This window comes from Procambarus clarkii, chromosome 56 (assembly GCF_040958095.1).
Source record: "Procambarus clarkii isolate CNS0578487 chromosome 56, FALCON_Pclarkii_2.0, whole genome shotgun sequence".
NCBI classification, from domain to species: Eukaryota; Metazoa; Arthropoda; class Malacostraca; order Decapoda; family Cambaridae; genus Procambarus; species Procambarus clarkii.
In genome coordinates, this window is record NC_091205.1 from 25,452,911 (window position 1) to 25,597,089 (window position 144,179).

The window sequence follows — 144,179 nt, forward strand, 5'->3', positions numbered from 1 at the left end:
ACTTCATTGTTGTTTAATTTAATGAAAGCATATTTTTAGCTTTTTAATAACTGGTATTATTAGTGGTGAAGAGGATGCCGAAGTCACAGATTTAGCAGATTATTGGACAGAAGAAACACTCAGGAGACAGAGTGCAACACCATACCTGTATGAGTGTAGCTACAGGTATGGTGTTGTACTCAGTCTCCTGAGTGTTTCTTCTTCCCTAATCAACGTGTAATTCATCCGACAAATCCTCAAGCAGCCCACTTTAAGGCTGTGCTTGTCTAAGCAGCGGCTGACCCTGAAGGCACAGTCGTTAATCTGTTCCTAAACTGTGATCCAAAATTCTGCATCTTCTTATATTTAAATTTAAACCACATGGACTGGACGCTAGAGCGACGGTCTCGCTTCATGCAGGTTGGCGTTCAATCCGTCGACCGTCCAAGTGGTTAGGCATCATTCCTTTCCCCCGGACTGCTCCTGGTTATCCGTTAAACATGGGGAAAAAAATAGAAGGTCCAAGGCGCTCGGAACTTGTGGTCACCTTCGTAATACCTAGACGTCACGTAACATGCGCACATCATCACATTATTGTTGTATTAGCGCGCAGGTTATATACGGCACTCGTCCTCATCTAAGTCCGGGTTGAGTTGGAGCCGGTGTAGTCAAGGGAGAGTGGGCACTCAGAACAAGAACATAGTTTTGGGTGGAGGTGGAGGTTGTGGTGGTGTTGGTTCAGGTTGTGGTTGTTGTGGTGTTGGTTCAGGTTGTGGTGGTGTTGGTTCAGGTTCTGGTTGTGGTTCAGGCTCTGGTTGTGGTTGTGGTTGTGGTTCAGGTTAAGGTCTAGGTTTAACTGGCCTAGAGTAGTTCATCTCTATAATCCAGCTGTCCAGCTCCTTCGCATCCACTTCAGTAATCTGTAGTCCATAAAATTTCACGATGGCCGTCAACGGCAAGATGGCGGCTAAGGAAGCATTAATTTTAATATATTGTTTCCTATTGGTTTATTTTAAATATTATTATATTAAGAACATAAATTATTGATTAAGTTATGTTAGTTTAGGTTAGGTTAAGATAGGTTAGGTTAGATTAGGTAGGTTAGGTTAAGATAGGTTAGGTTAAATTAAGATAGGTTAGGTTAAATTAAGATAGGTTAGGTAGGGTTGGTTAGGTTCGGTTAGTTTTAACTCAAATTTAAAAAAAATTAGCTCATCCATAATGAAATGAATAGTTTTATCATTTCATAAGAAAAAAAAATTGAAAAATATTAAAATTCTGGAAAACTTGGCTTATTAGGCAAATCGGGCCTTGCATAGTAGGCCGAGAAGTGCATTCTGGTTACGACATTATATATATATATATATATATATATATATATATATATATATATATATAAAGGCAGTAACTGTCTCTACGCCAGACCTTGAAGCTTGAGACTCGACCATCACACTTTCCTGGGCGTCAGTTTACAGACGCGCATCAACTGTTTCTCTGGATTTTGGCCCTCTTCCCTGAGAAAGAGTTTATACTTGCGTTCGCAACTTATCTCATCCCAGTGCGGGTTGGGTTGGATCGGATACCCAAGTGATTCTGGGCAGTAGCGTATAGGTTGAACTGTGCGTTCGTTGGTCTATTTGTTGGTGATTACTGGTTCATCGACTTAGCAAACGGAGACATTTGGTGGGGGTGTTTTAGATGGGAGTGGGGGTGGATGCGTTGATTCTGATGTAGGTTCCGGTTCCAGTTCAGGCTCCAGTTCAGGCTCCAGTTCCGGTCCAGGTAGTGGTATAGGTTCAGGTGGTATCTCTGACGGTTGTTTAGGGGCCGGTTTTGGTCGTGATCTATTTGTACGTGCCAATGAAGATTGTGACTGAGCGAGAGCTTTACGTCTTGCCAATCGTCTGGTGTTTTTGGCCTCTTCAACCCAACTTTCTAAGTCTTTCTAGTCGACTGTAGGAGCCTCTACTCCATAATAATTTAAGATGACCTTGTACGACTCCATGTGGGCTAAGCTAGCATTAATTTCTTCATCGATGGAATACTCGATCGCAAGTTTGTTGATCTAATCGTAACGAGCCTACCACTTCGTCAAGTTCTCCAAGTGATCCTTGACCTCTTGAAGATGAGACTTCACTTCTAAATTCTTCGGACGAACCTGTTTGTTTTCGCCTGCGTAGTTTTTCCCTGTGAAATCCCAACTGCCCTCTTCACAAGTCGCCACCCGGAACATGCTGAACTAACTGAAGATGACCTCTTGACGTTCTCGCTTCTCTTCTACGGAACTTTGATTCTGATTGAACTCAAGCGTCTGAGTATTGTAACCGGCCCTGAATAGGAAGATAGCGCTGCCTGTCCTTATGATTGAAAACCACTGAAATTATAATTTTCGTTTAACACGGCAGAAACAACTTCGAGGACCGAGTTGAATGTCGAAGGAGGACGATGCTTCTTGCGGCCCACCTACCCCCGTGGCGTTCATAAAGCTCTTGTGCTTATTCAGCGTACTGTCCATGGAGATTATAATGTTCTGCCCTGTGCTGGGGTCCATGAGCATCAGGTCTGCGCTGCTGAATGCCTTAACCGCGAACACGACTATTTTAGGACTCGCCTGTGGGTAGATAGTACCACGGAGAGTAACTGAAACATGGCCCCTTGGTTTCGATGAGGCTATGCACTTCCTGCGCCGTAGCAGAATACAGGTCGTCCTCCAGCGGAAAGCTACTCCCGGGATCCCCAGATCCCTGGAACTGGGGACTTGTGACACCCTCCTGCAGGAGCCGGTATGGAAGACCTTCCTCCTGCTGGAGTTGGTCTGGAAGACAGTCTTCCAGGAGTTGGCCGGGATGTCCCTACTCCTGCAGGAGATGGCCTGGAAGATCCTTCTGCAGGAACAAGTTGGCTCCTGACCCCTCAGCTCCCTGGCTGCTGTACACACCATATTGTCCGAAGATTAAAATATATATATTGTACATTTTTGTTTTGTTTAATAGATTTTAGTTTCAAAATTTTGTTTCCTATTGGTGAAGCCGATGCTACAGAAACCGTTTATGGAGATTATAAGACTAGGGAGAAACTCCAGAGGTGTCTGTGTGTAACACCAGAGGTGTCTGGTAGCCCCGCAGGGGCCTGTGTATTCACCTAGTTGTGCTTGCGGGGGTTGAGCTCTGCTCTTTCGGCCCGCCTCTCAACTGTCAATCAATCAACTGTTACTAACTACTAACTAATTTTTTTTCTCACACTCACACACACACACACACACACACAAGGATCCAAGAGTCAATGCTCGATCCTGCAGACACAACTAGGTGAGTACACACACACACACATACACACACACACACATACACACACACACACATACACACACACAGGAAGCAGCCCGTAGCAGCTGTCTAACTCCCAGGTACCTGTTTACTGCTAGGTAACAAGCGCATCAGGGTGAAGGAAACTCTGTCCATTTGTTTTCTGCCGGCGCCGAGGATCGAACCCCGGTCCCTAGGTCGACGAGTCTAGAGCGCTGTACAGGTGTACAGACACTACAGGTGTCTAGTAACACCGCAGGTGTGTGACAGCACATGTTCTCTGTAATATCATCCCCTAAAACGTTTTTATATTTATAAAAGACTTGTTGCATTCTTGTACAACCACGAACACACGTAGCGTTTCAGGCAAGTCCTTAATCTTATGTCCGCCGGAATACGACCCGCCAAATCGTTTAACAACCAGGAACGCCATTTTACTGTTGTGGTAAACAGAGGCTACAGGTAAGGATTGACGCCCAGTAAATCTTTACCCCCGGCCAGGATACGAACCCAGGACAAAGTGCTCGCGAAACACCAGGTGAGAGTCTAAACCACTACACCACGGGGACTGCAAACTGTTTACAGTACAGTACATACAGTACAGTCCCGGTGGACTCTACTGTAAGATCATAATAATAATCAGTGAACAATAAATATTGTAAAACAAAATGTTTCTAATAGATGCTTATTTAATTCCGGTATGGTGAATTTAGATTACTTAGCGAGTTACAGCACTCCTGCCTTTTAACCATGATTGAAAAACCAAATATTTCGGCTTACTTTTTATTTAAAATGCTTGGAGTACCTGCAGTTCTCTCTTACAACACGACAGGTATAAAAGAAAACGCTCACATAGCTAACAGAAACTAAGCTATTTAGTCTTACCCATCAAACGTGTCGCAGAAGTGTTGTTCTCTCTCGTTCGCTCATTGAGTCTGTACATATGTGTAATGGTAGACATCCTACAGTTGCGCTCGGAGTTGTCGAATTATGCATTTTAGTTATAATATACATATTATAACTAATGACAACCCTTGTCTGGAGGTTGTGGGAGACACTAAAGTGTTATACCAAAAGTGGATTCCACACCAGTTTTTCCACAGAATAGCATTTGCACTCATCTTCCAACAACCCTCCCGGCTGACCCTGAGACATGGTTTGTGCATAAGAAGCCTTATTTGACGCCTATATGGTAGCCAGCGACGATGAACCACACACCTTGGCGGCATTGTCACCAGCCTGTCTTCAGGACGTTCGGATCGTGACACCGCCAACCACAGAGAGATTCATCGAACTGTATACTGTTTGGCAGTCGACGTATATTATATATATATATATATATATATATATATATATATATATATATATATATATATATATATATATATATATATATATATATATATATATATATATATACGTCGACTACCCTGTTGTCTTCAGCCAAGGTATGTCGAAGTGGTCAATGTGACGCTCCTCATTTACAGCAACCACTGTTGGTTCCATCGTCAAGCGATCCTTGCTATGCGTGTCCTAACTGCTGTCATTCTCAACCACTCACCTATCTTAATCTATCTGCTTACACTATAATACTAGCTTGGGTACCCGGAATTCTAGGTGAGAAGTGGAGTCCACATCTACAGAACACACGACGTTCATCACTGTAACTATCTTCATTACACTGCACATGCAGACGAGGAGTCACAATAACGTGGCTGAATTATGTTGACCAAACCACACTAGAAAATGAAGGGACGACGACGTTTCGGTCCGTCCTGGACCTTTTCTCAAGTCGATTGTGATCGACTTGAGATCGACTTGATGGGGTGGTTCACCACCACCCCTTGATGGGGTCGTTCTTCTCGACCTCGCCCTGCCCTGACCATTGCCTTTGCCTTTCCATTGGAGACTTTCGGCGCCGTGGAGAAGGCGGACCTGCTGCATGAGTAACAGCTTCTCCTCCGTATCAACCTACCCTGGCTTTGCGCCCTGGAGAGGCCACTCCAGACCAACAACCAGAGAGCAACTCCATAGTCTCCTGAGACTAATGGATACCTACTACTACTATTTGCAAGAAAAAAGAAATACTTTATATATGGACATGCCAAAAAAATAAGTAAAAATAGTAGTTACACTTGGCAATCACTCATTTGGCACAAACTCCGGTGGGATGCTCTCCAGTGGGATGGGAGTCATCTCACACACACGCATCATCTCCTTCTTCTGGGTACCGCCTGGAGTCCTTAAGTTGCTCGCTTCTTTCATTTCACACTTTACCTCATCCCAGTTTGGGTTGGGCTCGAGCGGGAAGTTAAGGGAGAGTGGGCAGTAGCGTATAGGTTGAATTAAGTGTTTATTTTTCTCATAGTCGTTCGTTATTACCTCTTCGATTGCACATACAGATTCACTTGGCGGTTCTGTGTCATTTGCGGTTGGAGGCGTAGTTGTTTTCCCGCGACGTGGCGGGGATTTACGAGTCGCCATTCCAGAACGGGTATTGTTGATCTTGGCAATCCATTTGTCTACCTCTTTCTCGCCCGCTTCAGGAATTTCAACTCCATAAAATTTTAAGATGGTCATGTACGGCTCGATGGTGGCTATGCTAGCATTAAGTTGGTCATCGATGGGATAATCAATCGTAGAATTAATGAGCTTTTTGTAACGAGCCGCCCATATGACCTTCGGTTCAAGGCTCTTCTTTAACTCCTCCAATCCAGGTTCCAAACAACAATCATTCGGCTTACGACCATTGTTTTCGTTCTGGTAGTTCGTACCCAAGAAATCCCAGCTGGCATTTTTGCAAGATGCTACCTGGAACATGGTAAAAGTACTGTAGTTCCCCGATGTATTTTGTGAAGCGTCCTCGTACTTGAGCGCAGGAACTTTTATAATTGGCCTGGTATAGGGCGATCACGGTCTCGTTCCTAACTATTGAAAACCACTTGTAGCGATTACCTCGTAATTTTTGGCAGACCCGAGGAATGAGTTTAATACTTTGTTGGCTTTCTATAAACTTCCGCCATCCGGTAGCCAAGACCGACAAGCTGGACTTCCCATCATCGTCCAAAGAGAACAGAAGGGAATCCTGTGCGACGGGGCTCAAGAGCGTGAGCTCGGCTCTGCTGTCCGTCTTGACCCCAAACACGACCATGGAGGAATTACCTGTGGGCAGATGGTACCAGGGCGAGAACGTGGAACAGGGGCCCTCGGTCTCGATAATTCCGCTCACCTGTAGTGCCCGAGGCGGCTGACCCCTGTTCCCTACCGGTCCACGCTTCTCGGAAGTAGGATCCTCCTGTTGTTGAATTACTCCCTGATCGCCTGGAACATCTTCACTGTGCAGGAAGTGGGCTGGAACACCTTCATCCTCCAGGAGTTGGGCTGGAACACCTTCATCCTCCAGAGGTTGGGCTGGAACACCTTCTTCCTCCAGAGGTTGGGCTGGAAAAGCCTCGTCCTCCAGGAGTTGGGCTGGAACACCCTCATCCTCCAGGAGTTGAGCTGGAAAAGCCTCGTCCTCCAGGGGTTGGGCTGGAAGAACCTTCTCCTGTAGGAACCGGCCTGACAGACCCTCATCCTGCAGGAGGTGGCCTGGAAGGCCCTCCTGTTGGAGCAGGTTTCCTCCTCGCTTCTCATCCCCCTGGCTGCTGCATACACCGTATAGCCCGAAGATAATAAATATATTGTACATTTACGTTGAAATAACCTTTTTCATTTTTTTAAATACGTTCTTGTTGGCAGTGAAGACATTCTCATAATCGAAGGTAAAGGAGATATTAGATGAGGGAGATGGAAGTACGTGTCTGTGTGTGTAACACCACAGGTTCAGTGAAGATTCAGAGGTATGCAAGCAGACTAGTTCCATAACCAAGAGGTATGAGCTACGAGGAAAAGCTACGGGAGGTAAACCTCACGCCCCCTGGAGGACAGAAGAGTAAAGGGGAAACATGATAACCCCCTCGTGGTTATCTTCATGTCAAAGCGGTCAGTGTGACGCCACTCATTTATAGCAACTACTGTAGGTTCCACCGTCAAGCGACCCTTCCTAACGCAAACGCTTGTCCTAACTGCGGTCATTCTCAACCACTCACCTATCCTATTCTGACTATTTACAATGCTTGAAAATATGATACTGTAACTATCAGTTACAGTATCTGATACTGTAACTGATAGATTACAGTATCTGATACTGTAACTGATAGGGGGAGAAGCGTCGTCCACATGTACACTACACACGGCCTTCGCCACTGTAACCATCTTCACTACACAAGACCATCATCACTGTAACTATCTTCACTACACACGGCCTTCGCCACTGTAACCATCTTCACTACACAAGACCATCATCACTGTAACTATCTTCACTACACATTGCCATCACCACTGTAACCATCTTCACTACACATGACACTGTCTTCATCACTTTAACTACACAGACTCAACATCACTGCAGCCCACTATAATCTGCCCTGCCATTCCTCAACATTTCATAAATTAATTTTGATTCGCTAATTTAGTTTTGTAATTCAGTTTTTAATTACTCAGAACGAACAAATTAACGAAATCGTTATTAAGGTTGGACCGTTGCTGGCGAAGCATAGCCTGAGGATAGGTTACTTAACGATGGGGTTACTTAACGAAGGGATTACGATAATGACTTAACTACGAAGAAAGGCTACGGGAGCTAAACCTCACGTCCCTAGAAGACAGAAGAGTAAGGGGGAGACATGATAACCACCTACAAAATTCCTGAGTGGCGTCTGTGAATGCCACCTCCGGTGACATCCACAATCGCTTGAAAACAAAAAGTATCACTTGGCTACGCCACGGGCCTATCGTTAGTAAACTCAACAATCAGTATACTGTACTGAGAGTATAGAGAGTATACGGGAGACATCTCCCGTCACGCAGGGTGCAGTCGCACCTCCACAGATCTCCAGTATCAGCTCTTGATACTGGTAATGGCTCAAAAGGGCCACCACTTACGGGCTTTTCATGCCAGTGCCACCTTTTGGGTGGCTTAATCTTCATCAATCAATCAGAGAGTATAGAATACTGTATATATATCGTTCTGCTTATCGTAGTCTCTCTATCTATCTCCACTCTACCTAGGCAAGAGTGGGGAAGGCCCTATGCGGCCCTCTTGTCACGCTATTTACCCAAATATATACCCAAATATTGTCTTGATGGTACGGAGACAAAACCTTATTATTTTTCCGAACCCTCAGCAAAGTTAATGGTTCAAACGAGAACTTTGTGGGTTGCAACAGTTTATTTTTGTTCGTTCGACCAAATAGTTGCTATAAATACCATCACGTGTGTGTGTGGAGGCTGGGCGGAATTATACACAGTGCCCTGGGAACACATACGGGCTCCACTCGACATAATAAGTGAAATATATGATTAGATAGTGTTAAAAATGTCATATTCCGCGGGAGAGGCAAGTCTTATCAGTTTAGCTCTTGGGAACGTGTGTCTGGCTCTCAAGCACACTACTCTACCGTCTCCTGTCCTGCTTTCCATCCTCTACTTATCCCTCCCCACTACAATCTCCTATCCTTTTCAGCCATCTCTATCAAACCCTTCCCTTCCTTCTCTACTCTCTCTCTCTCTCTCTCTCTCTCTCTCTCTCTCTCTCTCTCTCTCTCTCTCTCTCTCTCCTACTTTTTCCTACCCACCAGCCCAACCACTTGGACTGGACGGTAGAACGACGGTCTCGCTTCATGCAAGGTCAGCGTTCAATCCCCGACCGTCCAAGTGGTTGGGCACCATTCCTTCCCCCCGTCCCATCCCAAATCCTTATCCTGACCCCTTCCCAGTGCTATATAGTCGTAATGACTTGGCGCTTTCCCCTGATAGTTCCCTTCCCTTCTCTTCCTACCCACCATTCCACTTCTTCCCTTCCGTTCCATCCCCACCCCTCTACCACACAAGCAAAAGCTAAGTGCCTAGCCACACAAAGTGACTGAAGTGCTTTCATGTTGAGATTTAGGCCTTTGGTCAGGTAATGAAACTGGACAGAGCTTTTCAGCACCGTGTTTAACCTACAAAATGATCCGCTACTTTAGCTTAGCACCCAAGTTCCCAGTTAATTACTGTTGGGTTCCTGGGAGGTTAGGGAGTAGCTGTGAGCCGTGTCCTAGAATAACCATGCTGCTTTTATTCTCGTGCCTTGAAAACATGCAGCATATGTTTGTTCCATACTGTACTATGCTGCAAGTCTTATTCACTTCGCAAGCGACATGAGATGGCTTGAGACCATACAAAATAAAGCCAAGACATTCCTTATCAGAGTCCCCAAAACTGCTAAAACATCGAATGTATGACAAGCGTGTTAAAAAAAACAGGATTAAGAAACTGAAAGCTAAGCTTGAAATTAAGCTTGCCAGAGACTCTCGATTGATTGATTGATGAAGATTAAGCCACCCAAAAGGTGGCACTGGCATGAATAGCCTGTAAGTGGTGGCCCTTTTGAGCTATTACCAGTATCAAGAGCTGATACTGGAGATCTGTGGAGGCGCGACTGCACCCTGCGTGAGGGGAGATGTCTCCCGGACCAAATGGTGACCAAATGGAGAGACTCTCGCTATCATGACATTCCCAAGAAAAACTTGGCTTCTGTTTACAAGAGGAAAACAAGACTAGCTCAAAGTGGCCTTACTTATCAGTTTGTAACCTTGAGGAGCTCCACCTGCTTGAACAAGCTCTTCAGCTCAGGGATGTAGTGGTGGCACATTCCTGGAAGGATGAACCATGTAGTAATATATTAAACGAAGTGACACGAAGTGTAAACTATGTGGTGTGTTAAGATCTCACACCCTTACCCATTATGTTCTTGATTGCCTGTTGATTAATGTATATGAACACTGAGATAAGGACTGTTCCTGAACATATAGCCTGGATGTGTCACAACGGAAAGGTTAATGATATTCTGGAGAGATATAATAAGAATTTTGCACCAAGATTGTGACCTCTTGTTGAGTTGTCTGCATGTCTATTGCAAATTGTCTATATACTTAGTCATAAAAGTATTTGTGTGTGCGTCTGGTAATATACAACATGTGTAATGGAAGAAATGTATGTGTTTATCTTTCAGAATGTTTGGTAATATTTTATTGTTTGTGATGTGTGTCTATATATGTATGAACACGATGTACTGATCGGGGTGAGAATAGCTTGAGCTGCCTCATCCCTTTGTCTGTATTTTACCTCAATAAACTTATTTCAATTTAAATTTCAATCGCTGAAATCAAGAGAGCTGTAAAAAAGGCTAACTAATAAGGGAAGACTTATCAGTAGGATTAGCAGATTCATCAGTGTAGACTTGATCTAATTCGCTTCCTACCTATTCATTTATTTTCATGAGATACTTATGTATCATTTCTTGAGTTAAAATATAGATTTTATTTTCGTTGTGTCCTTGATCACTGTAATTTTACGTGATTTATCCTGCCAGCGAGGAGATATCTCGTTTATTATATCAATGTTGAAATAGGAGGGCGCTTAGGTTATATTTTGTCTATCATTTGCAGCAACACTCCACCTCTCTCTCTCTCGTCCTTATCATTAATAACAGATGTTAGTATTTCTGAAACTTTATCTCGCCGAAGATATTTATAATACTTTCATAGTTGTACTAAGATAGGTATTTTGTTTCTATAGCTTCCCTTGGCCACAGATCTGTGTACTGATCTCTGCATGTTCCTCTGCGTGTCTTAACATCTCTGTGGTTCAGTCATCTCGGGGTCGTAAGTCTCCACACATTCGGACAATGAAGGTAATGTTTATAATCTTAGCAGCTCCTTGCTTCGTCTTCAGGGCCCTTGTTAGTGTCTCTCCTGGCATCGCTACTCAGGAACCCCACTGACCACCACGTAGTAAGCTCCCACTGCACCCCCTTAGGGTACGGGGGTGCAGTGGGAGCTTAGAACTGCACCCCCTCAATTCTACCCTCTCACCCCCTACATCCTACATTGGCCCCCCTTCTCCCTTCCCTATCTCCCTCCTCCCATAGATAGAGTTATCTATTGAATCGGGCGTGAGAATCCTCTTGTCCGCATATGTGTATATATAGAGAGACGTGGGAGAGTGCCAGTGAGTGCCAGGCTGAGTGACAGACAGGCAGGATGGTGCTCTACTCCAGCTTCCTCCTCGCTATCGTCTACTGCACTCTGGCCAAGAGTGCCAGAGGTATAATATATATTAACTCTGTTGGTTCATTCCCGGGAAAGCTCTATATCTGCCTCTTGCGATGTCTCAGGATGCAATGGCGCCCGCCCACGGCTACAAGCGCCTCTCAGATGCTGCCATAACGTCACGTGACCTCAGGTCACTTTCTCATTGGTCACTCCTGCCAACGCGTGACCAATCGCCTAACTTCCATCCGGGAATTTCGGTGTCGCTGCCTCTCTGATTCTCAGCGGGAAAGCTCTCTACTCGGTGTTGGTGGCGATCCGCCATCTTTGTCAAAAGGCTAAGCTTTGCCTCCTTCCCCACCGAAACTTAAAACATAAATAATTCTGAAATTAGGTTTCATGACTCCCAAAGTGTAGTAAAATAAGTCTTGGATACTTGTATCAATATACAGAGGCAGTATAACTCCTGACAAACGGAAGAGACGTGTCAGGCGACGGTAACCGTAGCAATACCTAGTTCCCAACACCCATTTTCACGACTGTTCACAGGCCAGGACTGCGTCTGGGACAGAGATGAGGACTTCCCCGTCAATCCTCCCATCCTCTTTGACGAGGCCTTCGAAATAGTCCGGCCAGTCCTAGAGGGCAGCTACAGGATGGTTAGGTGAGTCCCTGGAGAACATGTGCGTAAATATATGACTATACAGTAAGCGTAAGCGTATGTAAGGTCACACACAGCACCTCTCCTGTGCCAGGTAAGTCCACTACGGACTCACCATAGCCCGTGCTACTTCCCCCGCTCCTGTACCAGGTAAGCTACAGGCTCACCATAGCCCGTGCTACTTGGAACTTGTTCCGAGTAGCTGAATCTATAACAACAACAACGTATGTTCAGTGTGTGTATGCTTAGAGTGTGTGTACAATGAGTGTGTGAACGCTCACAATGTGCACGTAATGTGCATAATACGCTCACAGTGTGTGGTCGCGCGCACACAAACACACAACATTATAGCTTCAAGGTCGACCTTACACACACAAAGTCGACCTTGACTGAATCCAAGACAAATTTACTGACACCAGTCTGATGACCCCATGTCAATAGCTAATGACCTTGAACTTTGACCTCACTGGCGGTAACCCCTGATTAATCTTGACCTAAGACGATAGGCTTTTTTGATCTAGCCTTCCGTAGACGAGGCTAAATCTTAGAGACAGGTTAGGTTAGGTTATAGTGGGGTTAGGTTAGGAGTGATACGTTTTTAATACAACAATATACTTTTGTGAGCCGCGTTACGGTGAAAATGACCTGTGTCTTGTCCAGGGTGTCGGCGGGCAGCCGGGTGACGGTGGCGTGCCCCGAGACACTGGTCACCAACCTCGGGGTGTCGTCTGTGACGGCCGCTTGTGCTGGCGGGGTGCTCCTCGCTGTAGACGAGACGGTAAGTAGTACACTCTTGCCTTCCGTGAGCTCTCTCTTCCCGTAAGCCGCGCCTTCCGTGAGCTCTCTCTTCCCGTAAGCCGCGCCTTCCGTGAGCTCTATTCTCCCTTGGCCCTACCTTACCGTGAGCTCTATTCTCCCTTGGCCCTACCTTACCGTGAGCTCTGGCCTCCCTGCATCACGTAATGGGCTCCGTGCTTCATGTAACGGGCTCCGTACATCACGTAATGGGCTCCGTGCGTCATGTAACGGGCTCCGTACATCACGTAATGGGCTCCATGCTTTATGTAACGGGCTCCGTACATCACGTAATGGGCTCCATGCTTCATGTAACGGGCTCCGTACATCACGTAATGGGCTCCATGCTTCATGTAACGGGCTCCGTACATCACGTAATGGGCTCTGTGCTTCATGTAACGGGCTCCGTACATCACGTAATGGGCTCCGTGCTTCATGTAACGGGCTCCGTACATCACGTAACGGGCTCCATGCATCACGTAACGGATCTCGTACAAATTGCTAGAATTTTGATCGTTCTTCATTTTTTTTTTGTACCCTTGTAGCAAAAAATCATCGACACTACACCGTTCGCAGTAACTTTTAAGGCAAGAAGCAAACAATGTGTTATCGAGTAATCAAGTGAAGCATTCATGTTATGAACGATAATCATTAAATACTGTACATACCTCATTCCTCCGCGCTATGTGTCGAACATGAAGAACCGTATCTGACGTTTCGTACCCATTCGCTATCGGCACCACATAGGACGCCAGTTCTCCTCCTCTTCCTTACGTCTGGAGTATATATCCTGCAGGAGTGGGAGTTGGCGGAGTTGGGCTGCACGGACAAGGTGTCCGAGTCCATCCAGCGAGACCTGGGCAGCTGTGGCTCCGGAAACGTCGGAGTCGTCCACGCCATCGGCTTCGAGGTCGACGCAGCGGCGAGTTTCTACGAGCTGGTATGTAAACATTACCTTAGGCGGCAACACGAAACCTTTTCGAAGCTCCGAATCTTAGCATTATTTGTACATCAAATTTAAGATAAATTCACTTTTATTTCACTTGAAACAAACAAACATTCAGTATGCACATGAGTAGGATTATTATATGTTTGTAGGTGAAATATTTATTATATTATATTTAATTTCGTGCTTAAATAATGCTAGGGATTTGAAGGTTCGTGTTTCATTTAGTGTCTCGTTTAAAGCCTATCAACCACGGGAGGGTTATTAAGACCACCATAATTGCTAACTGACAAACTACCATAGTTCAGAATAAAAGTAAACTCTTAGTGTATATACACCGAAAAATAGAAACACCTATATCCTTCAAGTAAATGTTTCAATAGTCCAGCATATGCTACATAATAGTTATCAGTGTTTGCTGTGGAGACAAGTATTCAAATAGTTTGCAAGTTGGTTCCGCATATTCTGCAACAGCGGGAAAACTTACAATTAAATTCAGATTCTGATGAATGTTGTAACGAAAAAAAAAAAAATATACCTACTAATTAAGAGCCATCCATTCTCCTGCACAACAGATTCGCGTGTGCTTCGAACCCCAGTCCGAGACGACGCTGTACTCGCAAAACGTGATTCATGGCGCCAACATCGCCGCCAAGGACGTCGAAGCCAGCCGGCCCTCCTTCAAGTCTTCCTCTGGGTTCTTCAGCGTATCCATGAGTTCTGTCTACGCCCAGAGCACACAGCTGGACCTCATGACGAACCTTCTTGGAGACGCTGTAAGTGGCGCTGTAGACTCGGTCGGTCTCGAACGGTTGTGGGAAGTGTGACCGAGGTGATCCAGTGTCCCGTTGCTTCATGCCACACTTCCCTGTCCGGTCCCGCTTGTCTTCCTCAGACTTCCTCCTGTTGTAGGTCACACAGACGGGGACCTGAGTATCCCGCCAAACACACAGCGAAACTACGACGTTGCTACAACGTTCGAACAAGATTTAACACCACCTAACAAGTTATAAGAACCAATATAACAAGTTGTAACAACGTTCTAATACGTCATAAACACGTTAAGCCAAGATGTAACAACTTTATTACAAGTTGTAACAAGCGGAAAATAGGATCAGTTACGGTTTGTGTTTCCAGGGTATAGCCACTAGAGGAACTTTCATCGTGCAGTGCGAGTGCAAGTAATCACCTAGATGTGCTCTCTTTGATGTACTCTCTTAGATGTACTCTCTTGGATGTACTCACCTAGATTTGCTCTCCTACGTGTAGCCTAATGCAATTAATACATTCTTGTGTTCGTCTTACCACATTTGCGTTTAGAATTGCGTATTGAGTGGCTCACGCAAACATATTGTGTATGAAGAAGTGGCTCAAGCTAACGCAAATTGGCCGCTTTTACAGTGAAGAAATTCTTGCATCTCTATGACTTATCTGTTCCTCGCTCTGAGCCTTGCTTCTTTGTCTACTCTGTTAATTCCCCTGACGTGCGTGCGTGCGCGTGTATGTGTGTGTGTGTGTGTGTACTCACCTAGTTGTGCTTGCGCAGGTTGAGCTCTGGCTCTTTGGTCGAAGAGCGTGTGCGTGTGTGTGTGTGTGTGAGATTTGAGTTATCCTTGCAGGGAAGAGCTGTCGAGCAGGAGAACTTGATCCAGTACCGCCAAGACTTGCCATTTCCGGTGTGTTGCCTTGGCGGTTCCTCGTGCAACAATAAGATCGGTGTTAATTGAAGGTGAGGGAAGCTCGCTCAGGTGTGACCAGAGGCAGGGAACGCTTTGAGCGTCTTTGTGATCAGACTGTGAGAACAGAAAGCCTATAATCACACTGACCTTAAGAGCGTGTCGTTGGATTAATGAAGAGAGAGAGAGAGAGAGTGAGAGAGAGAGAGAGAGAGAGAGAGAGAGAGAAGGGAGATATAAATAGTATGTGAGAAAGATAAATACCAAGAGATCTATTAGTCCACTACTAATTCCCCTGATAGGAATTGAAGGGTAGGGCTACCTGCTCTGCAGCTACAATAAGTTCTAAGTGGATAGAACCGAACAGGATGGCCAAGTATAAATCTGACTCCCCATTTTCCACTCCCTCCGGCTTAGAATGTAGACTGTAAACCATAAAATTGACGTAGCATCATACTAGTTGACATTAGGTTTGGACATTTGTTAGGGTGCATTCCAGCCGGGATCTTGCCAATTATCTAATCATATTATGTAGTCAGCTTCATCTGTGGCGTTTCATAATGACAATTTCTGGATATGAAATTCCACATTCAGTTGATCTTGTTGGTCGTATCAAGGATGTTGATTCTTATATCCAATCTTTTGCTTTTGTTGGTCGCGTCAAGACACTGATTCGCACATTAATTCTATTGGTTTTGTCGCTCATATCAAGACATTGATTCGTACATTGAAGGTCGTCACTGATGACTTCTTCAATATGCTTCTCTGTTCTTGTCTTGTTAAGTGTTTTTCTCAACGTTTTGAATATTCACATTTAGCATAACAGTAGCCAGAGTACAGTACCTTTTGTGGGTCTATAAAAACCTCATCTTCTTCCACTTCTTTGACCACTTTTATAATCTGATTAACCCAGCTTTTTATCCAAAGTTTGTGTCATTTTAGGACTTTTTAACATTTTGTTTAGGTTAATCCTGTTTCAAGTGTTTTAACCTTTGCATCACAAATCCCTGAGACACACTCGTGCGTTGCGTTCTTGTAATCAAACAATTTAGCACCAATTTTGTGTTTTCAGTGTGTTATTTAAAAGAATATATAAGATGCGGTATCATTGATCTCTTTCATACGGCACATTAAGCATGTATCCTCTCGCTCCTGTCCTCAGGATTTGGCCAACGAAGTCATTGATGTCAGCAAGCAGTTCTACTTTGCCAAGGGCCACATGGCACCCGACGCTGACTTCGTGACCGTGGCAGAGCAGGATGCCACTTACTACTTTATCAATGCTCTCCCTCAGTGGCAGGCCTTCAACAATGGCAACTGGAAGGTGGGTCAGTATTAGATGGAATGGCAGCTGGATGGTAGATGGTGTGGCAGCTGAATGGTAGATGGCGTGGCATTTAGGTGAGTGGATGGATCCCTTCATGGCCTGTTCCACATTGCAGTACCTGGAGTACGCGACCCGTGACCTGGCCACGAAACACAACAGTGATTTAACTATCTACAGCGGAGGATGGGGAGTCCTGGAGCTAGACGATATCAACAACAACCCCGTTGAGATCTATCTGGGTCTCTCTGAGGATAAGAAGGTCGTCCCCGCTCCAGCTATCACCTGGAAGGTCAGCTTCTAGTACCATAATATTCGTATAATCTATCGATACCTATGAAAGAGGATGTTTCCTTGCTAGTCCAAGTACGGAGGCAATGTATGTATCTATGCCACAGGTGGTGCACGACGAAGGGAGGCAAAGAGCAGCTGCTGTGGTAGGAGTTAATAATCCCCACCTGACCAGGGCCCCGGCGAAGATCTGCAGCGACCTCTGCGACAGCCTCGGCTGGATAGACTTCGACGTCAACGACTTGGTGTCCGGCTTCACCTACTGCTGCTCCGTCGACGATCTGCGTCAGGCTGTACCCCACGTCCCGGACCTTGGCCCCGTCGCTCTCCTCACTGACTAACTGTCTTGCTAACTTAGTAGGCATCCATCAGTCTCAGGAGACTATGAAGTTGCGCTCTGGTTGTCGGTCTGGAGTGGCGTCTCAGTCAGTCTGTCAGTGCTAACTTATTATATAATTATTGTAGAGTTATTATATATATATATAACTATATAATAATTATATAATATGCAGGTAAATCACTTTAACGTGATGTATCTAAGAACAAATCTACTGAAGCCCTGATGAGAGTTCGTAGTACAGTGGTCTAGAGAGCGTTTGGGAACACTCAACACATAGGTTCGAACCCTCATTAAGGCTCCTGTGGATTTGTTCAAATATATTAATGATAATGAAGCCCCGATTACTCAGAGCGTTTCGAAGTCAAATATTTGTTATAATTAAGCCTTATAGTTGAATTTCAAACTTATTTCTTACTGTCAGATGAAAAGACCTTTGTGTGGTTTATTTTAAATGTAATAGTTACCTTAGATCACGAATAATTTGTATTGTATCTGAGAATTATACATAATTGCATTTTAATTACAAAAGCAACAGGTCATTAGACCCAAACTAGGCAGTTTGTGTTGTCATAGGCTTTTCATAAACAATAAATGACGTAGATTTGAAGATTAGTACTTGTGAATTCTATTGTTAAATGGAATTACTCGGAGTAATATAATTTGCTAAGTTGTCCACTTGTTTACTCTTGGAATAATTGAAAACGTTTCTCGCTTCGTTTCTGTTAAAACATTTTTGTCTCGAACTTTATAGCCATTGTTCCATGGAACGCAAGACAATGTCGAATTAAATTATTTTTCTTGGACATGATTGTCATGGCATTCATGATCTTAAATACTTGTATAAAATAGCTTCTGATTCCTCTCAAAATAGACAAAATGTTAGTCCTTTTTAGACGGACTTCGGGTGATATATATATATATATATATATATATATATATATATATATATATATATATATATATATATATATATATATATATAATATATATATATATATATATATATATATATATATATATATATATATAATAGTCTGTTCATCCGATAGCTGGTAAATACTATAAATGTGATAACATGAACTCTGTGTGGAGGATAAAAAACTACACACCTGGATACACCTCAATTGTTCAGCTGTGTGTGCTGGATATCTTGCATATCTCTATCTTTTTAACTTAAAAGAATTCGATCATAATCTTCGTGTAACTATTTTTGTGCGTGTGACATTGGTTTTGATCGAGTTGCTCAAGGACGTGGTAGACATAGTGGAGGGAGGGAGAGAGAGAGAGAGAGAGAGGTGGTGGGGGAGAGGGTGGAGGTAGGTACTCAGCACATACAGAGGGAAGAACATTTAGGTGGGCACATATATGATAAACAAATTTGTTCTTGTACGCGATTTTGAAATAATATATGACTTCAAAATCAGAATATTTGCCGGCGCCAGCATAGTTAAGAACCGCCAACGAAAACCATTGATTTTAAATAAGTGTCAAACAACATAAGCAAACTAGACCTATTTCAACAAAATGCATCTGATACATTCTCAAGTCACAATCGACTTGAGAATGGTCCAGGACGGACCGAAACGTCGTCGTCCCTTCACCTTCTAGTGTGTGGTCTGGTCAACATACTTCAGCCACGTTATTGTGACTCATCGCCTACACACGCATCTGATACCACTCGCTACCAGCTAACGATTACCACTACTGTTGCTATAATCTTTGTTCGCGCTATTTGTAAACGTTCTCTGGCATTTTGCAAAACTTATCACAAATCCGGGTAACTCAACCGACCAACTGATCATACGACCCCCGATAATCCGGACACTCGTTAATCCGGACAAGACTCGCCGAACGAACTAACAAACATCTCCAAAGAGCAAAATAGGTAAGATTTATATATATATGTAAGTGAAGGCGTGGCCGCCATGGTAGTGTCACGTCCACACGGTAACTGTCACCTGGGAATTACTCTACTGTCGTACAAAGACGCGATGAAGGCCATGGGGAAGGAGAACGAGAGGGAGAGTGGGAGGAGAACGAGAGGGAGAGTGGGAGGAGAACGGAGAGGAGTAGAAGAGAATAGAGAAGGGGAACAGGTTGAGGAAAGAGAAAGAGAGAAGACAATGGATGGAGAAAACAAAGGAAATCAAGAATGCAAACTTCAGATATTCCTCTTTCATATTGTGTGTGTGTGTGTGTGTGTGTGTGTGTGTGTGTGTGTGTGTGTGTGTGTGTGTGTGTGTATTTACCATTTGTATTCACTATTTGTACCTGCAGAATCGAGCTATTAGTTCTAGTCCTCCCCCCCCCTAGGGTCTAATTACAGACCCTTCCCCATGATGCAACCCCCACAATAAACTGACTAACTCCTGGGTACCTGTTTACTGCTGGGTGGACAGAGCATTAGGCGATAGGAAACACGCCCAATCACTTCTGTTCTCTCTGTCCCTTTCTTTGATAAAGGTTACCCAATTGGAAGTCGGAATTTCATTAATGAGAATGATACTTTACGCGTGTTAGTGTCTTTGCAAGAATGCATCACTTAATCACCAAAACATATGTAATTTCACACAACAAAGTACCTTCGTGTATAAATAAATAAATAAATAAATAATTAAATAAATAAATCAACTTTCCAGCTGTTCAGAGGAGACATTACCATCAGGGTCAAACAAAGCAATTAGCTAAAATACAAAATGAAATGTGTAAAGAACTTAACATGTCACAATTAAATTTGAAAGAAATTTTTCAATCAAATTGAAAAGAAAACTTAACAAGTCACAATTAAAAATATATCAAAACTAACATAAAACAAAATACAAAAATGAATAAACTACGTAAATGTGAAAAAAACAGCTGAGAAACTTAACAGGTGTTAACTTAACACCTGTTAAATTAACATTTGTGTCGCCGAAATTTTGGTATTCAAGTGAGGCTTCATTTCCTACCGAGTCATGTCTCTGAGATGGTAAGGTCGTGCCCATTGCGGGTGGTAGTTAATATACTCATAACGTTGTCAGTGGTCGGGTGGTCCGGTGTTTAAGACTGATCTCAGGGTGCGAGAAACATTAGTTTCCTTAACGGTAACTCGGTGTCGTAAGACCCAAACCCAAATGTTCGTAGTTGTGGTGTTGAAAATCGACTCATCCTCCGGTTATGTTCGTCCAAGCTGCGGTCGCCTCCAACGACACATTCGCAATGGTCCAGGACGGACCGAAACGTCGTCGTCCCTTCACTTTGTAGTGTGTGGTCTGGTCAACACACATTCGCAAATGTTAAGGTACTGTGTAACCAAAAGCGTCATTTTCTCAAATATATATTAATAATAATGTATATTATAATTTTGAGTGTAGTTAGGCCTTGAAAAGTATCACTTAACCACATGGTTAAAGGGGTTCTGTTGACAGGTGGTTACATTAGTAATACGTGTGTGAAGGTACGCAAACAGATGCGATTCGAACACAGAAAGATCAGAAAACACTGTTTAAAGAAAAGACAAAAATACGATCGTAATCAGTTGTGAATCGTGTATAAAGTGATTAAATACAGATAGAAGGGGTCTTGCTCCGGATCAAGGAGCATTTAGCGCTGTTTATAAGGACGGGCAGGTAGCGTGTCGTGCCGTAGCGAGTCGTGCCGTTCTTTCCACGTACCGTACGTTACAGCTCTCAACATCTGACCCCGTACACGACACCAGAGCCAGGAGTCGTCAGGCATTTACTTGCGACACCTGTACATCTTTTCCTCGATCCGTGGGGGCTTAGTCTGCGTATATTTCACAGTTTACCAGCCGGGAAACTTGGCTATTCGCGGTTATTCCCGTGTTGGACAACCTCGGTGGGTTGCGGAGCTTGTAAGCTATTTAATATAGGGAAACTAAGCCTCCATGATTTGGGAAATGATGAACAGGTTGACCCCATTTTCCGCAGACCCAGCCTGACCTTCCCCACCTTCCTCCCCCCCCCCTCTTTCAGGTCCAGCCTGACCTCCCTCCCCCCCTCTTTCAGGTCCAGCCTGACCTCCCTCCCCCCCCTCTTTCAGGTCCAGCCTGACCTCCCTCCCCCCCTCTTTCAGGTCCAGCCTGACCTCCCTCCCCCCCCCTCTTTCAGGTCCAGCCTGACCTCCCTCCCCCCCTCTTTCAGGTCCAGCCTGACCTCCCTCCCCCCCTCTTTCAGGTCCAGCCTGACCTCCCTCCCCCCCTCTTTCAGGTCCAGCCTGACCTCCCTCCCCCCCCCCCCCCCTCTTTCAGGTCCAGCCTGACCTCCCTCCCCCCCCTCTTTCAGGTCCAGCCTGACCTCCCTCCCCCCCTCTTTCAGGTCCAGCCTGACCTCCCTCCCCCCTCTCTTCTACCTCCAGCCTGACCTCCCTCCCCCCCTCTTTCAGGTCCAGCCTGACCTCCCTCCCCCCCCCTCTTTCAGGTCCAGCCTGACCTCCCTCCCCCCCTCTTTCAGGTCCAGCCTGACCTCCCTCCCTCCTCTTTCAGGTCCAGCCTGACCTTCCTCCCCCCCTCTTTCAGGTCCAGCCTGACCTCCCTCCCCCCCTCTTTCAGGTCCAGCCTGACCTCCCTCCCCCCCCTCTTTCAGGTCCAGCCTGACCTCCCTCCCCCCGTCTTTCAGGTCCAGCCTGACCTCCCTCCCCCCCTTTTCTACCTCCAGCCGACCTACCCCCTCCCCCTACCCCCCCCCCCCCACTCCCAGCCCAACTGCAGTACCACGGTCAAACAATTATCGTGGGCTTCAAGGCCCAATTCTTCACAGGTATTTCCTTGTAATGTTGGATTTAAAAATTATCTTTCGTGGGAACAATGACTTTATTTTTTTTCCATCGAGTGCACTTGAGAATTATCGCTTTTGAGAACATGGGTCTTGATGTTACATATGTTCTTGTTCTTATTTGTGATCCATTGTTCTTAATATTGTGTTTTGATTATTGATTTTGATATGATTAATTTAATGTATTTTCCACCATACCCTCCAGCCACCATAATCCCTCCCATTTTCCATTCCCTTCGCTTTCCTTTCCGGAAGCTAAACAAAGGGGGAAAAGTGACCACAATTCGTGTGTGTTCATTTGATCACTTACTTTCAACCCTTGAACACTTGGATATGAACAGTTTCCGTTTTCAGATTGGTGGGAAAATAGTTCGGTTTTGGCGTTTTGTTGATGGACAGTCACGTTAAGAATTGTTGTTACATATTGCATTATTCGTGCAAGACTTTTAGTTGTAAGGAGCAAATTATGCATTTTGGCAGTTTATACACAAGTTTGCTCTCGTGGTACTGTTTAATGACCGAGCCTGACCCCGGCCTAATGACCGAGCCTGACCCCGGCCTAATGACCGAGCCTGACCCCAGCCTAATGACCGAGCCTGACCCCGGCCTAATGACCGAGCCTGACCCCGGCCTAATGACCGAGCCTGACCCCGGCCTAATGACCGAGCCTGACCCCGGCCTAATGACCGAGCCTGACTCCGGCCTAATGACCCAACCTGACCGCACACTTGTGTAATGTTATAATTCTGACACCCAAAATAATACTGTACTAGCTAAGTACTATTTAAGAAACTTGTAATTAAAAGTCGTGTAAGTCTATGACCAGGTTACCACCGATCAATATTAACACGAGCGTCGGAAATGCTGCGAGCATGCATGCCACGCCCCGCGAGTGCATTCACGCACGCACTCACTCACTCTTCCGGAGGGAGAGTGTCTCGCCCGGTTGCTTGCAGTTCAACTCCAAGGTCAACCATCGTCGTTAACGACCCTTCACCTCATCTTATTGTTCTCCTTCATCGTGTGTTATAACGCTGTTCGCCGGACCAATATTTTAAAAAGTGCAGACCATGAACTGTGGATTAACGTGATGCCACATTTCGGGGCCACCGCTTGCTTCGAGTTTAGATGAATTGGAAAAATTCCTTTTGGGGAGAATGAAGCAACATCAAGCAGATGATATGAGTCGTAGTACCCGTGAAGGCTGCGAGCTGAGTATATATTGCGAGGCAGGATCCCACCCACCACAGTCTTCTGGATCTCCCCCCACACACACACACTAGTCATGAGGGTTTTGGTAACTATACCACTTCTATACTTTAATACAACGTTGAAGTTAATCATTAACAATAAAGCCTTACGGAAGATAGAACATAATCTGTCTGGACTTATGTTGCATGGTCAATGTTTTGGAATCTTTACAGCATCATGGTTAGGCTCTACTTACTGTTACAGGTTGTTTTGGCAGTGATAGGCGTGTGTTCGGCCGGTTATCAGGCCTACAACCCCGGCTATCAGGCCTACAACCCTGGCTTCGGCTATGGCGTCCAGCCCAAGTATGTCGGCCCCGTGGCTGCCACCATCCCCGCCGGCATCGGCGGCAAGGTCATCCCCGTCTCAGACACCTACGAAGTCGCTGCTGCTAAAGATGACTTCTACAAGGCCTACGACAAGCAGTTGAATACTCTGGATATTATCCGCTCCAGTCGTTATGGCACCCCTGGCTACGCCCCTGCTCTCCCTGTCCACAAGGCCCCTGTGGCTCCCATCTTCGCCTCCACCGGCTCCTACGGTGCCCCGGCTGTCGCCTATGGTGCCCCAGCTGTCTCCTACGGTGCCCCAGCTGTCTCTTACGGTGCCCCGGCTGTCTCCTACGGTGCCCCGGCTGTCGCCTACGGTGCCCCCATCGGCTCCTACGGCTACCACGGTCCCCCCACCCAGGTCCACGACACTCCCGAGGTGGTCGCCGCCAAGGCTGAGTTCTTCAAGCTCTACAACAAGCAGGCAGCAGCGGCAGCCGCGGCACCGGACCTCTACACCTACCACTAAGCTGCTACTACACATTCAACCCAGCCACACCGTTACTTCTCGGCTCGAGAGTCGACAAACCAACTTGATAATCGCAACGAATCGCCTATATCTTCAAGTCTTAGTTGCAAAAGTGTAATTTTCAAAACAGACTTACGCCATGAAATTAAGGCAGTACAATTCAGACGAAGTTACCTCTTGGTGCGTCTTGTACGTTAACATAGCGAGATAATTCTTCGTATCATAACGCTGTTTCTATTTCATAATAAACATTGAGATTTATGCGGTTGATCTTGACAATCTGATCGTATCGTACGAGGAAGACGCTGCTCTAAGTCGGGCTAATCTGCCTTACATCCAGATTGCTATATAAATCACGAGCCGCGTGACAGAGTCGTGGAACAAATATTTTATCAAGGTGTAAATAAGCTTTCACTGATTACCATCATTTGGGAATTAATGTTTTTGTCGTTCTCGCACTGAAGCACGAACGTATTTTGCGGATTGTTGTTGTTTTTGTAAAGGATGGATTGTCGGTGTACGTGAATATTAAAAGGCATTACAAACAAATGGTATTTTTAGTCTGGCGAAACACGTGTTACTGATGGTTAGGCATTGTTCTTTATTTTAGTACTGCAAACAAATAAATTGTGAACACATTTCAAAGTATAACGTAAAGTTACTGCCAGTATCTGTAAGACATACACATTTATGCAATTAATATTTTGTTATTATAAATTACGCATGTGAATTGATTCCACAAAAACGTTTCAATATAAATAGATATAAAAGAACCTTTTCATGCATTACTTAAATCATCAATTTCAATGAAAACATTTTCATCATAAGTGTTGTTGACAAGGATCTGCCTTACTCTGAGTCTGACCTTATTAATCTGGAACAGTTTTGTATTCAACATAATTCTCAAATAAATAATAGAAATTCTATTTTAGTTAAAGACGACAGGAAATGGGTTAAGAATGTTACTTGTAATAATGATTAGATATTAGTGATAAATATCACCCAAAACTAAGTGTTACTTTTGCCACCCAATCGAAATTAGCCAAAGTACAATGGAAATTTTTATGTATTCACAAGAATTAAATCTTCCTAAGAAGCTTTAACTGATTATTTATTCAGAGAGATGATGATGGAGAAATCAGATAATGGACAAAGTGGAAGATAGAATCATCTTCCATTTCCATCTGCTTTCCCGCTCCCCCCTCCCTCTCTCTCTCCCTCTCTCCTACAGTATCACTACTTTCTAACGCTAAAAGAACCCTTCACAAATAGTTGGTTCAATACACAACCCATGAAGCCTAAGGGGAAACCCCCATCATTACAGCTTTGGGGATTTAAAGGTTAATTGTTATAACCAGATTATTTATATTTTAGGATGATTGATGCATTTAGTTTCTGGCCAAAAAGCATAATAATAATAATACTAAGATTCAAATCATATAACATTGTGAGATTTTTATAAGAATGAAGGCCCGATGTCATTTGGCACACTTTTTTTTTTTTTTACTCTAATCTCATCCCGACCATGTTGGGCACGTCCCCAACTGGAATTACTGGGAAAATTGGGCGAAGTTAGCTTCAAGCTTCCATCTTCGAATAAACAGATATTTCCATTTATAGATATAGATAACATAATATTGAAAATTTGGTACCCATAGTGGTTCCTAGGGGAACCCTGTCTGTCTCTCAGTGAGCGCCTGGGCACGTTCAGGGCTCTTAGAAGAGAGAGAGAGAGAGAGAGAGAGAGAGAGAGAGAGAGAGAGAGAGAGAGAGAGAGAGGTAGAGAGAGGTGTGTATGGAGGTCGAGGCATCGTTCCTGTGCGAGCAAGGGATGTCACCAAAATCGATGACTTCAAAATTTTTTCACTCTGTTCAGAGCAAATCTGAGTGGATATTTTAAAATTTAATTGCATAGTGTTTTACGATACTAGATAAAGAGATAAATTGTATTGGAGTTTTTGTTGAAAAAGCGTCGAACTAATAGTTAAAGGGTTTACTATGAAATTGTGCCACGTTGTATTCTGAGCAATTTTGTCGACCCCCATTTCCCGTCTATGTTGGGCACCAACACCAGTCACTGTGCAAAATTGGGTGTGAGGTAGATATAAGCGTTTGGTTTCCATTATATATATATATATATATATATATATATATATATATATATATATATATATATATATATATATATATATATATATATATAATAATAATAATAATTGATTAAATTCTCTTCCCGTATCTCTAAAAATGTTCCTTACTGGAGCAAAACTCACGTCTCTAAGAAGTGATTTCAATTTCAATTGTATCCATTGTAAGTGAAAAATTCCATAACGACACAAGAGATGCTCAGTTATATAATGATCATCCCTCCCCCCCCTGCCTCCTCTCCCAGCTGATTTATCATCACATGACTTTTAAAGAATACAAAACGAATACAAGTAAATTAAGTAATTTAGAACCTAGGCGACTCAGAAATTAATCAAACAGTAGATGGAGCCAGAGAATGGCAGGGAAATAACAAGGCAGTCGGTCCCTCATGGCCGTTGTTGTTTATGTCTGACCGACACCCAGAGCGCAACTCCATAGTCTCCTCCCGCCAAACACACACCGAAACTACGACGTTGGTACAACGTTCGAACAAGTTTTAACACCACCTAACCAGTTGTAACAACCAATATAGCAAGTTGTAACAACGTTCTAATACGTCATAAAAACGTTAAGCCAAGATGTAACAACTTTATTACAAGTTGTAACAAGCGGAAAATAGAGACAGTTTCGGTTTGTGTTTCCAGGGCTGAGACTGATGGATGCCTACTATCTACTATCTACTGGGCTATTACCAAGGAAGCATATGTTTGGTGTAAGATTAGAACAATCATCAGAATCGACAACAGGTAATATAAACACAAGGAATTTTACGTACGTGAATAGCAACAGTAATAAAAAATTTGCTAATTTGTGTCTCAGATCGTGAAAATAATATAGAAAACGGAATTGTTTATGCTTTATTATTCAGATATTTTTTCCAAGTCCTTGATGCCTTAAGTAGATCATTCGGGATCAGTGGCAAGTGTTAGTGGGGCTTAGTGGTAGGTGTAGAGGTCCGGTGCCGCGGCTGCCGCTGCTGCCTGCTTGTTGTAGAGCTTGAAGAACTCAGCCTTGGCGGCGACCACCTCGGGAGTGTCGTGGACCTGGGTGGGGGGACCGTGGTAGCCGTAGGAGCCGATGGGGGCACCGTAAGCGACAGCCGGGGCACCGTAGGAGACAGCCGGGGCACCGTAGGAGACAGCCGGGGCACCGTAGGAGCCGGTGGAGGCGAAGATGGGAGCCACAGGGGCCTTGTGGACAGGGAGAGCGGGGGCGTAGCCAGGGGTGCCATAACGACTGGAGCGGATAATATCCAGAGTATTCAGCTGCTTGTTGTAGGCCTTGTAGAAGTCATCTTTAGCAGCAGCGACTTCGTAGGTGTCTGAGACGGGGATGACCTTGCCGCCGATGCCGGCGGGGATGGTGGCAGCCACGGGGCCGACATACTTGGGCTGGACACCGTAGCCGAAGCCGGGGTTGTAGGCCTGATAGCCGGGGTTGTAGGCCTGATAGCCGGCCGAACACACGCCTATCACTGCCAAAACAACCTACAATAGGAAGAAGGAATTTAAGGTTGTCAGATCGGGATAACTGTAGAAATATGGAGTGATATCAAGTTACCCTCCAACATTTAAATTGCTCTCATAACTAAACTCGATTGATAAAAGGAGTGATTAATTCAGGTCAGTAACTTTAACATGCTTGATCTACCTGCATATTATTAAAGTGAAACCCATATGAAAATATTATTTATTATATAAATATATTTAATTTATAAAGTACGTCCAAATATGATTGATAATTTATCAAACATAATAGGAAGTATTTTTCGAAGCTCAAATTTCACGTAGGTTTGGTGTTGGGTTTCAGGCCTATGAATCACTGAAGGATTGTTAAGGCAGCCATATTACCTTCCTGATCAACCAGCAAGTTTAATTTAGTCCTGAATATACTCCAGAACTAAATTAAACTATGTCTATAAACAGAAATGCTGGGGGCATACCTCTTGGGATATATATTTGTTCATAATTATAATTTCACATTTCCAACTCATTAACAATAAGAGGTATAGTTACCAGAGCCCTCATGATGTGTGGGTATGTGAGGTGGGAGCCAGACTGTGTTGGGTGTGGCTCCAGACTCGCTATATATACTCCTCTCTCTCTCTCCCTCACTACACCCATGGCTCTGACCTTGTCATGGGCTCCGGGAGGTGAAATAACATAAAGTGATGTTCTAAAGTTGTAATATCCGTTTGTGTGTGTGCGTGTGTCACGCTCTGCAGTCACGAGGCATGTTACAACGATCGCTAAATTAAGTCAACCTTGATGGCTAGTACAGTGCTTAGGATATGTGATGATGATGATATATGATGATTCTCAAGACAATCGACTTGAGAATGGTCCAGGACGGACCCAAACGTCGTCGTCCCTTCACCTTCTAGTGTGTCGTCTGGTCAACATATATGATGATCTCTAGTACAGTGTTTAGGATATATGATGATCTCTAGTATAGTGTTCAGGATATATGATGATCTCTAGTATAGTGTTCAGGATATATGATGATCTCTAGTATAGTGTTCAGGATATATGATGATCTCTAGTATAGTGTTCAGGATATATGATGATCTCTAGTTCAGTGTTAAGGATATATAATGATCGCTAGTTCAGTGTTCAGGATATATAATGATCGCTAGTTCAGTGTTCAGGATATATAATGATCGCTAGTACAGTGTTTAAGATATATAATGATCTCTAGTACAGTTTTTAGGATATAATGATCTCTAGTATAGTGTTTAGCGTACGAAATGTCTTTTACACAATTACGTACACGTGAATGAAAACTTTGAATCCATGTAGCGTTAAGGATTAAATCCGTTAGAGAGTATATGTGGGAAAGTTGCTTGGGTATCCGTGAGTCCACGAACAAGGAGATAGTTAAGATACTCGTGTACTAGTTTACATCACCACTCATGAACATTCTCCAACATTAGTAGATATATGGCTGGTATGTTGTGTATTTTCTACCAAAGTCCACGAAACAGAAGACACATTGGCCTTTACGGAGCAGCATTTCATTATATGCACGCAAGCACATTCATTTAGATGTCCAAACTTGGCTTGAAAAAATCATTGTTAAGCGGTTATTTGGCCGATAAAACGACAACCCTGTTTTCTAACCAGCAATAATTACAAGGTTTCCGTAGCTCGTATCATCCCAGATAAAATAATGGAACTCGTTTTGTCAAGAGGCTGAAGCCCCACACCATACGGTTACTTCTATGGTCCAAATATTTTGTTAATAAATGGCAAATGCAACATAGAGGTATTCATTTAAAGTATTATTTATGTATTAATTTTGTATTTATATACAACAAGGTACATTGGGTCGCGACAGTACGTAACATTTGTGTTCTTTCAGTCTTGCAAAGCCGGGCTCCTGTACATGTATTACAGCTCTGTCTTGCAACACCCACAAAATAGGTAGCATTAATTATGCGTAAAATAATAATAATAATTATTATTATTATGTTACAAAATATTTGTCCTCGAGGAGTGTTATTTTCTGATTGCTTACGCCTCCAAAGTATATAAAGTGTTATTGCTCCTCAGACTTTACTTTGGCCTGTGTTTCAGTTCAACGTGTCCTCCAACAAACAACGTCGCTTTTTGCTCATATGTGTTACATAGGACCAAAAATTGTCGCACTAGAAAATGGAAGCGGCTCGCGAAAGTGACGTACTGTCCCGTTTTCTGTTGTGGGGCCTCTGGTTTAGTCTGTTAGGTTAGGAGAGGACATTTTAAAATGAACCGTTTTCTTGACGTTTTGGTTACGGGCTCACCATAGCCCGTGCTACATGGACACTTCGTTTTGAGTAGCTAATTCTAAGACAACAACAACATGACGTTTTGAAACCTGAGGAGGACAGGCTGTTCAGCTAGCTTAGGGAGCGCTATTCGTTACTTAACACTGACACAGTAGACAAGGGTGAGTAGCACCATTGACTAGAGAAAATGTTGAAATATAGTGTCAAGTAGAGACTCAAATTAGAGACACTTGAAAAAAACAGCTGATATAAAAATAAAATTAATAATTCCCTGATAATAGTAGTTATTTAACGCAACATAGAATGAAAGAGGCGCCATATCTGGGTAAAAATATCTATAGCATAAAGATGTTCTATGTATTTATTGTAGGTGACATTAATTTTAGTAAAATAGACTGGACAGAAAGAGCACTGGAAAAAATTAGTTTTTTTTTTCGGAGGATGTAACTGAATATTGCTACATCAAATCGTTTTTATGACAGAGCCCACAGAGAAAATAATATATGACAGTGCAATCAAACACACTAATTACATCATTATTATGAGTAATATTCCCATGGCACAGTAGTAACACATTCGCCCCACACTTCGCGAGCGATTTGGCCAAGCTTCGTATCCTGGCCGGGGAGAATTGACTAGACGCCAATCCTTAACCATACGCCTCTGTTCACCCAGCAGTAAATGAGTGACCGGTTGCTAGACGATTTGGCGGGTCGTATTCCAGGGAAAACTAGGATTAAAGACCCGCCCGAAACGCTCCGCGTGCTAGTGGCTTTACAAGAATGTAAGAACGCCTGTATATATGTAAATACAAAATAAAATGAGTAAGTAGTTTTTAATAAGTAGTAAAAGTAATTTTCTAGTAAGTAGTAAAAGTTTTCGTGCAGAAATTCGCAACAGTGTCTCGTGCAACAGTAAACTGACCTTCACACTGAGCTGTGAGTTTTAATGTTCATGAACAAAGCTTTGCACTGCCCAGATGAACACAACTTGACCAAATTGTCCAGTCGACTGTTGTATATCGTGGTGCTGGAGCCCCTCGTCTAGTTTCAACATGCATTCACAAATGCTCTTTCATTCTTCCTGTGTTCTCTCGCGTGGGATGTTAAACCAAAGAACGACACCACATGTCTTGATATTCAGCATTCATCTTAATCAATTCGTGGAAAAGAATATCGTACATATAGGCCATCTCTGTTTCAAAGCTTTGCTCAATATAAGATGACCCACCGGAAGTTTTAAGTATCCAACGCCTCAATTACTTCCTTCAAGTGGACGCAAGTTGTCGGTGATCATGATAGTATAACACTTGATTTTAGACAATTTATGTTCTTTGATGACATAAGGATAATGATTATATTTGATATGGATGCCAATTTATTATATATTCGTTGTAAAGTTAGTAGTAAACCCTAACAGTTGACTCAGTGGTGAAAAATATGAGGTCAGTGGTAGGTGTAGAGGTCAGGTGCCGCGGCTGCCGCTGCTGCCTGCTTGTTGTAGAGCTTGAAGAACTCAGCCTTGGCGGCGACCACCTCAGGAGTGTCGTGGACCTGGGTGGGGGGACCGTGGTAGCCGTAGGAGCCGATGGGGGCACCGTAGGCGACAGCCGGGGCACCGTAGGCGACAGCTGGGGCACCGTAGGAAACAGATGGAGCACCGTAGGAGACAGCCGGGGCACCGTAGGAGCCGGTGGAGGCGAAGATGGGAGCCACAGGGGCCTTGTGGACAGGGAGAGCGGGGGCGTAGCCAGGGGTGCCATAACGACTGGAGCGGATAATATCCAGAGTATTCAGCTGCTTGTTGTAGGCCTTGTAGAAGTCATCTTTAGCGGCAGCGACTTCGTAGGTGTCTGAGACGGGGATGACCTTGCCGCCGATGCCGGCGGGGATGGTGGCAGCCACGGGGCCGACATACTTGGGCTGGACACCATAGCCGAAGCCGGGGTTGTAGGCCTGATAGCCGGGGTTGTAGGCCTGATAACCGGCCGAACACACGCCTATCACTGCCAAAACAACCTGTAACAGGAAAAATTAACTGGTATATGTATGAACCAAACTTGTTGTACATTTTTATAAGCGTTTTCAGTACTATAATTATACTTTATAAACAACATTGCATATCAGCCCAATAATAATAAAAAATAAGTAAAGTAAAACATGACATAATGAAAACATTAAAATTGTTTTGGAATCTTTTAAAAACTAGCCCATAAATTCTGAGATTCATGTTAGAAAGAATAATTTTGCAAGCACTAAGAGGCCAATTTTTCCACACACATTAGCCATAAAATCCTAGATAGATTCTTACCAGATTCCTCATGATGTGAGCGTGTGTGAGGTGGGAGCCAGACTGCGTTGGGTGAGGCTCCAGACCCGCTATATATACACACTCCTCTCTCCCTTTAACTCCTCCTCCCTCTCCTCTGACCTCGTAATGATCTCTGTAAGCATTAATTTGTTTTCTTTTTTTAATTGCGAAATAGCATTACATGAAGCGTTACATGAAGCTCACATTATCTTTTTTTTTCGTATCACGTTTCGTAGGCAGAAGTGATGTTTATCTCCCAAAGTGATCATTGACGTCCTGGACCTTGCACGCACGGCCACTGTTTGCTACATGGCTTGTTTACCACCACCACCATTAATAAATAGAAAACAATGTCAACAAGTTAAAAATTATAATAATAATACTAGTGACTTTGTCGACAAAAGTTGAGTGGATCTTGTTGAAACATCCTACACAGATCCCCGCTGAGAGAGAGAGGTACTCAATGATGTCTTAAGTCGGTCTTAAGATTAAGATAATATTAAGATCCCCAAAGCACGTTGTCCGGTTGAGCCAACTGGTTGACGGTCTGGTCGACTAGACTGTTGTGCGCAGTTACACGCAACAATCCGACTTAATCAATCAATGATCAATCCGACTTAAGTACCACACACTCAAGCGGTGACAAAATACGTCAGGTGAGGTTTAAATATAGATGGTAGCACTTCAGTGTCAATATTTCACTGCCATCGTTATCAGCTATATATCGCCGAGACCTCGTTATCAGCTCTATATCGCCAAGACCTCGTTATCAGCTCTATATAGCCAAGACCTCGTTATCAGCTCTATATCGCCAAGACCTCGTTATCAGTTCTATATCGCCGGCACCTCGTTATCAGCTCTTTACTACCAACACTAGAAATATATATTAACAAACACCTAAAACCAGGCTATCAGAGTCCTTGTGAACTTGCGCAATATTGTCATCAGAGTCCTTGTGAACTTGCGCAATATTGTCATCAGAGTCCTTGTGAACTTGCGCAATATTGTCATCAGAGTCCTTGTGAACTTGCGCAATATTGTCATCAGAGTCCTTGTGAACTTGCGCAATATTGTCATCAGAGTCCTTGTGAACTTGCGCAATATTGTCATCAGAGTCCTTGTGAACTTGCGCAATATTGTCATCAGAGTCCTTGTGAACTTGCGCAATATTGTCATCAGAGTCCTTGTGAACTTGCGCAATATTGTCATCAGAGTCCTTGTGAACTTGCGCAATATTGTCATCAGAGTCCTTGTGAACTTGCGCAATATTGTCATCAGAGTCCTTGTGAACTTGCGCAATATTGTCATCAGAGTTCTTGATTTTGTCTTAAAATTCTGTAATAGATATGCCAATAGTCTCCTAAACCCTCAGCTTGACTTCTACAAGGCCTACAACAAGCAGCTGAATACTCTGGATATTATCCGCTCCAGTCGTTATGGCACCCCTGGCTACGCCCCCGCTCTCCCTGTCCACAAGGCCCTTGTGGCTCCCATCTTCGCCTCCACCGGCTAGTGTCTCGCTTGTAATGTGGAGAGCAAGTTTAGTCTCCTTTCGGCTGAATGGATCAACCGTAAAACATGCTGAATAGGTCCGGAATCATTTCTGGAGCCCAGGCATGACGCCTGACAGCTGGGTGGACAGCGCTTCGGATTCGTAGTCCTGAGGTTCCGGGTTCGATTCCCGGTGGAGGCGGAGACAACTGGGCAAAATGTTTTCGGACCTTTTCAGCATGTTTCCGGACCTGGGAGTTATACAGCTGCTACGGGCTGCTTCCCTGGGGATGTGTAACAAAAAGGAGGCCTGGTCGAGGACCGGGCCGCAGGGACGCTAAGCCCCGAAATCATCTCAAGATAACCTCAAGATAAGATGACCCGACCCCCGGAACGCGGAGGCTACCCAGGGCTTCCATACAGAGATGGATGTAAAGACCAGCATCAGGAGCCTTCCGTGCGAGGAGACTATGAGAGACGTGGTTACTCTCTTACGAGATGCTGATCAAGGGATATGCAGACAGCAAGACACAATAACGTGGCTGAAAGTTGGATACTCAGCCAACACGTCTCAAAATGTATAAGTGACAGCGTTTCGGTTCATCCTGGGCACTACTTGATAATGGTCCGGGGAAGGACCGAAACGTTGTCACTCTCTTTATTTTCAGATTGATGGGTTGTATCTAGTAATATAACCGAAGCCCATAAACGTGTGAGAGGCATTGAGGAAGGGAATATCAATGGAATAATAAAGGTAGAACTATCAAATGTTTATTAAAGCTGACAGGTTTAGATTTACAAAGCATATAGGCACGAACTGGCTTGGCAAAAAACTTATGGATAGTTCGAACAATCTACATAATTGCTTTAGAGAAGAAAATAACTGGCAGTGATTTTTTAATAGGCCATCACGTATGGTATAGCATGCCTGCTGCAGTGTTTGTCTTGCAGGGCCCAGTAGGCCTGCTGCTGTGTTCCAGCCTTGCATGGTCCAGTAGGCCTGCTGCTGTGTTCCAGCCTTGCATGGTCCAGTAGGCCTGCTGCTGTGTTCCAGCCTTGCATGGTCCAGTAGGCCTGCTGCTGTGTTCCAGCCTTGCAGGGCCCAGTAGGCCTGCTGCTGTGTTCCTGCCTTGCATGGTCCAGTAGGCCTGCTGCTGTGTTCCAGCCTTGCATGGTCCAGTAGGCCTGCTGCTGTGTTCCAGCCTTGCATGGTCCAGTAGGCCTACCACAGTGTTCCCGCCTTGCATGGTCCATTAAGCCTACCACAGTGTTCCCGCCTTGCATGGTCCATTAAGCCTACCACAGTGTTCCCGCCTTGCATGGTCCATTAAGCCTACCACAGTGTTCCTGCCTTGCATGGTCCAGTAGGACTACCACAGTGTTCCTGCCTTGCATGGTCCAGTAGGACTACCACAGTGTTCCCGCCTTGCATGGTCCATTAAGCCTACCACAGTGTTCCTGCCTTGCATGGTCCATTAAGCCTACTGTACTGCTCTGAATGATCAAGTAGACATACTCGCATGATCTAAAATTGCATGTAGTTGACCATGCAACACACCAGGAGAACAAACACGGGGGCGAGGCACTGCGAGGTCCGACAATGGCAGCTCACCTGGTTCTTGAAGAAGACGAACATCGAAGTGCACCACGCAGTGCCTCAAGAGCGTCAGTCCCGCTTGGTTGTTGTTTAATGTTCAGCTACTTGGAACGAAAGTCCCAAGCAGCACGAGCTATGGACCCCCGCTTGGTAAAGCCGAGCGATTATAGTTGAGTTACGATAGTGGAATTTCTCCTGTTCTGCGTGCGAGGAGAGAGTCAAGTCTGATGACTCTAAACCACGTTAAATTTCGTCGTCGCCCTTGTATCAACTTGCAACAACAACGAACCCGTTCAAATCTTGCCATATTATAAACATTGACTCGTTACTAGCGCGTCCCCCCCAACATTACCCCTCATATGCAGTCATCTGGAGGAGAAAACCAGCATGTAAACTGTACCTGTCATTGAGAAGCTGTTTACCAAGCTCAAGCTAGTAAGTGTTTGCTCGACAAAGGAAGTTAATTGTGCGATCATGACAATATCTTGATACAGGGAGTGTATTTCAGGCCTTAAGGGTAGTGAGAGTGTCTTTTAGAGATGCAACTTTATTATAGTACTGTCAGGGGTGGAGGTGTACAATACATTCGGAGACAGAAATAATATATATATAATATAATATATAAAACTTATATCGAGGTCTTCCCCACCAAGATCAAACTACTGACCCTCTCCAGGATGCAACTCCATTACAGTTGGCTAACTCCCTGGAATACCTGTTTATTATTAAATGACCCTTATATTATGATGGTTGGCTTAATGGTAGGTGTAGAGGTCAGGTGCCGCGGCTGCCGCTGCTGCCTGCTTGTTGTAGAGCTTGAAGAACTCAGCCTTGGCGGCGACCTACCTCGGGAGTGTCGTGGACCTGGGTGGGGGGACCGTGGTAGCCGTAGGAGCCGATGGGGGCACCGTAGGCGACAGCTGGGGCACCGTAGGCGACAGCCGGGGCACCGTAGGCGACAGCCGGGGCACCGTAGGAGCCGGTGGAGGCAAATATGGGAGCCACAGGGGCCTTGTGGACAGGGAGAGCGGGGGCGTAGCCAGGGGTGCCATAACGACTGGAGCGGATAATATCCAGAGTTTTCAATTGCTTGTTGTAGGCCTTGTAGAAGTCATCTTTAGCGGCAGCGACTTCGTAGGTGTCTGAGACGGGGATGACCTTGCCGCCGATGCCGGCGGGGATGGTGGCAGCCACGGGGCCGACATACTTGGGCTGGATGCCATAGCCGAAGCCGGGGTTGTAGGCCTGATAGCCGGGGTTGTAGGCCTGATAGCCGGCCGAACACACGCCTATCACTGCCAAAACAACCTGCAACAAGAAACCAGTATATACTTTTATGTACAGTCTTTTACCAATATTTTTTAATTAAATTATCTTTAGTATCATTTTATAAACAACAGTTTAAATCAGCTCAACAATTATGATAAAAAATCGGCGAAAACATGTCACAATGAGACCGTTTAAACATGCTTCACTTTAGAAAAAGCTTTTAAAAACTAATTCACCAATTCTGTGACATGTTCTTCAGAAATATTGTCCGAGCATTTAAAGTGCAGTTTTTACACACTAGTGTTAAAACTCTTACCAGATCCCTCATGATGTGAGCGTGTGTGAGGTGGGAGCCAGACTGTGTTGGGTGAGGCTCCAGACCCGCTATATATACACACTCCTCTCTCCCTCTAACTCCTCCTCCCTCTCCTCTGACCTCGTAATGATCTCTGTAAGCTTTAATTTGTTTTTCCAAATGCAAGATGACATGAAACGTTACATGAAGCTCACATTGTCTTTTTTTTTTTTGTATCACGTTTCATAGACACGAATGATGTTTATCTCCCAAAGTGATCATTGATATCAAGGACCTTTGCCCGCGCGGGCACTCTTTGCTAGCTGGCGTGTTTACCAATAACATAAACAAGTAAATAATAATATAAACAATTTAACATTACAAAAAATACACTAATAAATTGTTATGCTAAGTGGATCTTGTTGATACATTGTTCACATAAAATCCCGCTGAGAGTGAGTGAAGATGTTGACATCTTGGGAGAGAAATTTTCCTCTTCGTTGACCATGAACAACTATTCGTCCTAAACATGTGAGGCAGCCCCAGAAAAGCTACAGCCTTATGGGTGAACCTCTTACTTTTCTTGACTGCAGTAGTTGCTAAACCTTATATGAAGCACGAGTTCGCTCCCATCTTTAGTCTGCGCCGCTCTCCTGAACTATTTGCCTCACATCATTTACCAGAATTATGGACAAGGTGGAGAAGCGTGCGAGAAGAAACATCTCAAGTCTACACTCGTTCTGGTTGAACTTGTCAGCGTATCAGAGCCTACAACATCTTAAAGATTTTTGTGGATTTGCTGGAACAAGGCCAACGTTCTCAATGTTTCCCAATATGGTCCAGTATGGTATTGTGATTTCTGTGTGTGTGATATTGTCCAACTTCGTGAACAGCCAGAAGGCGACTATCACGACACAAAACAGATCATCACTCAACAGCCTAATGCTTGCTGTGCTAACATGATTGTAACTTTGCATTAAATTAAGTTTCTAGGTCTGGGCTTGAGATGTGCTCATGTAGTATAACAGCTCTTATCTTGCTGTTTCATTAGGAACATTAGTGACATTTCTTATGATCTTAGTTAAAAAAGAAGAAGAGAGGAAAGCGCAATTGCACGCAGTAATGTCTTCCTTTGATTTTACGTTGAGGCAGTTCTGAGGATTGGTATCCGAGAAGGTGTCTAGTTGAGCCTCCTGACTGACGGTCAGGTAGACTAGACTGTTGAAAGATGCTGCATGCATGCAGTCTAACATCTACAGTCTACAGTCTCCGTGGTGTAGTGGTAAGACACTCGCTTGGCGTTCCGCGAGCGCTATGTCATGGGTTCGTATCCTGGCCGGGGAGGATTTACTGGGCGTAATTCCTTAACTGTAGCCTCTGTTTAACACAACAGTAAAATGTGTACTTGGATGAAAAAACGATTCTTCGCGGCAGGGGATCGTGTTCCAGGGACCTGCCCGAAACGCTACGCGTACTAGTGGCTGTACAAGAATGTAACAACTCTTGTATATATCTCAAAAAAAAAAAAAAAAAAAAAAAAAACATAGGCCCTACATCCCAGCGGTGACGAAATGTGTTCTCTGTTGCGGTTTAATTAAAAATGGTAAACACTTCTATATCAACATTTTGCTGCTAGAATATCAATATCAACATCTCTTTAGTAATTCTTCACTGCAAACGCATAAATCCGACCGTGAAAGGTACCTGAAATAAATATTTATCAATGTACACCAAAAAAAACCACACAAACTAGTGCAGATGTGAACATGCGCAATATAGCAAGAAAGTGATATTATTTAGAAGATTTTGATAGAGCCAAAGGTATCACAAAGGTTGTACAAGGTTGTACAAAGGTTGTACAAGAATGTAACAACATTTGTATATATCTCAAAAAAAAAAAAAAAAAAAAAAAGCTTTAGCTTGTGCTCCTGAGACCTTACTTGCATTATGCTGAGAAAATTTAATCATTGTACTTCGGAATGACCAATTTTGTTAGAAAGCATATAGACAAGAGTTGGAATGAGTTATAGGATTTTGGAATGAGCCAATCCCTGCAACCTGAAAGTTTTCAAGTGCTTGCATACAGAGATGGACACAAAGGTAGGCATCATGAATTTTCGATATGCAGACGAGGAGTCACAATAACGTGGCTGAAGCATGTTGACCAGACCACACACTAGAAGGTGAAGGGACCATGACGTTTCTGTCCGTTCTGGACCATCCTCAAGTCGGTTGTATAGGTTGTACAATCGACTTGAGAATGGTCCAGGACGGACTGAAACGTCATGGTCCCTTCACTTTCTAGTGTGTGGTCTGGTCAACATCGTGAATTTTCCTTACGAATGGAAATTGAGAGTCCAGATTACTCCCTCTTGACAGACGGAGATCAAGGGATATAATGGAAATGCATAAATGGATGAAAGCAATGAGAAATGGGATACGTGTTAATAAATAAATATAATTAAGAGTAGCAAACATTGATTAAAGTGGACAGATTTAGATTTAGAACGGATATAGGCACGAACTTCTTCAACAAATTACTTATGGATGACTGCAACAATCTGCTTAGTTGTGTCATTGAAGAAAATATCTTAAAGAGTTGTGAAAGACGCTGTTAAAACTGTATGTTTAAGACGCTGTATGGTCCAACTTGCTTGCTGCAATGTTCCTGCTTTGCAGGATCCGGTAGGCCTACAGCACTGTTCGTACCGTGAGGTCTGTTGCATTGATGCTGCCCTGCATTATCGAGTAGCCTTACTACAGTGTTACTTCCTTGCATGATACAGTGTGCCTATTGCGGTGTTCCTGCCTCGCATGATCTAATATTGCCCAGAACAAACCATGAAATACACGGCTGGTACAACCTATTCAATACATGGCTGGCACAAGATATACAATACACGGCTGGTACAACCTATTCAATACATAGCAGACACATTCAGTACACCGCTGCAACAGACGCGGGAGCGAAGCGTCGCTAAGTCCCACGAGGGCAGCTCACTTAGCGATTGAAAGAGACATTGAAATTAAACACAGAGCGCCTGGAGACCATCAGTCCAGCGAGCCAGCCGAGCCGTTATGGTCAAGTTACCAAGATCGTGTCATCCTGCATAGGAGAAGATGTTTACCAAGACAGTAAGTCTTTACAATAAGGGATGTTGTATGTCCATAACAACATCTTAATACAGGGAGTTTGTTTCGGGCCATAGGGTAGTGAGAGTATCTTTACAGATGCAAGTTTATTATAGGTACTCGGCTAGTGTGGTAGTGGATCGGAATGGTTGGCTTAGTGGTAGGTGTAGAGGTCAGGTGCCGCGGCTGCCGCTGCTGCCTGCTTGTTGTAGAGCTTGAAGAACTCAGCCTTGGCGGCGACCACCTCGGGAGTGTCGTGGACCTGGGTGGGGGGACCGTGGTAGCCGTAGGAGCCGATGGGGGCACCGTAGGAGCCGGTGGAGGCAAAGAAGGGAGCCACAGGGGCCTTGTAGACAGGGAGAGCGGGGGCGTAGCCAGGGGTGCCATAACGACTGGAACGGATAATATCCAGAGTTTTCAGTTGCTTGTCGTAAGCCTTGTAGAAGTCATCTTTAGCGGCAGCGACTTCGTAGGTGTCTGAGACGGGGATGACCTTGCCGCCGATGCCGGCGGGGATGGTGGCAGCCACGGGGCCGACATACTTGGGCTGGACACCGTAGCCGAAGCCGGGGTTGTAGGCCTGATAGCCGGGGTTGTAGGCCTGATAGCCGGCCGAACACACGCCTATCACTGCCAAAACAACCTGTAAGAGAAAGAAAGAAAATTGAAAAATCATCTCGCATCCAAGAAATAATTCCATGCTGGATCTTACCACTGACATTGATCTAGTTAATTTTTATTTTGTGTTTTTAATACCAGGTGATACATCACATGTTAACTTCTGGACGGGCTCTGAACACAAAGAAGATTTTCAAAGCATCTATATTTGTATTTATTAAAGAGTCTAATTGGTAATTTTAAGTGGTGAAACTGTAAATGTTTTAAGAGTGTCAACGAGAATTATCTCACTTTCTTGTGAGTTTGTCATTGTTTCTCTGTCAAGTGAGTGATGGCTTCATTGTTTCGCTGTCAAGAGCATGGTGACAGTGAGAGTCGAGGACTGAGGTAGTCAAACCGTCATTACCGTCTGTGTCTGCCCTCTATAACAATCTGGAATGATGTTCCTCTGAAAGTCTTGGAGTAAAAGATAAAGCAATGTTAGACTTTAATCCTATCAACAGAAGTATAATGATTTAGGCAACCATAAAACCTATTCTGACCAACCAGCAAGTGTACTTTAGTCCTGAAAGTAAGTTCAGAAGCGAGGTACACATTTCTGTTTATGTAGTGTACTTGAGGTGGGCATAACTTACCAGAGACCTCATGACGGCTTTGAGTGTGTGTGAGAGGTGGGAACCAGACTGTGGCGTGTGAGGCTTCTGGCCCGCTATTTATACCCCAAGTCACAGCTCTCTCTCTCTCACACTCTCTCTCTTTCTCTCTCTCTCTCACTTCTGCACCTGCGGCCTTCATGGTGGTTGATCATTTGTCTGAAGTTGATAATCTTCGCCTTGAGGGTATATCAGTATCAACATTTTAGGGGTAATATTCTATGAACATTTTAGCCTTATGGGTATTGAATTGGTTCCTGGTTTGGTGCTGGACTTAAGCCATATAAATCTGCTGAAGCTTATTAAGGCAGGATTTTACAAGAGTTTTCTGACCAACCAGCAAGTATAGTTCAGTCCTGAACATTATCCAGGACTAAACTCTCAGCGTATATACACTGAGTATATATAGTATATATGTAGTGTATATACACTGAGAAGTATATATACACTGAGTATATATATATAGTATATATGTAGTGTATATACACTGAGAAGTATATATACACTGAGTATATATAGTATATATGTAGTGATTATACACTGAGAAGCAGAGTACACTTCTCGATGTGTAAACTTGGTCCTGCTTCATCAAAGTTTCTGGTCTCTTTATATAATAGGGGGTACCACCTCTGGTGCAATTGTAGGGACCCGCAGCCTCGAAGAAGAAAATAAAGAGTACTCAGAGAAGACCTTGTGGATTCTCACTGAACACTTTAATCTTTATATAATTTAATATATATATATATATATATATATATATATATATATATATATATATATATATATATATATATATATATATATATATATATATATATATATACATTCTTAATCACGTGTTTATTTTCGTGATATACACACACACTATATATATATATATATGTCGTACCTAGTAGCCAGAACTCACTTCTCAGCCTACTATTCAAGGCCCGATTTGCCTAATAAGCCAAGTTTTCCTGAATTAATATATTTACTATAATTTTTTTCTTATGAAATGATAAAGCAACCCTTTTCTCTATGTATGAGGTCAATTTTTTTTTATTGGAGTTAAAATTAACGTAGATATATGACCGAACCTAACCAACCCTACCTAACCTAACCTAACCTATATTTATAGGTAAGGTTAGGTTAGGTAGCCAAAAAAAGCTAGGTTAGGTTAGGTTAGGTAGGTTAGGTAGACGAAAAAACATTAATTCATGAAAACTTGGCTTATTAGGCAAATCGGGCCTTGAATAGTAGGCTGAGAAGTGCGTTCTGGCTATTAGGTACGACATATATATATATATATATATATATATATATATATATATATATATATATATATATATATATATATATATATATACGCAAGTTACTTACGCAGTTACGCAAGCACTTACGTTCGTAAGTGCTTGCGTAACTGCTTCGTGAATCTGGGTCCGGGTACCTTAACCACTAGACCACACAGACTGTATAAGATTTTTGTACTAGATATTTGCACAGTCAGTGTGGTCTAGTGGTTAAGGTACCAGATAACCTACCTATGATTTTGGGCCCTTTAGGAAGTACCATATTCACAGAATCGTGGAAGTTGGTTGGTTTAATGCCCATGTGCGTCAACGGTACTGCGCTGTAAAGCATCAGAAAACGACATTTGTGGATACGACCTCAGTGCGTGGATAGGTTAGGGTTAAGCTTGCTTTAAAAGAGCTGTGATCACGTGACGTAATGACTACCACGAGCGAGCCGGGGAAAAGACAACACAACCTCGCCTCGGAGGGGTCAAAAGAGCGTCTGTTATTACCCTAACGGAGGTCTTAGTGGCGGAAACGAGTTGAGGGTCGTTGGTGGTGCCACGAGCTGGGGTCGTCTGAGGTGCAACAAGGTCTGGTAGTCGGTGCTGCGTCAAGCTGTGGTCGTCGGTGCTGCGTCAAGCTATGGTCGTCGGTGCTGCTTCAAGCTGTGGTCGTCGGTGCTGCTTCAAACTGTGGTCGTCGGTGCTGCTTCAAGCTATGGTCGTCGGTGCTGCTTCAAGCTATGGTCGTCGGTGCTGCTTCAAACTGTGGTCGTCGGTGCTGCTTCAAGCTATGGTCGTCGGTGCTGCTTCAAGCTATGGTCGTCGGTGCTGCTTCAAACTGTGGTCGTCGGTGCTGCTTCTAGCTATGGTCGTCGGTGCTGCTTCAAGCTATGGTCGTCGGTGCTGCTTCAAGTTGTGGTCGTCGGTGCTGCTGCAAGCTGTGGTTGTTGGTGCTGCTGCAAGCTGTGGTCGTCGGTGCTGCTTCAAGCTGCAGTAGTCGCCAGAAGTAGCTATGCCACCCCACTTCAATAACACACTCACACTTGCCCCCCCACGCCCTTAACACACTCTCACTTGCCTCACCACGCCCTTAACACACTCTCACTTGCCTCACCACGCCCTTAACACACTCTCACTTGCCCCACCACGCCCTTAACACACTCTCACTTGCCTCACCACGCCCTTAACACACTCTCACTTGCCTCACCACGCCCTTAACACACTCTCACTTGCCTCACCACACCCTCTTCTCTTACCTTTGACCCCACACATGACCCAGCTTGACCTCTAGTGTAAACAACGGGTTCCAACACACGCTCTGTTCCCAGACTAAAATACTCTCGCTCTGAACCATAATTTCCTCTCTCATAATTGTTTTCAAAATTCGTGTTATATTTGAAATTCGGGAGAGCCAGGGATTAATAGGAGGCTAATATAGATTTAGGATATATCTAATTGGGTTAGACAAAAACTGTCCATATAATCAGAACTCTGCCTCAAAGATATAGCAAACTTTCTTTGTCCAAATGTGATAAATACTCTCGTGATTTGTTGTCGTATTTTCAAAAACACGTCCAACATCCTGGTCGTTTACGTGACCTCAAAATAACAGCTGCAGAACCTCCCTTCATCAAATAGTTTTCACCTTTGCATCAGGGATCCCTCCGTGTTCTTAGGCCGGCTAGGTCTGGTCTGGTCTGACGCAGAGGTGGAACTTTGACGCAGATGTGGAACTTATGTTCAAGCCTCGCAACCAGAAGGGTCTAAAACCTGTACAATCATGAACATTATGACATAGTGATGCCCCACACCTCGTTTGTAACATGTATGAAACGCGAATTTTTGTCTTGTTTTCGTTAGGTTAAGTTAGGATAGGATAGGATGGATTTGGGTTGGGTTTGGATATGAAAGAATGAGTTAGACTAGGTTAGGTTTGTTTAAAGAGTAACGATGACGTAGGGAAGTACATATTATTCTCAGATCTTGAACCCTACTCCACACAAAGGGTTTTGTCGTAAGAAAGGTCTAAACTCCTTGGAGCTTTTATCCGTTCGAAGCGAGTCATTCACCAAGCTTTGTTCACGATCATGGCTGACGCTCTTGAGAACCTTACGGTGGAATCAAAGGCCGCTCCTTGCTCTTTATTGTCAATAGAGATGAACAGTTCCTGGTTCTATCAAGGATGGCAGCGGCGGCCTTGTGCTGGGCGCTTGACGTTTGATCTCCTCGAGAGGCAAGCGGGTAACTACCTGTCTTAGTAGTTACCGGGTAACTACTACGTCTGGGTAACTACCTGTCTAGTTTCATCATGTTCAACATTGAACATATTCCAGTATTTCATCTGGAATACCACCGGATTCCAGATGAAAACTCCTTGTCTGCTTCAGTCAACACGAGATCTTTGTTCTTTGGAGAACAGAACACAGTGTTAAGAACTGAAGAACATAAAGGACTCGAGAGTAGCGTATCAATTTCTCCTCTTCCTTCAGCAATACGTCTCAGATCCATTCAAACTGTAAAATATTATATGCAAACTAAATTTTTTAAATTTCCTTCGCAAGGGGAATGCATTTTTTTATATTCCTTACTTTCTTTTTTGGCTTGGGAAGGAAATTAAAATTGTAAAGATAATTCAAGTTAAGCGATGTCTCACATTCATTATAAGGCCGAGTTTTGCTGAAGCTCTCTTCAGTATCTTCAGAGACAGGAGGAAGGTTAATGGAAATGGACAGATGTGACGGTATACATATCATATAGGGTGAGCAGACATATATACACTATGGGGACTCGTAATACATTTGGCTTCGTTCTGGACTCACAATCGAGGATGATTGATTTCCGAACTTTCTCAATCAGTCTCGCCCAACTTTCCAGGAAGACACATGAGTGGTATTAGAGTGCCATAGGTCAGTCGGGATCGGTCCCAGTGTCACTCTTTAAGAAAAATTGGCAGCCATTGCGACCTCCGGCAATTTCCGTGACGTCTGAAATAGGTGTGTGTGTTCCGATGAGTTTTTAGTAGTTTTCAGTTCCTTGTATGACTAACCATCCTGCGAGATGGGGACTTTTAGTATCTCTATCTTATTCACTCTTGTGTTGATGATATCCTCATAATGCACCCAGAGTCTGCCAGTGCAGACTGCTTATCACATGCCTTCGTATGACTAGCCATTTTGTGTGATGGGGGTTTTTAGCATCACGTAGCTAGCTTTTTGACACACACTGTACTCCCCTTCATTTAGTCTAGGGTAGCTGCACAAATGCAGATGTACCTAATGTATTAATAAAAAAATGTAATAATAAATTTTTCGGAGAGAGAGAGAGAGAGAGAGAGAGAGAGAGAGAGAGAGAGAGAAAGGAAATGAGAGGGGGAAGAGAGGGAATGTGGGAGAGGGAGGGATAGAGAGTAGGGAAGGAGAGAGGGGAGAGAAATCGGAAGGGCGGGAAGGGTAGAGTAGGAGATGTTGAGGGAGAGGCTAGGAAAGAGGGAAAATGTGGAGAGGGGACAGAGAGAGAGAGAGAGGGCAAAGAGACCCGGGTACAACCGGGTACCCCCATGTAGTATCCAATAAATTAATTTAATTCTTCCGGTATTTTGTTATGAAATGACTGTTCAACATTGAACTTTGACAGAAGAATGACGAGCGATATACGAGTATAACCTCTTTAAAAGTATTTCCAATTTTTTTTTAATGGTCACAGAATTCTGTTGGATCCGAAGGTTGTGAGGTTGTGTGATTATAAGAACTTGTCAGAACGTCTTAATAAACTGTTTGTGTTGGCCCTGTGTAGACATACCTCAATAACCCCCCTCCCCCTGCCGCACTCACTCACGCACACACACACACACACAGGTGATGTGGTCGAGGCTGACTCTATACTCAGTTTCAAGTGTAGATATGATAGAGCCCAGTAGGCTCAGGAATCTGAACACCAGTTGATTGACGGTTGAGAGGCGGGACCAAAGAGCCAAAGCTCAACCCCCGGAAGCACAATTAGGTTAATTCAATTAGGTGAGTACACACACACACACAAATTAACCTGAGGTTAACCATTTCATTAAGTATTAAGTATAAAGTATTGTGAACTATCATCTTCAAATTCTGAGAATTTCTTCTAGTCTTTGACTAAGAATATTTCTCTTAAATAGGATGAACCCGGGGAGAATTGGCTATGTTTGGTCTTTTAAATTGATCAAAGTTTCCATTGCACTAAGGCCCCGGAACTCTGCATTTACGTTCTTAAGTTAACATATATCTCCTTAACAGTGTCCCCAGACGCCGTGTCCTCCGTCGGCTACAGCCACCACAAAGAGCCACCACAAAATAACAACCACAGTACACTTGAACCCGCGCCACTTCTGTGGCGCGGGTTCGATTCCCGCACGAGGCAGAAACAAATGGGCAAAGTTTCTTTCACCCTGAATGCCCCTGTTACCTAGCAGTAAATAGGTACCTGGGAGTTAGTCAGCTGTCACGGGCTGCTTCCTGGGGGTGGAGGCCTGGTCTAGGACCGGGCCGCGGGGACACTAAAGCCCCGAAATCATCTCAAGATAACCTCAAGATCTCAAGATTGTGACTCCTCGTCTGCACATGAAGTAGATATAACTGTACCTACCTACCTTGAGGCTACCTTGAGGTGCTTCCGGGGCTTAGTGTCCAATTCTTACCTCCGTCAGTGTTCCCCGCGACAAGCCACAAGCTGGTGGAACAAACAAAGTGTTGTGTCAGTAGATGAGGGGGGGGAAAAAGAGTGCAAAAAACACGATCATAAATCTAAAAGTGTTGACCTCACGCGTTTTGATGTAACGTATCTGACCTCTGCGGCAATAATGGGGTGACGTCATCTCTAAATTACGATAAGTGGTTGGCATGCACAGGAAACGAGTCTTGTACTGGAGATGGGGGGGAAAAAATTGCTTTGAAAATCACGATACCATCATCATGGTGATGAGGTAGCTTGCAGAGTCATTCCATCCGGTGATTTGCTTGCATTGATGATATGACGAGCGAGAAGACGCCTCCCGCTTGTATCCAGAGGCACCTACCTGACTGATACCATCATTCCCCATGGCCAGAAACACCCACTTACCTCATACCATCGTTCTCCATGGGCCAGAGGCACCAATCTGGCTGGCAGCATCTGGAATGCCAGTGTCAAGCCTGAGTAAGTAGAGCCCTCAGACTGGTGATCTTCAGTTTAGTGGTACCCTTGGTTAGTTGCCATCATAACCGGTGATTCTACATAATTATTAGCCTTACCAAGCCCACAGCACACTCATGTCAATGACTACCTCCTGCAAGTGTCATATCTCGGGTAGTTAGTAGCTCACAGTGTTACCCCCCTTGTAATACTAACTAACCCCAGCCAGTGGCACCACATTACCAGTAACATACTCACTGGTGTGACATCTCCCAGCATGTTGCATCCTAGCCACTGGCTCTTAATTACATGTGCTATTCCCCCAAGCAAATAGTTCCCAATTACAATAAATGGAACCCCATGCATGGCTTGGAATGGAACCCCAGAATGGAATCCCCAGACACCCCAATGAATGGAACCACTATTAACAGTGGCAATCCCAGATAGTCCTAGTTGTAATCATTGGCATCACACTCTCAGTTCTGTCATTTAACGACTCCAATTGTAGTACCTCAAAGTACGTGGTGGGGTTAAGGGGGGGGGGGCGTGGGGTGAGGTCTTAGAGGTGAGGGAAGGCTGAGAAGTGAAAAATAAAAAAAAATAAAAAAATAAACAAATACGAAAAAGAGACACTACACCACTGAGCTAATTTACAAACACACAAACACAAACAAAAATCAATCAATCGTTAAGTAAAACATATTTGCAAACAAAAATTAACACATGATTAGACTGGCTAAACATAACAGAATGACAAAGAAATATTTCAACAAGTGAACAATTAAACATGTAAATGGATTATTATGTTCGAGAACTGAAATATTTTTTTGCAGATTTTTGTAATAATATCACAAGGAGGCAAATAAAATGAGGAAAGAAAATATATGACGATATTAGGAAAAGTGATTGTTCACAGGAATATTTTATAGCTAGAGGTGTAGTTACCCTTCTGTAGTTTCCAGGGTCAGAGTAGTTAATAGAATGCATTAGGCAGTGATGTGGTGGAGGCTGATTCTAAACACATTTTCAAATGTAGATATGATCACCATGTGCTCAGTAACCTGTACACCGGTTGATTGACGTTTGAGAGGCGGGACTAAAGTGCCCAAGCTCAATCCCCGCAAGCACAATTCGGGGAGAGACACACATACACGCGCATGCACAAACACACATACACACACACACGAGAGAAAAGATGGCAGAGACCAACTCCATTCTTCGCTTTATACGACGATATGAACAAGCCCGAGAAGGCTGAGAATCGTTCACTATGATATCCCCAGGCATAAGGTGTGCGGCCCAGGAGCCGGAACTCTACCTCCACAAAAACACAGCTATAGGCAGGTGCAATTTAGTTAAATTATTCACTGCGTAACCACCGTTAACATCCATTCACAGGGTGTCACGATGAGAGCCCCTCGCCAGAACTATAATAAGTCTCAAGCCAATTACCAATGTTGAGCTCAGTTCTGTGATGGAGCTCCCACTTGATAGTTGGGTTATCCCCGCCTTGCATCCTCCCTCCTCTCATCTCCTCGCAAAAACGTTAAATAGACGTCCATTTTTCACATCATTATATTTGTACCTTGGTTTTTTTTTATTACCGTCTGCTCAACGCTGTTTGATATGGTTTCTCTTCGACGTTTTAGAAACCTGCGTGTATACAGTACAGTATAATCCATCGTCTGGCCAGATCACAACACAAGCAAGACAAACATGAAAAAAAGGACCTTTTCGATCTGTTTCATACCGTGACACGTTATTTAAATTGAGGAACAGCGCTTCGTAAAATCCCAAGCTCGTCATTTGAGGGTCGGAGGTGAAGGTTGTGTACCAGGTATATATATCTACAGAGGCAGGAGTGTAGTTCAGTAGTCTGGCTCCCACCACGCACACACACACACGCACGCAGCCACCATGAGGACTCTGGTAAGTACCCAGCAGCTAGGGGAGAGTTATTTAGTTCATCTCGGCGTCAGATCCACATGATGGGTGCATATATTGCTAGCGCTTTGATGGGTGACTTTTGTTTTTGATGAGGGCGAGTCCCGTTCATAAAGTAAATTAGTAATTTGTCCAAAGTTTTATGATAAATGTTCTTGCTTCCTGTTATAGGTTGTTTTGGCAGTGATAGGCGTATGTTCGGCCGACTATCAGGTCAACAACCCCGGCTATCAGGCCTACAACCCCGGTTATCAGGCTTACAACCCCGGCTACGGCGTGCAGCCCAAGTATGTCGGCCCCGTGGCTGCCACCATCCCCGCCGGCATCGGCGGCAAGGTCATCCCCGTCTCAGACACCTACGAAGTCGCTGCCGCTAAAGATGCCTTCTACAAGGCCTACAACAAGCAGCTGAATACTTTAGATATTATCCGCTCCAGTCGTTACGGCACCCCTGGCTACGCCCCCGCTCTCCCTGTCCACAAGGCTCCTGTGGCTCCCATCTACGCCTCCAAAAGCTCCTATGGTGCACCGGCCGCCTCCTATGGGGCCCCAGCCGGCTCCTACGGTGCCCCTGCAGTCTCCTACGGTGCCCCAGCCGGCTCTTTCGGTGCCCCGGCCGCCTCCTACGGGGTTCCAGCCGGCTCCTTCGGTGCCCCTGCAGTCTCCTACGGTGCCCCAGCCGGCTCCTACGGGTCCCCAGCCGGCTCCTACGGTGCCCCAGCCGGCTCCTACGGTGCCCCTGCCGTGTCCTACGGGGGCCCAATTGACACCTACGGCTACCACGGTCCCCCCACCCAGGTCCACGACACTCCCGAGGTGGTCGCCGCCAAGGCTGAGTTCTTCAAGCTCTACAACAAGCAGGCAGCAGCGGCAGCCGCAGCACCTGATTACTACACTTAGAACCGAGACTGATAACTACATTTACAACTGAGCCCCATCTCTACACCTACAACTGAGTCCCATCTCTACACCTACAACTGAGGTGTAGAGATGTTGGTGTACATCTCTACACCTACAACTCAGCCCCATTTTTACACCTCCAACTCAGCCCCCATCTCTACACCTACCATTAAACCCCATGACTACACCTGCCACTTACCTGTTCAACGACTATCCCATAAAACACCAATTTCAAGCATCACATGCTCACGAAAATATACATTCCCGTAGTAATGGATGAGTTTTCTGAATACATTCATCATATCAGTGATTTGTAACAGTCTGTGTGAAAATTTCCCTCTCTCCCTCTCCATCAAACACGAACAACAGGACAGTGCTCAACGATGAAGTTCAGCCAAGCATCGTCTTTATCTCTGTCCATCTGACGTGTAGCGTCTCGACACTTTATTTTGATTCACTCTATAGTTCCATATATCATACTAAGTTTTGTCCCAAGCCAGAGTTATAAACATTCGTTGTTTGTACATGCCACAATTTTGGTGAGTGAATATTCGTGTGCGAATATATATATATACGTTCGTATCTGTGGATATACGTTCGTGTATGTGTGGATATACGTTCGTGTATGTTTGGATATATACGTATGTGTGTGTGTGTGTGTGTGTGTGTGGATATGTAAGTGCGAACTCATCGATTTGTGTTGTGTGGTGTTGAGAGCTGTCTCCTGCGTCCCAATTCTCAATCTTCATTTAATTCGTGTACTTCTTCACTAATCCCTGGAACGTTGCATACCTGTTGTAGAATCAGGGTTTGGAGTTAACCTTCACCGTACCATAATCCTCGTATGGAATGTGCATTCACGGCCGTACTTGTTCCTAATGCTGGCACTGAAAAGTTTAAAATTATCTATATAGCTCATTTGGAGACCATCTATATTTCCTCCATGTCTCTCCCTTGCTCAAAGGTCTCTTCCTTGCTCACTGTCAACCTCTGGCGTTTCTCCCGAGTATTTCATACGTTCTGATTAGGTGTTCCTTATTTCATTGCTCCTCACAGCCCAGGAAGCAACGAGATGTGATGAGCAGTCTCCGTGGTGTAGTGGTAAGACACTCGCCTGGCGTTCCGCGAGCGCTATGTCATGGGTTCGTATCCTGGCCGGGGAGGATTTACTGGGCGCAATTCCTTAACTGTAGCCTCTGTTTAACGCAACAGTAAAATGTGTACTTGGATGAAAAAACGATTCTTAGCGGCAGGGGATCGTATTCCAGGGACCATAGGATTAAGGACCTGCCCGAAACGCTACGCGTACTAGTGGCTGTACAAGAATGTTACAACTCTTGTATATATCTCAAAAAAAAAAAAAAAAAAAAAAAAGATGGCAAGCCTTGTTGCATTCTCCGATTCCCTTATGGATATGAGTATTGCATGCTGTTGCTACACGAACCAAAGATAGAGCTGCAGTCTCACACACGTGGGGTCCACGGTTCGAGTCTCCTACAGCCCAGGTGAATGGAATACACTAAAAAAAATATATCTGATATTTGAGGTGCATAGTTTTCCAAGCGACTCCTCGTTTAGGAGTAAGAGTCTGATGTTATGTTTGTTCCTCTGTTCTGTGACTTTGATTGTTTGTTTTGCTCCTTTTTAGGTAATGCATAGTGTTTTATTTTCCCATCAGTCATATGCATTACTTTGCATTTACTGGAATTGTATTCTAATAGCCATTTCTCTGCTCATTTTTTGCAGTTTGATATACACTATTAAGAAAGCAACTTGCAGTTGTCCACCTACGGGCTCACCATAGCCCGTGCTGCTTGGAACTTTTTGTTCCAGGTAGCGAGTCTTTAACAACAACAACAGTTGTCCACCATACTTATAATCAGCATTAATTTCACATCTGTAAACTTAGAGAAGGAACCTTTCTCCTCTGGTAGATAAGTCGCCTATATTTGTGATAACGATCCTATAATCCTGTATTCCATAAATAAAATCAACAATATAATGTTATCAAATGTTCCCCAAACTGTATTAGTTGTCCCTAAATTAGACATTTGAGGATGAAAGAAAACGATACTCACCTCAGCAGCTACTTCAAATTCAGTATCATCTTGACTCACTGTAAACTCCAGAAATATTAATAACAATACTGCAGAAGACATAAGAAATGTAAACATGTAAACAATTATATTGTACTCAAGCTTAGCGTGGATAATATCATCCGTCAACAACGCATGGAATGAGAGGACATTTTACTTGACAGAGAGAGAGGAACAGAATGTATACGTTGATTACAAGTTAAAATTATATTTTGTTAATAGAGCAAATAAAGTTAATAAAGCATAAATAGAGTTAATAAAGCAAAAAATAATTGAGACTCAAATTCAATAAAGGTCCACACAGAAATCACAATTGCGTGATGCATCAAATGAACAAATCCACAAGGGCCGTGACGAGGATTCGAAGGGCCGTGAGTAAAACCCTGGTTTGTGCCTCGGAGAGGCTGCAGGATCTAGTAAGTTAGTTCAGTAGAACTTCAGTTTCAACTCCTTTTACCATGTCGTAGCTCAGTCGATTAAGGCAGCGTCTGGGATGCTCTCGGACACAGGTTCAAATCCTCGTCACGGCCCTTGGGGATTAGGTCAAGAGTAGACACTCACAGGTCAAGTCAAGAGTACACACTTACAGGTCATGTCAAGAGTACACACTCACAGGTCAAGTCAAGAGTACACACTCACAGGTCAGGTCAAGAGTACACACTCACAGGTCAGGTCAAGAGTACACACTCACAGGTCAGGTCAAGAGTACATACTCACAGGTCACGTCAAGAGTACACACTTACAGGTCAGGTCAAGAGTAGACACTCACAGGTCAAGTCAAGAGTACACACTTACAGGTCAGGTCAAGAATACACACTCACAGGTCAGGTCAAGAGTATACACTCACAGGTCCAGGTCAAGAGTACACACTCACAGGTCACGTCAAGAGTATACACTCACAGGTCCATGTCAAGAGTACACACTCACAGGTCCATGTCAAGAGTACTTGCAGGTCATATCAAGTAAGTGAATCCTAAGCATCTCACTAGGCAAGTGTCACTGTAAAACTTGGTGTATACACCATACATTAATGTGTATTACTGTCATATATTAAAATTAATTAAATCTACACCATCGGAAAAAAAGGAAATGCAGTGCCTGACAATAATCACTTGGTTAATAATACACGAGTTTGTAACACCATAGATGGTTTTATTTAATACATTCACAATACAAGTTGAGTCAGTTCACAGTGAACATTAACCACTTGGGACCACCACCTGGGCCAGTGGTGGTCCACCACCACTGGCCCAGGTGGTGGACCATCACTAGCCCAGGTGGTGGTCCATCACCACCTGGGCCATCTCGATGCCTCACCAGATATCACAAATGAGGACGGGTGTAAAAATGTTTGGATATATGAAGTGATGTATGAGATGGTAGATGAATGATGGAGAATTAATGAATAGATGAATATACAGATGAGTTGGAAGATAGATGGATGGAAAGGTAAATAACTATATAGAGGGGAAAGTGAATGGATTTATATTTAAATAGATAATTGGACCCTTTCTTGCGGAGTTATACTTGTTCCATCCTACTTATTTGGCCAAAATAAAAAGGATTCTCGATTTAAAGCCAAAAACGAAACAAATACATTGCTTTATTGTATATACACTAATAAATATTGTATAACATTTCTTATAATACATTTCGTTGATAAAACTGTGTCACAAATTTTTCTGGGAAGTATGCGTTAGTCTCCGATTGTTTATGCCTCTAAAGAATATAGAAAATGGTTATTATTGTCCTGAGACTTTGCTTTGAACTTAGTCTCAGACAGCTTAAGATGTCTTGAAGGTATACCTGAAGGCTGGTGAGTTGTGAAACAACGTGTCACAGCTATAAGGAGTCGGCAACCTACAGGTTCCTTCAGGACGACTTCTCGAAGTTATCTTAGAGAAAGGTCAAAGCAAAGTTTATGGGGGATTGATTGCCGTTTTCTATACTTTGGAGCTATAAGGCAACAGAAGATAACACTTACTACTCATAAACAATTGTATTTAGATGTTTAGTTGTGTGGATTCACACGGATTTGCTAGACTCTTTGATAGTGATCACAGTTATATACAAAAGTATAGTAATAGAATACAAACCCTTGTTTTATATAATCATATAATCAGAAACTGGTATAATATTATATATTTAAGATCTTTTTTTTCTAGTGGCACTGAAATTCGTCTGTTTTCAAGGGAGTTAAAGTTGCGGAAGGACATGTTTGCCCTGAAACACACACACACAAACACACACAAACACGGTATTACAATATCCTCGTTCGAGTTAAGAAATAGATTGACGGATACTGTCCCATTTGGGCCAATGGCTGTTGAGGTGGGAATCACGGGGTAGCCATCGTAGTGAGGTTAGTGAAGAGCTTCACTAACAAGTAATAGAGTCGACCGTTCAGTGGTAGATAATATAGTCGCCTGGAGCCGTTTGTGCAGCTCCTGCCTGTCTATCGTGGAAGAACTGCGTCCCGACGGCATGCACCTCCGGCCTGTCGTGAGATTGACTAGGGGCGCCGTGGAAGCCATGGCTCACAGAGGGGACGCCGTGGAAGCCATGGCTCACAGAGGGGACGCCGTGGATTTTACCGTGCTGAGGGGCGGCTGCGGCGTGGATTGTGCTGAAGGTGAACTGGTTGCCCTTGCTGCTGTGGACTGGCGTGCCTGGGTTGTATACAGGATCACTGTGGGAATGTATTGCCGTACCTTCTGCAGCTGGTTTCTGATGGGCTTTAGCTGCCGCTATTGCTGCTAGTTCCGCCTGGTAGGCCTTGAAAAATTCAGCTTTAGCGGCAGCGACCTCAATCGTATCGGATACAGGGATGACGGGGCCGTCAACCCCAGCGGGTACGGTGGCAGCCACGGGGCCTGTCCACTTGGGATGGACGGGGTCAGTGAGGGCTGTGCTCGACTTCTGTGACGCAGGCTTGAAGTCTTTCTGTGAGACGAAGTCATGCGTCTGTGCTGCCGGATTAAACGGGTGCTTCGAGGCAGGCTGGAGTGAGTGCTGTGGGGCAGTGTTGAATGCCAACTGAGAGACAGGTTTCTGTATCTGCTGTGAGGCATGACTGAACGATTGCTGTGGGAAATCCTTGAATGACTGCTGTGGGAAGTTGTTGAATGACTGCTGTGGGAAATCCTTGAAAGACTTCTGCGGTGCTTGACTGAAAGACTGCTGTGGGAAGTCCTTGAATGACTGCTGTGGAACATGACTGAATGACTGCTGTGGGGCATCAATGAATGACTGCTGTGGGGCATGACTGAATGACTGCTGTGGGAACTCCTTGAATGACTGCTGTGGGAAATCTTTGAATGACTGCTGTGGGAACTCCTTGAATGACTGCTGTGGTGCATGACTAAACGACTGCTGATGTATGCCTGGGTTAAATGCCTGCTGTGAGGCTAGGCTGTGTGGCGGCTGTGGAACAAGGCTGTGAAACCGCTGCGTAGGATGCTTATGGAGGGGGTTGACGTTGACTTGTGGGTGGGGGGCGGCCCCACACAACCCCATCACGGCCAAAACAACCTGTAATTACAAATACACACCTAAACAACACATGAACTGTGTTATTAATACAGTCGCATCAGTGCGCTTTGAAGAAAGTTATACATATGCATACAACCTAGCAGTAAAATAGGTACCTGGGTGTTAGTCAGCTGTTACGGGCTGCTTCCTGGGGGTGGAGGCCTAGTCGAGGACCGGGCCGCGGGGACACTAAAGCCCCGAAATCATCTCACAAATCTGTTTTTGTTATTCAGTGCCCAAGATGGCGTCGGTTACCTCAGCCCGTCCTCACAACGCCTCTTACACTAATACCCTAAAATTGTGCCCGAATCTAAACTAACAGAAGACGCACGAACGGGAAACGGGACATGACGACACGTTTGTGAGTCGCTGCGATTTTTAGTTCGTCTTACTTTTGACGTTGAGGATTCAAAGCATGATGCGTTATGCGTGGGGTATATACATGGCGTTCATATTCGTGCTTTTTTTTTTACAAAAACGTGTAATATTACCTTTATGCACGTTTCAGGCTTTTTTTTACGAGTTAATTACAAGCCACGAATATACGCAGAAAAAAAATCATGATTTGATTTTTAATAATATATAATTTGTGCTTTACCCAGTTAAGCTTCAAGAGGCCAACATTACAAATAGAATCAAATTGCATGACGCCTTCGATCTGATTTTTCCTTTACGGAAAAATCTATTTTTATCCTAAGACATCCGCCCTGTTGATTAGAAACCAATCACGCTGAATCTATGTAATCTAATCACACGCAGCAAAACACACGTACAAGAGAATCGACTTGAGAATGGTCCAGGACGGACCGAAACGTCGTCGTCCCTTCACTTTCTAGTGTGTGGTCTGGTCAACATATTTCAGCCACGTTATTGTGACTCCTCGTCTGCATATATACAAGAGCGCCACAACGAAGATACGCCCGTAAGTCACTGAAGAGACGCCAAGGGAGCATGAGTTAGTGCACTACAATGGGAAGAGTATTTACCACCAGGAACTCCATGACAGCGGACGTGTGTGTACTGGTGGGAATGACGGCGCTCACACTGACCAAGTTGTGGCTGTCGGGCTATTTATACCAGAGACCTGAGTAACAAGCACGGTGGTTGGGAGGGAGGGGGAGAGGGAGGGAGTGTTTGTGGGGGTGGAGGGAAGGTTTGTGGGTGTTGAAGGGAGTGTTTGTAGTGTGGGTGGAGGGAGTGTTTGTGCGGGGGTAAAGGGAATGTTTGTGGGTGTTGAAGGGAGTGTTTGTAGTGTGGGTGGAGGGAGTGTTTGTGCGGGGGTAAAGGGAATGTTTGTTGGGGTTGAAGGGAGTGTTTGTGAGGGATAGAGGGAATGTTTGTTTGGGATAGGGTGGAGGGAGTGTTTGGGGGTTAAAGAGAGGGAGAAGTGTTTGTTGGGGGGGGGGAGGAAAGGATGGGGAGCTATTTCTAGAGGAGCAAGAGAAGGCGGAGAAGCTAGAGGAGACAGGAGGCGACGTGGCCCCCAGCAAGAAGGTAGTTCGGAAAATATGCACGTAACGTGTAATAGTTAAAATGGGGAGGGGGGGGGGGAACGGGGGTGGGAGGTGGCGCACAGGATCACTAGTGGGTGACGGGAGACTGGGAAAAGGTGGGGGGGGGAGAGGTGCGATGGAAGACCGGGGGAGGGGTAAAGTGAGCTACGCTTTGTGTATTGAACAAAAAAAACAATAAAAAAATGGAGCTGATAAGATTGACAGACACATGACAACTGTGTACAGAACAGAGGAACACAAAGGAGAACCACAAACAGACAGGAGAGTGGATGGACGGACACGAGCTTTGACAGGTGGTAAAGGCCGCTTTGACCCCTATCAACACTAGTAACTAATAACAATATTATTACCAAAATTTAATTTCTACCCCTAACTATTAAAAATAAAGTTTGTGCTCACGCGTGCTACCACTATTGCTTAATCATACTAAGAGCGTCAGTTACCACGCTTGCAAACCGTGACTTAATAATATGACGCTTGACAAACCGTGACAATTTGCCGCTCGACAAACTGCGGCGCTTGGCAACCCAGTAAACTAAGACCTATACAATGAACAAAGAAACCATCCTATTACTAACCAGTCGAAGTGTACAGAGTCTTTTGTGTAGCGTCACAGTCTGATCTTCCAGTACTTTACCTCTGTAATCTATGGCGACTCTGTGCCACTACGTTACCCTCGTAGTTTGTGGATTGGAGGGCCAAGCCCCATACACTGGGTCTCTTGCCAGCCAATATTCCCCAGCCGGTTGGTTCTCTAACTAATAAGGCCATCCAGCTGGGATATAACGTTGATCTTATGGCTGCCTATCCGGCTTTAGTTACGTCTCTAAAGTCTTGAACTATGGGCTAAAAACCGACCCCATACTCTGATAATAATTTCCCGGAGGTCTGGCAGCCTTTCGACACCAATAACAGAAGCAATTGAATCCCTTAACCAAGCGTTTCTTAACCTTTTCCGACCTTAGCATCCCCTGTAGTGAAGCTTTACAGTCCAGCACCCCCTTACACCTGGGCCAGGCATCAACAAGCATTTGGTTTGTTCTCGTATATAATTTAATATTATATATTAAAGTTCTATGTAAAGTTAGGCACGGTTAGGTGTTTAGGTTTCGTTGTCGATTATATGTATTTGAATTATGTGGGTGAAGCATTTATAGCGTTGTGGTTCGAACAGGTCGTCAGTCAGTGTACTGTTCGAGAATTAATTCGAACATCATGAGTTGTGAGTGGTGTGAAAACCGTTTTTCATTTATAAACAGGGTCTTTATTGGCTTGTTTAAAGAGTATTTGGCATTTGTTTATGAGGACGGGTTGCCCGCTCACGCCAAAAGTCAGAGAGCGGTAGCGCATGGAACATTGATCCGCCGAGGAACAACCCTGGGCACCTGCAGATCAATAAACTTTTTCTTCAAGTTGTCATAACTCTTATGGCTGGCAGGAAAGGCTGCTGAATCCACCCCTGGATGTGTGTGATCCTTGGGGAAGTATATACTGTATCATGATAGTCTCAAGGCGCGAGAGGTGAGTAATGGAATTTTCTCCCAGCATGGCAGTAACATTATTGTCTCCCAGCTTATCATCCAAAACTGGAAAGCTTTCCACCCTTTTTCTCTTTGAACTCGACGCTTCCAGAGAGATGATCGCCTTGAAGGCTTCTTCTTTCTCTGCACAAACAAGACTATTAGCATTTGAACTTCTCATACACAGATTGAGAGCATTCAAATGATTGAAGATATCTGCCAGATAGAAAAAGAGAGAAGACTAACATTTCGTCTTCAAGTTTTTGGATAGCTATTATGATACTCTCTGAGGAACATGGCAATTTCAGCACGGAGCTCCGCAGTACGGGTCAGGACTCTCCCAAGTGAGAGCCTCCTGACTTTTGAGTGGAAGAGAAGGACTTGATGCCCCTTCCCAAACCCCCCCCCCCCCCCACAAAGCAGCTTGAACACACTGGTTTAAGGGGCGACCCCGGATGAAATTCACGACTTTAACACAGACAGGACATAACTTCTTTAAGGTGAGGCAACATTGTTTTTGGTACCAAATCCTGGCTGTGAATACCACAGTGTTTCACGATGATATCTGGTACTCTTTCTTTTTACCAAGGTAGTGAAGCCGTACCTGCACGCTGTCATGGCTAGGGCACCATCCATGCATCATTCACTTGTCCTATACCTTCTCCCACTTGATCTGATGATTCCTTAAAGACTCGTCCAAGATTCAGAATATATCTTGAGTAAATGACATTACCCTTTGATAGCACCTTCACTCATTTACCTACACAGCTAGTCGGTAGAGGCGAAGACCAGACATCTTACAAGAAGCAGACTCGTCGTATCCCAGGCAGTGTTGTTCATTAAGACTGCAGGGCAAACATAGTCAGACAATATTTCTAGTCTAAGACGCTTAACAGCTACAGAATCCATCCTAAGATAAAAAAAAAAGAATTCTGTCCGTCACAAGGTGAAGCAATTTGCCGTAAGTGAACAGTCTCGTGGTTTATGGCCGAAGAACGTTATGCAATTTTATACAATTTTCTTTCATGACTTATATAGTGAACCTCGGTGTTTGTGGCTGAGTCAGACAGCTTCGTCAAGTTTGTTAACATTTTCTGATTATTTATTACACTGCTTTTATAAGTCTGTCCCTGTCTCGGTTTTATCTGTCTGTCTGTCTGTCTGTCTATCTGTCTGTCTGTCTGTCTGTCTGTCTGTCTGTCTGTCTGTCTGTCTGTCTGTCTGTCTGTCTGTCTGTCTCTGTCTCTGTCTCTGTCTCTGTCTGTCTCTGTCTCTGTGTGTGTCTCTGTCTCTGTGTGTGTCTCTGTCTCTGTGTGTGTCTCTGTCTCTGTGTGTGTCTCTGTCTCTGTGTCTCTCTCTCTCCCTCTGTCTTTCTCCCTGGTATGTGTGAGCCGGAGTCTGAGTAGAGGAAGGTGTGGAATAGCAATGCTCCATATATTCCTTTGCCAGCCATTCTACCATGACCACATGTATACTCTAACTAATTATAGATAATGTATAATAATTTTTTTGGGAAGTTTTGAAGATATGAGTATAAAATGTATATATTATACAAAGAAAAAATAATAATCCCAGGGACAGTTGACATGATATTCCCCAAAATTGTCATGGGTTAAAATTGGAAGCATATCAAATAGCATTTGTTTTACTTAGGCCAACATAGTGAAGGACAGCACAATAATCATACGTATAAACAATCGAAGGAAGCTGCGCACACTTGAGTCCGTGAACATTTGATAGCTAACCCAAGTAACGAACATTGAAGTGAATTTGACTTCAAGTATACAATTATTTGTATGCTTGAATCCAAAGGCTTCAAGCAATGGATTCCCCATTGATCCAGAGGGACGATAACAGACCCAGTAGACAACTAATAGGTGGAGTTAGGCACCTCACCCACTTCTTTGTTGTTCTCAACAATTAAGAAATTCTTAATCACTGGGTGACGTGTACCCACGCCAATTATGTCTGTTGTTGCATGTAACTTTAGTAAATCCCTAGTGTCAAAACGAATATTCCTGACGATGTCACATTGTTGATGAATTGTCGAAGATTATATATATATATATATATATATATATATATATATATATATATATATATATATATATATATATATATATATATATATATATATAATATATATATATAATCCAGACTTCTCAACATCTATCAGTTCAGGGACTTTCATACTGATGATGAATGAAACTTAAATGTCATTTTGTAATTTGTATTTATTTATTTTGTTCACACATATGCTTAACTAATACTACTTTTTGATTTGATAGTTAAACTAATTATGACAGTAGGGTTCAGTAGTAGCGTGTCGGGGGAGCCGCAGCTGCTGCCTGCCTCTGGTAGGTGTTGAAGAACGCTTGCTTGGCGGCGGCCACCTCGGGGGTGTCAGCAACCTGGTTGGTGGAGCCTGGGAGCCCAGCTGGGACGGTGGCAGCCAAGGGGCCAGTCCACTTGGGCTGGTGGGTGTAGGATGGGGTGTAGGAGGGAGTGTGTGAGGGAGAAGCCTGATGGTGAGGGCTGATACCAGCACCAAGAGTAGCAGCAACCTGAGCCTGGTAGGTGTTGAAGAAAGCGTTGCGGGCAGCAGCTACTTCCTGGGTGTCAGACACGGGGGTAATTCTGCCATCGACGCCGGCAGGGACGGTGGCAGCCACTGGGCCGGTCCACTTGGGTTGGTAGGAGCCTTGGTGGTATTGTCCTTGGTTGTAGGACTGTTGGGGAATAGGATTGTACTGTGGCGTGGCGGCGGCCTGAGCAGCTCGGTAAGAGGCAAAGAAGCGAGCTTTCTCTGCCGCCACCTGTTGTGTGTCTGGTATATAGGGGACAGCCGAGGCCACGCCCAACACTGCCAAAACAACCTGACCAAGAGAAATATACACAATTTTACAATAAAATATAAACAATTGACTAATTGTGTAACATTGTATAATCTAACGTCACTGCCACTCAAATACTAGTGAATCTCTTCAGAAAAAACAAGAGTAATAATGTAAATATCTCACGTTCTTGTTAAAATTCTCTAATTCACGCTAGGATTAATATCCCTATTTATCCAAGAATTTTTTTTCTCCATACTTAGATGCATTAAAATCTCTCCATAGAGAAAATAAAAGCTAAAATATGTAATGGTTATGGGCTTCATCTCTGAGGTTGTTGGCTGGACCCGAACGTTAAAGAGCTAAACATGTTGAGGCACTTGGATACACAAGGGGAGCTAAACTGTCTTGAGTAATGAAGACTAAGAAGAGTCGAGTAGTTACCAGGATCCTCATGATGCTTGCGTGTGGTGTGTGTGTGTGAGGGGGACCAAACTGTGATCTCTCTGGGTCTTTGGCCAGCCTATATACCCGAGAAGCCACCAAGGCTAACAAGTGTGTGTGTGTGTGTGTGTGTGTGTGTGTGTGTGTGTGTGTGTGTGTGTGTGTGTGTGTGTGTGTGTGTGTGTGTGTGTGTGTGTTTGTGTGTGTGTACTCACCTATATGTGCTTGCAGGATCGAGCATTGACTCTTGGATCCCGCCTCCTCGTGTGTGTGTGTGTGTGTGTGCGCGCGCTTCGTCGTTTAGCATATACGTACATAACAACTTAGGACATTGCAGGAACAACAGTGTTTTAACAATAGTACTTACAATTGTTAGCATTACAAGGAATGGCTAGTCCCTGTTATTACCATTCCGACCCAAGGAAAGAATGTTTGCGCGTTACGACCTAGTAAAAACATCACAGAATGTGATGCTTTGTGGCTAGAACATGTGGACAATATATACAATTAACAAGAAAACCCGGTTATGATTTAATCTTATAGTTTACCTTTCCCAAACTTTACCGTTTGTAGTCAGCAAGCTGAGGACCCGAAGCTGCGGTGCTTAACTCTGATTTTTGCTTCGCTTCAAAGGCGTTTTTTTGGGGGCCGACGAATGTGGTCTTGCACCAATATCCCGTCGAGTTTTTTCTGGAGCTGGGCTCGTGCGTCAGTGGACCCGCCTGGACTTCAGCCGTCAGCACGGAAGGCGTCAAGCAAGCAAGCAAGCAAGCAAGCAAGCAAACAAGTACCACGTACCTTTCCTTTACGAACGTGCAAATTTGTATTAGGAAAGCAGAAAGCCGTTTTTTTTTGTTACGTTAATCACGCTTTCGATCTGGGAAGCTATCGCAAATTTTTCCCGAGATATAAACATTTTGTGACATTTTAATGCTTTTTCTTCCCATTACACTGATGGATCGCTACTTATTAGATGTGTAAGTATTAAAAATATAGCTTAAATTTCGATTTATCGATACCCGAAAGGTTAAATATTTTTTATAATTATTTTGGGGGCGCAATGCTCAAAATTCTAATATTAAGCAAGTTTCATTACAATAAGTTTAAGCTATCGAAGGAAATTATATTAAATGAGAACACACACACACACACACACACACACACACACCCACACCCACACCCACACACACACACACACACACACACACACACACACACACACACACATCTGTGTCTTTAACGCATCATCATCCTGGATGATAGACATCTCAGTTTATAGAAAAGGATATCAGTCCGACCTCATAAAGGTCACTGCTGAGCACTAAACGCATACACGGTACATAGGCAACTGAGAGCCAATAGCCAGTCCGACATCTTTCCTGAGCCATACAACTATTTTAAATTCACTTTACACAGTGATAGATTCTCGAGTCATGGTTCCCCTTGCTCCTTCCGCCGTAAGGTCAGGAATGTCAAAGTCAAGATCATATACGAACAATCGCCAAAAGAACCTGAACACCCAACCTAACCTACGCCTAACTATACATAGAACTTTAATATCTAATATTAAGTTATACATAACGAATCTATGTTTAATACACAATATGTTAAAATTGATGAATGCTTCTTGAAGGGAAAGGGAAGGGGGGGGGGGGGTTACGTTGTTTTAAAGATCCTGGTCTGAGGACAGGTTGAGCTGCAGACGATGAGTTACAGTAACGTGGCTGAAGATATAATGACTCAACCACACACCAGAATATGATGAAACGACGACGACATTTTCGGTCCGTCCTGGACCATCATCAAGTCGATTTATTGACGACCAACACTTGGTCGTCTCTTCATTTTCTGGTGTGTGGTTTGGTCATTAGACATGTCGAGACATTTGCATTGGTCACAGTGAGTTAGAAAGTCGTGCTGGTCACTTGTGTTAAGATGCTTAGAAATTCAGAACAAGTGAGTTCTGATTTACACTATAATCAACAGAGAAGTTAAAGACGTTGAACATCTGGAAAAACGAGAGGAACAAAAAGTCATCAACGCCAAGAATTTCACGAGGCCAAAACATGGAAAAATAATATTGTTAAATGAATCTTTGGAAAGCAGTTACCTCTGGGTCTATAATTTGCAGTCCTTAAAGATAATGTTCAAGATTTCCAAATGAACACGGTTTATTGAACAATGCCTCCCAGATAAATTGGTTGAGGAATAGGCTGGTAGATATTCGTAGCTCTATAATATTCTACCATATATAAGTTGGTAGATACTCGTATAAGAATAGAATAGGTTGGTAGATAATCGTAGAAGAATAAAATAGGTTGGTAGATACCCATAGAAAAATAGTATAGGTTGGTAGATACTTGCAGAAGAATATAATAAACTGGTAGATACGTGTAGAAAAATAAAATAGGTTGGTAGATACCCGTAGAAGGATAGAATAGGTTGGTAGATACTCACAGAAGAAAATAATAGGTTGGTAGATGCTGGTAGATATATAAAATTAGCTGTACCATACCCCTAGTATCATATAATTGGCTGACAGAAACTTTGAATATACTAGGCTCATATGTACTCGCAGTAGAGTACAGTCGCCCTGGTAGATACTCACAGTTGAGTACTTTAGCCTGATAAGACCTCGTAGTAGAAAACATCAAGCTGGTAATTTCTCACTTAAGAATAAATAGTTATCAAAACCAGAGCGAGAAGACTAGAAGGCTTCATAACATTTTTGAAGAATACAAATAGCTTTAAAGTTGATTGTGGAAAATTGGATGTGGCTGTTCACTGTTGGCATGGGGAGTGCAGGATGGTTTTAAATTGATTTTGGGTCCTCATGGATATTCCTGTGTGACCCCGTAAGCCTCTGTCTGGCTCACTATCTTGGGAGATGTCGAATGGGCGTGTTTGATGAAGCTGGTGAGAGAGAGAGAAAGAGAGAGAGAGAGAGAGAGAGAGAGAGAGAGAGAGAGAGAGAGAGAGAGAGAGAGAGTGAGAGAGAGAGAGAGAGATATGAGGATGATGATGTGCTTTGATTGACAGAGAAAGGGCGTGGCGAAATTCATCCAAAGGGAACAGCAAGTCGCTGGGGAAGGAGGCTCTAGACCCTAGAGTCTAGGCCCTAGAGTCTAGTGCCTAGAGTCTAGGCCCTAGAGTCTAGGGCACACTGGTAAGATGAAAAAAATGTCTCAGGGCAGCGAAAGAGTAGAATGGATGAGATAGCGTTAATATGCTAGAGCTAGTTTTATGAGCTTTATAATAAAGTATTCTCAGGGATGTTTCGTGAATACACTAATATATGACTATTTAAATAATCATTCACGCTAGTGTATGTTATATTTGTTATAAGAAAGAAAGATTTAATTTATATATTTATTTCCTTCACATTTATTTACATAAATGTACATATGAATTTGTAAAAGTGCAACATGGTTATTGTGCTAAGTTTGACAGTAAGGTTCAATAGTAGCGTGTCGGGGGAGCCGCTGCTGCTGCCTGCCTCTGGTAGGTGTTGAAGAACGCATTCTTGGCGGCGGCCACCTCGGGGGTGTCAGCAACCTGGTTGGTGGAGCCTGGGAGCCCAGCTGGGACGGTGGCAGCCAAGGGGCCAGTCCACTTGGGCTGGTGGGTGTAGGAGGGGGTGTAGGAGGGGGTGTAGGAGGGAGTGTGTGAGGGAGAAGCCTGATGGTGAGGGCTGATACCAGCACCAAGAGTAGCAGCAACCTGAGCCTGGTAGGTGTTGAAGAAAGCGTTGCGGGCAGCAGCTACTTCCTGGGTGTCAGACACGGGGGTAATTCTGCCATCGACGCCGGCAGGGACGGTGGCAGCCACGGGACCGGTCCACTTGGGTTGGTAGGAGCCGTGGTGGTATTGTCCTTGGTTGTAGGACTGTTGGGGAATAGGATTGTACTGTGGCGTGGCGGCGGCCTGAGCAGCTCGGTAAGAAGCAAAGAAGCGAGCTTTCTCTGCCGCCACCTCTAGTGTGTCTGATATGTAGGGGACAGCCGAAGCCACGCCCAACACTGCCAAAACAACCTGACCAAGAGAAATATACACAATTTTACAATAAAATATAAACAATTGACTAATTGTGTAACATTGTATAATCTAACGTCACTGCCACTCAAATACTAGTGAATCTCTTCAGAAAAAACAAGAGTAATAATGTAAATATCTCACGTTCTTGTTAAAATTCTCTAATTCACGCTAGGATTAATATCCCTATTTATCCAAGAATTTTTTTTCTCCATAATTGGATGCATTAAAATCTCTCCATAGAGAAAATAAAAGCTAAAATATGTAATGGTTATGGGCTTCATCTCTGAGGTTGTTGGCTGGACCCGAACGTTAAAGAGCTAAACATGTTGAGCCACTTGGATACACAAGGGGAGCTAAACCGTCTTGAGTAATGAAGACTAAGAAGAGTCGAGTAGTTACCAGGATCCTCATGATGCTTGCGTGTGGTGTGTGTGTGTGAGGGGGACCAAACTGTGATCTCTCTGGGTCTTTGGCCAGCCTATATACCCGAGAAGCCACCAAGGCTAACAAGTGTGTGTGTGTGTGTGTGTGTGTGTGTGTGTGTGTGTGCGCGCGCTTCGTCGTTTAGCATATACGTACATAACAACTTAGGACATTGCGGGAACAACAGTGTTTTAACAATAGTACTTACAATTGTTAGCATTACAAGGAATGGCTAGTCCCTTTTATTACCATTCCGACCCAAGGAAAGAATGTTTGCGCGTTACGACCTAGTAAAAACATCACAGAATGTGATGTTTTGTGGCTAGAACATGTGGACAATATATACAATTAACAAGAAAACCCGGTTATGATTTAATCTTATAGTTTACCTTTCCCAAACTTTACCGTTTGTAGTCAGCAAGCTGAGGACCCGAAGCTGCGGTGCTTAACTCTGATTTTTGCTTCGCTTCAAAGGCGTTTTTTTGGGGGCCGACGAATGTGGTCTTGCACCAATATCCCGTCGAGTTTTTTCTGGAGCTGGGCTCGTGCGTCAGTGGACCCGCCTGGACTACAGCCGTCAGCACGGAAGGCGTCAAGCAAGCAAGCAAGCAAGCAAGCAAGCAAGTACCACGTACCTTTCCTTTACGAACGTGCAAATTTGTATTAGGAAAGCAGAAAGCCGTTTTTTTTTGTTACGTTAATCACGCTTTCGATCTGGGAAGCTATCGCAAATTTTTCCCGAGATATAAACATTTTGTGACATTTTAATGCTTTTTCTTCCCATTACACTGATGGATCGCTACTTATTAGATGTGTAAGTATTAAAAATATAGCTTAAATTTCGATTTATCGATACCCGAAAGGTTAAATATATTTTATAATTATTTTGGGGGCGCAATGCTCAAAATTCTAATATTAAGCAAGTTTCATTACATTAAGTTTAAGCTATCGAAAGAAATTATATTAAATGAGTACACACACACACACACACACACACACACACACACACACACATACACACACACACACACACCCACACCCACACATCCACACACCCACACACACACACACACACACACACACACACACACATACACACACACACACCCACACCCACACACACACACACACACACACACACACACACCTGTGTCTTTAACGCATCATCATCCTGGATGATAGACATCTCATTTTATAGAAAAGGATATCAGTCCGACCTCATAAAGGTCACTGCTGAGCACTAAACGCATACACGGTACATAGGCAACTGAGAGCCAATAGCCAGTCCGACATCTTTCCTGAGCCATACAACTATTTTAAATTCACTTTACACAGTGATAGATTCTCGAGTCATGGTTCCCCTTGCTCCCTCCGCCGTAAGGTCAGGAATGTCAAAGTCAAGATCATATGCGAACAATCGCCAAAAGAACCTGAACACCCAACCTAACCTACGCCTAACTATACATAGAACTTTAATATCTAATATTAAGTTATACATAACGAATCTATGTTTAATACACAATATGTTAAAATTGATGAATGCTTCTTGAAGGGAAAGGGAAGGGCGGGGGGGGGGGGGGTGACGTTGTTTTAAAGATCCTGGCCTGAGGACAGGTTGAGCTGCAGACGATGAGTTACAGTAACGTGGCTGAAGATATAATGACTCAACCACACACCAGAATATGATGAAACGACGACGACATTTTCGGTCCGTCCTGGACCATCATCAAGTCGATTTATTGACGACCAACACTTGGTCGTCTCTTCATTTTCTGGCGTGTGGTTTGGTCATTAGACATGTCGAGACATTTGCATTGGTCACAGTGAGTTAGAAAGTCGTGCTGGTCACTTGTGTTAAGATGCTTAGAAATTCAGAACAAGTGAGTTCTGATTTACACTATAATCAACAGAGAAGTTAAAGACGTTGAACATCAGGAAAAACGAGAGGAACAAAAAGTCATCAACGCCAAGAATTTCACGAGGCCAAAACATGGAAAAATAATATTGTTAAATGAATCTTTGGAAAGCAGTTACCTCTGGGTCTATAATTTGCAGTCCTTAAAGAGAATGTTCAAGATTCTCAAATGAACACGGTTTATTGAACAATGCCTCCCAGATAAATTGGTTGAGGAATAGGCTGGTAGATATTCGTAGCTCTATAATATTCTACCATATATAAGTTGGTAGATACTCGTATAAGAATAGAATAGGTTGGTAGATAATCGTAGAAGAATAAAATAGGTTGGTAGATACCCATAGAAAAATAGTATAGGTTGGTAGATACTTGCAGAAGAATATAATAAACTGGTAGATACGTGTAGAAAAATAAAATAGGTTGGTAGATACCCGTAGAAGGATAGAATAGGTTGGTAGATACAGAAGAAAATAATAGGTTGGTAGATGCTGGTAGATATATAAAATTAGCTGTACCATACCCCTAGTATCATATAATTGGCTGACAGAAACTTTGAATATACTAGGCTCATATGTACTCGCAGTAGAGTACAGTCGCCCTGGTAGATACTCACAGTTGAGTACTTTAGCCTGATAAGACCTCGTAGTAGAAAACATCAAGCTGGTAATTTCTCACTTAAGAATAAATAGTTATCAAAACCAGAGCGAGAAGACTAGAAGGCTTCATAACATTGTTGAAGAATACAAATAGCTTTAAAGTTGATTGTGGAAAATTTGATGTGGCTGTTCACTGTTGGCATGGGGAGTGCAGGATGGTTTTAAATTGATTTTGGGTCCTCATGGATATTCCTGTGTGACCCCGTAAGCCTCTGTCTGGCTCACTATCTTGGGAGATGTCGAATGGGCGTGTTTGATGAAGCTGGTGAGAGAGAGAGAAAGAGAGAGAGAGAGAGAGAGAGAGAGAGAGAGAGAGAGAGAGAGAGAGAGAGAGAGAGAGAGAGAGAGAGATATGAGGATGATGATGTGCTTTGATTGACAGAGAAAGGGCGTGGCGAAATTCATCCAAAGGGAACAGCAAGTCGCTGGGGAAGGAGGCTCTAGACCCTAGAGTCTAGGCCCTAGAGTCTTATGCCTAGAGTCTAGGCCCTAGAGTCTAGGGCACACTGGTAAGATGAAAAAAATGTCTCAGGGCAGCGAAAGAGTAGAATGGATGAGATAGCGTTAATATGCTAGAGCTAGTTTTATGAGCTTTATAATAAAGTATTCTCAGGGATGTTTCGTGAATACACTAATATATGACTATTTAAATAATCATTCACGCTAGTGTATGTTATATTTGTTATAAGAAAGAAAGATTTAATTTATATATTTATTTCCTTCACATTTATTTACATAAATGTACATATGAATTTGTAAAAGTGCAACATGGTTATTGTGCTAAGTTTGACAGTAAGGTTCAGTAGTAGCGTGTCGGGGGAGCCGCTGCTGCTGCCTGCCTCTGGTAGGTGTTGAAGAACGCATTCTTGGCGGCGGCCACCTCGGGGGTGTCAGCAACCTGGTTGGTGGAGCCTGGGAGCCCAGCTGGGACGGTGGCAGCCAAGGGGCCAGTCCACTTGGGCTGGTGGGTGTAGGATGGGGTGTAGGAGGGAGTGTGTGAGGGAGAAGCATGAAAGTGAGGGCTGGTGCCAGCACCAAGAGTAGCAGCAACCTGAGCCTGGTAGGTGTTGAAGAAAGCGTTGCGGGCAGCAGCTACTTCATTGGTGTCAGACACGGGGGTAAGTCTGCCATCGACGCCGGCAGGAACGGTGGCAGCCACTGGGCCGGTCCACTTGGGTTGGTAGGAGCCTTGGGGGTATTGTTCTCTGTTGTATACACCATGATTGTATTGACCGGTGTTATAGGACTGTTGGGGGATGGGATTGTACCTCGGCTTGGCGGCGGCCTCAACAGCTCGGAAAGTTGCGAAGAAACGAGCTTTCTCTGCCGCCACGTCTGGCGCGTCTCCTATTTGCGCGAAGACCGAAGACACGCCCAACACTGCCAAAACAACCTGTAAAGAGAAAATATACATAATGTACATTAATTGCAAATTAAAAACTAGTTATTCACTGAATGACACGTGATATATTTTCCCTTATTCATTCATTAGTGAATCCCGATATAAAGGTTTACCATTCCCGCTAACAATCATAAGATATAATAAAAAATCAAGAAATATGTGTCCATGTCTCGGGAAAAAGTAAGACAATGGAAGAGAAACTGAGAAGCGATACTTGCCATCTTTCCGATGTTTGATTACACTGTTTACACTATTCACTGTTTTTATTGAACCTTTCATTCAGTTTTTCCTAGAGAATGTTATTATTACAACGTACAAAAGTTTATTCACAAACGTTTTAAGAATTTATCTACACGTACTTTGATTTCCTTTATAAAACGTTTGTTCATGTTTAGATTAATATGATCTTGAAGCACCCCAGAGCACCACAAACTGTTCATTACTGATTCGTGCATAACATTGATAAAAACTATTAAAATTGTTCTTAATATGTTCTATCACTGAAGAGCTCGATGAGAGGCTTATTTGTTGGGAACCACAACAGAGTTATTGGCACCTCCTTCAGTCCTAAGGCACTCGCAGAGGTTTGTGTTAGTAAACACGACGGCACTAAGAGATAGTTACCAGAGTCCTCATGATGCTTGAATGTGTGTGTGTGTGAGGGGGCGAACCTTACTGTGCTCTTTCTTAGTCTGTTGGCAGCTTATATACCCGCGAGATGATCAAGGATAACAGGTGTGCTTGACTATGCAGCTTGTGTGTGTGTGTGTGTGTGTGTGTGTGTGTGTGTGTGTGTGTGTGTGTCTGCATGCACATGTTTCTTCCTCCTATAACGACAAACCTGCTTGCAATATCGTCTAGTTTTGCTTGGCAACATCGTTTGTCCAAAACTCGTCTTCAGACAAAAAACATTGATGTTAAACTAAGCTCTTTTCTAGCTTGCAGTTTACCTTTCCTTATTTTTAGTCATTTAACGCAGTAAACTCAACATGCCATTGCTACTAGGCTTAACTGGGGCACATTTTCTTAAAATGTTTTAATTTCATGCAGACTAGTTGCTGGGAACTTGTACCTCTAATGAGTCAAGATTTACTGGAGTTCTGCACATGAATCAATGTTGCTCGTGGCTTTACGAAAATGCACCACTTGATCAACAATATATATACTTAAACGTCTTCTTGTGGTGTGTGATATATATATATAATATATATATATATAATATATACAATTGTGTACTCAACCGTGGATGTAAAATTTCATTCACTTGGGCACCAGGAGCCTCGATCCCCAACCTGAGGTATGGGGGACAGTTGCTCTATCAACTGCATTACAGGACTGGTCTTAAAACGGATGTTCTCATTACGTCTGTTATGGTCGTTCTGTAGTCCTTACTGGACACCCTTCCTCAAGCTCCATATATTAACCAACTTGCTGGTTGGATAACATAAGTTATTGTGTTTGGTTAATACAATAACCATTGTGGTTGCTTAATTAACCTTTCCGAGGTTAATAGGGCTTCAGCCCAATACAAAAACAATCAATACATATAATAAAATGAGATTTTTTCATCATGATCTCTACAGACATTTTGATAAAAAATCGGGCTTTATCCAGGCACTGATGTATACAAAGAGCTCTGCTATTAGCTATTCATTGATGTATGCAAACCACGCGGCCACAAGGCTATCCACTAATGTATTAAAACAGCTCGGATACATACCTATACAATACCCACAATAATGTATAAAAGTCACATTTGAAACGAATATCTGGGCGGCTAATTGCAGCATTTATATGACTTTTCCACACACTCGTCAAGGAAGGATACATTGACCATTAAGATTATCGTCGACAGGTACTGACGTATCGTCACAAGCAAATACTTTAGTCTTACCAGAACGCTTTACAAGATTACACTCTCTCTCTCTCAACCCCTTCCAAGTGCTATATAGTCGCAATGGCTTGGCGCTTTCTGCTGATAGTTCCCATCTCTCTCTCTCTCTCTCTCTCTCTCTCTCTCTCTCTCTCTCTCTCTCTCTCTCTCTCTCTCTCTCTCTCTCTCTCTCTCTCTCTCTCTCTCTCTCTCTCTCTCGCTGGCTGCCCACAACCGACAGCTCTCAGCCGGTCCTCACACCTCATAGCTCGTCACTTCATGTCGAGAAAAATAGGTTTTTGTTTTTGTAAACAAAAACCAACAAAATAGGTTTTGTTTTTGCGTAACCAGAAGTGTTCGAGCACAAGCAACCCCAGCTGACTTAATGAGGCAGATGCTCAGAAAATATCAATATTACTGTTTTATTTTTTTTTACTATTATCTCGCAATTTTGACGGTTTTGTTGACTGCGTTAAAAATGCGACAAGTTAGGTGTGAAGACAGACGTACGTGTGTGGTTTGCTAGGCCACTAGTGCGGTGGTTTCTGACTAACAGTAATTCAGCTCAGTCTTGCAGTCTTGAAGAGATTTAAACTAGATGTATCAGTAGCCTTAATTTTCTTAGATTCGGCTTCCATGTGCTCAAGAAGGCTGACATCCCAGAGATCAACACAAGTCCTTCTTGCTTGACTCTGTGTCCAGACAGACTCTGGACACATTGTCTGACTCTGTGTCCCGCCACACAGGTATCCTTCCACTTACCGATCTGGGTCCATATGAGGCCAATTAGGGCGCAAATATTTTTCTCATAGATAGAACCGACAGTTTTACTGGCCAGCAGACATGGAGAGGGTGAGACTGGTACTAGTCTCCAAGTTCCAGTGCCAGCAATGCTGACTGGCTGGCACTAGGATGTTGACAGCACGCCCCATGACGTGCCTTACGTGCCGTGTCTTACACGAAAGCAATCTCAATACTGACTTGTCCATCAACCTGCAATTCTCTTAACTGTTGACAGTACTCTTGTGAGTGAACCCTGGTTTTCATTGACTCATCTTAAGACTACTTTAAAACTGGGTTGATTGCTTTTACGTTCTTCGGGAAGTTATCGGATTCGCTATTAGTCATGATTCGCCTTTACTTCCTCTGATTGGGTAAATCACGTCACGTGGCTCACAAGACGCAAACTACGTCTAGGTGCTGCTATGTGTTTTCGTTTTTTCCTTAAACATTTCAGACTTGCAAGAATAACCGTTAATAACACCTAACCACATAAATTATCACTGATGCCAGATATGTTGGTATCTGTGTGTTTTTCTTGTAAGGTCACCAAAGGGTTATAATGAGTGTGGTATCGTAAGACTATAAACATAAACACTTGAAATCTGTATTCTTCAAAACAAGAATCAGTAGTGAGTATTTTCTTGAAGAATATTATTTATTTGATCTTGCATTAAGCTTTTGAAAAGCCCAAATTCCTTTACATTAAGTACATTAAGTATGACTTAAGACAGTGGAAATTCTAATCTCCCTAGAAAAGACGAATAAATAGTCTTTCACATGCACACGTAATCTTAGCTGCGTGTAGTTACAAGAGAGAAATATCTAAGGATGAATGTTCCTGATGGTTGATATTGTGTAAATATGTTAATGCTTTTGTTGGTTTGTGAGAAATATTGTGTAATATTATAAGGTGTATCAAGAGACAACATTCTGACAATGAAATGTTTCAATGAAGAGAAGTTTTTAATTATATATTTATTTTCGTCATATTTCTTTACATTGCTTTACAATCGGTACATAATTTTGCTGGCGAAGGTGATAATTAAACTAAGTTTGACAGTAAGGGTTCAGTAGTAGCGTGTTCGGGGGAGCCGCTGCTGCTGCCTGCCTCTGGTAGGTGTTGAAGAACGCATTCTTGGCGGCGGCCACCTCGGGGGTGTCAGCAACCTGGTTGGTGGAGCCTGGGAGCCCAGCTGGGACGGTGGCAGCCAAGGGGCCAGTCCACTTGGGCTGGTGGGTGTAGGATGGGGTGTAGGAGGGAGTGTGTGAGGGAGAAGCCCGATAGTGAGGGCTGGTGCCAGCACCAAGAGTAGCAGCAACCTGAGCCTGGTAGGTGTTGAAGAAAGCGTTGCGGGCAGCAGCTACTTCATTGGTATCAGCCACAGGGGTAAGCCTGCCATCGACGCCGGCGGGGACGGTGGCAGCTACTGGGCCGGTCCACTTGGGTTGGTAGGAGCCGTGGTGGTATTGTTCTTTGTTGTATTGTCCATGATTGTATTGACCGGTGTTATAGGACTGTTGGGGGATGGGATTGTACCTCGGCTTGGCGGCGGCCTCAACAGCTCGGAAAGTTGCGAAGAAGCGAGCTTTCTCTGCCGCCACGTCTGGCGCGTCTCCTATTTGCGCGAAGACCGAAGACACGCCCAACACTGCCAAAACAACCTGCAAAGAGAAAATATACATACTGTACATTAATTGCAAAATAAAAACTAGTTATTCACTGAATAACACGTGATATATTTTACCTCATTCCTTCACTAGTGAATCCTAATATGACTGTTAGCTGGAATGGTAAACTTTTATAATATATTATAATAAAAAATCAAGAAATTTGTGTCCATGTCTCGGGAAAAAGTAAGACAATGGAAGAGAAACTGAGTAACGATACTTGCAGCTTTCCGATGTTTGATTACACTATTTACACTATTCACTTTTTTATTGAACCTTTCATTCAGTTTTTCCTAGAGAATGTTATTATTACAACGTACACAAGTTTATTCACAGATGTTTTAAGAATTTATCTTTACGTACTTTGATTTCTTTTATAAAACGTTTGTTCATGTTCAGATTAATATGATCTTGAAACACCCCAGAGCACCACAAACTGCTCATTACTGATTCATGCCTAACATGGATAAAAACTATTAAAATTGTTCTTAATATGTTCTATCACTGAGGCGCTAGATGAGAGGCTTATTTGGTGGGAACCACAACAGAGTTATTGGCACCTCCTTCAGTCCTGAGGCACTCGCAGAGGTTTGTGTTTGTAAACAAGGCGGCACTAGGAGATAGTTACCAGGGTCCTCATGATGCTTGAGTGTGTGTGTGTGAGGGGGCGAACCTTACTGTGCTCTTTCTTAGTCTTTTGACAGCTTATATACCCGCGAGATGATCAAGGATAACAGGTGTGCTTGAATATGCAGCTTGTATGTGTGCATGCATGTATATGATTTTTCCTCCTATAACAACAAACCTGCTTGCAATGTCGTCTAGTTTTGCTTGGCAACACCGTTTGTCCAAAACTCGTCTTCAGACAAAAAAACATTGATGTTGAACGAAGCTCTTTTCTAGCTTGCAGTTTGCCTTTCCTTATTTTTAGTGATTTAACGCAGTAAACTCAACATGTCATTGCTACAAGACTTAACTGGGGCGCATTTTCGTAAAATGTTTTAATTTCATACAGACTAGTTGCTGGGAACTTTTACCTCTAATGAGTCAAGATTTACTGTAGTTCTGCACATGAATCAGTTAATGTTGCTCGTGGCTTTACGAAAATGCACTACTTGATCAACAATATATGTACTTAAACGACTTCTCGTGAGCGATATATATATATATATATATATATATATATATATATATATATATATATATATATATATATATATATATATATATATATATATATATATATATGTCGTACCTAGTAGCCAGAACGCACTTCTCAGCCTAATATGCAAGGCCCGATTTGCCTAATAAGCCAAGTTTTCCTGAATTAATATATTTTCTCTATTTTTTTCCTATGAAATGATAAAGCTACCCATTTCATTATGTATGAGGTCAATTTTTTTTATTGAAGTTAAAATTAACGAAGATATATGATCGAACCTAACCAACCCTACCTAACCTAACCTAACCTATCTTCGTAGGTTAGGTTAGGTAGCCGAAAAAGTTAGGTTAGGTTAGGTAGTCGAAAAAACATTAGTTCATGAAAACTTGGCTTATTAGGCAAATCGGACCTTGCATAGTAGGCTGAGAAGTGCGTTCTGGCTACTAGGTACGACATATATATATATATATGTCGTACATAGTAGCCAGAACGCACTTCTCAGCCTACTATGCAAGGCCCGATTTGCCTAATAAGCCAAGTTTTCATGAATTAATGTTTTTTCGACTACCTAACCTACCTAACCTAACCTAACCTTACTTTTTGGGCTACCTAACCTAACCTAACCGATAAAGATAGGATAGGTTAGGTAGGGTTGGTTAGGTTCGGTCATATATCTATGTTAATTTTAACTCCAATAAAAAATAATTCACCTCATACATTATGAAATGGGTAGCTTTATCATTTCATAAGAAAAAAATTGGAGAAAATATATTAATTCAGGAAAACTTGGCTTATTAGGCAAATCGGGCCTTGCATAGTAGGCTGAGAAGTGCGTTCTGGCTACAAGGTACGACATATATATATATATATATATATATTTATATATATATATATATATATATATATATATATATATATATATATATATATATATATATATATATATATATATAATATTAGTATATGTGAGAGAGCTGCAGGAAGACGCAAGCCATACATCACTAAGAACTCTAATTGACCAGGCCAGGACTCGAACCCATGCCGTCCAGGATCTCCCCTAAACGAACACACTACCATGACCACCGCATAAATGATCGTCTATAAGGATTGGTCAGTCCTGTTGCTTATTAACTAAGTTCCACGACTGATCAACCCCCGACGACACTCATGGATTCATTGGGGTACAATTTTTCATCAAATTCTGGCACATACACGGGCCGCGCTGTAATTTTTAAATGTGAGAAAGCTGCAGGAACACGCAAGCAATAGATCACTAAGAACTGTAATTGACCCGGCCAGGATTCGAACCCATGCCATCCAGGATCACCCGTAAATGTACACAGTACCGTGACCACCGCATCAATGATAAACGGTACTGTGTGCTCTCTCTCTCTCTGCCTGACCACAACTGACAGCTCTCAGCCGGTCCTCACACCTCATAACTCGACACTCCATGAAAAAGGTTTTGTTTTTGTGTAACCAGAAGTGTTCGAACACAAGCAACCCAGCTGACTTAATGACGCCGATGATCAGAAAACATCAGTATTACGGTGCTATAATTTTTATACTATTATCTTGCAATTTTGACGTTTTTGGTCGACTGCGTTAAAAATGCGACGTTAGGTGTGATGACAGACGTAATTGTGTGGTTCGCAAGTGCTGTGGCTTCTGACTGACAGTAATTCAACTCAGTCTTTCAACTGTCTTGCCGTCTTGAAGAGATTTAAACTAGATGTATCAGTTTCCTTGATTCCTTAGATTCGGCTTCCATGTGCTCAAGTAGGCTGACATCCCAGAGAATCAACACAAGTCCTTCCTGCTTGGCTCTGTGTCCAGACTATGTACCGCCACACAGGTATCCTTCCACGTAGCGGTCTGGATCCACATTAGGCCAATTAGGGCGCAAAGATTTTTCTCGTAGACAGAACCGACAGTTTCACTGGTCAGCAGACATGGAGAGGATGAGACTGGTATTAGTATCCAAGTTCCAGTGCCAGCAATGCTGACTGGCTGGCACTAGGATGTTAACAGCATGCCCCATGACGGTTGTCTTACACGAAAATAATCTCAATACTAACTTGTCCATCAACCTGCAACTCTCTTAACTGTTGACAATACTCCTGTGAGTGAACCCCCTGTTTCTACTGACTCATCTTAAGTCTGCTTTAAAACTGGGTTGATTGCTTTTACGTTCTTCGGGAACGATTGCTTTCGTTCTTCGGGATTGGGTAAATCACGTCACGTGGCTCACAAGACGCAAACTACGTCTAGGCGCTATTATGTCTTTTCTTTTTTCCTTAAACATTTCAGACTTGCAAGAATAACCATTTAATAACACCTAACCACATAAATTATCACAGCTGCCAGATATGTTGGTATCTGTGTCTTTCTCTTGTAAGGTCACCAAAGGGTTACAATGAGTGTGGTATCGTAAGACTATAAACATAAACAGTTGAAATCTGTGTTCTAGAAAATAAGAATCAGTAGTGAGTATTTTCTTGAAGAATATTGTTTATTTGATCTTGCATTAAGCTTTTGAAAAGCCCAAATTCCTTTACGTTAAGTACATTAAGTAGGACTTAGGACACTGGAAAGTCTTATCTCCCTAGAAAAGACGAATAAATATTCTTTCACACGCACACGTATTCTTAGCTACGTGTAGTTACAAGAGAGAAATATCTAAGGATGAATGTTCCTGATGGTTGATATTGTGTAAATATGTTAGTGCTTTTGTTGGTTTGTGAGAAATATTCTGTAATATTATAAGGTGTATCAAGAGAGAACATTCTGACAATGAAATGTTTCAATGAAGAGAAGTTTTTAATTATATATTTATTTTCGTCATATTTATTTACATTGCTTTACAATCGGTACATAATTTTTGCTGACGAAGGTGATAATTAAACTAAGTTTGACAGTAAGGTTCAGTAGTAGCGTGTCGGGGGAGCCGCTGCTGCTGCCTGCCTCTGGTAGGTGTTGAAGAACGCATTCTTGGCGGCGGCCACCTCGGGGGTGTCAGCAACCTGGTTGGTGGAGCCTGGGAGCCCAGCTGGGACGGTGGCAGCCAAGGGGCCAGTCCACTTGGGCTGGTGGGTGTAGGAGGGGGTGTAGGAGGGAGTGTGTGAGGGAGAAGCCCGATAGTGAGGGCTGGTGCCAGCACCAAGAGTAGCAGCAACCTGAGCCTGGTAGGTGTTGAAGAAAGCGTTGCGGGCAGCAGCTACTTCATTGGTGTCAGACACGGGAGTAAGTCTGCCATCGACGCCGGCAGGAACGGTGGCAGCTACTGGGCCGGTCCACTTGGGTTGGTAGGAGCCGTGGTGGTATTGTCCTTTGTTGTATTGTCCATGATTGTATTGACCGGTGTTATAGGACTGTTGGGGGATGGGATTGTACCTCGGCTTGGCGGCGGCCTCAACAGCTCGGAAAGTTGCGAAGAAACGAGCTTTCTCTGCCGCCACGTCTGGCGCGTCTCCTATTTGCGCGAAGACCGAAGACACGCCCAACACTGCCAAAACAACCTGTAAAGAGAAAATATACATAATGTACATTAATTGCAAAATAAAAACTAGTTATTCACTGAATAACACGTGATATATTTTACCTCATTCCTTCACTAGTGAATTCTGATATGACTGTTAGCTGGAATGGTAAACTTTTATAATATATTATAATAAAAAATCAAGAAATTTGTGTCCATGTCTCGGGAAAAAGTAAGACAATGGAAGAGAAACTGAGTAACGATACTTGCAGCTTTCCGATGTTTGATTACACTGTTTACACTATTCACTTTTTTATTGAACCTTTCATTCAGTTTTTCCTAGAGAATGCTATTATTACAACGTACAAAAGTTTATTCACAAATGTTTTTTGAATTTATCTTCACGTACTTTGATTTCCTTTATAAAACGTTTGTTCATGTTCAGATTAATATGATCTTGAAGCACCCCAGAGCACCACAAACTGCTCATTACTGATTCATGCATAACATGGATAAAAACTATTAAAATTGTTCTTAATACGTTCTAACACTGAAGAGCTCGATGAGAGGCTTATTTGGTGGGAACCACAACAGAGTTATTGGCACCTCCTTCAGTCCTGAGGCACTCGCAGAGGTTTGTGTTTGTAAACAAGGCGGCACTAGGAGATAGTTACCAGGGTCCTCATGATGCTTGAGTGTGTGTGTGTGAGGGGGCGAACCTTACTGTGCTCTTTCTAAGTCTTTTGACAGCTTATATACCCGCGAGATGATCAAGGATAACAGGTGTGCTTGAATATGCAGCTTGTGTGTGTGTATGCATGCACATGTTTCTTCCTCCTATAACGACAAACCTGCTTGCAATGTCGTCTAGTTTTGCTTGGCAACACCGTTTGTCCAAAACTCGTCTCCAGACAAAAAAACATTGATGTTGAACTAAGCTCTTTTCTAGCTTGCAGTTTACCTTCCCTTATTTTTAGTCATTTAACGCAGTAAACTCAACATGCCATTGCTACTAGGCTTAACTGGGGCGCATTTTCGTAAAATGTTTTAATTTCATACAGCCTAGTTGCTGGGAACTTTTACCCCTAATGAGTCAAGATTTATTGGAGTTCTGCACATGAATCAGTTAATGTTGCTCGTGGCTTTACGAAAATATACCACTTAATCAACAATATATATACTTAAACGACTTCTCGTGAGTGATATATATATATATATATATATATATATATATATATATATATATATATATATATATATATATATATATATACACATTTATATATATAATATTAGTATATGTGAGAGAGCTGCAGGAAGACGCAAGCCATACATCACCAAGAACTCTAATTGACCAGGCCAGGACTCGAACCCATGCTGTCCCGGATCTCCCCTAAACGAACACACTACCATGACCACCGCACAAATGATCGTCTATAAGGATTGCTCAGTCCTGTTATATATTAACTAAGTTCCACGACAGATCAACCCCCGACGACACTCATGGATTCATTTGGGTACAATTTTTCATCAAATTCTGGCACATACACGGGCCGCGCTGTGCTTTTTAAATGTGAGAAAGCTGCAGGAACACGCAAGAAATAGATCACTAAGAACTGTAATTGACCCGGCCAGGATTCGAACCCATGCCATCCAGAATCACCCGTAAATGTACACAGTACCGTGACCACCGCATCAATGATAAACGGTACTGTGTACTCTCTCTCTGCCTGACCACAACCGACAGCTCTCAGCCGGTCCTCACACACACCTTATAACTCGAGACTCCATGAAAAAGGTTTTGTTTTTGTGTAACAAGAAGTGTTCGAACACAAGCAACCCAGCTGACTTAATGACGCCGATGATCAGAAAACATCAGTATTACGGTGCTTTAATTTTTATACTATTATCTTGCAATTTTGACGTTTTTGGTCGACTGCGTTAAAAATGCGACGTTAGGTGTGATGACAGACGTAATTGTGTGGTTCGCTAGTGCTGTGGCTTCTGACTGACAGTAATTCAACTCAGTCTTTCAACTGTCTTGCCGTCTTGAAGAGATTTAAACTAGATGTATCAGTTGCCTTGATTCCTTAGATTCGGCTTCCATGTGCTCAAGTAGGCTGACATCCCAGAGAATCAACACAAGTCCTTCCTGCTTGGCTCTGTGTCCAGACTATGTACCGCCACACAGGTATCCTTCCACGGAGCGGTCTGGATCCACATTAGGCCAATTAGGGCGCAAAGATTTTTCTCGTAGACAGAACCGATAGTTTCACTGGTCAGCAGACATGGAGAAGATGAGACTGGTATTAGTATGCAAGTTCCAGTGCCAGCAATGCTGACTGGCTGGCACTAGGATGTTAACAACATGCCCCATGACGGTTGTCTTACACGAAAATAATCTCAATACTAACTTGTCCATCAACCTGCAACTCTCTTAACTGTTGACAATACTCCTGTGAGTGAACCCCCTGTTTCTACTGACTCATCTTAAGTCTGCTTTAAAACTGGGTTCATTGCTTTTACGTTCTTCGGGAACGATTGCTTTCGTTCTTCGGGATTGGGTAAATCACGTCACGTGGCTCACAAGACGCAAACTACGTCTAGGCGCTATTATGTCTTTTCTTTTTTTCCTTAAACATTTCAGACTTGCAAGAATAACCATTTAATAACACCTAACCACATAAATTATCACAGCTGCCAGATATGTTGGTATCTGTGTCTTTCTCTTGTAAGGTCACCAAAGGGTTACAATGAGTGTGGTATCGTAAGACTATAAACATAAACAGTTGAAATCTGTATTCTAGAAAATAAGAATCAGTAGTGAGTATTTTCTTGAAGAATATTGTTTATTTGGTCTTGCATTAAGCTTTTGAAAAGCCCAAATTCCTTTACGTTAAGTACATTAAGTAGGACTTAGGACACTGGAAAGTCTTATCTCCCTAGAAAAGACGAATAAATATTCTTTCACACGCACACGTAATCTTAGCTACGTGTAGTTACAAGAGAGAAATATCTAAGGATGAATGTTCCTGATGGTTGATATTGTGTAAATATGTTAGTGCTTTTGTTGGTTTGTGAGAAATATTCTGTAATATTATAAGGTGTATCAAGAGAGAACATTCTGACAATGAAATGTTTCAATGAAGAGAAGTTTTTAATTATATATTTATTTCCGTCATATTTATTTACATTGCTTTACAATCGGTACATAATTTTTGCTGACGAAGGTGATAATTAAACTAAGTTTGACAGTAAGGTTCAGTAGTAACGTGTCGGGGGAGCCGCTGCTGCTGCCTGCCTCTGGTAGGTGTTGAAGAACGCATTCTTGGCGGCGGCCACCTCGGGGGTGTCAGCAACCTGGTTGGTGGAGCCTGGGAGCCCAGCTGGGACGGTGGCAGCCAAGGGGCCAGTCCACTTGGGCTGGTGGGTGTAGGAGGGGGTGTAGGAGGGAGTGTGTGAGGGAGAAGCCCGATAGTGAGGGCTGGTGCCAGCACCAAGAGTAGCAGCAACCTGAGCCTGGTAGGTGTTGAAGAAAGCGTTGCGGGCAGCAGCTACTTCATTGGTGTCAGACACGGGAGTAAGTCTGCCATCGACGCCGGCAGGAACGGTGGCAGCTACTGGGCCGGTCCACTTGGGTTGGTAGGAGCCGTGGTGGTATTGTCCTTGGTTGTATTGCCCATGATTGTATTTACCGGTGTTATAGGACTGTTGGGGGATGGGATTGTACTTCGGCTTGGCGGCGGCCTCAACAGCTCGGAAAGTTGCGAAGAAGCGAGCTTTCTCTGCCGCCACGTCTGGCGCGTCTCCTATTTGCGCGAAGACCGAAGACACGCCCAACACTGCCAAAACAACCTGTAAAGAGAAAATATACATAATGTACATTATTTGCAAAAAACTAGTTAATCATTGAGTAACACGTAATATATTTTCCCCCGTCATTCCTTCACTAGTGAATCCTGATATGACTGTTAGCTGGAATGGTAAACTTTTATAATATATTATAATAAAAAATCAAGAAATTTGTGTCCATGTCTCGGGAAAAAGTAAGACAATGGAAGAGAAACTGAGTAGCGATACTGCCATCTTTCCGATGTTTGATTACACTATTTACACTATTCACTTTTTAATTGAACCTTTCATTCAGTTTTTCCTAGAGAATGTTATTATTACAACGTACAAAAGTTTATTCACAAATGTTTTAAGAATTTATCTTCACGTACTTTGACTTCTTTTATAAAACGTTTGTTCATATTCAGATTAATATGATCTTGAAGTACCCAAGAGCACCACAAACAGTTCATTACTGATTCGTGCATAACATAGATAAAAACGATTAAAATTGTTCTTTATATGTTCTATCACTGAAGAGCTCGATGAGAGGCTTATTTGTTGGGAACCACAACAGAGTTATTGGCACCTCCTTCAGTCCTAAGGCACTCGGAGAGGTTTGTGTTAGTAAACAAGGCGGCACTAGGAGATAGTTACCAGAGTCCTCATGATGCTTGAGTGTGTGTGTATGAGGGGGCGAACCTTACTGTGCTCTTTCTTAGTCTGTTGGCAGCTTATATACCCGCGAGATGATCAAGGATAACAGGTGTGCTTGACTATGCAGCTTGTGTGTGTGTGTGTGTGTGTGTGTGTGTGTGTGTGTGTGTGTGTGTGTGTGTGTGTGTGTGTGTGTGTGTGTGTTTGTGTGTGTGTATGCATGCACATGTTTCTTCCTCCTATAATGACAAACCTGCTTGCAATGTCGTTTAGTTTTGCTTGGCAACACCGTTTGTCCAAAACTCGTCTTCAGACAAAAAACATTGATGTTGAACTAAGCTCTTTTCTAGCTTGCAGTTTACCTTTCCTTATTTTTAGTCATTTAGCGCAGTAAACTCAACATGCCATTGCTAAAAGGCTTAACTGGGGCGCATTTTCGTAAAATGATTTAATTTCATACAGACTTTTTGCTGTGAACTTGTACCCCCGTAATGAGTCAGGATTTACTGGAGTTCAGCACATGAATTAGTCAATGTTGCTCGTTGCTCAAAGAAAATGCACCACTTGATCAACAATATATGTACTTAAACGACTTTTTGTAAGTGATTATATCACTCGTGAGAAAGCAGCTGCAGGAACTCACAAGCTATACATCATTAAGAACTCTAATTGACCAGGCCAGGATTCGAACCCATGCCGTCCAGGATCACTCCCTAAACCAACACACTACCGTGACCCCCGCACCAATGATCGTCTATAAGGATTGGTCAGTCCTGTTGCTTATTAATTAAGCTCCACGACTGATGAACCCCCGACGACACTCATGGATTCATTCGGGTACATTTTTTTCATCAAATTCTGGTACATACACGGGCCGCGCTGTGCTTTTTAAATGTGAGAAAGCTGCAGGAACACGCAAGCAATAGATCACTAAGAACTGTAATTGACCCGGCCAGGATTCGAACCCATGCCTTTCAGGATCATTCCTAAACGTTCACAGTATCGTGACCACCGCATCAATGATAAACGGTACTATGTACGTTACTCTCATGATGATGAACGGTACTGTGTACGTTACTGTGTACTCTCTCTCTCTCTGCCTGACCACAACCGACAGCTCTCAGCCGGTCCTCACACCTCATAACTCGACACTCCATGAAAAAGGTTTTGTTTTTGTGTAACCAGAAGTGTTCGAACACAAGCAATCCTGCTGACTTAATGACGCCGATGATCAGAAAACATCAGTATTACGGTGCTTTAATTTTTTATACTATTATCTTGCAATTTTGACGTTTTTGCTCGACTGCGTTAAAAATGCGACGTTAGGTGTGATGACAGACGTACTTGTGTGGTTCGTTGGGTATTGCGGTGGCTTCTGACTGACAGTAATTCAACCCAGTCTTGCAACACAAGTCCTTTCTGCTTGGCTCTGTGTCCAGACTATGTACCGCTACACAGGTATCCTTCCACTTAGCGGTCTGGATCCACATGAGGCCAATTAGAGCGCAAAGATTTGTCTCATAGAACCAACAGTTTCACTGGTCAGCAGACATGGAGAGGATGAGAGTGGTATGTGCCAGTGCCAGCAATGCTGACTGGCTGGCACTAGGATGTTGACAGCATGCCCCATGACGTCTGTCTTACACGAAAATAATCTCAATACTAACATGTCTATCAACCTGCTTCTCTCTTAACTGTTGACAATACTCTTGTGAGTGAACCCCTGTTTCCATTGACTCATCTTAAGTCTACTTTAAAACATGGTTGATTGCTTTTACGTTCTTCGGGAAATTATCGGATTCGCAATGAGCCATTCATTTACTTCCTCTGATTGGGTAAATCCCGTCACGTGGCTCACAAGACGGAAACTACGTCAAGGTGCTGCTGTGTGTTTTATGTTTTCCTTAAACATTTCAGGCTTGCAAGAATAACCATTTAATAACACCGAACCACATGAATTATCACAGATGCCAGATATGTTGGTATCTGTGTGTTTTTCTTGTAAGGTCACCAAAGGGTTATAATGAGTGTGGTATCGTAAGACTATAAACATAAACACTTGAAATCTGTATTCTACAAAACAAGAATCAGTAGTGAGTATTTTCTTGAAGAATATTGTTTATATGATCTTGCATTAAGCTTTTGAATAGCCTAAATTCCTTTACGTTAAGTACATTAAGTATGACTTAAGACACTGGAGAGTCTTATCTCCCTAAAAAAGATGAATAAATATTCTTTCACACGCACACGTATTCTTAGCTACGTGTAGTTACAAGAGAAAAATATCTAAGGATTAATGTTCCTCATGGTTGATATTCTGTGAATATGTTAATGCTTTTGTTGGTTTGTGAGAAATATTGTGTAATATTATAAGTTATATCAAGAGAGAACATCCTGACAATGAAATGTTCCAATGAAGAGAAGTTTTTAATTATATATTTATTTTCGTCATATTTCTTTACATTGCTTTACAATCGGTACATAATTTTGCTGGCGAAGGTGATAATTAAACTAAGTTTGACAGTAGGGTTCAGTAGTAGCGTGTTGGGGGAGCCGCTGCTGCTGCCTGCCTCTGGTAGGTGTTGAAGAACGCATTCTTGGCGGCGGCCACCTCGGGGGTGTCAGCAACCTGGTTGGTGGAGCCTGGGAGCCCAGCTGGGACGGTGGCAGCCAAGGGGCCAGTCCACTTGGGCTGGTGGGTGTAGGATGGGGTGTAGGAGGGAGTGTGTGAGGGAGAAGCCCGATAGTGAGGGCTGGTGCCAGCACCAAGAGTAGCAGCAACCTGAGCCTGGTAGGTGTTGAAGAAAGCGTTGCGGGCAGCAGCTACTTCATTGGTGTCAGACACGGGAGTAAGTCTGCCATCGACGCCGGCAGGAACGGTGGCAGCTACTGGGCCGGTCCACTTGGGTTGGTAGGAGCCGTGGTGGTATTGTCCTTGGTTGTATTGTCCATGATTGTATTTACCGGAGTTATAGGACTGTTGGGGGATGGGATTGTACCTCGGCTTGGCGGCGGCCTCAACAGCTCGGAAAGTTGCGAAGAAACGAGCTTTCTCTGCCGCCACGTCTGGCGCGTCTCCTATTTGCGCGAAGACCGAAGACACGCCCAACACTGCCAAAACAACCTGGCCAAGAGGAACATATATATTGCTTATTAAATAAATAAATACTGGTTAGTCATTCAATGTGCAACATTTCCATAGACAATTTAGATGGAAGCGATAACTGATACACAGAAAAATATAAGCTATCGACAGATATCATAATTAAAAAAAAAATGATTGAGAGAGTTATGCACTTTTCATCAGATGAAATGAAATGTTTGAGGATATTCGGGGTCATAAAACAGGAAATTAAGGACAATCCGAACAGCAACACAAGCAACTGTACGATGATAGATTCATATTTTAACACTTATTTTTTCACTTTTTATTAATTCAAGTTTCAGTTCAATATATATATATATATATATATATATATATATATATATATATATATATATAATATATATATATATATATATATGTTTAAACATTTTCACCAACACGTGCTCAGCGTATATAAAATATTTCTCCATTTTCAACATATTTGCTGTATCCAAAATCAAATTGTCCTTAAAACTCCAAAATTTGAATTGAGGAAATAGTTTTCAAAGAAGATTTTTAGCAGATTAAAAAAAATATATATGAAAAATTTGGTTTAGAAGTATTCTGAAGTTTTCTGATTATGCACATTGTGGATCTCGATGACATAAAACTTTGGTGGCCACTATGTATATGATTACTGCGTCACTTCAGTCTTATCGTAGGAGGTATATCTATATTTCCTTCAGAACCAGGCACGAGGTAGAAACACTTACCAGGGTCCTCATGGTGTTTGCTCGTGTGAGTAGAGGGGGGAACCGTACTGTGCTCCCTGTGAATGCTTGGGCCTCTTATATACCCCTCACACGATCAAGGCAAACACGTGGAGCCTTAATTGTGTGTGTGTGTGTGTGTGTGTGTGTGTGTGTGTGTGTGTGTGTGTGTGTGTGTGTGTGTGTGTGTGTGTGTTTGCTTGCATGCTACCTTGTGTCTGCTTGCTTGGGCAGTACGTTTTTGTCATGACATACCTGCTCCCAGCGTCGTCTTTTTTGAGTGACAACATTTCTGCTTCCAGGCAACCAAACATGGGATTTGAGGTAGGTAGATTCCTCTGATGTGTCCATTACCTTCGCTTAACTTCGGTAGTTTAGAGCAGGAAAGTGGCAACCCGCTCCCACGGTGCTTAATAAGCTTCAGATTCACATCTTCTCCCACGTTTTTATTCTCCTGTAAATGTTGGCTGTCGGCTGCAGGCTGCACACACACACACCCAGCTCAAATGTACCGTTCAGTAATCCAGTTCAGAGTTTCTGATCCAGGAGTGCATGGAGCCTCAGTAGGGAGTGCATGGAGCCTCAGTAGGGAGTGCATGGAGCCTCAGTAGGGAGTGCATGGAGCCTCACTAGAGAGTGTATGGAGCCTCACTAGGGATCACACTAACGTGATGCATCAAATGAACTCAGTCGATTAAGGCAGTGTCTGGGATGCTCCCGGACGCAGGTTCGAATCCTCATCACGGCCCTTGTGGATTTGTTCATTTGCTCACTAGGGAGTGTATGGAGCTTCTCCGGGGGTACATGGAGTCTCTCCAAGAGGTGCATGGAGCCTCTTCAAGAGGTGCATGGAGTCTTTCTAAGAGATGCATGGAACTTCTCCAAGAGGTGAATGGAGCCTCTTAAGTGGAGCCTGAAAGGTCACTAAGTAATGCCTCTACAGGATGCTGCATCTCACCTGCTCCGGGAAGCAGACTTAGATTAACGATAATTATTTATTCAATTATTATTTTATTCATTGCATAAAATCGCTCGGTAATGAACTTGGTGTAAACAAAAACTGGAAATTATCCAAGCAATAATTGGCAATATGCTAATAGGGGACCGAGTTTAGACATTCGTTATAATCTTATACGGTAATATTATTTACACATCTTTCAGATCATTTTGTAAATATATGCATCGAAGTGGAAATTGTTATTTTGGTTCATTTTTGTACTGAGAATTTTACAAATATTTTTTTTAAGTTTATCCATTAATATATTTTATTTATTTATATGTTAATAATATTCTTGTTGTGGTAATATCCTGGCCGGGATAATGCTGGGATGGTGTGGGATACCTCGGTCAACATGATATCAGAATGCCCCGAATGGGATGATTTGGGGTAATCCCTGACCAGGATGATATTGGGACGCCTTGGCCGGCATGAAGATTGGGATGCTGTCATAGCCGGGATAATGCTTGGGTGATCTGACCGGGATATGATGTTGGGATTCCCCGTTTTGGGATTATGTACGCAGAATGCCCTGGTTAGGAATGGTGCTGGGAGAGTGAACGTTTGTGACATATTAGGAAGTGTTGTACACGTGTGTTTGATGACAATATGGAGTCCTGTCAAATACATTTCTCCCTGAACTGCACTCTTGCACTGTTTCTGTCCGCCAGTTCTCATCTGCGTTGTTCAGTCCTATATGTTCGTTCTGCGCTGTTCAGGTCTCTTTAAAAACTATTTACAATTACAATGTAAAAACAAATACAATTATTTAAAAACACTCTTTAAAAAAGTATATCACAGTTATATCAATGAAAGTAGAAGGGAGCACAGGGGTCAGGTAGGGGTGAGAGAGAACTGAAGATCTTCGGATGACTAGTAGAAACATTTTTGTAAAAGGGCGTGAGTACAAATGGAAGGGGTGTTAGGACAAAATGTTTATGCGTAACCATATTGGCATATTGCGGCATTGTCTGGAATGTGCCAAATTGGTTCTGTCTTTGGTTCAATACATGCGTATTTCCTTAGGCATACGCATAATCAACCTGTTCTCGCAAATTCGTAAAGTCAATATTGACTTATTAACTACGTGCATAGGTGATATACTAAACATAATAGATACCCTTAAAAAGATTCATAGAAAACACCGACCTTACCTAACCTTGTTAGTATCTTAAGATAAGCATCTTATTGCTTCGTAATTACAATTATTACTTAACCTATACCTATTATAGGTTAGGTAATAATTGTAATTACGAAGCAATAAGATGCTTATCTTAACATACTAAGTAGATTAGGTAAGGTCGGTGTTTTCTATGAATCTTTTTAAGGGTATCTATTATGTTAAGTATGTCACCTATGCACATATTTAATAAGTCAATATTGACTTATTAAATTTGCGAGAACGGGTTGGCATAATATCTGCACTTCGTTTCATTTGTTTTTTTCTTTGTTTTTTTGCTGGTGTGTATTCCGTTCGTGCATTTGCAATCTCTTCCTTTCTAGCCATCTATGTTTTCTGGCATGATTTCGGTTTATCTCCACTACCTCTGTTGCCACTGAGGACAAATTAATAGTTATTAATTATTAATAATATCTATACAATATTTTCATAATATTCCCCGTATTCCCAAACCATTTTCTAAAACAGGTAAGAATAATCAATTAATTTTTAATAAAAATTAATTATTAATTAATAGACATTATTAATAGTATCGTTTGGCCCTCCGTATTGTGATTATTATTGTGTATTTCAACACTGGTCTTTCACGCTATTGTTGTTGGTCTCTGAAGGTATCAGTTCCTACAGCTCGTTTTCTGTCCAACATTACTTTTCCACATTATGTGATATATCTGGTGATTTCATATGTAAAGGATTCTCTGTGTGCATCAGGGATTCCTCACAGCAGTGTGGCTAGGTTTCCCTCCCATAGCTCATGAAAGGCCTTACCCACTTTATCTAAAACACGTCCCGCCAATCACTTTACAACCAGGGGCCCAATAACGGCTGGGTGGAAAAAAGTAGAACAATTAAGGATTGGCGCCCAGTCAATCTTCCCTGGCCAGGAGTCGAACCTCGAGCAAAACGCTTGAAAGGTGTCCTTGACTGTGTAGTATGTACATATCTACATTTCTCGTCTTAGTTCAAGTTTTGCAGCTTAATCTGCAATGTCATTCCCTAGTATTCCTACATGACTTGGCACCCAGCTGATATATATTCAATGAAATACTCTGTTGAACGGTCCTCTGTGGTCAGTCACTTGGTGGGTATTGTTTATAGTAGTAAAATAGTAGTCATACAGGCTGTACGACTATTATTTTCTTATTTCCTAGAAAAAGGGACCCACAGACCCTTACAAGTCCCCTTCCTCCCCCAAACACACACACTCCATATCTCCCCCACACATAACATCTCCATTTTCGCCCACACAAAGTCATCCCAAGTCCCTCTATCACTGTAACCATTTTCACTACTCACTGCCAACACCACTGTAATCAAAAGATTGTGCCCAAAACTCCAAATTGTCATCGAAACATTCGTTTTGCTTGTCAATATTTGAATACACTAATATTTAAACTATTGCTAAACTCTACGGATATTTGGATGCGCATTTCATTTCCAGCGACTTCGTGAAGGGGGTTATAGAGGCCGAGTCATCTTCAGTGGTGGCATAGGGACAGACCCCAAACCACCCTATGAGACTCTCCATCAAATCAACAATCACGATTGAAAGTTGTGCGAGGTAGCCTCAAGCATCTTTCTTGCTACCTAGAGTAGATATGTTGACCAGACCACACACTAGAAATTGAAGGGACGACGACGTTTCGGTCCGTCCTGGACCATTCTCAAGTCGATTGAGAGTAGATAAGCTGATATTCTCTTTATAGATAGATGGGGTACCCAGTGGTGCCCGGGGTCTCTGCCTCTCTCTGTTTCGCTCTCTCCTTCATTCCTTCTCATGTTTCTCTCTCTCCCTCCCTTCCACCCTGCCTCCAATTCTTTCTCTCCCTTTATCGTTTCCGTTCTATCCCAGTGTGCTAAGCACGTTCGAGTAATGTTGAATCAACGACGATATCAGCAGTATAATATGGTTATACACTCGGCGGATAATCAAACCAATAACTCAGACTTCATAGGAATCTTTGGTTGTCGCAATTGGAGTCACTCCTACTTAAAGGGGACATGCGGTCCACTAGTTATATTATCGTAATTCAACATGGAAAGTGGCGTGGGGCTTACCGCAACTGTCTGACCTCCAATCTCGAACAAAGAGACAGACAGATATACTCATATATATATATATATATATGCAACAATGATCACAAAAACACTGATCCAAGTATGCAGAATAACCACATATGAAAAATAGAAAATGCTTAACGCGTTTTCGGCTAATTCGCCTTCATCAGAGCAAAGTAGAATGAAGATAAGTTTGCTGATCAAACCTTTATATCCGCCTGGGCAGATCACCTGACCACCAAAAATAAGTGGAGGAAAGGAATTATAAGAAAGACGGTAACTGCAGAAGGCCTATTGGCCCATACAAGGCAGCTCCTTTTAATATCTCCAAGTGCCATACGTGTTTAAATTATATATATATATAGTTCAACAACCCAATGCACACATATGACATATGAAAGTGATTTGTTGATCAGACCACACACTAGAAGGTGAAGGGACGACGACGACGACGACGTTTCGGCCCGTCCTGGACCATTCTCAAGTCGATTGTGCCTCATCGGACCGAAACGTCGTCGTCGGCCCTTCACTTTCTAGTGTGTGGTCTGGTCAACATACTTTAGCCACGTTATTGTGACTCATCGCCTGCGTATGAAAGTGATATTGCGGTGCATCTTCGACCCTTTGTGTGAGGGGGGGGGGAGGGTTGTTAGGTGATGTAAATACTAAGCAATTACGGCTATATAGCACTTGGAAAGCATATGAGAATGAGGATTTAGGATAGAACGAAGGAAAGGAATGGTGCCCAACCACTTTGACGGTCGAAGATTGAATGTCAACCGGCAAAAAGCGAGACCGTTGCGTCGCTTCGACCAGAGAGAACAGTGAGGGGTTGGGACAGTAAGCGGATAGGTGGGCGTCTAGGAAGGTGAGGGGTAAAAGGTTAGGGGTGAGAGAGAACTGAAGATCTTCGGGTGACTAGTAGAAATATTATTGTAGAAGGGCGTGAGAGCAAATGAAGGGGGTGTTAGGACAAAATGTTTATACGCATCCAGCCGGTAAGCTAGAAAATGTGGGTACACAAGTGGAAGGACGTTAGATGGATGGTTGACCTGTAAGAAGAGGGGATATAAAACGGTTTTGGTTGTAAAGGGGATCGGAGACTATATGCATGATCTCAACCACATGTATAAGTCAGTAATGCCACATTACCGATCAACGATGCAAGAAAATCATGTGAATGTCCCCACCTCTCCTTTTAATCGTATCCCTCCCTTTAAAAACTGTTCCGAATTACAAAAACTGATAGCATAATATGCTGTTATAACTACGTTTTTTGAACTTTAAAATCCCCCCCAAAAAACACAAAATTTCTAAAAAAAAAAAAAACGCGTTTAATCTTAGAGGAGAGAAGAACTGATGAGTGGGAGATTAAAGACGCAAGAGGTAATGTTAATGGTCTAAGAGTACTTGCTCTCTGTGTCTGAGTTTCACCTACTGTTGCCATAACTAACAACAGGGAGGGTCCGCGGAGGTGAGTATGTCACGCTTTAACATACAGGTGGAGAACGCTCATTAACAAGTAATTATCATTCGCATATTTGTTTACCTTTTAAATACCGTAAAGGGGAATTGAAATTGTAATGTATATTAATATGTTCATATTTATTCTTACATAAATGTACATATGGTTAATTTTTTGTATGATTTAGATGGTAATTATGCTAATTTTGACAGTAGGGTTCAGTAGTAGCGTGTCGGGGGAGCCGCTGCTGCTGCCTGCCTCTGGTAGGTGTTGAAGAACGCTTGCTTGGCGGCGGCCACCTCGGGGGTGTCAGCAACCTGGTTGGTGGAGCCTGGGAGCCCAGCTGGGACGGTGGCAGCCAAGGGGCCAGTCCACTTGGGCTGGTGGGTGTAGGAGGGGGTGTAGGAGGGAGTGTGTGAGGGAGAAGCCTGATGGTGAGGGCTGATACCAGCACCAAGAGTAGCAGCAACCTGAGCCTGGTAGGTGTTGAAGAAAGCGTTGCGGGCAGCAGCTACTTCCTGGGTGTCAGACACGGGGGTAATTCTGCCATCGACGCCGGCAGGGACGGTGGCAGCCACGGGACCGGTCCACTTGGGTTGGTAGGAGCCGTGATGGTATTGTCCTTGGTTGTATTGCCCGTGGTTGTAGTGACCGGTGTTGTAGGCCTGTTGGGGGATGGTATTGTACTGTGGCTTGGCGGCGGCCTGAGCAGCTCGGTAAGAAGCAAAGAAGCGAGCTTTCTCTGCCGCCACCTCTGGTGTGTCTCCTATGCTGGGGACAGCCGAGGCCACGCCCAACACTGCCAAAACAACCTGTGGAAGATAGTGGTCAATTTCAATTTACTTTGATTACGAATTTTGAATAAAGATAATACGAATGTAAATGATAAAAAACATTCATACGCAATTTCTCAGACATTTCTCCAAGATGTTTATTTCAAATTTATCTGAACGGTGCTTCACATGTCTTTCGGATATTGCAGAATAATATATGATATTCGAAAGGTATTACGAAATCATTATAATTCGGCGTACAACTATATTCATTCTAGCTTTTTTTCGGAAATATAACCGCATATACTCCCAGTATTTACCTGTTGTAAAATGGAATCCATACCAGCATATTCCTGGAGTATAATTACGTCAGTTTGTACATGTTGTATATCCGAATACACACGAACTTGGTCCATGAGAGTATAACTAAATTCACACCAGCTGGTTCCTGGAGTAATGCGCTCCAAATCCACTCCAACATGATTACGAACACTTGAGAAATCTCAAGTGGTTGACTTGAGATCTACATCGAGAAATCTCAAGTAGTTGACAAATATTCAGACAACTAAATAAAATATATAATATGTCCCTTCCTGCCCAGCTCGGTCACAATGGTACAGTGACTCCAGACCCGAGAGAACAGTGATACAGTGACTCCAGACCCGAGAGAACAGTGGTACAGTGACTCCAGACCCGAGAGAACAGTGATACAGTGACTCCAGACCCGAGAGAACAGTAGTACAGTGACTCCAGACCCGAGAGAACAGTAGTACAGTGACTCCAGACCCGAGAGAACAGTGGTACAGTGACTCCAGACCCCGAGAGAATAGTGGTACAGTGACTCCAGACCCGAGAGAACAGAGGGACAGTGACTCCAGATCCGAGAGAACAGTGGTACAGTGACTCCAGACCCGAGAGAACAGTGGTACACTTGGAGGAACTCTTCACGGGCTGAGCTCGATGGGTTTGGTTAACTTTAGTCAGGAGAAAGGAAAGTGTCGCGTTTGCTGACTGATCATTACATCAGACCAGTGTACTTCCCTGTTATCAGATATGGCGTTTCGTGCAGCTTTGTGCTGACACTGTTGATATATTCTAATAACAACATCAATATTTTGTTTCTTCATTTTCACATTGAATTTAATAGCGTATCTCAACCCTCTTTTAGAGCATTTTAACTTGAAATGAGAGTTAACAATGTAAAATGATATAAAGTGAATTTGAGTTTGTGACGAAGTCTGACCTTCATTCTTCATAAGTCAGCCTCTGAGAGAGAAGTTGCTATGGGTACTCTTTCATCTTAGATGATCTTTAGAGTGTAAGATTTCCTTTCAAACCTCCCGCCAAACACACACCGAAACTACGACGTTGGTACAACGTTCGAACAAGTTTTAACACTTCCTAACCAGTTATGACAACCAATATAGCAAGTTGTAACAACGTTCTAATACGTCATTAACACGTTAAGCCAAGATGTAACAACTTTATTACAAGTTGTAACAAGCGGAAAATAGAGACAGTTTCGGTTTGTGTTTCCAGGGCTACCTACCTAGGCCTATCAAACAAGGGTGGGTTATTAAAGTTGTCGCAATGGCTGACTGACCAACCAGCAAGTATATTGTAGTACTGTACACAGTTCAGGTTTAAAGGGAATATTTCAGTGAATATAAACTGAGAAACGGGTAAACTTCTCGAAAGTTTCATTGTGGTCACAAGATGTTCAGTTGACAACATTAGGATGAGATAGTTACCAGTGATATCATGATGTTGGTGTGTGAGAGTAGGGAACCGTACTGCGCTCTCTGTCGGCATTTGCCCGCCTTTTATACCATGGTGTAGACCAAGGTCAACGATGCTTGCGAGTGTGTGTGTGTGTGTGTGTGTGTGTGTGTGTGTGTGTGTGTGTGTGTGTGTGTGTGTGTGTGTGTGTGTGTGTGTGTACGTGGACATGACCTACAGAGCGCACAGTTGAAGAGGTTACAGAATACAGTTTACTCCTCTTTAGCTATGGTCGCTATACTGGCGTCTAAGAACATAAGAATAAAGGTAACTGCAGAGGGCCTATTGGCCCATACGAGGCAGCTCCTATTTACAACCACCCAATCCCACTCATATACATGTCCAACCCACGTTTGAAACAATCAAGGGACCTCACCTCCACCACGTTACGCGGTAATTTGTTCCACAATGATGATGTCTCTAGTGACATCATCATTAATTTTTTGTTTAACCAACCGGCTACTGTTAACCTTAATCCATTGTCCATTGAATGTGGTGAAGCTGATTCGCCTAAGCTTGCAAAACAATGCAGCAAACCCTACATTTTAGATTCAGGCAACACCCGGATAAATGTGACTTGATAAATACGGTTATTGATTTAAGGAACCAATTATAGTGACATAATAGATGTGGGATCATTTCATTGTTTCAAGGGTTAGACATATATGAAGAAGTTTGGGTAGATATTAACAGGAGTTGCTTAGTGTGGACCAGTAGGCCTTCTCCAGTTTCATTTATTCTCATGTTTTTTTCATAAATGACAAATAATCCATGTAGTGTCATAATAACTTAATGTGTTAAGTTTCATATAAACTCGTATTTCCCTATTTGCTAACCTTGCTAATAGCTGAAGTCCAATTGTTCATTGCACAAGTTGACTAACATTGCGGTTGTCGTCTGCCTCTGCATTGTAAACGTTGATTGACAAACTGATGTGATTTTAACATTACGCACTCACTTTGTTGACAAGTGACGTCTAAGTAAAGTTAGCTGACAAATAACATCTGGGAAGACTTAGCTGAAAATTAACATTTAGGTAAAGTTAGCTGAAAATTAACATTTACGTAAAGTTAGCTGAAAATTAACATTTAGGTAAAGTTAGCTGAAAATTAACATTTAGGTAAAGTTAGCTGAAAATTAACATTTAGGTAAAGTTAGCTGAAAATTAACATTTAGGTAAAGTTAGCTGAAAATTAACATTTAGGTAAAGTTAGCTGAAAATTAACATTTAGGTAAAGTTAGCTGAAAATTAACATTTAGGTAAAGTTAGCTGAAAAGGAACATCTAGGTAAATTTAGCTGATAAATAACATTTCAGTATGGCGCTCTTCATCAGAACAGGAAATAAGTGTTTTGATAATATCTTTGGTGATCGTTCTTTTCCTTAGACACCACAAGTTATGAAATATTTTGTTTCTACAAATTTTCAAAATTATCGCATTAAATCATAAAAGCAGAATAAACATAGACACGAGAAGGTTTGCAGAGAAGCATTTGTCCTTTCTTGTTATGGACAATGTACGTTATCACTCTCAATTACGATACCCGGAGTATCACGCTTAATTACAATACCCGGGAAAACTGTTACAATACCTGACATCAGCTCTAAATTACAAAATCCGGCACCACTCACAATTACTCCATTTAGCTAGTGTTTTTTTCCAACTATTTACAACTCAAATTAAGGTAAATGGTTTTAGTTCAGAGTATTGTATAGAAATTTACAGCGTTGTGTGTTGCTCTTGATTATCAATTATTAAACAAAACTTTATAGCGTCTTACTCTTCATCTTCCATGACGGTGATGTTTAATTTTCTTGAAGGTTAGGTTAAATGTCTTAATTGTGTTTAGTGGGAGAGACGCCGCACTCTGACGATGTTATTCTCAAGATAACGGTAATTGTGGTAATGTTAATGTGTGTACTCACCGACCTGTGCTTGCGGGGGTTGAGCTCTGGCTCTTTGGTCCCGCCTCTCAACTGACAATCAACCTGTGTACAGATTCCTGAGCCTACTGAGCTCTATCATATCTTCATTTGAAACTGTGTATGAAGTCAGCTTCCACCACATCACTGCCTAGTGCATTCCATTTGTTAACTACTCTGACACTGAAAAAGTTCTTTCTAACGTCACTGTGGCTCATCTGGGTACTCAGTTCTCCACCTGTGTCCCCTTGTTCGTGTTCCACCCGTGTGAATGTGTACCGCGCGCGCGCGTGTATGTGTGTGTGTGTGTGTAATATTTACTATTTCTGCCTATATGATCGAGTTGTTAGCTCTTGGAACCCAGCCATTCGAACCACCAGTTGTTTAATGTAGTGACTACCTACCTATTTTTCCTCTGGCATATCGACTACATATATTTCTCTCCCTCACCTACACACACACACACACACACACACACACACACACACACACACACACACACACACACACACACACACACACCACTCACACGTGTGTGTGTGTATTCGCACGCGCAAATCTCAGGATTCAGCCCGTAGAAGCTTTCTAACACCCTAGTACTAATTAACTGCTAGGTGAACAGTGGCGTCAAGTGAAAGAAACGCAGCCAAATTTGTTTCTGCCTCGGCCAGGAATGGAACCCGGGTTCTTTGGGCTACGACTCCCGAGCGCTGTGTACTGTGAGTGTGTGTGAGAGAGAGAGAGAGAGAGAGAGAGAGAGAGAGAGAGAGAGAGAGAGAGAGAGAGAGAGAGAGCTCACATGGAACATCTGACCTACATGACAAGTGCCCCATAAGGAATGTCAGCGTGTTGAAGAAACGTTCATCTATACACCTGTTGACCTATTGAGAGACACAGGACCTGCTTTCCACCATCATCCCCGAGCTCCTCAAAGTCGTCTTGGGGGTAAAAAAAATTGAGAGCTGTCTTTTTTCTGGGGAGAGGGGGGGGGGGACGTGGGGGAGATGGGGGAGAGGGGGGATGGGGGGAGTTTTATTCGTAGGTACATGACTGGACGGAAAGAAGATAGGGGAAGGGGGGGGGGGAGGGAAGGAAGAGTGAATGGTTGTAGTGAAGTTCCTGAAACGGGGAAGGGTGAGAATAAGGGAGGGAAGGAAGAGGGAGGGGGGGGGGGGTAGAGAATAAATAGAAGAGAATGGGGGTGTTGTATGTGTAATTGCTACGTAATGGTTGTTTTATATTTTTTCTCCACTTTTCCTCTAATAAAAAGTATATCTACTATTTCCTTTAGTACCCTCAACCTATTTTCTTTGGGTATTGTTTCCCATTTTCTTTGTATGTTAAATGAGAGAGAGGTGTACATATATGTGCATATATATATATATATATATATATATATATATATATATATATATATATATATATATATATATATATATATATATATATATATATATATATATATATATATATATATATATATATATATATATTATTAAATATGACCGAAAAAGTAAGATTAATAATTCTAACACGAATTTTCTCAATCTTTCGTACATTTCGCTTCACTGTTGGAGGTAAATCAAAAATCAATTCTCCAAAATTCATTTTTATTTCTAGTTTTTTTATTTCTATTTCTAACTAAAAATAAAAATGAATTTTGGAGAATTGATTTTTGATTTACCTCCAACAGTGAAGCGAAATGTACGAAAGATTGAGAAAATTCGTGTTAGAATTATTAATCTTACTTTTTCGGTCATATTTAATAATATATGTCTACAGGAAAGACTGCTACCAAAATATACTAATATATATATATATATATATATATATATATATATATATATATATATATATATATATATATATATATATATATATATATATATATATATATCCTTTCAACCCATCCTCCTAAAATGATAGTACTTGCAGTAACTATTTGGTGGAAAGTACCAATATCTGACCTACATGAAGGACCACCGGAAAGTCGAACTTTTCTACCTTTGAATTTGGATTAAAGGGGAAACTTTTTTTTAACCATAACATAAATATAGACCCTAACCTAACCTGTCCTAGCAATCCTAAGTCGAATACACACTACCTTAGGCCTAATACAACACAAATATGTGTTCCTCAGCATGTTTAAGTTTGGTTATTAGCTTTTTGTTTCAGAACTGCAAACTTAAAAATACAAAAAGTTAATTTTTGTGTTTGTGGTCCTACACAACATATTGGTACTTTCGACCAAATAGTTAATATAAGTACTATTATTTCAAGAGGATGGGTCGACCCTTGCACGCCCACTTTGTTTAATCTAAATATTCAACTGTGGGAGGGGGAAATGGGAGACAGAGGAAAGGGAATGAGAGGAATGAGGTAGAGATTAAGAGATAGAGGCGAAATGAGAGCGGGAGAATAAGTATAAAGAGTGAAAGGGAAAGACAGACAGAGATGCAGAGAGAAGCAGATAGACAGGAAAACACAGATAAATCTGGAGTGCTCGACACGTATTATATGTAAGGAAATGTTTGTCTGTCCAATGTTGGAGGTCAGACGCCTGGGGGTAGATTCAGCCAACTTGTCAGGAAGACACATTGTTGGTATGTGACTGCCATAGGTTGGTTCGGGGTCAGCCCTTGAGAAATATCGATCTTTTCCCCTGCCATTTTGATGAAACCTGAAATTGGGGATTAGTGTCCTGTGTTCTTGAGGATATCCTCATATTGCACCCAAAATTTGCCAGTGCAGGCTACTAAACATATGGCCCTGAATGACTAACTATCCTGCGAGATGGAAACTTTTAGTTCCACTGCTACGTTATTCACTCTTGTGTTCATGATATTCTCACCCAGATTTTGCCAGTGCAGACTACTGTTCACATGCCTTTGTATAACTAACCATCCTGTGTGATGGGGATTTTAGCATCACGAAGCTAGCTTTTTGACACACACTGTACTCCCCTTCATATAGTCTAGGGTAGCTGCACAAATGTAGATTTACCTATATATGTTAATAAAAAAGTATCATAATATTTCATTATTATTTGACAGAGGCAGAGACAAAGGCATATAGAGAGAGAGAGAAAGAAGGAAAGGATAGGGATGTTGAAAGAATGAGGGAGAGAAAGATGGAGAGGGGAAGAGGTGGAAAGAGGAAAGAGGAAGAAAGAATGAAGGAGGGAATGAGAAAGACTTAGAAACACCCAGGCACCCCATCTAGTTTTTCCTGTGTGTGCCGCCTCCCTCCACACAGCCAAATATTTTATCGACAGAACTTTGATTTTAGTTCATACGATCTAAAACAATTTCTTTCCACGCTTTTACATATGCTTCATATTGTGGTTGACTCTTGCGGTACTCTCCTCACCCCACTAGTCCTTCGCATCGTACTGTGACACTCGAGATCCAAGACTAACTCTTCTTCATCTTTAGCAGATATAAGGCAATCAAAATTTTGCAGGGTTCTCAGCCATATTGGTGATGTCTCAGTAACCTTACAGACTCCACTTCAGGAGAGGTATTCGTGCCGTTCCGTCTCCTAATCTAGGATCTGTTGTTTTCAAGATTTTGTAACACAGGCTAAATAGATTTCCAGACTTGCAACCTTCATTTGATAATTACATTTTCTTGTCTTAAAGTGTGAGGTGTTTGGACCAGTGGCAAATTGGACCAAATTTAATAAAATTTAATACAAAATATGTTTATTATTCATCTTGAGTACCACTTAAGCCCAGACTATGAAAAGACACCATTATTATTCTAGCTTTTGAGAATTTATCAAGCTTATTTCAGGTCACATGATTAGAATTTGTATTAGAAGCCCCAACTAAAACGGTAGATGGAAGCCTTTCACATTAAATTTTGGAAGGTCAGTCTGATGCATTTATGAAGTACGTGTTTATAAGTAGGTCGAATAAGAGTAAAGAAAAAAGTTTATATAAGCTTTTAAAATATCTTTTTAATTTCGATTAATATCTCTACATCAATTTTGTGGTAATTAAGCTAATTATGACAGTAGGGTTCAGTAGTAGCGTGTCGGGGGAGCCGCTGCTGCTGCCTGCCTCTGGTAGGTGTTGAAGAACGCTTGCTTGGCGGCGGCCACCTCGGGGGTGTCAGCAACCTGGTTGGTGGAGCCTGGGAGCCCAGCTGGGACGGTGGCAGCCAAGGGGCCAGTCCACTTGGGCTGGTGGGTGTAGGATGGGGTGTAGGAGGGAGTGTGTGAGGGAGAAGCATGAAAGTGAGGGCTGGTGCCAGCACCAAGAGTAGCAGCAACCTGAGCCTGGTAGGTGTTGAAGAAAGCGTTGCGGGCAGCAGCTACTTCCTGGGTGTCAGACACGGGGGTAATTCTGCCATCGACGCCGGCAGGGACGGTGGCAGCCACGGGACCGGTCCACTTGGGTTGGTAGGAGCCGTGGTGGTATTGTCCTTGGTTGTATTGCCCGTGGTTGTAGTGACCGGTGTTGTAGGCCTGTTGGGGGATGGCATTGTACTGTGGCTTGGCGGCGGCCTGAGCAGCTCGGTAAGAAGCAAAGAAGCGAGCTTTCTCTGCCGCCACCTCTGGTGTGTCCCTTACGCTAGGGACAGCCGAGGCCACGCCCAACACTGCCAAAACAACCTGTGGAAGATTAAATGTGATGAATAAAAACCAGTGACAATTAGATTTCTATCTCGGTGCTGGAACAACAGTCTCTCGCAGCTCTTCAGACATCGAGGGCTCATATTCTTTGAAATACGTAAGATAATTTCTACACAGTCATCAAAATTGCTCCTAAAAGAAGCAATTTTTGACGATTGCTTCGGTCAATGACACTTAGCTGACATCAAAATACTGTCATGATTATAAGTAAAACATTTAATTCACCTTTAAACCTATTGTGCTTTAACTACAGCTGCAGTGTTACCAATAGATCACACAGCTGCAGTGTTACCAAGAGGTCACACAGCTGCAGTGTTACCAAGAGGTCACACAGCTGCAGTGTTACCAAGAGGTCACACAGCTGCAGTGTTACCAAGAGGTCACACAGCTGCAGTGTTACCAAGAGGTCACACAGCTGCAGTGTTACCAAGAGGTCACACAGCTGCAGTGTTACCAAGAGGTCACACAGCTGCAGTGTTACCAAGAGGTCACACAGCTGCAGTGTTACCAAGAGGTCACACAGCTGAAGTGTTACCAAGAGGTCACACAGCTGCAGTGTTACCAAGAGGTCACACAGCTGCAGTGTTACCAAGAGGTCACACAGCTGCAGTGTTACCAAGAGGTCACACAGCAGCAGTGTTACCACAGTTTCATACAGCTGCAGTACTAACAACCACACCATGAAAAACAACTGGAGAACAATGACACCTGGGCTCAACTTCGTCACGCTAAAAGACGAAAACTATGCTTAATAAATCTCACCTGGTTCAAGTAAACATAAATTAACTTCATAAACCTGAAATGTCGTCTAGTTCCTTATCAGAAAAATGTCAGTTGCAAGAAAGAAAAGAGAATTGACGTAATGATAGATTTGATTATTGTCAGTGACTATTAGATGGAGATTATAAAAAGAAAATTTGAGAAATGAATTCCTCTTATAGGTACCCTAATTAGCACCCGAAGACAAGTATAGATTCCATGCCAATCAATAAAATGAGTTTCCTTGACACATACCCAACAATCTGAGGGATCATAAAAGTCAATCGAGCATCCTGGCACACCCCAACAATCTCCTCAAGAATATCGTCTACACTCCAGTAATATCACGACTGTTACACTTATTCTGGAGTGTAAACAGTGAGGGACCTAAGTGTGATACGACTGGCATGGTGCTGGTCCACTAGCCCACCTCTGGAGGGGGTTGTTAAGACCACTATAATTGCTTTACTCTGTAAACCAGTAACTATACTTTAGTCCTGAACATAAAGTAAAATCTCAGTGCTATATATATATGTATATATATATGCAACAATGATCACAAAAACACTGATCCAAGTATGCAGAATAACCACATGTGAAAAATAGAAAATGCTTAACGCGTTTTCGGCTAATTCGCCTTCATCAGAGCAAAGTAGAATCTACTTTGTAGATTCAAAGTAGAATCTACTTGATTCTAGTAGAATCTACTTTGCAGATTCAAAGTAGAATCTACTTGATTCTACTTTGCTCTGATGAAGGCGAATTAGCCGAAAACGCGTTAGCATTTTCTATTTTTCACATGTGGTTATTCTGCATGTATATATATATATATATATATATATATATATATATATATATATATATATATATATATATAATATTATTATATTTCTTGTATGAAACGAGCAGTTAGCGCGTCAGATAGTTACCAGAGTCCACATGGTGCGTGTGTGTGTATGCGTCGACGGGGACCGTACTGTGGTGGGTGAGGCGCCTGACCCGCCCTATATACCCGCCCTGGCGGACAGTGGCGGTGGCGGCCTTGGGCACTCTGCAACCTTGATCGAGCGCTACGCCTGCCCCCTCCTCCTACTCCTACTCCTGAACTTCGACCCAATTTGTGGCTATCTCGCGCTTCTCACCGCGTTCCCTCGCCGCGTTCCTCGCCCCGTTCCTCGCCGCGTTCCTCGCGTGTGTGTTAATTCTGAAAGTGTTCCTTAGCTATCACCGAGAGATGAAGTGGTGAGTACTAAAATGCTTTTTGTTTTTGTGTAATTTCACATTTTGTTTGTTTGTGTGTGTGTGTAAAGGAGGACGATGACGCGATAGTGGAACTACCCAGGTGGTGGTGGCCACGCCCCTCAGTCAGTTACCATCCGTAGTCGGGTCTCACCGCCGGATAGTTTCAACACAGCCGGCGACGCTGATGTCGTGATTTCTGTAGCAGCTAGAGAGGTGTACTCTATAGCTGCTTCTAGAGTCTATGCTATAGAGTACTCTATATTGTGAACAGTTCAGATTTAACCAAGGAGGTTGAGAACAGTTTTGAGTGACATATGTTCACTGGTTTATAATTGGATTGTTTGGTATTTACGACGATGTCAACCAACAATAACAATAATGTATTCTTTGTGTGTGCCTATCGGCCCATAATCTTGGCCTTGTGATTACCACTATTGACTCACAACACAAAGGGGACAACCTTGCAGCAGTGGTTGTGATCAATTAGCTGGTTGTTATCCTCCGATAAGTGCAACAACATTACACACACACACACACACACACACACACACACACACACACACACACACGAACGTTTCTATAACAACATATTTGTGGAGCTCTTATGCCTGTATATTTGTACATTCTCAAAACGTTCTTTCCACAGTATTTACAAACATTCCTCATCCCTTTATTTGCATTCCTTGAAAGCTTCACACATTGTTCGCTAAAAATGTTCTCATGCGATGTGCAAAGTTATCCGAATATAATATCCATCAAATAATCCGATTGTGGAATTCATCAAATTATCAGAGGGTTTTGATTCATCAAATAGCTTCAAAACCGCACGAACGATAGAAATAACATTTTGCATTTACTAAATAGTTTAATGAACGATGTCTGAACATTCCCTCTGCCTAGATGGTTAAGCCGGTAAAGCAAGGGTATATACATCCCTATTCCTCCGGAAGATATCGTTAATATTGTTTACACAAACACAATTAAGTATGTAACTTCAGAGCTCCAGCTTAGCCTTTTGTTTTTAATTATCGAACATTGATTTGCTGAATAGAATCCCCTAAAGACTTGAGAATTTCAAAACAAATTTACATTGGATAGTTCTTCTTAATGGCGCTGAATTCATGCGTATTGTTGGAAGCTTTCGACTTGGCGTAGGTGAGAGTACTATCTCAAGGCAGAATGTTACTAGTACGTATATATATAGACGTTCTGATATACACATTGACAGCATTATTGGAGCGTATATTGATGCCCTGATCCACACACACTTAATGCTTCCCAAACTCGACGCCGTCAACCATAGCGTCAGAATTCCGATGCTCTAAGTGAAATAGCGACGCGACATTACTGGTGATTTGGACTAATGAGAATGAGGCCTCGATTGGTCAGGTGGGTTTCCTATACTCGAATCCTTCAGGTTAGGAAAAACCACTGCAAATTTTACGCACGTCGTAAGCCCCTCACGGGTAAACACTGATGAGCATGAGTTCATGAGTGTGTGGTTAGATGAGTACATGAGTTGGAGTGGTTAGATTACATAGATTACATTCGCCAACTTTGTGAAAGTTTCGAGGAATTAGCTTGAATGTAAAAACAATATTAATGAATAATTAAAATTTCGGTGTATAGTTAGGCCTAGGAGAGTTTAGGTTAGGTGTTTAGGTCAGTTATATGTATCTGTAGTACGTGTGTCAACCCCTCCTAGGGCCAGGCTCGTTAAAGCTACGGCCGTACCGTATAACGTATTGTCTATTAAAAGTAGTTTTGTTCTTATTTATATATTGATTTTATTATATATTAGGGTGCTATCAAAAGTTAAGCGTAGGTTAGGTTATGTTGGGTATTTAGGTAGAGTAGCGATTATTTGTAGTTGAATTACGTGGGAGAAGCATTTACAGAGTTGCAATTCGAACAGAGGTCGTCAGGAAAGCACTGTTCGAAAAATGTTGGAACGTCATCAAATTACAAAATTCAAATGTTTATTTAGGTAAAGTACATACATACAAGGGGGTAATACAGATTTTGATGAATTTATAGATAGAGCTAGTACATACAATGCCTAAAGCCGCTATTACGCAAAGCGTTTCGGGCACACAGTTGAGAAGTCTGTGTAAACCGTCGTCAACTATAATGGTTTGGCTGGTGAAATAACGAGCACCTGGCCATTGTGACGAGGACAGACTGGAATACTTAAGCTACTGAACGAACACGGAGCAAGCAAGCCATTTCTACCGTGTGAGGTGGACAGTTAGTGGTCACTTGCTGTGAAAAGTCAAGGCGAGAGCAATACAGTGAAAAGGACTCGCTCTCGAAACACCCTGCTGCCACCTTCCCCCCCTGAAAACCCCCCCTGACTTCCGCCCCCCACACACAACCCCCCCCTCTCTCTCCACCATCTTACCCTTCCTCTCCACCCCCCACCAGGTGTTCTCAGGTGATCTCGTAAACTCTTCTTGACGACCCAAGGTAGGGAGGGAGGAAGGGGTGAGGGGGAAGCTCCTTACTAAAGAATATCCACGAATGAGTGAGAACAAATTGAAGGGGGGAACAAGACATCTCCGGAGACAGGAGGGGAAGGGGGAATCGGGGGTGAGGGGTTAGAGAGAGGGGGGGGGAAGGGGTAGGAAGGGAGAGGGGGAGGGATGAGGGAGGGACAAAAAGTGCATCACCTGGTGCATGAGGGAGAGGTGGTGATGTCAGCTTCTGGCCAGGGTTGGGGAGCGGCGGGGAGAGGTGAAGGGGCGGGGACAGGTTGGGGGGGAGGGGTGATGAAAGGCGGGGTGAGGTTAAAAGAAGTGGACCAGGGCTGAACTTCCTGCCCCCCTCTCCCCCCCACAGCTGTTTGTACAAAGCAAACCATAAAAACTACGTCTTTTACCCATTCATATAAATATAAAAGCCTGTGTGTGTGTGTGTGTGTGTGTGTGTGTGTGTGTGTGTGTGTGTGTGTGTGTGTGTGTGTGTGTGTGTGTGTGTGTGTGTGTATTTCCTACTTGTATCTAGTATTTGTATCTGCAGAATCGAGCTACTAGCTCTTGAACCCCCGCCTTTCTAACCAATTAATTGTTTCCGCCATAGTGACAGTATTGAGCAGCGTCACTCATCTTGTGAGTGAACACACCGCCATAGTGACAGTATTGAGCAGCGTCACTCATCTTGTGAGTGAACACACCGCCATAGTGACAGTACTGAGCAGCGTCACTCATCTTGTGAGTGAACACACCGCCATAGTGACAGTATTGGGCAGCGTCACTCATCCAGTGAGTGAACACACCGCCATAGTGACGGTATTGGGCAGCGTCACTCATCCTGTGAGTGAACACACCGCCATACCAGTATCTTCAACACTCCCCAATAGGAAGAAAACCCGCTGGCTTGCTCATTCATTCACTTGTACCCAGACACAGCTGGGACTTACTCTGCTGTCTGCTGACTCTGCTGTCATCCAAATCTTGTGTCTTGAACCTCCCTCCTTACTTTGTCGCCTCATCCACTCTACATAAACTCCTCAGATCTACTTAAGACTACCTGGTTAAGATTAAATCCAATGGATCTTAATACACCACATTTCAGATTATTTTCGAAAGGGAATCCAACTCCATTGACATCTCCTGTTCTATTATAGCAAATCCTCTGCGATAGATGTCTACCTAAGGCCTTAATTCTTCCTAAACGATTCAGATTTAAGGTCAACATTGTTATACTATCATCGAACTCATATTTGAGAACTTTTTGTTCCCGAAATATATAAAAGCTATTTGAAAAACGTTTATTATTTAATAATTTCTAATTGATTTTAGAACACTTAATATAAAAACATCCAAGATAGATTTGAGAAACTTTTTATTTTATAAACATTTAATTGATTTGAGAAAACTCTTGATACAGAAACTTAAAAAAAAAAAAGATTTTTGATATCTCTATATCAAAGAACTCTTTGATATAGAGATATCAAAAACATGCTTTACACGAGACACTTCATCTCAGCAAGATTGCAGGCAGCTATTTCTATACCGTTATACTCGGTAAGAGTAGCCATAATCTTACATGCATGAGATTCCACGTTTCCTGCAACTTTATTACCGTCCTCCACATTGTACAAGCTTCACTGTCTCGCCAGGTGGTAGGAGTGTCTTTGGCCTCGCCTAGTTGCACTTGCGGGGGTTGAGCTCTGGCTCTTTGGTCCCGCCTCTCAACCGTCATATAACAGGTGTACAGGTTCCTGAGCCTACTGGGCTCTTTCATATCTACATTTAAAACTGTGTATGGAGTCAGCCTCCACCACATCACTGCCTAATGCATTCCACCTGTTAACTACTCTGACACTGAAAAAGATCTTTCTAAAGTCCCTGTGGATATAAAATATGTGGTGATTGTGTGTGTGTGTAGAGGACGGGGCTGTCCCCCGCTACCCTTTAAGGGAGCCCCATCGTCAGTCACATCCTTCACTGGATCCTCTAGTGGAGGAGAGTCAGGATGGCCGTGGCCACTCTCCCTCCAAGTGGGCTGGGCACAGCTCTGATGGTTTAGGATAATGGAGGTCTTCTAATGTTACGAGTGCTGGCTGGGCTCCGATATTCTTGGATCATGTGGCCAATATTTAAGCCATGTAGGTGAAGGAGGCGCTCTGATAATCCGAGTGCAATAGATACGGTTCTGTTAATAATGTGGGTTATGTTGGCAAGGAAAAGGTTTGATATATCCAGATAATTGCAGCATTTATGTGTTGGCTTGAATTTTGATTAATATTGATCCTCCTGCTAATGTAGGATAGGTATAGCTTCGTTTAAATTTGATAATTGGGTCCAATATGATCACCTAACAAATTGTCGTCCACGTCTATTGGGTAAATCTAATCATATCCAATAATTAGCTCAGTTCACGTTAAGGTAACTTTCCTGTGAGTGTGTGAAACCCATATGTCTATACGGTACAGGGAAGGGATAGCACAACCAGCAGCTGGAATATGAGGACGCGGGAAAGGAATGGTGCCTAACCACTTGGACCATCGGGGGATCGAACGTCGATCCTGCATGTTGCAAGGACGTCGCTCTACCGAGCAGACTAATCGGTTGGGTTATTTCATGTTCCCGTTCGTTGGTTATAACATCCGTCTGGCATCCTTGGCAATTAAGAATTCTTCAAACACTTGAAAGTTTCTGTGGATCGTACACAACGGCAGCTGCGTGTGTGTGTGCTATCTGCACCTCTGTTTACCTCAGTTTACATAAGAGCCCCTAACACTAGCGGCCTCGACGAGGACAGGAAGCCAGCGGCTTGTTTATCCCTGAACCTCGCACAGAGAGGGCGAAGATAACCTCAAGCTGTCGCTGATAGCATCCAGTGATTTGTACAGCGCAACCTGAGGACCTTTCACCTAGAGTCGACCACGGTGGTAGAGTCGACCACACTGGTAGACTCAACCTCGCTGATAGACACTACCACGCTGGGAGGGGAAACTGGTATCTCACTGACGCTCGGACAGAAGGCGGGAAAAACTGTTCTATTGTTCGAGGGAAAATATATCGAGGCGAAGATGACTTTTTCCAGAAGAGCACAAGACAAAGGGCGAGTAGACGCGTCTTGCTCACAGATCAATGAACTTTTGTGTTCCACAGACCAGAAACCTTTCTCAGCATATTCTTCTCCTTCACACACCAGTGCACTCTCACAGACCAATGCAGTCTCACAGACCAGTGCAGTCTCACCCCCTCTCACAGACCATGCAGTCTCACAGACCAGTGCAGTCTCACCCCCTCTCACAGACCAATGGCTGTGCAACTCTCAGAAAAATGATAACAAATGACATAACACAAAAGATGATGTGAAAAATAAGGTCAAGTCAGATAATTAGCCACAAATTATAATAACAGCATTTCTCTCTTAACAAATATGAGATAAAGAATCTTTCTTTGCGGGACATTTATCTTATTATGTGAGTGGATTATTATTATTCCTGTAGACATATATTATTGGATGTGAAATAAAGGGGTGAGATCCATTATTTCTAACACGAATCATAGCTCTGTTTTACTTACATTTATTTACTTACTTTATTAAAGTATTTACTTACTTTACATTCTTCATTTAGGCAACAAGTTGATAACCAAAACAGTCACTTTAACAATTCAAACAACTTGTAAATGAACGTCAAGAAACACAAAAGGATTTGCAATAAATTTCTTATCCAAAGGTCAGATTAATTGCTAATAAAATACAATTATTGTGATAATTATAATAATATTAGTCCTAATAATAATAATGCTGAAATAGTCAGAATAACCACTCGGATGTGTTACAAATATCGAGTATTTGTTTATACTCGAAAATATAAACAACTTCAAGGAGAAACTAAGAACACTTATCAGACAATACAAGGAGAACCAAACATGACATTTCCAAATATTAATTTCGTCACGACTTGACACACGCACTTGTTAAGGTCTCCGCCTTCAACGACAGAATTATTTTCCTGTTTTTCTTACTGTGAGCAATTAACCTTCAAGAAGATCTCGGAGCGAAATTTATTATTTATTATTATCACGAACCTTTAATGCATTTTTTTTTACACAAGCGTTACTTCACTATATATCACGAACCTAACTTCACTATATATCACGAACCTAACTGCACTATATTTCACGAACCTAACTTCACTATATTTCACGAACCTAACTTCACTATATTTCACGAACCTAACTTCACTATATTCCACGAACCTAACTTCACTATATTTCACGAACCTAACTTCACTATATTTCACGAACCTAACTTCACTATATTTCACGAACCTAACTTCACTATATTTCACGAACCTAACTTCACTATATTTGCTCGATTATTGTTTCATTTCATTAACACACAGTTCATGTCTTCTCGTTGACAGTATCATATGTTACAAAAACATGAAATCACACTTCAGGTGTTCTACAGAAACAGCAGGAGCATTATCAGTTAAATAGATAACGTAAGTGCACTTGTACCACACAAACAGTATATATTATTGTGCTATCAGACACATGGATGAATGTAGATATCAGAGAACTATTACTAGAATACAAGATTAAGGGGTCACAATTTTTTTTCATACTGATAGGAGGGTTAGCAATAAGCCATTTGACTTTATTCCTTATCTTTACCCACCACACATTAAGTCCCATTTAGATCACTCACTTGACCTTTGGTCTTTGTACTATAGAGTTGCCATAAATTCACTTAAATGTGTTCAGATCAGGGAGTTGATAAAGTTAGTCCCAGATATCTGAAACCTTTACGAAGAGAGATACAAAAATCTAAATTTACATTCTTTTGAAATGCGAAGAGTTAGAGTGACAGGACTGAAGTGTACATGTGTAAACTAGACATTAATAAGATAATAAATATATCAATACAAAATAGAACACGAAACAGTGGATACAATCTGTTCATCAGTAGATTGACGGTTGAGAGGCGGGACCAAAGAGCCAAAGCTCAACTCCCTGCAACCACAACTAGGTGAGTACAATAGATTGGATTGGTGTAGATTCAGGAGAGACTTAGGTCTTTCCTGCCACAATATCTGACTGTGGTAGACAACAGGTGACTGTGGTTGATCAACAGGTGACTGTGGTAGATCAGCAGGTGACTGTGGTTGATCAACAGGTGACTGTGGTAGATCAACAGGTGACTGGTAGATGATTCTCTCACAAATGGAGCCTGGTCTCGGGCCGGGCTTGGGGAGTAGGAGAACTCCCAGAACCCCATCAACCAGGTATCAACAGGTGACTGTGGTAGATCAACATCTGACTATGGCAAGACAACAACTGTGACAGAACAACATCTGACTCCCGGAGAACAACAGGTGACTACCAGAGAACAACAGGTGACTACCAGAGAACAACAGGTGACTACCAGAGAACAACAGGTGACTACCAGAGAACAACAGGTGACTACCAGAGAACAACAGGTGACTACCAGAGAACAACAGGTGACTACCAGAGAACAACAGGTGACTACCAGAGAACAACAGGTAACAGTACCAGAACAACTAACGTTAGTGTCATCAAGTGTAATAGTAGTAGCAATAGTGAGCATCCATCTAGTCTCCAGAACTACCCAATATAACAGCTACCCAAACACCCATCAGCCGACCTCCTTCCGCAAGAGTGAGAACGCTTCCCACTCCCTCCGTCCCCCCACTGTCTCCAGCCTCCGAGTCAGCCTTAACATACATTGGCATGTAATCCATGTCGGGCCGGCCAGTACAGGAGACACCACAGAGAACACACAGGTGAACTGGATCAGCTTGAGAAAAAACATCACACGACTTCGATCCTCCAGGCTGAGAAAGTAATATAATTCTTCAATGTAATGCTATGTTTCATATGCACAGTGTATTAAAGAATGAGAGACGCTGTGGTATCTCTTTTTAGGTTTAGGGAATAGCTGTGCCTCTCCTTCCTGTGAACTTGTATAGCTGCAAGTTAGATCGATGGCTTGCAGGCTGTCCCGCGGAAAAATCACAAACTGGCTTGTAGCGACCTACGCCTTTAAGCGCCGTGACTCTCGGGGGAAACGCGTAAAAGCTCCAAAAGTTGAACCATATCGAGTACTCACACAAACACAGGACGATCACAACGTGTCGACGATGTAAACAAGTTCTCGCTGCTCTTTGAAACGTTTTAATGATGTTAAACACATGGACGCACGAAATATACCTCTCTATATAACGTGTAGATAAGAAGTAACTTGTACAGAATACATATATTAATTATGAATGGTAGAGACTGGTGAAAGTTTGTCGTTTGCTACATATATGATACATGTAGGTTAATACACTGGGATGTTTATGTGTTTGTGTAGAGTAGCACATCGTCTAGGTGTTATAGTGTGTATATATAACTCTTCAATTCACAAAATAGAACGATCGTACAGGAATCGAGTTGACCAGACCACACACTAGAAAGTAAAGGGACGACGACGTTTCGGTCCGTCCTGGACCATTTTCAAGTCGATTGTGAGAATGGTCCAAGACACGTCGTCGTCCCTTCACCTTCTAGTGTGTGGTTTGGTCAATATTTTTCAGCCACGTTATTGTGACTCCTCGCCTGCGTACAGGAATCGAGTTTCTTGTCCACATTCCTATTTAAATTTGATGGATAAAACTCAAGACAGGGATTAAGATGTGAGTAGCTAGGTTAATGTAACCGACTTGAGGCGGGATACCCACACACGATTACGGAGGTGTGGTGTAGTGGTAGCGCGCCCACTCTCTCTCTCGCCTTGCTAACACTATGGGTCGAGATCGAACCCAGATCAGGGACCCGTATCTGTTACACACCCCTATTCACCGGGCAGTAATTGGGAACATGGTTTGAAAGTGATAGACGAGTCGTGTTCCAGGGAAAGCTACTAGAGTAATGCTTAAACTGAGAAATACAAAGAGCTCTAAGCCTCCTAGTTAGTGTCAGGAGTCATCCACTCCTGTGCCCACTAGTATATATATAAAATTGTACCATCTGCACTTTTGTTCCTTCGTCCCTTCCCCCTTAAGTATACTCCAGCTCCCTCAAGAGTGTACAGCCACAGGAGAGGTCTCGCAGACAAGACAGATTTTCCCTATACAAAGTCGATAAATTGTGCAAATAATTCTGGATAAGCAAAATTTATGGCCCTCATTTTGGCTTGTGAACAATAATCACTCTGACCATTTACACTACCTCTTAAGGAATCCCCATTAGCACAAAATATTTTCAATCAATTTGAGGCATTGTTACTTTGCCTCGATAAGATAATAATGTACAAGTGAAAGCGAAAGGTTTAGCATTACTACAAGTAAATGCACGTAACACAATGCAATTATGGCTGGCAACAATTAAATGTAACATAAATGTTGTATACAAAAACTTACCAATAATGTGCAGGTATCATGCAACAACTGACCCTCCGTAGAGAAGGTCGGCAGCCAGTGAGGCGAGGGAGAGAGGAACCATCGCTCACCTTGACCTTTCAATACTGACCGAACCTGAGACCCCCCAAAAAAAGCCATCCTCAGTCCCCACCAAACTCACCATCTCTGAGTCAAACATTGTTCATAATACCGCTTGTATACCTGTGTACCTGCATTCATTAGTACCTTAAACCACTGTCACCTGCCCTTGACCTTAGAGGCTCAAGTGAATATTGACGATCAAATACCACCGTTCGAATCCACCTTCATTCTTATCCTCATCTCATTTATTTCTTCTACTGGGTACTGGAATCCCAAATGTGAAGATGTCGTCGGGGAGATGCGGATCATCTTTGGGTTTTTACTCTCCTAAACCTTTAGCAAAAGTCAATGTCAAGGGTTCGAGACCCCCTCTTATCCTCCCACCACCTCATCCTCCCACCACCTCATCCTCCCTAAGGTGTACTATGGTTGCACTGACAGCTGGCCTTGTGGCACACTTTATGTAAATGAACAAATTCACGAAGGCTGTTTATATATATATAATCTCAGTCGTGAATCATGTGTTAATTATTTTTTATTTATAAACAGGGGGGGGGGGTGGCAGATAGACTAATGAGCATTAGGCGAATATTAATGGTAAGAGCTGTTACACCTGACTCGTAACTGATTAGGCGTGAACTTATCTCGAATAATGCTTCACTCACTTTCTTTGCTTAAGCTTCACATCTCTTAATTTGCTTCACCTGCGTCAACCCTTCCTCCAATAGCATGTCCGGCCTCCTAAACAGTGGCCAAATGCTCGTTAATATAACTGGCAACTACTTGTATGAATGATAAATATTTTCCATGTGACTCACAATTGATGACGTTCGAACTTTTCTCGAACCGTGTTTCACTCTCTCTTCCTGTGTTCGAATCTCTTCTGTCTAAATGCATCACCCACCTACTGCCATTACAAATGATTGCTAACAGAATCAAACCACCTAGCTTAACCTATTCTAAACCTAACTATTCACCAAATTATCTTAAACATTAACATCGTGTTTGATGTTAAAATTGTCGAATGAGTCTTTGGGATTGGTCGCAACTTAGCCTAAGGACAGGGCGGGGACGGACGCGGTTTGGACAGATATTGTTTAAACAATGTCAGCTGGGCAGATCAGAAGAAAGCCAGCTACAGCAGGTGCTGACGTCCCCTCGAGGACGTCAGCTGGGATTCTGTAAATTCTAAGGATGGTCCAGGATGGACCATCAAGACCACAATTGACTTGAGAATGGTCCAGGACGGACCGAAACGTCGTCGTCCCTTCACTTTCTAGTGTGTGTGGTCTGGTCAACATTCACCTAAGATCCTATGACTGGGGTTTGTAAGATTCACGTAAGACCCACATGTGCATGATTACTCTACTGACTTACTTTACTGTGCATGATTACTCTACTGAATTACTGTATTAATCATGTAGATGACTCTACATGATTCCTCTAATGGTTAGAACGCTGTATTGGTTAGATCTATTTAGGAATATTTGTATACAAAATATGGCTTTTGAAAGTGGGTAGTGGCTTTGATCCTTCAAATACAGCGAACAACGAGACGAAAGAACTTGAAGTGTTCATTGTTTAGGAAGTGATGTTTAATGTGACTACCGGAAAGGACTTTATTTCTTGTTCGGTAAGTATTACCGAATTTTTTACTGGAAGGGGCCTCATGCAGGGGCCCCTCTTCCGGTATCGCAAATCTTTTCCAAAGTGCCAATAGTTACAAATCCAGAAGTACATATTATTCCTTCCTGGAATTGGCAATAAGACCCTTACCGGAAGGAACTCTCGTGTCTGGAATACTTAATATAGCAGTGAAACTGTCCGAAAAAAATGTGTCTTCCACAACAGCCCCGCCCCCCCACCCTTCCTGCCTCACACGACCTGGTGGCGTATAAACATCTTAGACTGAGCCTTGTTCAGTACCATATCCCGTTGGTGTTCACTCACTCTTTATTCCTCACACCCTGCTCTTCCTCACACCCTGCTCTTCCTCACACCCTGCTCTTCCTCACACCCTGCTCTTCCTCACACCCTGCTCTTCCTCACACCCTGCTCTTCCTCACACCCTGCTCTTCCTCACACCCTGCTCTTCCTCACACCCTGCTCTTCCTCACACACCCTGCTCTTCCTCACACCCTGCTCTTCCTCACACCCTGCTCTTCCTCACACCTCACACACACACACTAGTCTACCAACATCCATCAGCTAAACATGGCCAAACTACCTCAGTGCGCCTTCTTCCCTCTTGATGTCTCGCTTTATACCAAAGCAAGTAAGGTTTATGCACCTGTTAAGTCCAGCCAATATTGTAATGATTTGTGTGAATTGTAACGTATAAAGTTCTGATTTTGAAAGCCTCTATAAATCTTAAACTCTCCAAGTTCATTTTCAATTATATATATATATGTATTTTTATACTGGCAAAATCATAGCTCTTTTCGAACCTTCTGGCATGTTACTATTCTATTTTCTACAGCCACTCCCTTTTTCTGTCTGTTCCCCTTGCAGTAAAATAGGTACCCGGGAGCTACGCAACTGTTGTGGGTCGCATCCTGGAGAAGATCAATACAGTTGGCCTTAGGAAATCTCGCCATACTTTAGTAAAGGCTTTTCCCCTGCCCCCCCCCCCCCCCGCCATCCCTAGAACGGGAATTATGACATATATATACCTGAATTTACCTCTTCAGCACCAGATGGTTTCTCACGTTCAGCATCTTCACTTCACTCTTCTACGGTTGTGTTTGCTGTCATACGAACTCTCACCATCAAATCAATTCATGTTCAGAGTGGCACATAACATCCCATCATCTTCACCAATGAGACGTAATAATAATCCAAGTAATGGTTATTATTAGTGCATATGTTGATCAGGGTAGTGACTGCCAGCATTGTTGATCAGTGCACAACACATACAAAAATGTCAACCCATGGTGGACAGGCCACCGAACTTTCAAACCTCCTCTCTCTCTACACCCGCATCCTCTTCCTGAATTTCATCTCCCCATCCCCCTACCTCCCCCATCCTTTCCATTCCCTATGGACATCAAAGCGAAGCGATCAGTGCACCTGTAACTATCGCCAGTACTGTGGGTGAATACTGTACCGTGTATGAATACGGTACTGTGGGTCAATACTGTACCGTGTATGAATACGGTACTGTGGGTCAATACTGTACCGTGTATGAATACGGTACTGTGGGTCAATACTGTACCGTGTATGAATACGGTACTGTGGGTCAATACTGTACCGTGTATGAATACGGTACTGTGGGTCAATACTGTACCGTGTATGAATACGGTACTGTGGGTCAATACTGTACCGTGTATGAATACGGTACTGTGGGTCAATACTGTACCGTGTATGAATACAGGTCGTTTCTACAACTAACCATATAAGTCTGGAGAGAGAGAGAGAGAGAGAGAGAGAGAGAGAGAGAGAGAGAGAGAGAGAGAGAGAGAGAGAGAGAGAGAGAGAGAGAGAGAGAGAAAGAAAAAGAGAGAGAGAGAGAGAGCATTAATTAGGACATCAACGTCACTCCAAGACTAAAAGTCACACACAAAAACTCGAAAAGTCATTAATGGTCAATTCAAGTCCTAAAGTCTTTGTGCTCGCGAGTGAAACTTGAAGGAATTTATATACTCGAGTTTTTGTTGACGATTATAAGTCATTTTTTTCCTCTTCATACATTTGAGATTGTCTCTAAGTCATGGCGAATAGTTAATGAATCCTTGGGTGCACAGAGGCGTACTTCTGGAGTACAGGTGTTAGCCTGTAACTGGAGTACAGATGTTAGTAACAGGTGTACACATGTTAGATAGTCAGTAACTAACAGAAGCAGAAATAAGCAAGTGTACTGTGGGATGGGGATTAGTCTAACAACATAGATCACTTGTAATAGCAAATCCTACATAAAAACAAAGAGGATCTGGAGCCATTGTATCAAACGACCGACAGCATGAAAGTCAGGACCCAGGAGATGAAATTCAACCCATAAACACCACTAGATAAGGATAACCACAAATATAGAATAGACAAACCACTCATCCTGAAACCCTGATACCACAAACACATGATAACAGAAACACATGATAACAGAATATTAGCCACATATGAACAAGTTAGCGGAAATAGGAGTTGTCTTCAGGAACCTTGAAAATACAAACTTCATGACGTTATACACTACCTACGTGATACCAGTTCTAGAATATGCAGCTCCAGCGTGGCTAGTAAGGGCAACGGAACCTGGTGGTATCCTAAGGTGAATGCGGCTACTAAAGTGAGTAATGCTGATGAGGAAACGTGAAGTGAGTACGTTATTTGAGAATAACTTGAATGGAATGAATGAGGTAAACAAGATTCCTGAAAGTCAGATGAATTCCACGAGTCAATTGAAGCAGTTCAGGGCTTGAAACCTATTGCGTCCAGCGAGCTAGATAAGTGAGAAGAATGAGGTGAAACAGGTGAGTAAGCTGAGTAAAAGGTATGTGAAGCCATTTGAGGTGTGGCGAGTGTGTTGGGTGAGGTGTGAGCTCAGAGGAGCGGAGTCTGGGCCACCTAATCTCACAATCTGAGACTCCTTGTCACTGTTCTCAAGGTGGGCGAGTTTCTTGCCCCTCAGAAGGTGGGGCTAGTTTTTACCCCCTGATCTGGAGGAATGGAAGGCTCGGTGGGATAGGGTGACGGAACACTGGGTTTAATGGGATAGGCTGACGAACCATTGGGTTTAATGGGATAGGGTGACGGAACATTGGGTTTAATAGGATAGGCTGACGAAACATTGGGTTTAATGAGATAGGGTGACGGAACACTGGGTACAGCATACGTTAGACCCACCGTCGAATATGCAGCCAGACATAGAACCCACACACACTTAAAAAACACAAAAAAAGGAATGAGAAAAGATAAAAAAAAAAGATGTACAAGGATCGATCCTGAGCAAAGAGAAACGATCAAGGGACCTGTACCTCACCACACTGGTTGAGAGGAATAAAGGAGACATGATAGAGACATCAAAGATTATAAGAGTAATTGACGAAAACAGAGGCATTTTTCGAAGCTAGGAACAACAGAATTAAGAGATATATACGGAACCGTGAGTGAGTGACAGAGATGCCAGAAAGAATTGCTTTAGTCATTGTGTTGCAGATAAGTGTAGGGAGGTTACATGAAGACGCTCTATTACTAAGTACTCAATTAAGTCAAAATTCTTAGACAAACGGCAAAACAGTCTATGCATCTCAAGACAATTCTTAAAGTATGACCTTGAAGCAGATGATCTTTCCGACTAGCATATCTAGGTGGATACATCTAGGTGAGTATATCTAGATGAGTATATCTAGATGAGTATATCTAGATGAGTACACACACAAACATGGAATAAAGAAGATTAATGGTACGCCTCAAGGCACAATACTCACACTCATCGCAATTTGTTTTGAAGGTAATTGCCAGTTATAAGCTTACTCAGCCTTAACCAGCCGTCTACTGCACATCCCAAGAGTCAGAACATCCCCAGTGTTCATTATCTAGAAAAACTCGACCTACCTCTCAATAATTCCTTATAAAACACGCTAAGGTCGCTCCCATACATGGAAGACGATCAAGGTTGGGGTAGAAATAGCGGAGGTGCGTAGGTTGGCTATACAGTCCTGCTAACCACAGACACATTGATTGGCTACACCGTCTTGCTAACCACGGGCGGGGATAACAATGGTTCAGGGCACGAGGGCGGATGGTGGACTTGCTGGTGGATTACGGTCGACGTTTGAGCCTTCTGGATACTTACACCGAGGCTCTTCTGAACCACACACACACACACACACACACACACACACACACACACACACACACACACACACACACACACACACACACACAGATATTCACAGGAACCTAAATAAGGAGGCATTTAGATCGCTTTACACCGCCTACGTGAGACCAGTTTTAAGAGTGTGTCGCCTCACCATGTAGTCCCAACCTGAAAAAATACATAAAGAAACTAGAAAAGGTTCAGAAGTTTGCGACAAGGATTGCAAGGGATGGGATATGAAGAGAAACTGAAGCAACTGAACCTGACTCAGCTAGGAAAAAATGAGAGTTAAGGGAGCGATGATAGGGACGTATAAAATACTTACAGGGATTGAGAGTAAAAATAGGGGGAAATGTTCACAATGAATCCCAATAGAACAAGGGGGCCCCTGTGTGCAAGCTTGAGACTCTGACGAGATACAGAGATATTAGGAAGTTTTCATTTAGCGTAAGACCAGTGAGTATGTGGAATTATCTAAAGGAGCAGATTTTAGACGCAAACTCCATTCTATAATCTTAAAAGTAGATATAATAGGCAAATAGGTCAGGAATCATTGCTTTAGATAACAGGAGGCTTGTAACACGAGATGCAGGAGCTAATGCTCAATCCTGCAGGCACAAATAGGTGAGTACAGGGGGAAACACAGTCCAGCAAATGATTTAATTAAATCTATCGAGGGTACAGAGAAGACGAAGAAGCTGTAGAAGCCACCTCCATCTACAAATTCCAAGGTAGATATGACAAAGAATTCGAACATTAAGATAGTTAAAATATAACGCAACAGGTGCAAGAAGGCCAGTAGGCTGGGGATGAAGAGCTAGACCCCACGTCCTCATAGACACTGTTAGGTAAGTACTAGAGTAGCCAGCACACACACACACACACACACACACACACACACACACACACACACACACACACACACACACACACACACACACACACATAAGTCTGAAACATAAGAATACCATCTTATGAAAGACTAGTAAAAAGCCTAACTGGCTGCGTGCAGTGTTCAACTTGTGTCGGTCTTAGAGTCTGAAGTGTTAGTTCAGACTCTGTTAGTTCGAATGGCTGTTAGTTGGAGTGATTGTGGCGTAGTAAACGATCGTTGGCTCAACAAGACTGCATGGGCCTGTTCATTATCTCCCTCATCTCACGTCTCAGATAGTCGTTTACCGTCCTACTAGCTCGCTGAACCATCTATTCACCGTCCTATTAGCTCGCTGAACCATCTATTCACCGTCTTACTAGCTCGCTGAACCATCTATTCACCGTCTTACTAGCTCGCTGAACCATCTATTCACCGTCTTACTAGCTCGCTGAACCATCTATTCACCGTCTTACTAGCTCGCTGAACCATCTATTCACCGTCTTACTAGCTCGCTGAACCATCTATTCACCGTCTTACTAGCTCGCTGAACCATCTATTCACCGTCTTACTAGCTCGCTGAACCATCTATTCACCGTCTTACTAGCTCGCTGAACCATCTATTCACCGTCCTACTAGCTCGCTGAACCATCTATTCACCGTCTTACTAGCTCGCTGAACCATCTATTCACCGTCTTACTAGCTCGCTGAACCATCTATTCACCGTCCTACTAGCTCGCTGAACCATCTATTCACCGTCTTACTAGCTCGCTGAACCATCTATTCACCGTCTTACTAGCTCGCTGAACCATCTTAAATCCCCCAGCAACCCCTATCCACCCTTCACAAAAGACTCTCTCTGCCTTCTTGCAACTAAATCGGAACAGGGAAGGGGAGAGGGTGGCTTAGGGAGGGTGGATGAAGGGAGGGGGAGAGGGAGAGAAGGAAAAGAGGGAGTGAGGAGGTAAAAAGCAGATTGGGTAAGGAAGGCTCAGGCACCCAGGTCACATACGTGGCAATGAACAGCGAAAATCCTTGAGTGAAGAGAGATACGCAGTTCTCGTGGTAGAGTAGGCCAGGCGTAAGTCAGGCCGTCAACTATATATCATAACTACCAAGGACTTGCTCTTGGAGACAGGTGGGACCCCTCGTAAACATGATTTTATATAGTCCCCTCCCTCCTACCCTTCTCTCCTACCCTTCCCTCCTACCCTTCTCTCCTACCCTTCCCTCCTACCCATCCCTTCTACCTGCATATACTTCCCAGCGTGGCTGAGGAGAATTACCTTCAACTTCGGAGCTTTCAGGGTTCGAGGATATTTTCCGGTATTTTACCTGTCTATTGGAACATTACTTATCGCAGCCAGGTGAAGGTTTTGCATTTGTTACTTTTTAATATGCAATAAAATGGTTTCTATGAATTAGATAAAAATGGTTTCTAAAGAACAAGAACCAAGAATGTCATCTGATCATCTGCATCTTTATCTTCGTTTTCTTGCTTCTAATCATAACTCAGAATTTGAAATTTCTCGTCAATGCCCGAAGAACAAACACTGGCTTCTCAAAATTCCTTGCAAGATAAACACAGGTTTTTACGAGTTACCCTCAAAATACCAAGTCTCTTGTTAGAAAACTGAAAGTTTGTTAGAAAAGCTTGTTAGAAAACTGAAAATTTGTTATAAAAACTTGTTAGAAAACTAAATTTGTGTCGATAAACTTGTTAGACAACTACAAAAAATATGAAAACTTGTTAGAAAAATAGATTTTTGTTAGAAAAGCCTGTTAGAACAACTACGATTATCACACACACGTTGGCATGTGAACCCCTTAAACCACCTAGTCCCTGGTTAGAATATTTTCCAACATACAGTGAGCTTAGAATTGCCAGGAACAGATGCAATTAACAGTCTTCCTAATCTTGCAAGGTCTAGGATACTTACCCCATTCCTGAACATGAACTTACTGCATTGGAAACACAAATAAATGTTGAAATACCTCGCAGCTTCCAAGGTTATCTTGCAACATTCAGAATGCATACGCTGGCTGGAGTACCTCGTTGCAGTACTGCTAGAAAGAAAGAGATTTCCTTGTAGCATCCCACCAAGCAGGTATATAGGACTTGAGAGAGAGAGAGAGAGAGAGAGAGAGAGAGACTCTTGCAGCATCCCACCAAGCAGGTAGTACCAATGCAGTGATCGGACAGGTAAACACTCAAGTGTCACTCGACGACAGCTTCACTCAAGAAGACCAGACAGCACTTGTGTGTGTGCCTTGAAGGATTACTCAGGCACTACAGGGAGGCTTCTCCTGGACTGTCGAATTGTTTATCTGTCGTGAAGAGGTAGCTTGACCTCTAAGCCAGAGACCCCAGAGAGTCTGGGGTCTCTGGGGTCCCCAGAGACCTTCCCCCAGAGACCCGGTCCACACCTTGTTCCATGCTAATTATTCCTCTTTTTGGCCATTTAACTTAAAAATCTAACAACATAGAGATATTTAATATTTGTTTTAGCTTCACATCCTTGCTCATACATTAATATACAGTGGTGTATTTTTTTATGCATTACTTATTCCTAAAAATAACTGTTGAATACATAAATATTCAAATCTTAGAAACCTAATAATAAATAAAAAAAAAACAATAATTGAATTGAATCGACAAAAGAATTATACACGTCTTCACAATTAGCAAGAATAGTTACTAGCTTCAATTTCCAATTTATATCAGACTAGTAAAGACAAGCCAAGGAACATCGAAAGGAGAAATCAGATTGAATTATCTGGAGGTGGTGGATGCTGGATCATCTCAAGAGGCCATCTCCTTGAAACTGTGATCAGTGGATGCTTGGATCTCCTTAGACAAGATCCAAGGTCCCTTGTAGCAGGGACCACTGTTACAAGCACTTGTGTGAGAGCGCACATGGAGGAAGCAAAGGAGGTGACCCTGGATTGGCCATATTTGACAGAGTGGTTGAGCTTCTGGGAGGATTGGGGAGGATCAGGGAAGGGTAGATGGGGAGGGGGAAGGGAAGTTTGTGGTAGTTGATAGGGGTAGAAACGGGGTAGAGTCTGTGGTTGATTGAGTGGTAGGGAATTTTATAGATGGTGGACCAGGATCGAAGTATTGGACGAAGATAATATTTCCACTCCCACCTCAATTACTACCCCAACAAGCATCACTATCACTCCCACCACCATCAAAACGTCATATAACTCACGTTAACAAGACTGCTTGGTTACGTCGTCCAATGATCTCTTCCATTTCGTTAATAATGTGCTCGTGTTTTAAATAAAATAAAGATGATTTATTAAGCCGTTGCAAGGAAACACCTGCCAATCATGCGTACCTCATCTGGAGATTGATTGCGTGTGCCAGATTACGATAGCACGATGACAAGTTCGCAAAAGAAAATGATCGTAAATTTAGTTTCTTTGGTTATATTTTAACAGAGACTGAATAAGGAAATGGATTTCATTTGTTAGCTGGCGTTTTAGTTCCAGTTAGTTAACATTTCAGTTAGCGTGTCAGTTAGTTATCATTCCAGTTATGATAACGATCCAGTGAGTTAGTGTTCCATTTAGCGTTACAGTTAGCGTTCCAGTTAGCGTTACAGTTATGCTAATATTACAGTTAGTTATCTTTCCAGTTAGCTAGCGTTCCAGCTAATTACCATTGTTGTTAGATAGCGTTCTAGTTGGCTACCGTTTCAGTTAGCCAAGCCTCCAGTTATCCATGATTTCATTTAGACAATCTTCCAGTTAACCCGTATTCCATTTAGTTAGTATTCCAGTTGACTGGCAGGAAAGACTGTCAACGGTTCTAGCCAGTCAGTATCACCAATAAATCTTGATTAACGTCCCAGTTGGCAAAGCTTTCACATCTGGCTATATTTCCTGTCGCTCAGTTTTCCAGGTAGAGTTCCTGTTATTCAGGGTAACAGGAATCTTTTTTTCTAATTCAGTCTTTTTTCCTAGTCATTCAAGGTGAAAACCTGAGTACTGGTCTCAGACTTGAAGTCTGCAGAATGAGGGAGACTTTCTTTACAAAATGATTAATGAAGACAGAGAGAGAGACAGAGAGACAGATAGAGAGAGAGAACGTAGGAGGAAGGGCTATGTGTTTGTAAACAAAGAATGTGATTTATGTATTTATGTATGAAAATGAGGGGATAGAAGAAGCTATAAGAATAAATAAACTGGGTACATCTATCCTTGTAAATGCAACGAAATACGATATGATCTTAATAGTTTGCTCATGACAAACATTCTTAGTTTACAGGGAACGATAACTGCTTTAATGAAAAAATATATCTCCGTCTCTCTCTCTCTCTCTCTCTCTCTCTCTCTCTCTCTCTCTCTCTCTCTCTCTCTCTCTCTCTCTCTCTCTCTCTCTCTCTCTCTCTCTCTCTCTCTCTCTCTGCGACGAGTATGAGATTAACACAGGGCAATGAATGACATCTCGAGACGCAGTTCAACATGCATGTGTGAGCAAAATTGTCTTGCTTGTAGGACATAATATAACAGATGTGGTCGGAGATTTCAACAGTAGGGTAGGAAGGTATCCAAACAACTGTGGCTCGTGATTGGAATAGTCATTGAAAAAGAATTATGTATATATATTTGAATAATTTTAAGCACCGCACCCCGCCCCGCCTCGCCCCGTCACTCCTCGCCCCAGCCTGCCCCGCCTCACCACGCCGCACCTCACCCCGCCACACCCCGCCCAAACCCCGCCCAAACCCCACCTCAATCCAGGAGTTACCTTCGCTATTCTCGCTTGAGTGATTCTCCAGGCAAAACAACTCGATAAAATCGCAATTGAAATTATTATAATTGACTTTATAGCGACATAAAATATACATCTAAAGCCAATTTCATATAATTTTATATATAATTTCATTACGATTTAAGTCCCTATAATTATCTTTGAATCTACTAGCCAATTAATACTTATCTGCATCACGATGTTTATGAAAGATGAAAATAGGGAGATGTAGAGGAGATATATTAATAGGGAGATGGTTAGAGCGAGATGCTGGAGCCTCGAACGCCCTTTGTGTCGTGATGAAGGTGGCTGTCTTGAGATATGACCAGCGTCTAATTTATGTCTTAGTCGTACATGAGAGAACGAACCAACATTGACCACATGGGTACGAACCTGACCTTGCGTGTATTTCCAGTGTTTTGATAAGCAGTAATTGGCAATTATCATGTTTTCTTACATGATAATTGTATATCTTACATGATTATATATATATAATATATATTATATATATATATATTATATATATAATATATATATATATATATATATATATATATATATATATATATATATATATATATATATATATATATATATATATATATATATATATAATGTCGTACCTAATAGCCAGAACGCACTTCTCAGCCTACTATTCAAGGCCCGATTTGCCTAATAAGCCAAGTTTTCATGAATTAATGTTTTTTCGTCTACCTAACCTAACCTAACCTAGCTTTTTTTGGCTACCTAACCTAACCTTACCTATAAATATAGGTTAGGTTAGGTTAGGTAGGGTTGGTTAGGTTCGGTCATATATCTACGTTAATTTTAACTCCAATAAAAAAAATTGACCTCATACATAGAGAAAAGGGTTGCTTTATCATTTCATAAGAAAAAAATTATAGTAAATATATTAATTCAGGAAAACTTGGCTTATTAGGCAAATCGGGCCTTGAATAGTAGGCTGAGAAGTGAGTTCTGGCTACTAGGTACGACATATATATATATATATATATATATATATATATATATATATATATATATATATATATATATATATATATATATATATATATATATATATATCTTACCAATTATAAAACTTATCTAATTTATATAATCCTGGACTTATATTAATATTATTTAATTTAGTACCTTTCTAAATGGTGACTCAGTAATATTCCTTTCAATAACAGATATACTCTTCATAATTTTGTGTGAACACTCTTTGTAGTGTAGTGGTCCAGTAGTTGAACACTCTGTGGTGTACTGGTCCAATGATTGAACACTCTTCACATCACGTGAACGGAGGTTAAAGCCCCACCACCTTCACCCCCACTGAAGGATTTTTCATAAACATCTTTTTGTTTTTAAATCAAATGTCGAACCTGAACCTGGAGAGGAAGAATCTCGGTATAAATACTTTTTTAAGATTTTGTGACAAGTGTATTTTTTTCCCCTCCACAAGGACGGGACTATGAAACCTGTGGGGTTGGTGGTGGTCAAGTATCCGGGGAACCTTTACTCAACTTCGTGGTTCCTCACTAGCAAAAAACTCTCCATATTGACGTGTATGAACACATCTTCTTCTTCAGAGGTTCACGACTGCCCTCTGGTGTGGGGTGGATCAGGCCTTGATTAAGGAGAGGATGACACCTGGCAAAAAATGTAAGTTATTCTCATTTTGAATGCTGATCTTGACAAGTTTTAGTGTTTGTGAGATGGTCTGTGGCGTAGCGTGACTGAAGTTGAGGGGTTGTTGTTGAAAGGTGAGATTATTGCAAATTTGTGTTGTTTTATGTGCCTTCGGATATCCCAGGATGTGTTAAATGAGAATGTGAGAACGACTCAATTGACAGAGACAAAAATGGCATAATCTTGCATTTGCGAACTTTCTATGTGCTGTATTTGCATTTGCAAACGTTATAATGTATTACATAATCTAGCATTAAAAAATATTTTTGCATAAACTAAAATTTACGTGTTACATCGTTATGCAAAAGTTAGTATCAGCAAGTGTTGCTATGTATTGCGACCGTTAACACTGAGAAGCGTTTGCAATCATTACACACAGAGATCACACTAACGTGAAGCATCAAATGAACAAAATTGTGCTGTGTAAAAAATCCTGGTTTGTGCCTCGGAGAGGCTACGGGATCCAGTAAGTTCAGTAGAACTTCGGTCTCAACTTTTTTAACCCTGTCGCAGCTCAGTCGATTAAGACAGTGTCTGGGGATGCTCCCGGACGCAGGTTCGAATCCTCGTCACGGCCCTTGTGGATTTGTTCGTACGTTTGCAGTGTTTCGCAATAGCTAATATTTGCAAATGTTTGCTTGATCTCACGATAATAAAAACATTCTCAACTTCTTCATCAGATTTTACATAACCATAAACAGTGATAAACGCCAACTCTTAAACCTAGCGGGCACATTACCCAAGAGTGACGTTGGTTAGACGTCGATTCGACGCTGATGACGTTGATGCGTGATGCCTCTATTTTGGACTCTAATGCAGCTGCTGCAGCTGCTATTAAAACGAGTCTTACTACACAAGACTCGTTTTATGGAGATCTATTGAATTTTAATTTTGAGTTCTACTGAAGTCAGATATATGTTATACGATCTGTTGTGTGTTGGGAGTGACCTTGATCCGACACAGCCCCAGAAGCTGTTGATGTAGAATGCTGAAGGTGTGTATAAACTTGTAACTTCATGGTATGATTAATTTATATTAGTTCCACTTCAAATTGTGTTCTAGTCATCCAAGTTTTGTGAGATCTACTGTGGCAATGTCTATCTTAGAGCTCTAATGGTGAAACACGCATTGTCTTCCCAATATATATATCACGCTAGAAAGTGAAGGGACGACGACGTTTCGGTCTGTTCTGGACCATTCTCAAGTCGATTGTGGGAATGATCGACTTGAGAATGGTCCAGGACGGACCGAAACGTCGTCGTCCCTTCATTTTCTAGTGTGTGGTCCGATCAACATACTTCAACCACGTTATTGTGACTCATCGCCTGCATATATATCACGTTTAAGATTGTATGTTAAATGTATATCACTCTACGACAAAAAGTTTAAATTTGGTTCATACGGCTGTACACATGTTTAGTGCGGCCTTTATAATAACTAATTACTAATAAAGTTTCTGATTCCTATTTGGATAAAGAAAATGTCTATCTGCTTTAATGCTATTGACTCTTGTGGAAATAATTTTACTGTAATTTTTATGTAAGCTTTGTCAATTATAAATGTACAATTATTTATTGATGAAACGTTTGGTTTAACAGAAGGAACACTGATGAAGCTACACTTACAGCCACTGGGAGCAGCAAGAATTCTGCTCCCTGATGTTCATCATCAATTCATCATCATGATGAAACAATAGTTTCATCACGATGATGACGTCAGAATCGTCGGGGTCTTTGACAAAATCAGGTAAGCTGTCATGTATGTTTCCTGTCAGGTTGGGCTACACCCCACACCAACTCTTCTCCACCAACCCCTTCCCTCCTACACCACCACAAAACCCCCACCAACATCCACCTACTACCAAACTAACCCCTTCCAAAGAGCCGAAACTCAACCCCTGCAAGCAAAGTTAGGTGAGTACACTCCCCCTATCCTCCTGCACCCACCTACCACCCCCAGGAACCCCCTCTCTAAGTTTTTAGAGGTTTTTGACCACTTCTAGATAAAAAAACTCGAGAGTTTAGATAAGGCCCAAACCCGCTACCTTTCGGGCCTGCTACCTGCCCTCCTTGACCACTTCTTCTCCTCCCCAAAAACCAACTGCCAACGTAATCATGAGTATGATAGCCAACTGGGCTATCCTGTACGAGCCATCATGGTGCCAGGCAGTTGAGAGGGAGAGTGGTTTGTTGGCGCCTGTTCGAGCCCCTCGTGGTACCAGGCAACTGAGAGAGAGGGGGGAACTTTCCTCACACAGGTGGATATAGGAACAGATGACTTTTGACTTCTGTTAATACTTAAGAAATTCCTTTCTCATATTTCAAACTAATATTTATCCCTACTTTGTTTTCCCTGGAACACGACCCCGGTCATAGGTTTACATCCAGGTCCTCAATTACTGCCGGGTGAGTAGGGGCGAAATTTTAAGGATTTTTGGCCAGTTAGCTCTACCTGGACAGGTGTCTGGTCTACCTGGATGGACTACAGGTGTCTGGTCGACCTGGATGAACCACAGGTGTCTGGTCGACCTGGATGAACCACAGGTGTCTGGTCGATCTGCATGAACCACAGGTGTCTGGTCGACCTGGATGAACCACAGGTGTCTGGTCGACCTGGATGGACCACAAGTGTCTGGTCGACTTGGATGAACCACAGGTGTCTGGTTGACCTGGATGAACCACAGGTGTCTGGTCGACCTAGATGGTCCACAGGTGTCTGGTCGACCTTGATGTACCACAGGTGTCTGGTCGACCTGGATGTACCACAGGTGTCTGGTCGACCTGGATGAACCACAGATGTCTGGTCGACCTGGATGGACCACAGGTGTCTGGTCGACCTGGATGGACCACAGGTGTCTGGTCGACCTGGATGGACCACAGGTGTCTGGTCGACCTGGATGAACCACAGATGTCTGGTCGACCTGGATGGACCACAGGTGTCTGGTCGACCTGGATGAACCACAGGTGTCTGGTCGACCTGGATGGACCTCAGACATTTCTCATTTTCCCTTTATTTTACTCGTAATAAATATATACATAATGTTAATATATCAATTAATGTACGTTATTGGTTTCCTGAAGCTCATTGCATCTTCTACCTTGCATATATATTGCAAGATAGATCTTGCAATATATCAAATCGCTAGATAGATATATTTTTATATATAGATATACAAAGATAGATTTTGCAATTCTACCTTGCATATATTGCAAGATAGATAAATAGATAATTACTTTCTGTGGAATAAAGAACCTGTAATGACCCTTGCCTCTCGTGCTCTCGTGCATGAGAACAATAGACATAGTATATCAGGCGACGTCGCTATGCAACCCGTTCTCCTGCTCAATACGTCAGATTTTTGACGTATTAACTTGACCAATCCGTTAAAAATGTGACGTAACTGGTTCCAAAAACTTAAATAACCGTAATTGACGATTTCTATGCATCTGCCTCGATAGGATAGGTGTATGGGGAGGATAGTACGTTTCTGGCTATCTTGAGGTTATCTTGAGATGATTTCGGGGCTTTTTTAGTGTCCCCGCGGCCCGGTCCTCGACCAGGCCTCCACCCCCAGGAAGCAGCCCGTGACAGCTGACTTACACCCAGGTACCTATTTACTGCTAGGTAACAGGGGCATAGGGTGAAAGAAACTCTGCCCATTGTTTCTCGCCGGCGCCTGGGATCGAACCCAGGACCACAGGATCACAAGTCCCGCGTGCTGTCCGCTCGGCCGACCGGCTCCCTAGGTGTAACAGTTGCATTTCTTTACGGAGAGGCACATTGAGAGAGGGAGGGAGTTATCAGGAGAAAGCACCAAGCCACCACGACAATATAGCACTTGGAAGGGGGTCAGGATAAGGATTTGGGATGGGACGGTGGGAAAGGAATGGTGCCCAACCACGCACATTGACAGAACAGGCTGCGCTAAATAAAACTTTTCCGAAGGCGCTTGTAATAGTACCTGGTGGGCCAGCTTGCAGTCAACCTTGCAAGAGCAGCAGTTGCATCACTGATAACCAAGAGCAGCAGTTGCATCACTGATAAGCAAGAGCAGCAGTTGCATCACTGATAACGACAGTTATTCACCAAAATTACCTGGTAAATGTCAGTGATATACTCCAAGGGAGGAAAAAGGTGGCTTTAGGCACATAACGTTGACTCAAGTATATATATATATACAGCTTTATGAAAGGTTAATTGACAAACAAAGACGTATGAGGTGGTCGCCGCCGTGTGGCAAATGCAGGCACGTAGCTGTTTTATAAACAGATATTCGATCCCGTCTTTATAAAGCTCTGGGAACCTCCTTCGTTCGTTAAATCGGTACACTTCACTGACCAGTTTTTATGATATCTTGAGGTTATCTTGAGATGATTTCGGGGCTTTTTAGTGTCCCCGCGGCCCGGTCCTCGACCAGGCCTCCACCCCCAGGAAGCAGCCCGTGACAGCTGACTAACACCCAGGTACCTATTTTACTGCTAGGTAACAGGGGCATAGGGTGAAAGAAACTCTGCCCATTGTTTCTCGCCGGCGCCTGGGATCGAACCCAAGACCACAGGATCACAAGTCCCGCGTGCTGTCCGCTCGGCCGACCGGCTCCCTACAAAACTGATACAAAACATCTCCGTTCAAATACGAAGGGTTGATTTTGGATAATGGTGTAACAGGAAAGAAGATAGACAAGAGGCAGTGAGAGACACACTGCCTCTGTCTATCTGCCTCTATCTATCTGCCTCTGTCAGGGGAATTGACAGGGTAGATAAGGATAAACAGTTTAATACGGGTGGTACGCGAACAAGGGGACACAGGTGGAAAATGAGTACCCAAATGAGCCACAGGGACGTTAGAAAGAACTTTTTCAGTGTCAGAGTAGTTAACAGGTGGAATGCATTAGGCAGTGATGTGGTGGAGGCTGACTCCATACACAGTTTCAAATGTAGATATGATAGAGCCCAGTAGGCTCAGGAATCTGTACATCAGTTTATTGACGGTTGAGAGGCGGGACCAAAGAGCCAGAGCTCAACCCCCGCAAGCATAACTAGGTGAGTACAACTAGGTACTGAAGGTGTGTGTACACACACACACAGCTCAATGCCAATGTTCACAGATGGTGTAAAGCTGAAAGAGAAAGATGAAACCGATGAGCACTACTCAAAGGTACAGGAGAACCTTGACAAACTCCAGGAATGGTCAAACAAATGGCTGCTGGAATTCAAACCCAATAATTGTAAGGTAATCCCAGCACGAGCAAGCTGTGGTCACCTAAGTCGGCTTATTACAACAGCAGAAGTGAGGCTAACACCACCAGTAGCACCACCAACACCACCACTACCAACACCACTACCACGACTTGAGGGGGATCCAGGACGGACCGAAACGTCGTTGTCCCTTCACCTTCTAGTGTGTGGTCTGGTCAACCACCACTACCACCACTACCAACATCAGCACTACCACTATCCACACCAGTGCTAACTTACAATCCCATCCTAACCACCAGATTTCTTTTCCAGTCCTAATTCACAGTCGTTAATAACTACAACTAGCAAGCACCCAATTAAAGATCAAGGTCACCTGAGGGTCGACCAGTTTATTTATGCGTATCATTAAATGGACAACAAAACACAAGGGAACCTGAACGCTCCTGTCTGCTAGCCCCTTGGTGACAGTGGTATACCAGGCTCAGCAGGTGACAGTGGTATACCAGGCTCAGCAGGTGACAGTGGTATACCAGGCTCAGCAGGCGACAGTGGTATACCAGGCTCAGCAGGTGACAGTGGTATACCAGGCTAAGCAGGCGACAGTGGTATACCAGGCTCAGCAGGTGACAGTGGTATACCAGGCTCAGCAGGCGACAGTGGTATACCAGGCTCAGCAGGTGACAGTGGTATACCAGGCTCAGCAGGTGACAGTGGTATACCAGGCTCAGCAGGTGACAGTGGTATACCAGGCTCAGCAGGTGACAGTTTTATACCAGGCTCAGCAGGTGACAGTGGTATACCAGGCTCAGCAGGTGACAGTGGTATACCAGGCTCAGCAGGTGACAGTGGTATACCAGGCTCAGCAGGTGACAGTGGTATACCAGGCTCAGCAGGTGACAGTGGTATACCAGGCTCAGCAGGTGACAGTGGTATACCAGGCTCAGCAGGTGACAGTGGTATACCAGGCTCAGCAGGTGACAGTGGTATACCAGGCTCAGCAGGTGACAGTGGTATACCAGGCTCAGCAGGTGACAGTGGTATACCAGGCTCAGCAGGTGACAGTGGTATACCAGGCTCAGCAGGCGACAGTGGTATACCAGGCTCAGCAGGTGACAGTGGTACACCAGGCTCTGCAGGCGACAGTGGTATACCAGGCTCAGCAGGTGACAGTGGTATACCAGGCTAAGCAGGCGACAGTGGTATACCAGGCTCAGCAGGTGACAGTGGTATACCAGGCTCAGCAGGCGACAGTGGTATACCAGGCTCAGCAGGTGACAGTGGTATACCAGGCTCAGCAGGCGACAGTGGTATACCAGGCTCAGCAGGTGACAGTGGTATACCAGGCTAAGCAGGCGACAGTGGTATACCAGGCTCAGCAGGTGACAGTGGTATACCAGGCTCAGCAGGCGACAGTGGTATACCAGGCTCAGCAGGTGACAGTGGTATACCAGGCTCAGCAGGTGACAGTGGTACTACCAGGCTCAGCAGGTGACAGTGGTATACCAGGCTCAGCAGGTGACAGTGGTATACCAGGCTCAGCAGGTGACAGTGGTATACCAGGCTCAGCAGGTGACAGTGGTATACCAGGCTCAGCAGGTGACAGTGGTATACCAGGCTCAGCAGGTGACAGTGGTATACCAGGCTCAGCAGGTGACAGTGGTATACCAGGCTCAGCAGGTGACAGTGGTATACCAGGCTCAGCAGGTGACAGTGGTATACCAAACTCAGAAGGAAACTAGATTTGCAATTCCGCTTGCTTGCAGCTACGTAAATGTCATTATCCAGGAGCTAAACATGTCAAGTTGCGATGCCCATTTTGGGGGATATCCGGACTCGATATCAATCTGAGAGACTCATACTCATAGCAAAAAGCAAGAGAATGGGTCTCAACAGACCACATGAATGCTTAGACAACTGTCGGGTTAGATCTTGAGCAAGAACTAGACTTCCTTTGTGTTACTACATCAGCAGAACAGGACGAGAGGGACTTGGATAGGAACTAGACACCCTGATGAACAGGAACATAATGGAGGCTCATCTCCTGTGTCAGAGTCGTGAACACGTGGGATGAACTACGTGGATACGAGGCTGCGGCTAATACTCCCAAGAACCCCAGAGGGCCAAGAACCCCAGAGGGCCAAGAACCCCAGAGGGCCAAGAACCCCAGAGGGCCAAGAACACCAGAGGCCCCAAGAACACCAGAGGCCCCAAGAACACCAGAGGCCCCAAGAACACCAGAGGCCCCAAGAACACCAGAGGGCCAAGAACACCAGACCCCCAAGAACACCAGAGGCCCCAAGAACACCAGAGGCCCCAAGAACCCCAGAGGGCCAAGAACCCCAGAGGCCCCAAGAACCCCAGAGGGCCAAGAACACCAGAGGGCCAAGAACCCCAGAGGCCCCAAGAACACCAGAGGGCCAAGAACCCCAGAGGCCCCAAGAACACCAGAGGGCCAAGAACCCCAGAGGCCCCAAGAACACCAGAGGGCCAAGAACACCAGAGGGCCAAGAACCCCAGAGGCCCCAAGAACACCAGAGGGCCAAGAACCCCAGAGGCCCCAAGAACACCAGAGGGCCAAGAACCCCAGAGGCCCCAAGAACACCAGAGGGCCAAGAACCCCAGAGGCCTCAAGAACACCAGAGGGCCAAGAACCCCAGAGGCCCCAAGAACACCAGAGGGCCAAGAACCCCAGAGGCCCCAAGAACCCCAAGAACCCCAGAGGCCCCAAGAACACCAGAGGGCCAAGAACCCCAGAGGCCCCAAGAACACCAGAGGGCCAAGAACCCCAAGAACACCAGAGGGCCAAGAACACCAGAGGGCCAAGAACACTAGAGGGCCAAGAACCCCAGAAACCCAAGAACCCCAGAGGGCCAAGAACCCCAGAGGGCCAGGAAGAAGCATCCAGACCCATAAAAAATAATGAAGGTCACATAAGAGACTGTGTTTAGAACTCAAGGTTCCATGCAGACAAAGGACTTCCTGAAGTAACTACATGAAAACTAGACCCCCATGGTGACAAGGAACCTCTGAAGAAGTTGCCTGGAAACCAGAGGCTCCAAGGAGAGAAGGAAGCCCCCACGGGGGTATTCATCTGCTACAAGATGTTGGGTGCGGTCCGGTTTACAGTTTAAAAATAGCAGTCCAGAAAACTGGTCTTCGATACTGGAAGACCTCGCGCCAAACTCTTCGCGCCAAATTCTTCGCGCCAACCAGTTTCACCGGCGGCAACACCCCCCTTGCAGGACAAAGAATCTGTCAGATGAAAGGCCTTGCCCACAGTGGCCTTGGTTGCTGTGCAGGTTTATAAACCCCGGCCTCCCAGATTCACGACCCGTTAAACTGCGGTTTATTTTTATCCAGTGTGCATTCGGCTGGAATGCAAGAACATCATCGTATGCAGGACTGACATTTAGGTGGTTCCTTCAGGCATAACTACCGGTCTTAGGGGATGGAGAGTAGAGGAACTTCCAGAACCTATTCCAGGTATACATTGGGTACTGTGATAACTACAGGCATGAAGAACAGGGAAGAACAGGATGATATATACATGATAATACGTTTTTATTAACTATGTCCCCAGCGCTGGAAGTTAGACATGATCAGTGGAGGAGGCGACGGAGCTGAGGTATTTACCAAGCACCTCATTCAATGAGGTGGAGGGCTACACGTGTCTTGGGATGGTTGAAAGTTATGAGAGGATGGGAACGGCCAGTTGAGGGTGTGAGAGGTAGTGATCAAGGAGTGCGTCCGTCAGGTGTTGATTGGTGCATAACTCATAACCTTATTCTACCTCACAGCTCATCACCTTATACTGCCTAATAACTTGTCATCTTATACGGTCTCATAACTCATCTAATACTACCTCATACTTTCACCCAACTCATCACCTTATACTTCATCACAATGCATCATCTTGTGATGTTGCATTGAAAGTGAGCCAAGTTGCACTTTGTTTCTGCTTGTATTGTCACTTCTTCCCAATTCTCACCTTTTCCGTCATTCTTTATGGGGGGACAAATATTACGAATTGCAGGTTATATTGACCCTTGTAACCAATAAATTCTCTTTTTCCACTCTTGTAACCAGTCAATCTTTCCCCATTTGAACTCTTACATTCAATCAACACTTCCCTCAATTTGTAACCAATGAACCCTCAACCCCTTCCCCCTCTCCCTTTCCACTATTGTAATCAATAAAACCCCCTCACATTTTCCACATAGAAAATATAAATTTTCTTCATTTTGCCCTCCATTTAACCCGGTGGCTAAACAAGACTCCTGATTGGCAGAGATCGGTGCAATGATATCCGATCTGCAGTCATACTGCAATGATATCATTACAGCCTCACACGGCAGTAATGGGGGCTAGCGTGCTCCTCTTGACCACGATATCAACTCTGAGCTTTGCCATTGATGATAACAGACGTGAACTGCCTTGGAAATGGGGGAAAAAACTCTCTCTCTCTCTCTTTATAGAATTATATTAACGAGACGTATTATTAAAGAAATCCCTTGAGAGCTGATCAAGTGTTTAATAAGATAGCAAGGGGAGTCTGTATATATATAGACAGCCTCTGTATATATATATATATATATATATATATATGTCGTACCTAGTAGCCAGAACGCACTTCTCAGCCTAGTATGCAAGGCCCGATTTGCCTAATAAGCCAAGTTTTCATGAATTAATTGTTTTTCGACTACCTAACCTACCTAACCTAACCTAACCTAACTTTTTCAGCTACCTAACCTAACGTAACCTATAAAGATAGGTTAGGTTAGGTTAGGTAGGGTTGGTTAGGTTCGGTCATATATCTACGTTAATTTTAACTCCAATAAAAAAAAATTGACTTCATACATAATGAAATGGGTAGCTTTACCATTTCACAAGAAAAAAATTAGAGAAAATATATTAATTCAGGAAAACTTGGCTTATTAGGCAAATCGGGCCTTGCATAGTAGGCTGAGAAGTGAGTTCTGGCTACTAGGTACGACATATATATATATATATATATATATATATATATATATATATATATATATATATATATACATATATATATATATATATATATATATATATATATATATATACATATATATATATATATATATATATATATATATATATATATATATATATATATATATATATATAAATAAAGTAAAATATATATGTGTACATACAAAAGAATGGGGGTGGTAGGAGAAGATAATATTAGTGTTCAGTGAGAGACCACAAGGTCTCCTCTGAATACTTTTTATTTTCTTCTCCGAGGCTATGGGTCCCCACATTGGCACCAGAGGTGGTACCCTCACAAACTTATATATATATATATATATATATATATATATATATATATATATATATATATATATATATATATAATATATATTTATATATCCCTGTACATACACATGTAAGCATATTCATATTGCTTAATTCATACAGCCCGGAACATCTGCCACAGCATGCAAACCAGCGTTCTATCATACTGTTTGTGGCGTAAGGTGGCATTATCCATCTTATCCCTCTGTGCGTTCGTGATGAAGAACACGTGACTTAATCGGCCCTCCATGCGTGAAACTGACGCATACGCAATTACTCAAGTGCGAGATTATATGTTGTGAGGACGCATGCGTGCTTGAAGATGATATAATCGCGCACGTGGGTGAGTGCACTTGACTTTTGAAACGCATTTTCGAGTGTCGAAGAGTGATTGAGTGCGCATTGTACGGTTAAGAAATATATTTAGGTGGATGCCTTAGTGTCTGAAAAGGCACAGAACGATGATTGAGAAAGTACTAAAATTTGTAGGTCTGAAAGTATCGAGTATAAGTCAAGTTCTAGAATTAGAGGCGGAGCTGTGAGAGAGACAGTGTTTACAAGAGAGCTGTCAGGAGCCTTCAGGAACCTTTACACAAGAGCCCTCATGGACCTTAACATGAAAGCCTTCATAACACTATAGTAACATACATGAGAGCCACTCTCGAGTATGCAGCCCCGGCCTGCAATCCCCAACCTCACTCAACACACAATTAAACGAGAAAGAGCTCCGAGATAAGAGACAAAACGCGTTATGAAACAGAACGTGACCAAGCTGAAGAGAGGAATGAACAGCAGAATAATTATATACAGAGCACTTTGAGGGGATTCGGTCAGTAAAGAAGTTATTCAAAGTGGGAATCAAGTTACCTCGTCTCTAAGATGAACACACACACACACACACACACACACACACACACACACACACACACACACACACACACACACACACACACACACACACACACTCCCACCACCACCAGCCAAGAAAAACCAGAATGTGTAATCCCGTTAGCCCACACCCTCCGGAAATCCTGCAAGGGAGATGATGTCCTTGCACCAGTTCCCTCCTGCCAGAGTCCTGCCTCGCCCCTCCCCTTCCCATCCCTCCTGCTGGTGCTGTAGACGGGGAGAATCCAAGGGCGTCGGCCTCCTGCTGGGCGGACTAGCCGTGAGGGAGGAGACTAGCCGGGGCTAGGAGATGAAAAGGATGGGTGTTAACAGATGAGACAGAGGGGTCTAGAATGCGACGAACAGGAGTTGGAGATACGAGTATGGGCCGGAACAGGGTAGAAGAGGAATGAGAATAGAAGGGAAAGGGATAAGGGTAGGAAAGGAAATGAGTAAGAGATGAGTGAGATAGAGAGACAAAAGATAAGCCAAAGACCTAATTAAAGCTGGCTACCATTTCGTCTAAGCTCACTTTATGCTTGTTTAAAACCTTACATATCGTAAGCTTAAGACGGATAAGCTGAGGATAGGCTGTGTTACGTTCAGTTGGGTTAGGTTTGGTTAGGTTTCAGGTTGGTTAGGTTAGGTTAGGTTAAGTTAGGTTCTGATACAGTAGGAAGGTTTTAAAATCCGTTGGGGAACCGTCTTGTGTACGATTGATCCGTATTCTATACGAATATTACCAGGGCCCCAAACGTTTATATATTGGTATTAGTTTCTGTACCCGCACTACATCGTACACTGCCAGCAGAGTGAGTAGATGATTTCTCTGTGTCGTAGATTGTTCTACCTCACCGTAGATGATTCTACTATGCCGCTGATTGTTCCACAATGATGTACGTTGTTCCACCCTGATGAAGAAGGTTTCATCTTGTCTATTGTGGTAACACTATGCAGTTGGTCGCTCTTTCTTTCCAATTGATGGTTTCACTATGTAGTAGATTGTTCCCCCTTGTCTAGATGTGAAAGTCATTATGTAGATCTAATAGAAAACATAGAATGCTGACCGCAAGTGTACTTATATCATCTACAATTACCACCTGATACTACATCAATTACAAAACCAATTAAAGCAACAATTATTTAAAAAACTACAACAAAAACAACTACAACCTGTACTGTTATTTCAAGAACAACAATAACAACAGCTGTTATTTACATTACAATCACCAGTTAAATTTAGCTTCTGCTACAATTACTACTACTGTTACTACTACTACTACTACTACTACTGCGAAAAAAATCACAGATTGGGTGGATTAATCTAAATCACTCAATCACTTCAATCAGTGTGACAGTCACAGGGAGCACGAACTAACCTCACGTAATCACAGCTGGGAGTTGTACTCTATCATTGACCTTTCGTAAGGTCAGTGTGTAGGTTTCGTTCATAATAATTTTACACACACACATCTGAATGATCTAATTGAGACAAGACTGTGTGTGTGTGTTTATTTACTATTTGTGTTTGCAGGATCGAGCTGCTAGCTCCTGGGCCCTGCCTGATTAATGGTTTTCTATTGAACAAACTTCAGACTTAATTTTCCTATTATCATATTTGCTACATGAGTTTCTCTCTCTCGCTCTCGTTCACACACACACACACACAGACACACACACACACACACACACACACACACACACACACACACACACACACACACACACACACACACACACACACACACGCTCACACACACACACACACACACACACGCTCACACACACACACACACACTCACACACACACACACACACACGCTTACACACACACACACACACACACACACACACACACACACACACACACACTCACACACACACACACTCAAAAACTTGTCCTGTTGCCCCAAAGTAGCACTTCGGCCGAGAAGCTCCTTACTGTACGGCCAAGTTTTTCCAGTGTATCTTAGGCCTTCCGTGTCCACGTGTTCTGTTATGTTAGAATGAAAACAAAAAACTGGTTCCATTTTGTCAGTGAAGGCAAAACAAAATATTTATATATACATAATAACAGCTGAGTGCGAGACATAATACATGTACTGGGGACATGCTAAGGTTCTCTCACCTAGTTGTATTTGTAGGGGATGAACGACGGCTCTTGGGTTCCGCCTCCCAACACTTAATCGACTGGTGTATAGGTTCCGGAGTCTATTGGACTTTGTGCCCAAAAGTCACTGATAGGTAGCTCTCTTACACACACACACACACACACACACACACACACACACACACACACACACACACACACACACACACACACACACACTGCGTGTCTCTGTGTGTGTGTGTGTGCGCACAGATTTTGAAATAAACATTTTGCAGGAGTGTTAAGAGGGTTTGAAAGAGTGAACAGTTTGCAAAGTGAGGTTTAGAAGAATGAAATCGTCATGGGTATTAAACAGGGCATTTCTAAGCGCGTGCCCAAGTCCCCACACCCCCATAACAACAAGGTCACCCCACCACACCCCCATCACCCCATCAACCCCCCAACCCTCCCCTCCTTGCCAGCGACATGTCGCTCCATCAGGCGGAGGGAGAGAGAGACATAACAGATCCGCGTGTCGTTCCTGGTAGAGGGCGGCGCCACTCCGCCTTGCAGTCACGAACGATGTCTTTGTATATCCATTACTGGCGCTCGCGAACGACCCGGAGGATAAACCTGAGGTACGATTTCCTTTGTGAAGGGCGGGAAGGGAAAGGGGAGAGAGAGAGAGAGAGAGAGAGAGAGAGAGAGAGAGAGAGAGAGAGAGAGAGAGAGAGAGAGAGAGAGTAATAGAGTTATAAATAATTAACAATATTTATTTTTTTGTTTTACTGGCAAACATATAGACAGACACAATTGCATATAGACGGAAAACATTTTTCCAGACAGTCTTCCCTTTATCTCTTTCTCTCGTCAAAATTTCTTCCCTCCGTCTCGCCTCTCCGTAGACATTCTCTCTGTCTCACCTCTCCCTAGACATTCTGTCTGTGTCTCACCTCTCCCTAGACATTCTATCTGTGTCTCATCTCTCCCTAGACATTCCATCTCTGTCTCACCTCTCCCTAGACATTCTCTCTGTGTCTCACCTCTCCCTAGACATTCCGTCTGTGTCTCACCTCTCCCTAGACATTCCATCTCTGTCTCACCTCTCCATAGACATTCTGTTTCTGTCTCACCTCTCTCTAGACATTCTCTCTGTGTCTCAACTCTCCCTAGGCATTCTCTCTGTCTCACCTCTCCCTAGACATTCTCTCTGTCTCACCTCTCCCTAGACATTCTCTCTGTCTCACCTCTCCCTAGACATTCCGTCTGTGTCGGCCGTCGGAGTTAAGCGCCCGTGTGAGGCCCAGAGCGTGGGAAGCAAAGATGACAAAGTGATCTTTACACTCTGATTGTTAAAAACTAAAATATATTATTTTTTCCCAATTTACTTAATACTTTTATATATTTTTTGTTATTTTAATAGACTTGGCAAGACCAAAACTTTGCTGCTAAGGTCAGGGATGATGTTTATTAAGCCTTTCTTAAGGGTTGTTTTGTCTGTCTTGCGGACACACACACACACACACACACACTCACACACACACACTCACACACACACACATACACACACACACACACACACACTCACACACACACACACACACACAGACACACACACACACACACACACACACACACACACACACACACACACACTCACACACACACTCACACACACACACACACACACACACACACACACACACACACACTCACACACACACACTCACACACACACTCACACACACACACACACTCACACACACACACTCACACACACACTCACACACACACACACACTCACACACACACACTCACACACACACACTCACACACACACTCACACACACACTCACACACACACACACACACACACACACACACACACACACACACACACACACACACACACACACACACTCTTAAAAGGGTTCTAACCAGAAAAGTGGGGTCTAAGAGCTACAGCTCGATTCTACAGACACAAATAGGTGGGTACACACACACATGTAGACATGAAGATATATATTTAATATATTTGGATAGATGTTTGAGAATGATATGGAAGGGTTCAAACTCCAACCACTAGATTGCTATCTTGGCACAATAAAAGCGTCATCATATACGATATCGAATCATCATAAATCATATACAAATAGTACTCATTAAACTGTAATCAGATCTTGACTTTCATGAAATAATTATACGAATATTAATATACTAGGCGAGTTTCTAAGCGATCAACAGTGATATAACGGACCAAA

The 144,179-nt window shown here is 43.1% G+C and overlaps 16 protein-coding genes, 1 long non-coding RNA gene and 1 pseudogene across 19 annotated transcripts; 4 read left to right on the plus strand and 14 right to left on the minus strand.

Annotated features, from left to right (window-relative positions):
* The first annotated feature begins 11,341 nt into the window (after positions 1–11,341).
* On the plus strand, positions 11,342–18,159 carry LOC123770784 (uncharacterized). The gene is made up of 8 exons (XM_045762940.2): positions 11,342–11,474; positions 11,969–12,083; positions 12,741–12,858; positions 13,672–13,815; positions 14,397–14,597; positions 16,660–16,821; positions 16,940–17,113; positions 17,220–18,159. The coding sequence occupies exons 1-8, from the start codon at positions 11,411–11,413 to the stop codon at positions 17,451–17,453; spliced, it is 1,212 nt and encodes a 403-aa protein (XP_045618896.2). The 5' UTR covers positions 11,342–11,410; the 3' UTR covers positions 17,454–18,159.
* A 4,823-nt stretch (positions 18,160–22,982) lies between these two features.
* On the plus strand, positions 22,983–24,822 carry LOC123770884 (cuticle protein 16.5-like). Its single transcript, XM_069305940.1, has 2 exons — positions 22,983–23,521; positions 23,680–24,822. Exons 1-2 carry the CDS (start codon positions 23,510–23,512, stop codon positions 24,271–24,273), a joined length of 606 nt encoding a protein of 201 aa, XP_069162041.1. The 5' UTR covers positions 22,983–23,509; the 3' UTR covers positions 24,274–24,822.
* A 2,442-nt stretch (positions 24,823–27,264) lies between these two features.
* LOC123770885 (cuticle protein CP1499-like) lies at positions 27,265–28,505 on the minus strand. Its single transcript, XM_045763062.2, has 2 exons — positions 28,437–28,505; positions 27,265–27,908 (listed from the first exon to the last, which is right to left on the minus strand). The coding sequence occupies exons 1-2, from the start codon at positions 28,446–28,448 to the stop codon at positions 27,357–27,359; spliced, it is 564 nt and encodes a 187-aa protein (XP_045619018.2). The 5' UTR covers positions 28,449–28,505; the 3' UTR covers positions 27,265–27,356.
* Positions 28,506–31,541: 3,036 nt separating this feature from the next.
* On the minus strand, positions 31,542–32,584 carry LOC138353127 (cuticle protein CP1499-like). Its single transcript, XM_069305941.1, has 2 exons — positions 32,498–32,584; positions 31,542–32,205 (listed from the first exon to the last, which is right to left on the minus strand). Exons 1-2 carry the CDS (start codon positions 32,507–32,509, stop codon positions 31,633–31,635), a joined length of 585 nt encoding a protein of 194 aa, XP_069162042.1. The 5' UTR covers positions 32,510–32,584; the 3' UTR covers positions 31,542–31,632.
* Positions 32,585–36,116: 3,532 nt separating this feature from the next.
* Positions 36,117–37,216, minus strand: LOC123770785 (cuticle protein CP1499-like; annotated as a pseudogene).
* A 3,157-nt stretch (positions 37,217–40,373) lies between these two features.
* Positions 40,374–41,578, minus strand: LOC123770786 (cuticle protein CP1499-like). The gene is made up of 2 exons (XM_045762942.2): positions 41,535–41,578; positions 40,374–40,924 (listed from the first exon to the last, which is right to left on the minus strand). Exons 1-2 carry the CDS (start codon positions 41,544–41,546, stop codon positions 40,436–40,438), a joined length of 501 nt encoding a protein of 166 aa, XP_045618898.2. The 5' UTR covers positions 41,547–41,578; the 3' UTR covers positions 40,374–40,435.
* An 8,211-nt stretch (positions 41,579–49,789) lies between these two features.
* LOC123770787 (cuticle protein CP1876-like) lies at positions 49,790–52,831 on the plus strand. The gene is made up of 2 exons (XM_045762943.2): positions 49,790–49,899; positions 50,086–52,831. Exons 1-2 carry the CDS (start codon positions 49,888–49,890, stop codon positions 50,812–50,814), a joined length of 741 nt encoding a protein of 246 aa, XP_045618899.2. The 5' UTR covers positions 49,790–49,887; the 3' UTR covers positions 50,815–52,831.
* Positions 51,449–55,150, minus strand: LOC138353128 (uncharacterized). Its single transcript, XR_011223073.1, has 2 exons — positions 52,683–55,150; positions 51,449–52,601 (listed from the first exon to the last, which is right to left on the minus strand). It is a non-coding gene; the product is annotated as an uncharacterized lncRNA (long non-coding RNA).
* Positions 55,151–55,156: 6 nt separating this feature from the next.
* LOC123770788 (ataxin-2 homolog) lies at positions 55,157–57,470 on the minus strand. The gene is made up of 2 exons (XM_045762944.2): positions 57,428–57,470; positions 55,157–56,441 (listed from the first exon to the last, which is right to left on the minus strand). Exons 1-2 carry the CDS (start codon positions 57,440–57,442, stop codon positions 55,314–55,316), a joined length of 1,143 nt encoding a protein of 380 aa, XP_045618900.2. The 5' UTR covers positions 57,443–57,470; the 3' UTR covers positions 55,157–55,313.
* Positions 57,471–61,691: 4,221 nt separating this feature from the next.
* Positions 61,692–62,802, minus strand: LOC123770790 (cuticle protein CP1499-like). The gene is made up of 2 exons (XM_045762945.2): positions 62,754–62,802; positions 61,692–62,351 (listed from the first exon to the last, which is right to left on the minus strand). The coding sequence occupies exons 1-2, from the start codon at positions 62,763–62,765 to the stop codon at positions 61,788–61,790; spliced, it is 576 nt and encodes a 191-aa protein (XP_045618901.2). The 5' UTR covers positions 62,766–62,802; the 3' UTR covers positions 61,692–61,787.
* Positions 62,803–66,108: 3,306 nt separating this feature from the next.
* On the minus strand, positions 66,109–67,237 carry LOC123770793 (cuticle protein CP1499-like). Its single transcript, XM_045762949.2, has 2 exons — positions 67,188–67,237; positions 66,109–66,785 (listed from the first exon to the last, which is right to left on the minus strand). Exons 1-2 carry the CDS (start codon positions 67,197–67,199, stop codon positions 66,210–66,212), a joined length of 588 nt encoding a protein of 195 aa, XP_045618905.2. The 5' UTR covers positions 67,200–67,237; the 3' UTR covers positions 66,109–66,209.
* A 3,243-nt stretch (positions 67,238–70,480) lies between these two features.
* LOC123770792 (cuticle protein CP1876) lies at positions 70,481–71,867 on the minus strand. The gene is made up of 2 exons (XM_069305944.1): positions 71,809–71,867; positions 70,481–71,175 (listed from the first exon to the last, which is right to left on the minus strand). Exons 1-2 carry the CDS (start codon positions 71,818–71,820, stop codon positions 70,582–70,584), a joined length of 606 nt encoding a protein of 201 aa, XP_069162045.1. The 5' UTR covers positions 71,821–71,867; the 3' UTR covers positions 70,481–70,581.
* A 3,020-nt stretch (positions 71,868–74,887) lies between these two features.
* Positions 74,888–76,218, minus strand: LOC123770795 (cuticle protein CP1499-like). Its single transcript, XM_045762951.2, has 2 exons — positions 76,137–76,218; positions 74,888–75,502 (listed from the first exon to the last, which is right to left on the minus strand). The coding sequence occupies exons 1-2, from the start codon at positions 76,146–76,148 to the stop codon at positions 74,888–74,890; spliced, it is 627 nt and encodes a 208-aa protein (XP_045618907.2). The 5' UTR covers positions 76,149–76,218.
* A 3,259-nt stretch (positions 76,219–79,477) lies between these two features.
* LOC138349775 (cuticle protein CP1876-like) lies at positions 79,478–80,893 on the minus strand. Its single transcript, XM_069305943.1, has 2 exons — positions 80,823–80,893; positions 79,478–80,188 (listed from the first exon to the last, which is right to left on the minus strand). Exons 1-2 carry the CDS (start codon positions 80,832–80,834, stop codon positions 79,595–79,597), a joined length of 606 nt encoding a protein of 201 aa, XP_069162044.1. The 5' UTR covers positions 80,835–80,893; the 3' UTR covers positions 79,478–79,594.
* A 2,399-nt stretch (positions 80,894–83,292) lies between these two features.
* Positions 83,293–88,580, minus strand: LOC123770941 (cuticle protein CP1499). 3 transcript variants are annotated; one of them, XM_069305942.1, is made up of 2 exons: positions 88,495–88,544; positions 83,293–84,003 (listed from the first exon to the last, which is right to left on the minus strand). In XM_069305942.1, the coding sequence occupies exons 1-2, from the start codon at positions 88,504–88,506 to the stop codon at positions 83,410–83,412; spliced, it is 606 nt and encodes a 201-aa protein (XP_069162043.1). In that variant the 5' UTR covers positions 88,507–88,544; the 3' UTR covers positions 83,293–83,409. The 3 variants fall into 3 exon arrangements, with proteins under 3 accessions (XP_069162043.1, XP_045618906.1, XP_045619073.1); XM_045762950.2 differs by lacking the exon at positions 88,495–88,544 and adding an exon at positions 84,637–84,705; XM_045763117.2 differs by lacking the exon at positions 83,293–84,003 and adding an exon at positions 87,051–87,760 and having other exon boundaries at positions 88,495–88,580.
* Positions 88,581–94,312: 5,732 nt separating this feature from the next.
* On the minus strand, positions 94,313–96,767 carry LOC123770797 (cuticle protein CP1499-like). The gene is made up of 2 exons (XM_045762953.2): positions 96,716–96,767; positions 94,313–95,003 (listed from the first exon to the last, which is right to left on the minus strand). Exons 1-2 carry the CDS (start codon positions 96,725–96,727, stop codon positions 94,410–94,412), a joined length of 606 nt encoding a protein of 201 aa, XP_045618909.2. The 5' UTR covers positions 96,728–96,767; the 3' UTR covers positions 94,313–94,409.
* A 5,833-nt stretch (positions 96,768–102,600) lies between these two features.
* Positions 102,601–105,126, minus strand: LOC123770796 (cuticle protein CP1499-like). The gene is made up of 2 exons (XM_045762952.2): positions 104,993–105,126; positions 102,601–103,283 (listed from the first exon to the last, which is right to left on the minus strand). The coding sequence occupies exons 1-2, from the start codon at positions 105,002–105,004 to the stop codon at positions 102,690–102,692; spliced, it is 606 nt and encodes a 201-aa protein (XP_045618908.1). The 5' UTR covers positions 105,005–105,126; the 3' UTR covers positions 102,601–102,689.
* Positions 105,127–133,506: 28,380 nt separating this feature from the next.
* On the plus strand, positions 133,507–135,352 carry LOC138353219 (A-kinase anchor protein 5-like). The gene is made up of 2 exons (XM_069306103.1): positions 133,507–133,572; positions 134,102–135,352. The coding sequence occupies exons 1-2, from the start codon at positions 133,507–133,509 to the stop codon at positions 135,350–135,352; spliced, it is 1,317 nt and encodes a 438-aa protein (XP_069162204.1).
* Positions 135,353–144,179: the final 8,827 nt, after the last annotated feature.

Bases quoted from the DNA above. Each gene is read 5' to 3' on its own strand.
- LOC123770784 (XM_045762940.2), top strand. From the start codon at position 11,411: ATGGTGCTCTACTCCAGCTTCCTCCTCGCTATCGTCTACTGCACTCTG. The intron at 12,859-13,671 runs GTAAGTAGTACA...TATATCCTGCAG, and splicing joins TCCTCGCTGTAGACGAGACG to GAGTGGGAGTTGGCGGAGTT. The intron at 16,822-16,939 runs GTGGGTCAGTAT...TCCACATTGCAG, and splicing joins TCAACAATGGCAACTGGAAG to TACCTGGAGTACGCGACCCG.
- LOC138353219 (XM_069306103.1), top strand. From the start codon at position 133,507: ATGCCAATGTTCACAGATGGTGTAAAGCTGAAAGAGAAAGATGAAACC. The intron at 133,573-134,101 runs GTACAGGAGAAC...CAGGCTCAGCAG, and splicing joins CCGATGAGCACTACTCAAAG to GTGACAGTGGTATACCAGGC.